Consider the following 144179-nt stretch of genomic DNA (forward strand, 5'->3'; position numbering starts at 1 on the left):
CAACCTACATGTACAAAGTCATAAAATTTTCAAGTATTTGAATGCTCTCATTGACATGAGAAATCCATAAAGATTTTCTTTCATTCTCACTTTCAATGACTTTAAGTCAAGCAAGGAGAAAGGTAGATTAAACATCTTTCAATGACTTTTTTAAGTTGTACAAGGAGGAAGGTAGATTAAACATCAAAAGCTTAAGAATTAAGTAAAGAACATAAGCAAATAAGGAGGTCAGTGAATTAGTCTAATGCAAGTCAATTTATCTTAAGAAATTCTTGTTATTTGTAGTTCTGTTATGGGTTGTGAGTACCCCTAGTACTCACCTCATTTATAAATCTAATTAATCTTGCTTATCAAAAAAAAAAAAATTATCTTAAGAAAGATTTGAAATTCTTTAATTTTAGGTGGCATTTCAAAATCATAAAATTTAACTTGGGCAGATTACTTCATAAATTTACTTCCATTTTAACAACTCTTCATATTTTTTATTAAAATAATAAATTTTATACAAATCATTTTAAATTCACTCATGCTAAACATTATGCTAGTTAAAATGATTTTAGTGTTATAAACTCTTAGAGTTATGATGCTACCTACACATACGCTTTCATTTGCTTTTAAAATGTTCCATGAGCTCAATTTTAAGTTTCATAAGTAAAATTCAAGTGAGACAACTTGAACTCGAATTGAGGAACCAGTACAGTGGTGCAAATTCTGAATGACAATAACAGAGTCAGAGTCATTGAGATAACATAATAAGCAAATCATATGATCAACAATAAAGAATATAATACAGTTTAGTTAGTTTGAGCAAGTGCACAATAAACATAAGTTCTCTCCTTCAACTTCTCCATGAATATCAATAAATTTATAAACAGAGAAGAAAACAAGAAACAAACCGATTATTAAATTCTCTTTTCTTTATAAGGTCGCCTAACTGTAAACTCTACTTGTGCTAACGGTGAATTTTGAAGCAAGAATTCCACTACTCCATCGGGTATATGATATAGTTCCAATCCATCTTTAAATGCTTTTCGTATCCTAGCAGCTTCTCTCTTTGACTTGGCTGTCAGTAACTTGGTATCCCTCAATGTCATGCGAAATCCATAAAAAATTTCTTCCATTCTCAATTTCAATAACTTCAGGTTATGCAAGGAAGGTAGATTAAACTTCAATAGATTAGGAATGAAGTAGAGAACCTAAGCAAATAGGGATGTAACTGAATTAGTCTAATGCAAGTCAATTGATTTTTTTATAAAATTTAGTAATAAATAAAAAAGAATTTTGAACCTAACAACACGGAATTCAAATCTAACCGGAAATACTGTTAAAATAGTTCTTAAATAAATAAATAATTTCTTCTCCAATATTTTTCAAAAAATAAAAATCATCTTAAGAAAGTAAAAAATGGTTTCAAACATGCTAAGTTAAGGTACCTGGAGAGCAGCTGGAGTAACTGTCAATGATTTTATCTCGGCAAGCTCTAGCAGCCAACTGAGTAGAATCAAAGGAGGCTCCTCTTTATATGGAGATATTGCTGCATCGATATCTAAATGTTTAAGAGAAGAAACATTGCTTCCAGATAGTCTCTGATAAGGAGTACCGGCAAACACTAATTTACAAAGATTGGGAGTGCATAGATCAATGTTGTAAAAGTTGTATTTGTGATTATATATAGTTAAATCGACAAGTGTCACACTTGATATGCAAAGAGTTAGTGCATTCGTCACAGTACAATTGCAAATGAGCAAACTATTCAACCGGTTAAACTTTGAAAATGGCTCGGCACGGTCATTATCGTCAACCCCAAATGTAAAATTGCCTAGCTGCAAGTTGGTTAATGCCGGCAAATTGAGCGATTTTGGAAACAGTGTTTCATGATCTCCATGGTAAATAGAAAGCTTAAGAAATGTTAAAGTCTGGCATGAAAACATGCTAGGTGGAATTTGCGCAATGTCGCCATTGATAAAAAGTACTAACCGCTGGACATTGTGTGAAAGAGCGTAATTCACAATCCTTTTGACGTCAGCTTCAAAGTTACCATGAACACCCCTATAATCAAGAGTTTGCAATGAGATAGAGGAATCGCGAAGAGATAAAACCTTAGACACTAATTTGGTGAATTTCTTGCAAGCTCGAGAGTTTGAAGAATGCAATGTAGCAGCGGGAATACGTTTCCAGAGATCCTTCCATCTTGTGGATAAAACGCAGGTTTGAACAGCAATTTTGGTGTTTAAAAAAGACAAAATGTGAAGGATAACGCTTTCTGGTAAGTCATTAAGTCTGTCTTCATTTTCACTCTCGTCGAGTTTTAATCTTTTCGTCGTCGGCGGCAGAATCAATATCTCAGCAGCAGAATCAGACATTCGGATAAGTACCGGATCTGAAGGGACAAATATCTCATTAGAAAAGTTTATAGTATGAAGAAAGCAATTATTTAGTTCACTAAACTCATATTATCACATTGGGTAAAACAAACTCATTTTGTCCTTAAGCAATTTTACAGATCGTGAGAGATAAAATGCAATGAAAAAGAGTGGACAAACCCTAGAAATTGGATTGGTAATTTATTGTGGTAAACTGGAAAGAAAAATAAATCTGAGAAACAAGACATACCTTGCGAGTTGTTGTGATTGAATTAGGAACGTAAGAGTTAAATTCAAGCTTTCTAGGGTTTGATTTTTAGATTTTGAGCCAGAAATGTTTTTCCTTCGGAAGGAAAGATAATGCCATTCTTTAGACCATTGTTTTAATAATAGTAGCATCGAAAAAATAACGGGTTATTTTCCCATCCTTATCCTTACTAGTGCTATCGTCAAAAGTCACAATTATCTTTATTATTTAGGTATATATTTTCGGACTATGTTTTTTATACACATTCATCATTGTAAATTTATGTGAAATTCTTAATTTATTAAAACTTAATTCGGATATATATATTTCTCTATGTGTATAAGGTCTTTTTGAAGATGTATCTATGTATATATCATTAATTCAAATTTCAACAAGTGGTACAGAAATGCATCTTCGGACAAGATAAATACATTAACTCGCGCCAGAACCTTCTCTCTTCAACTTTCATTTGTCTCAAAACTTACTCGGCCAAAAAAAATCTAGCAATTGCTCTTCCTCAACTATTCAAGCTTCCCATTCAACCAAGTTTCTCGGTGCATTCTACTTCATTTGCAGCAAAACTGTTCACTCCATTCAAGCTTTTCATTCACAAATTGGATTTGGTATTATTCCGTTTGGTGTTTTGAATGATTTTTTTAGAAAAAAATAAGTTGTTTAAGTTACATTAGGTAGTGTGCAATCAAAACAGGTAGCCTAAATAGACATGCATTGAAAGTTTTTTTTGGAGTTTAGGGCAACAATGGTGTTTATACCATTTCTGCAAAATCACAACTTTGTCTAGAGATGCATCTTCGGATTCTTTCTGAACTATTTTCATAGATGTATCTCCGAATTTGTCTCAAGCTGAAATTCGGTTGAATTTGTGGATTTTTACTAACATGTTTTTTCTGTGTCTATTTGTAACGCAGGTGTAATGACTTAAAACAACTCTTACAGAATTAGGCTTGGTCGTGTGTTTCAAACTGCATCGGTACGTCGTGAGAGTGCCGCATCCAAACCATGAGGCCATGAGTCGATGATAACTGGTTTGATGGTTTCCGGCGCCGAGGTTCCCAACCATCTGGTTCTACTTCTCGTAGCCGATTGTCTCATGCCTCTACTTCACGGGCCATGAGTCCTCAGATGATGAACAGCACCTGAAGCCTAAGAAGAACCCGTTATTGACTCCCCCTTTTAGAATTATCTAGAAGGCACAATTAATACCTCGTTACTTAATCTCCATGCAGACCATGTTGCTAGGCTTGTCTGGAGATATATTTATTTTCTATTACAATACATATGTTTTAAATTAATTAAATCGATATTGTTGGTGTTTTTTTACAGGAGTGTCTGTTAACTTTCCCAATTTTATAACTTAACCCATTTTCTTGCCTATATTTTCCCACATCTGTATAGATCTAATCTGGTCTTTTTAGTTAAGTAGCCTTGGTTCCATTCTTAACCGAGAACCAAACATTTATAAAGATCCATGGGTTACCTCTTAGGATTCTTTTTGCATCCAACCTATTTTTCATAGAGATTCTATAAATCCCTACTTCCATCTCATTGATTTGGATCCTTTTTTGCTCCCACCTAATGCTGGCTAGACACGTTGCAATAGAATTCTCGAGCATCGCTTTGCTTTAGAGGAACTTGCCCAAGATGGCATTCTGGGAGTCTTTGTATTCTTCTTAAATGTCATAGTTATCTCAGACACATAAGTCTGCTTCTTCCTCTTTAGATGTGCCCTTTTCTTTTTCATTTTTCCATTCTATTCTTGTTTGTTGTTAATTGTGTGCTGTTTTGTTTCCATACATAACTTCTGTGATTGTTTTTTATTTTCTTGCATAACTTGAATGACGATTTGTTTATCTTTCAATTTGTTTCTGACTGAGTTTCCTTTTTCAACAGGTAGTTGAATCTCCATGGCATATAGGCACCGACCCATCAAAACACATGAGGTAAAAGGAACAAACAGAAGGAAGGCATTCTAAGATGGAGGGGATTCCCACCAGGGACCAAGAACGAACAGGGTAAAGGAGATTAACCTAGGAAATTTCTCTACAGAAGAAAGAGAGAAACACCATGGATCAAGAGCAATCAAGAGGAAGAAAGAGTGGGTTATCAGTTACAAGGATAAAGGGTTTATGATTTTCTGCAGAAGAGAAGAGATGATTCAGGAAGCGATAACAACGCAGCAACCACGACAGAAGATGGGTTTGGAGAACGAGCAATTCTTGCATGGACACGGACCTAAATCCATATATTTAGGAACAACCAATAAGAAGAGAGAGAATTTAAATTTATTTAAAATTTAATTTCGTTTTTAATTGCCAACATGGAGGGTGGTTGTGATAATGGAGGAGAGAGATAATTTTAATTTTATTATTTAATTAATAAAAATATGTGATTGGTTGTGTGTTAATCCAGGCGGTGTAGCTGTGTCCATCTAAGTATTTTCCTTGGAGAACAGGTACTCCCAACTGCAGAAAGAACTAGCTAGAGTTGATTCATGAATGAATAGATTTTTGGAGTTTCTTTGATATCCATGATCCTTGTTATGAAATTTATATTTTATCGTATTTTTTTGGGTTAATGAACTTTTTGGTACTCTAAATATTGCAGATTTCATTTTTAGTCCCTCTAAAATTTTCATTTAAGAAATCGTCCCTTTAAAATTTTTCGTCTAAACTATTGGTCCCTAACGTCAAATTTGCTAGAGATTAGCTATGACTTTAGCCACCAATTAGCTACGAAATTTGATGTTAGGGACCAATAGTTCAGAAGAAAAATTTTGGAGGGACTAAAAACAAAATTTGAAACATTTAAAGGGACGAAAAAGTTCATTAACTCTATCTTTTTAGGATATTTATTTTAATTTACATTAAAAAATAAAATATTATTTATTCATAAATATTATTATTTTTATTGAATAAGATTGTTATATTTTTATTTTTATTTTTCGTTTTTATTTGTTAATGTTGATAAAGATAAGATTAAAAAAATTAATTAACATTTTATAAAATATTGATGATAAAAAAAATAGTGTTAACAAACTAGTAATCCACTTCTTATAAATACACAATATAGTATTTCAAATTAATTTAAAGACGCAATTTTTTATATATTGTCTTTTATTAAAAAAATAAAATTGAAAGGCGGATTCATATTTATGCATCAAATTATAAATTTATTTTATGATTATGTTGTCCTTTACATGCAAATTATGTTTTTTCTCTTACAATTCGGACGACTTTTAGCGTTCAAACCGCACCGCAAATATCCCCTCATTTCTTTTCAATAGGCAACAAGTAGAGCGTGAATGATTTGAGAAATTTAAAATTATGGACACATGGAGGCATTTGATTTGGAGAAAGGAAGACATTTGATTTGGAGAAAGGAAGGTTGAATAGTATAGAGGAGCGACGCTAAATCTTCCCAACTACATTTAAAACTTTAATATAGATAGAACTTATTAGGGATGGAAAAATTTGAACTACCCGATTGAAATCGGGCAATCCATTTAGAACTTATTAGGGACTAAAAATAAGAGACTAATAAAATACACATTCAATAGGAAGGCTGAAAATAAGGGGTTAAAAGGCGAGTTAATTGGATGTAAGGCTTTTTGACACCTCTAACTCCTTCCCTTTAACGTAATGACAAAGATAACAACTTGTATGGATAAAAGAGAAAAAAGAAAACAAGCTAGTGTTTATTTATATGTACATGTACATTTTACAACAGTTTGAAACATGTCTATTTGTAAGTATCCAGATGTTCTTCGCTTCAGCAGCACAAGTTTGGAAACTTCAGCAAATGTGGGCACTAGCACACCATTAAATTGATATCCAAACTAGAGATCCATCCTTTGGATGGCATAGCATATCACCAAAGTTTTATCTCTAAATTTCATGTAGTAAAAGCTTTGATTTCAATGAAATCATCAAAGTCAGCTCTTCAGACATCATTTTATTAACACGAGCCCCCAAACACTAGAAAAAGATAGTCAAATAATTTATACACAAACAATATTTGACCCTTCTACCAGCATCAATATTGCAGAATTTGGTAGGATTACCACTTCATTTGGCTGTTACATACAGTAAGACTAACATAACCCAACTGTCCAAATTGTCTCATATCACTGCTTCTAGAGCTGCATCCCATATCTACATGAAGAATATCCTACAAATGGAGCATTGTCTAAAACACCACATAATGAGTTACTTAGTACTTTCTAATCAAAGTTTCCAGGAATGTCAATGTCTGTATCAGAAGGATTAGACATTCCTGTATCTGAAGGATTAGAAAGCTCAACCAGGGGTTCCTGTAGGTCAAATGAGACTCATGTAAGAAGCAACTCAAATGCATCATATAGAAAATCATGTCAGTTTATCTACACAACTCTTGCGTTTACAAATATACCGGAAGCTCCATTTCAAATTTCACCGGCAAAGTTCAAGTGGGGCTACTTGAACACGGATGTAGCACCGGTATAGTAGCGTGAGTTGTGAATTTGAGTCATTTAGATCAACATTATAGAACAAGCTGATTGATAAGAATACCTGCTCATCATCATTTTCCGAAGAATGATCAATCACCGACGGCAGTGTGCTTGCTAAGTGTTCTCCAGATACAGGTAATTCCTGAACAAACACCCATTTTGCAAGTATTATAAACAATTCATAGAAGCTTTGATTTTATCAATTCCCAATAAAAGGTGCCTGGACACTTGGATTAAAACTAAAGAAAGAAAGAAGGAATGAATTAAAACTACCTCATCACTTGGATTAAATGCATCATTATTCAAACCTTCAGCAGCAACGGCCTTGGAAGGATGATCTTCAGAAATACCCTGAAGGTACCATAAAAGCTTTATGCAAATAGAACCAAAATTGCTGATCTGAGAATAAATTTGCAATATGTGAAAGAGTTTTACTTGTTCATTTCTGATGACAGACATTTCCCCTTCAAGAACAGTAGGTTTGACATCAATAGGACGATCCTGCAAATTTCAATCAAGTTGATAGGGCGTTTAACTACTGTGATTTAATTAAACTGATCTAACAATTTGAGCCCCAAAGACATTCAGGTAAGGCTGTTCAAAAATGAATTAAGGTTAAAAATAATTTAAACCCAAGTCTTATATTAAACTTAGTTACAATGATTAATAATAAAATCTTCCATAAAGAACTACAAGAAATTTATTTTGATGTCAACATGAAGTGTTTCCTTCTCTTCATGATAATCAAAAGCATAAACATGTAATTTATTAATTTGTTCCATTTTCACGAAAGTTTAATTGAAAATGTTTATAAAAGGCATTTAATGTGGTTACAAACATATTATTTGAAAATATGAGTTAAAATTGTAAATACATGTCAGAATCATGTTATTAAATGAGAGTGTGATTGAATTACAGTTAGTTAGCACGTCATTAACTTGACTTGCAACTAAGAATCTAAGATACTTATCATATCCCCTTCCAACTTGTATTCTCCTCCCTTATCTCTATTCTCTATTAAATTTTATTTTCCCATCACCACTATAATTTTATGTTTCCTTTCCTATCCAAAAGCATCCGAGTAAGCAACAGCAAACCCAACAGTTTATAATGAATCCATCACCAAAACCATTAGATTTCAAACTGATTATTAAAATGTTTGCATAGCGTATCCCACTTAGCATTTGCAATTGGCTTACAAACAGTAAATAAATCTCAATAAAACAGTAAATGCTCCAATTTACATACCAGACCACTTTGTGCAATAGAAAGACTTCTTCCACCCTTACTGAGATCTCTAAGTGTCCCCTGTCAGTTAAGAAACAGGCTTAGAAAAGAGGAATATATTTGCAAAGTAAAAAGGAAGCATACATAATGCGACAAACATAACATCTAGTTTGAATACGGCATTTAATTTGCTACTGCTAAGACGCAATGGCATTAACTATAAAGATCCAGAAAGCTTCTATACCAGCGGGACCATTTGTCCCAACGGAAAATTTTAGAATTTGGGTTGGACCTAATTAAAATTTAAAAAATAAGAATATTTCTTGAGCTGCTGAAAAGGTTAAAAACAACAATTTATACACAGGAGAGATATGATCTAAATATGAATGCAATCCTATCATAATTCCCAAAGATACTATCAAATCAATTATAATAAATATCAATATTTTAACAATCCTCTTCAGGGTAAACTATCTAAGGGCTTCGAAGAGATTTAGTAAAAATATCGCCAGATGATCCTAGAATTGACAGAGGAGATTCTGATGACTCCAGAGAGAATATTTTCTCTAATAAAATGACGATCGAATTCTATATACTTTGTTCTCTCGTAAAAACTAGATTGGAGGAGAGCATGTAAAGTTGATTGATTATCGCACACGAGTTCCATTTGACCAACCCGGAGGTAAGATTGCTATTTTAGTATTTTATGTCGATAACATTATTATGACAGGAGATGATGTTAAAGAAATCATTAATTTAAATAGAAGAATCGAAGCTGAGTTCGACATCAAGGACCTTGGAAAATTAAAATACTTTCATGAGATGGAGATTACAAGATCTAAAGAAGGTGTAAGGCAGCAGAAACACCAATGGATCCCAATGTGAAGCTAAGGGCAGCAACTGACAAAGAAATAATAAATAGAGAACACTACCAATGATTTTGGTTGGTAGACTAACTTATTTGTCACATATGAGGCTTGATACAGCCTTTGCAGTGACTGTAATAAGTCAAATTATGCATGCACCAGGACCAGCCCACTTTGAAGTTGTTTTCAACATATTGAGATATTTGAAAGGAACTCCAGGAAAAGGACTGATGTTCAAAAATAGAGGACATGTACAGGTTGAAGCTTATCCAAATGCTGATTGGGCAGCCGATATAAATGATAGAAGATCGACTTCAGGGTATTGTACCTTTGTAGGTGGAAACTTAGTTACATGAAAGAGCAAAAAACTAAATGTTGTAGCAAGGAGCAATGCAGAAGCTGAATTCCAATCTGTGGCCCGTGGGTTTTGTCACTTTGTGAAGTATTATAGATTAAAAGATTCATGGAAGATTTGAAGATTTCTAGCTCAAGTCCAATTAAAGTTACTGCAATCAGCTATTTATATTGCTCATAATCCTGTCCTACATGACCAAATGAAAATGTTGAAGTGGACAAGCACTTCATCAAAGAAAATTTTGACAATGGTAAGATTTGTATGTCCTCACAAAGAATCTTCCAAAGAAACAGTTTGATGACATGGGTTGCAAGCTTGCTATGAATGACATATCAGCACATAAATCAAACTGCTTCCGAATAATAAAACTAATGTTGTTTCACAGCTCATTAAAACCGGGTGTAAATAGAAATTATTTGTAATCAGCATTAATAGATTAGGGAGAATAATTACCCTTGATTATCCGCTGATTGTGCTCTATTTTACTGTCACTTGTATCCTATAAATACCCCCTTATGTATTGTTTTACAAATATATACACACACTTCCAAAAAAAAAAATAAAACAGCATACACATACTTCCAAAAAAAAACAGCAATAGCAGCAAATAAAACTTAGAAAACAGAATTCATGAACCAAAGAGAACAGAATTATATAGAGAAAAGTAGAATTCGTATCTCAAGCTCTCCAAAATAGACCTAAAATAGGGGCATGTCACCAATACTTGGGAGGAGTACAAGTAGAATAAAAAAGACACAGGAGAAGAGAACACAAAAGAGAGTAATGGGAATGAATAAACAAGAAATAAAAAAAAATAAAAAAAGGAACAAACAAATAAGGAAGTAAAGAAGAAAAAAGAAAAACCTAAAGAGTACCCGGATAAAAGCTGAGTGAGGACGAGAAGACGACACTGGGAGAAGAAGAAAAGAATCGATGAAGAATGGAAAAGGTTGTAGGCTTGTAGCGTGTTTTGATTTTATAAATATTTATTCCAGAGTTATTTGTATTTTATGAGGGTTATTAGTATTTAATCAAAGTTTTAATCCTTTTGGGCTAGTTTACTAGTCGGATAAAAAATACCAAGACAGGGATTTGCAGATTTTTTAAATAAAAAGAAATCAATATCCGCCATATCCCCATGAACTTTAAATTTGTGGCGGTCGCCATGGCGCCGCAATGCAAAATCCCTAACGCCACAGATTTTCCATGGCACTATGTTGAATTTCGGCAACCGCAATTCGTCAGCGCCATGACCGCAATTTGACAATATTGCTAACACGCCTAACTCAACCTTACAAAAGCGGCTTGTAAAGTGAGGATTGTCCCTACTTATAAAGTGAGGGTCTTGGTTCTAATATCCTCTTAGAATTCGGGTTGAGCACAACTCAACCTTACAAAATCAATAAAGTGAGAATTGTCTCCACTTATAAACATATGTTCAATCAGGCCATATATTGTACGATGTGCAACTCTTAACAACTATTAACAGTAAACAATTACATGGCACCATGAAAGATAATGAATGTAATGATTTTATAAAATTTGACAGAATAGTAGCAGAAGATAAAGAAAGAAATCCAAAACAGGTGCCAATAATTTTTAGGAAATGATATATATAGAAGAAAAAAGTATCCCGCATCAAATATTAATTATTTTACTTCAATCTAAATGACAAATCTGAAAAACCTTGTTTTTTGTGGAATAACACAAAAGCACTGGAAAAGAATTGTGTTGCTGTTGTTTGTACTTCAAACGGAGTACAAAAGTTGAGACAAGCATTTCATCATAACCATACTTGTTAGTAAAATGACTAACCTTGTTGGCCCACATGAGCCCGCATGCATTACATAAAGTTCTTGGTCCATCTGGTCCACGACGCATTGCAGGAGTATTATTTTCATTGACTCCGCAATGTTTACATCTACGCCTATAAGACAAGAACAGAAGGATTTGAATAGAACTAAGTGCATTCACAAATCTTCCACTCCCTCACAACCACAAAAGAACCGTTATGTTTAAAACTCACAGAGTTTCAGGATTAGGAGTGCCATCTTGACCAGCACCCTGTGCAGAATACCAATTAGAGGAACCAGGGCTTGGCTTCACGGATGCAAACTGTCCCTTCTCTCGATGCATCCTAGAAATGAACATAGAAACTTCAAAAACAATTTAAAATCAAACAAAACCTTAAAAGGAGGGAATAATATTATTGAACTTCAAAACGTCAAAATGCAATAAGCTACTATCAACAACATCGGATAATTATGTCTCTTCCTCCTCACTTTAGTTGTTAAGAAATTTCCTAACTGCTCTGCCTCTACCCAATATTAAGTCAGGTATAAGATTTCATAATGTGAATGTGATAATTCAATATACAAACAAATTTTTTCAGACCCAACATGAAACCTTTTCCATTCATAATTCTCTATATGACAATCAAGTTCAGTTGCAGCATACATTATAGTTTTTAATGTAGTAAATCTATTTGAGATTGTTGATTTTTTTAAGATCTCAACTATACTTCTCCATGAAAAGGTTTAGGGTTTAAATGTTCATAAATAATAAAATACTATCCTTTTTGTAAGACTGCTTGGTCAAGTGCAAAGAAAATTCAGTTTGCTTTAAATTCGGTTTTCGATATAGATTAATCAAAAGTGATGGAGACATTGGCCACGATAAAAATCATATAAATAACTCATAGATTTACTGCAATTATTGAATAGCATAGGTAGTGTTTAAGGCAACAGGGCGACCATAGTTTATCAAAGCTAAGATATTTTCTAGTGTGTAAATTGTAGATCTAAAAATAAGCTATTTCCTTTATGGGGTTAATAGGGCAAAATACAAAAATTTCATTTACCTTTCTGCAACCTCTTTTCTCACGGTGTATCTAATTTTCTTGTCAAAACATCTTTCCTTGCGTTTTTCACGAAACCTAACCAAGGAGGCTATTCTTCGTGAAAGATTCGGACGCCTTGTAATATCACTCATGCCCTAGAGATTGAAAGATCCAATGCACAAAGCAAGCATAAAAATACAACACAAGTTACTAAAATGCTCTTGTTAAGTGAGTATGTGTTTTACCCTATAAGTTTGATCAAATGGAAGTTCATCAGTAGGCATGCCTGCCGGCGTATCGCGTCCTCCCAAAAGCAGCAAAACAGCTTGAACCTGCAATGTAAAATTTTATCAGCAAACATTCCTCAATAGCAAATCCTTCAATCATGTCTTTTTTTTTCTTCCATTCTATCAATCTGCTGTTAGTGATCAGAAATTTGAATAAATTTACAATGACAAACCGGTGTTATAGAAATCGAAACAATTATTATTATTAAAAGTGATGAATAATAATTATTAATTACCTTCTGAGGTGTGACAGCGGGAAAGACGTAAACCTCACCCTCGAAAGAAAGAGTGAGCTCACCAGTACGAGTCATAGGCAAAACGACGTCGTTGTGATTCGCAGTAGCTGAAGCGTTCACTGAATTGACATGCGTCTCCTCATCCAATTCATCCATGGTATCATCGCCGCCAGTGTAGTCCTCGTCGTCGTCAGCCGCCGGAATTGCATGATCCTCGAACGGGAGAGGTTGTTCCGCCATCAGCTTCGCCGGTTGGTAAGAGAGTAGAAACCCTAATTTCGAAGACCGAAAGGTAGATCAAACTCGAAAATGAAATTCGAAAGTTCGAGAAGATTGTTATAGAGAAAAATGAAGATCAGTGGAGTAACGAGTAAGTGAAGGCAGTTAACACGATAGTGAAATTTTGACTGACGGCGTCAGCGTGTCGTCAATCAGTTTTGTTTCTTTACTATCCTTAATCTTTTTACGGTTCCTTGTTGTTCGTGCATGAGACAAAGAGACACACGTAGATACAACCATAATAAATAGATTTACACACAATAATTAAAAAATAATAATTTTTACTCTTTTTTAAAATCACAATCATCCATGAATTCAATTAAAAAATAAATTTTCTTTCTCCTTTATAATGAGTTGTCTTATTTCTATTGATTGTGACTAAGAAGAAGGGTTTAGGTCCATTTTGATGCAAAAATTTCTCATGTTTTCGAAAAATATTTAGATGGACACAGCTATAACACTGGATTTACACACAACCAATCACATTTTTTATTAATTAAATAATAAAACTAAAATTATCTCTCTCCTCCATTATCACAACCACCCTCCATGTTGGCAATTAAAAACGAAATTAAATTTTAAATAAATTTAAATTCTCTTTCTTCTTATTGATTGTTCTTAAATATAAATTTAGGTTCGTGTCCATATAAGAATTACTCCATGTTTTTTACCCTTAATATTTTTTTACGATTTCTTGTTGTTGTGCTTATGCATAAGAGATAAATGTTTTTTCGCAAGAGCAAAAAATGCTAAAACTCACCACTAACGCTATTTGGTGATTATAAGTTTTTGTTAATGAAGGGATAATAGTAGAGATTGGAATAATGAAATGTTGGTTATTCTAATCTCAAATATTGATTTAGATTATTCTATGAAAAATTAGATTAATTAGTTTCGTAATATCTCTTATAAAATTGTTATCAAATTCTTAGCCAACATGCTACGAAGGTAATGAGTAATCTTGTTAAGTTAAAGGAGTTTTACTTTTTATAGAGAAAATAGAGAAGACATTATTATATTGTAAGAAATCATTCACTTTGTGAGAATAAAAGAGCACACAAAGGGTGGATGGTTGTCAAAATTGATCTAAGGAATGCTTATGACAAGTTAAAATGGAGTTTGGTTATTAAAATTGGAGAAATTTTTAGGTAGACACAATCCTAAGAAATAGTTTTACACACAACCAATTATAAAATTTTAATTAATTAAAAAATAAAATTTTAATCTTTTCTCTCTATCATAATCACAACCACCCATGAATCCAATTAAAAAAGAAATTAAAATTTAATGAAATTTTAAATTTTTTCTCTCCTTTATAATGAGTTGTCTTATTTCTATTGGTTGTGACTAAGAAGAAGGTTTTATGTTTGTGTTCATGCAAGAATTCCTCTCAAAATTGATCTAAAGAATGCTTATGACAATTTAAAAAAAAGAATGCATATGACAAGTTAAAATGGAGCTTTATTAAATATATGTCTCGCATGAGTTTATAGTAAAAAATGTTTATGACAAGTTAAAATGGAGTTTTATTAAATATATGTAATAATATTGTCTTAAGATATTATACTTTTACTACATTAACCTTATTAAAAGACACTGCTGAAAAAATAGTAATAATTTCTATTTTAAAAAGGAGTTAAAAGATAGTGCACTGACATTGTAAAATAGTTTTACACTATCAACCAATCGAAAGTCATCAATTTGTCATGTCATTAAAGTTTTTTTTAAATAGAAGAATTGTTAAATTGATACATGGTGGTGATTGATTGATAGAGCAAAAATATTTTACACGGGCAATGCATCACCCATTTTCTCTTTAAAAAGTGTGAATGACAATCATTTTGAAACAAAATGTATTTGTTAAAACAACAGTCATTTTGAAACAGAATGAGTACTTTTAAGTGCATTTCATATTCTATAATTGACTACTTTTAAGTGCATTTCATATTCTATAATTGACTATTACGAGGATCCATTGGAATGAAGAAGATTGATGAATTAAGTTTTTATGATTAAAATGAGATGCCAAATATACCATAGGAGTGATGATATTTAGGCAATAATAAATTCAAAAACTTTATTATGTCCCTCATTCGTAGGAGATTCATCAAGCATTCGTTCCAATTTTTCATTGATATGGTGGATTAACGACTTATACGTGCAACTCAAAATTTATTTCCTTTGTGTGGAGACTTATACTTAACAAAACAGTAATTCAAGCACACACTAACAATGTTATATATTGTCGAATAGTGTGTATTGAACTTGATATGAAGTATAGGAATTTTGTTTGAGAGGGATTTAATGCTAATTTCAATAGTGCATTTAGTGTCATGGAAGAGAGTATGTATCCTTAGAAAACTTAATGATTTTGGGTTACAACCAACTTATTCTATTAACTAAATGTCTATGTTAAAAGTGGCATGTCAATTATACCATATAAGAGATAATATTTTGGTAAGAATAAATGTGGAAACTTTATTATGTCACTCACTCACAATAGAATCAACCACCTTTCTTTCTAATTTACCATTGGTATTATGGATGGATGAATAATCAGTGGAAATCTAATATACTTTCCTTTGTGAGTAGACTTACACTTGTCAAATCGGCAATTCAAGCACACAATAGCCATGTTATGCACTCTACCCCATTATTTGACAACATTTGTGTTGAGTTCAATAGAAAATATAGGAACTTTATTTAAGGAGACTATGAGCTTGGTTCAAAAATGAAGTTATTTTCGTGGGATAAAGTATGCATCCCTAGAAATCTTAATATTTTGGGTTACAATTAACTCATTCTATGAATTAACTGTCTGTGATGAAAGTGGGATGTCAAGTATGTCATATTAGGGATGGTAGTTGCGTACAAATTAATGTAAAAACTTTATTATGACACGCAATCATAAGATAATCAACAAGCATTCATTCTAATTTACCGTTGATATGATGCATCAACGACAAATCAGTGGAAATATAAAAATACTTTCCTTTGAAATAAGACTTACACTTTCTAAATCGGTAATTCAGAGACACTTTAGTTATGTTATGCAACATATTATGTTGTGGCAGCATTTATATTGAGTTTGATAGAAAATATAGGAATTTTATTTGAAGATACTTCGAACTTATTTCAAAAGTATATTTTGTATTGTGGGAGAACGTATGCATCACTATAAAGTTTTATCATTTAGGTTTACGCCCAACTCATTCTATAAATTAAGTGTTTATAATAAAAAAAGTGGTGTCAATTATACCATAGGAGGGATTATATGATTAAATGTAGAAAATCTATTATACAACTCATTAAAAAGAGAATCAACAAGCATTCATCCCAATGTTTCATCGATATGGTGAGTCAACGACTTATCAATAAAAATCTAAAATACTCTTCTTTGCGAGAAGAATTATATTTTCTAACTCAGTAATACAGACACAAACTAGCTATGTTATGCAGTTTACTATATTGTCTAGCAACATCTTTGTTGAACTTGATAGATAATATAGGATTTTTATTAGAGGAGAGTATGAGCTTAGTTAAATGAATTTGATATCGTGGAAGAAGTGTGCATCCATAGGAAGCTTAATGATTTTGGGTTGCACTCAACTCGTTATATGAATTAATTGTTTATGGTATAATTGAGATTTAAATTGTACCATAAGAGAAATGATATTTAGATGATAATAAATATTAAAACTTTTTATGTCACTCATTCACAAGATAATCAACTAATCATTTATAACAACTTATAATTAATATGGTGGATGAACGACTAATCAATGGAAATCTAATATACTTTCCTTTGCGAGAAGACTTATACTTGCCAAATCGGTAATTCAGGCACACCTTGATTGTGTTATGCAATCTATTTTGTTGTTTAACAACATCTCAAGTGAGTTTGATTAAAAATTATGAATTTTATTTTAGGGGACTATAAGGTTACATCGAAAGTGAATTCAATATCATTGGTAATTCATACACACCTTGTCTAAGTTATGCAGTCCACTATTTATCGATTGCATCTTTGTTGAATTTAAAAGAAAATATAGGAATTTTATTTGAAGGGGCTACGAGCTTAGTTCAAAAGGAAATTCATTGTCGTGAAAAAAGGTGTGCACATCCAGAAAGCTTAATAATTTAGGGTTACATCCAACCTGTTCTATGAATTAAGTGTCTGTGATAAAAGAGTAGTGTTAGTTATTTCATATGAGGGATGACATTTTGGTAAGATTAAATGTGCAAAACCTATTATGTCACTCAATAATAAGAAAATCAATAAGCGTTCGTTATAATATTTTGTTGATATAATGGATCAATGACTTATTAGTGAAATCTAAAATACTTTCCTTTGCGAGAAGACTTAAATTTTTCAAATCGATAATTCATGCACACCCTAGCTATGTTACGTGGATGATTCTCTCTTATGGCATAATATGTGTGGAATTTAAAGAGAATATAGTAATTTAAATTGAAGGGACTCTAATATTAGTTCAAAAGTACATTCGGTGTTGTTGGCGAAAGTATGCATCTCTAAGAAGCTTAATGATTAGGGATTATAAATAACTTATTTTATGAATTAAGTGTATATTATAAAAGTGAGATGCCAATTATGCCATAAGATGGATGATATTTGGGCAACAACAAATGTTAAAACTATTTTATGTCACTCATTCTCAATAAATTCAACAAGAACTATTTTCAATTCATCAGTGATATGGTGGATCAACGACTAATTGGTGGAAAGCTAAGATATTTTCCTTTGCGAGAACACATGCACTTGTTAATTCGGTAATCTAGGCACACCTTAGCTATGTTATGTAGTTTACTCTATTGTCGGGTAACATTTGTATTGAATTTAATAGAAAATATAGGAGTTTTATTTGAGGAGACTGTAAGCTTAGTTCAAAGTTCATTCGGTGTCGTGGAAAAATGTATACATCCCTAAAATGCTTAACGATTTTGAGTTACAACCAACTTATTATATGAATTAAGTGACTAGGATAAAAACGGGGCCAATTATGCCATGGGAGGGATGCTATTTGGGTAAGAATAAATGTGGAAAATATATTATGTCACTAATTCACAAAAGAACCAACAAGCATTCATTCATATTTATTATTCATATGATGGGTTAACGATTAATCCGTGGAAATCTAAAATATTTTCCTTTCTAATAAGGCTTACACTTTGTAATTTAAGGCGTGCACTAGTTATGTAAAGCAGTCTACTCAAGGTTTTGTCAACATTTGTATTATGTTTGATAAAAATAAATACATGAATTTTATTTGACGGGACTATAAGCTTAGTTCAAAATGCAGGTGTCATTGGAGTAAATATACATCCATAAAAATCTTAATGATTTGGTCTATAACCAACTCGTTGTATGAATTAAGTGCCTATGATAATATTCACAAGAGTCAACAAACATTCATTCTAATTTTTTGTTGATATTGTGGATCATTGACATATGAGTGGAAATCTAAAATTCTTTCCTGTTTGAAAAGAATTACACCTATCAATTCAATATTCAAGACACATCTCACATTATGTTATGCAGTCTACTTTATTGTCTGACAGTATATGAATTGAATTTGACATGAAATATTGGAATTTTATTTGAGGGTGCTAGCTTTTATCAAAAGTGCATTTAATGTCATGGGAGAAATAGTTCTTCCCCAAAATTCTTAATTATTTAGGGCTACAACTAACTCATTCTATGAATTAATTGATTATGACAAAAGAGGTATGCTTATTATGTCGTATGAGGGATGGTATTTAGGTAAGAATAAATGTGAAAACTCTATAATTTCATTCATTCTCCGAAAAAACAAAAATAATTCTATATAGTTTATCATTGATATGGCGAATCAATGACTAATCAGTGAACATCTAAAATATTTTTCTTTGCGATAAGACTTCCACTTGCCAAATCGATAATTAAGATGCACTAGTCATGTTATGCAATCTATTTTATTGTCTCACAACATCTCTATTGAGTTTGATTTAAAAAAAATGAATTTTATGTTATGGGACTATAAGCTTAGTTTGAAAGTGAACTCTGTGTTGGGGGAAAATTATGCATCACTACTTTTCTTCTTTTTCCTTCCTCTCTCTCAAAGAGGGGTGATTTAGGATCAATTTTGATCCAAAATCACCCCTCCAAATCGTTTTTGTTTATCTATTACTTAAATAAGTGATTTTCACACCTTTTCTTTTTGTTTGTGATTTCGTGGGTCATCGTTTGTTTTGATTTCCCATATTTCTGTGGTGTATTTTGATTTCTCGTCTTTGTGCGGGTATTTTGTTTTTCGGTTTTTGTGCGGTGTTCATTTGTTTCATGTTGAAAGATTAGTTTCGATCTAGTGCAGATTCAATCAATGACTTTGGTGCCGTTAACGCTACAGATCCGGAAGCATGCATATTTCGGACATCTCAATACAGTCAATACATTAATATTTGTAGGCATATGCAATTTGCCGTTTTATGCTATTAACATGGATGCTGTGGATTTGTTCGCAGATTCATCCTTTTTGTTTTTGGCGATTTTGAATTTGTATTGCAACGATGTACTCTATCAATTTGAATGAATGGATATTATTTATTTTCTGTCAAAAAAAAATGAGCTATAACCAACATGTTCTATGAAAAAAGTATTTATGATAGAAGTGAAAAGTCAATTATACCATAGAACAGATAATATTTGGGTAAGAATAAATTTGGAAATTTAATTATACCACTCATTGACAAGAGTATCAAGGAGGCATTTAAATTTCAATATACCACCCATTGACAAGAGTATCAAGGAAGCATTTGTTTCAGTTTTTTATTGATATGGTCCATTAATAATTAATCAAAGAAAATATAAAATGATTCCTTTGGGAGACGACTTAAACTTGCCTGATCCAATCATACTTTACTTTATCTATGTTATGCGGTCTAGTATGTTGTATGACAATATTTGTATGTAAATTGATAGGATATATAGAAATTTTATTTGAATGAATTGTGAGATTAGTTCACAATTACATTCATTGTCGTGTGGAATAAAATATGCATCCCTATAATGTTGGGGGTTACAACTCATTTATTATAAGAATTAAGTGTCTAAGATAAAAGTGTGATGACAATTATTACATATGAGGGATGATTTTTGGGTAAGAATAAATGTGGAGACTCTATTCTACCACTCATTATCTAGGGTGCCACTGCACCCCTCAAAAAGTGATGGACTATTTTCTTATAAAGGTTTTATATTGAAACATGATTTCAGCTATAGATAATCTTCCTAGTGTATTTTGATAACTATCAAATGTATATTCTTGCATTTCTCACATGACTAACTTGCTTAGATATAATCAATAATTTTTTTCTTTTGTAATTCACTTGTTATAGGAAACTCCTAGAGTTTATTTTATTTGTAAGGGCAAGAATTTTAGTACTCGTGAGTTTTAATTGAGTATGATATATTTTGTGAAAATTGGTTTAAAATTTTAATTTGTTTTAAAATAAAATAAAAATGTAATATAATATTAAATAATTTTTTTTAATTAAATAATAATTATTTATCTAATTAAATTCAAAGAGTATCAAAGTATTCACCTAATAATTAATACTAAATTGATTTAAATCAATTATAAAATACTTAAATAAATTTGAGTTAAAAAATTCTTGTTATTATCAATTGATATTTTTAAGATTGTACTTCAAACTAATTATACATGTCATAATATTCTTTTAATTTTTTTCGTAGTTTTCTAGTTTTTGAAAATAACCATTATATTAGATTTTTATTTGTATTGGTGTTAGACTAATTTAGATTTTAGTGTTTCGGCATATTTAAGTATAAAATAAATAAATAGGAAAATAATTGAATGAATTGAAACGACATCGTTTTTGACAGTGTTCTATTTCACGGTATACAAACAAACCCTCCTGTACAAGCAGTTTTCACTCCCCCAAAACTAGTAAGTACTTTCTGCTTCCATTTACCGCTTCTGAGATTTCTTTTTATTTTGTTAATTTAACGATATGCTCCTTATTTCTAATTATCAAAAATTAGGGTTTTTCTTTTTCTTCACACTCCTTACAAATATGTGTGCTTTTGGGTTTGAATAATTTACAGATTCAGATTCATCTATGGCGACTGAAACTAAGGCTGTTACCGAGGATGTCAAGATCGATCTCTTCGAAGACGACGATGAGTTCGAAGAGTTTGAAATCAATGAAGGTATAACTCACTAATCTTCGCTTTTGTTTCAAGTTTATATGTTTATCAGTTTTCAAATGTTGCTTATGATCTATAGCTAGATTTGATATTGAGAATTTTTCAATGATGCTATCATCAAATCGTTCATAAGTGACATTCATTTGTTTGTTTCACAGAAGAAGTCGGTTGTTTGGCCAATTAGGGATTTTGTTTGCTTGAAAACTTGAAATTTGGGGGTTTTGAATTCACACTCATATTTTAATGTTTCTTATTGTTTTACAACTTGCAGAGTGGGATGACAAGGAGGAAGGTAAAGAAATAGCTCAACAGTGGGAGGATGATTGGGATGATGATGATGTTAGTGATGATTTCTCTGTTCAGTTGAAAAGGGAGCTGGCGAGCACTACTACTGAGAAGAAATAAACCTCCTGCTGGCTATGATTGTTTGATATAACATGTGTAATGAGTTACAACTTAGGTATTTGAGGTGTTTTCTTACCTTTAAAAGAACATAAACTATGCCGTGTTGGGAAGGAAATGTGAGTAAGAACAGAACACAAGGACATAATTCATGTGTTATTTCTTTGAAACATTTGCATAGAAGTTATTGCGTACTTGGTTTTGTTTTTCAGTTGAGTTTTGTGATTCTATATAATTTGTTGGCATCAGGCTTTACAAACTATACTTCTAATGTTGAGTTTTGGAGTTTCATATTCGGTGGTTTGAGCTTTGGGTCGGACAGTTTGCCTTTAGCCAAAAGCTGCCTCTACCTTTTCACACTTGAGGACAGTTTTCTTATTTCACACTTGAGGGAAAAAATTGCTGTGAAATAAGTGAGGCTAACTTGACTCATTTCTTGTTTTTACACATTCTCTGATATCATCCCCTTGGAAGGCGAACTTGACTCAATTCTTGTTTTTACACATTCTCTGATATCATGATTCATTTCTTGATAGAAATCATAAAACTAGAGAAAAGTGGATACAGTAATGGGATTGTATTTTTACATGAAGAGATAGAGGGCTTATATAGCTAATTAGAACAAATAACTAACTTTCTCTCTAGTATCAACATCAAACCTTTTAAGGTGTTATAACTTTCACTATGTGGAGTCTATTAAGAACTCACAAAACTTAGCTACTTGATTGAATAACCGAGATGCCGTAAACATAACTGGTGACCATTTTTCACTCTTCTTTGTCTTTAAGAAACTTCAAAAAAAGAAATGCTGATTAGCCAAGAATACTTTATTGTGTGAGATAGGCATCAAGCAGTTAAGAGGAATAATACAGTTCAATCTCCAAATTAATGCTCCTTGATTAAATTATTTAGTTGTCAGTTGATTAAAGTATCAAAACTCAAATCAAAGACTAATTGACTTCTGCTCGTGTGCAGGTTTTCAATTGCAGAGAATACGAATTTTTATAATGAATGCAATCAAGTGTACTTCCGCTTACTAAACAAGTGCTCTAACCAACTGAGCTATGAGAACTTTGATGGACACTTGAGTCTAAAATATTATCTATTTATCTTCCACTATCATCAAGTTTGCAGCCAAAATTTACGCGTCTTCTTCTTCTTTAATAAGCATGGAAGTTTCGTTTCGTAGTTTATCTTCTGGAAAATTTTGGAGAAAAGAATAGAATATAGAACAAATTTCATACCCAATGAAGAGTTTAAAATAATATATTTGTATTTTATTTATTTTAAAGCTAGGTATTTTTAGTCTGTAATCTTAATATTTATTTTTCATATAATTCGCATGTATAAAAATATATAAATAGTAAAATAGTTATTTATGTTTCTTTAATTATAATAAATTACTATATAAATTATTTTGTATATCATGAAATCATTTAAGTCAAAAAAACTTATGCATTGTTACCTTGTCTTTAATATCTATCATATAAGAAAATTAGGTGTTGCTTAAAACCCCTAATTATCCTTATTATTCAATAATCCTCCACGTGGTACTCTTTATGATTAAGCAGACTGATTTCCTTTGTTTCAAAATTATTAATTGTATTTTTTAATAAACAAATTTTCATTAAAACTCAGTAAAACCATCTCTCTCTCTTGCAAAACGGTTAATAGACCAAAACCGTACAACACCCACTATTCCACAATTTCTTCCAATAATTTTTCTTCATCTTTCTCTCTCTCACCAATCATCTTTCTCTTCTTCTCCCTTCTTCTCACTCTTATTCTTCTTTCGATTACTATTATTTCTTTTATCTATTTCTTTTCTCTATTTCAGAAGATTTATTTGATTGCTTACTTCACTCTTTATTTGTTTTTCAGGTTCTTCATGCTTAATCTCCGAGTTTCTAACTTCTTTCGTCATCAACAACAACAAAGAATTTGTAGGTAAAATAGATAGATATGATTATATGACAAAGCACAAGAATCCGGAAAGTTATGGTTTTTTTTTTTTTATGTTGATAGTGAAAATAAGATAATTTATGGTTAGGGTTTGATGATTTTGAGTTATGATATATAATTTTATGGGTATTGTGATGGATTTTTTGATTTTATAACGTTATTCTTTTATATTTGATATATCTACAGAGAAATCTTTTGAAGCATTTCTACTTAGAAATGGGAGACAACATCGGCTAAGGTGTTTCCATCAATTTTAACGGTGGTATGCGGTTTCACGGTGATAAATCTACTTCATAATATTTCAACCATTAATTAGTCACATTTATAAATTGTTATCAGATTTATTGCGATTGTAGAAACTTAGTGGAAAAACATTTGATTATTGTTGTATTTTCAAGAAGTATGAATCTGGATAAATTTTTTGCAAAGCCATTTAAGAGATGAGTTCATCGACAACAATTAACACTTTCAATATGTAATGTTATTCCTCTTCATTGTCTTATTGTTTTTTTCTTCATTTGGATACTAAATATCTCAACTTTAAGTTATGGATGATTTGTCGGTGTTGGTTGCGGCAGACGATGATTACTATTCTGAAAAAGGATTGGTTTCAACTTTTTCATTTTTTTCTTGTGATGTTGTTTTTATGTGAAGGTTTTACAAGCTTTATTTATATGTGTAGATTTTATAGTTTCTTACTGTGAAATTATATTTTATAGAACTTTTCAATTTTTTTTTGTTGTGGGTGATTTTATTGTTGAATTTGGGATTATTTTTCTTCTTGTATGCATGTTTTTGATTTTGAGTTTTCTCCTGATTTTGATTTTGTTACAGTTTGCAAATCTACCCTCCACCATTGAATTACGGTTGCACACAAGTTCTGATTGAGTTCACTATTTGCGAAAAACTCAAGAAAATGCTTTTCGTTCTTCTTCAGTAATGCAATTTGGAAAACCTACGTTCTTAAACAGTATTGAAACTACAATTTGGATTATATGTTTTACTTCAGTTCTGGGTTTCTTTTAAAACTAGGATCCATGTTAGCTATAAGTTTGAAAGTTTGGTGTACATGATTTTTGTTATTTATATTAATAGATATATTATAGATATATTTTAATAATCTGGATATCAAGACCATAACAAAGCTGGAGCAATGAATTCTATGGTAAGTAGTTGATATATAGTTTTATTCCTTTAAATTACAAAAACTTGATATGATAACAACAGTTTATTTATAACTCTTGAAATACTTCGTTTCTTCCACAACTTCAAGTTTTTGTTGTTCTTTGCAATGCACCTTTTGTGTTGAATATAGACTGTGATCATTACAACAATAATAGCAAAGCTATTAGGGAAGCTATGTGCTTCTTCATGGACCATCTACTTGGAAAGAAGACCGCTTATGTCCAATTTTCGCGAAGGTTTGATGGCATCGACGGGCTTTTCATGTTGCTACTTTTGTTTTGATGACTCAGTCAGAACTTGACGTTGAAGATATTGATGATGTTCTTGAAGACAAAGATGAACAAGAGGAATCATCCTTCACGTCCCTTAAAGTTTTTAAGAAAAAGTTCAGAGAGTCGTCAATTTTCCTATATAAATAAGCCTGAGTATATTTAGTTGAGAAGCTCTTAATTTCAATTGAGCCTATTTCTCATTGTTGCACCAGGAATTTAAGAATGCATTGAAGGACAACACAATGGACTATGTATAAAGCAAAAGCGACAACACGCCCAGAAAAGTTCAACTTTGGAAATCTGGACCTATGTTAGGTGGTGATAGCGACGAGGAAGACGATGAAGACTGCTTTTTAGTTTTTGTTTTCAATTTTAATTAATAGTTAATTTTGTTGATGAATATGAAAACCAGAATATTTCTATTATGGTATAATATAGTACTATCTGGAACAAAACTTCCACTTTTAATTAAATATATAAACTAAATATATAAATACGTTACAATTACACGAATTTATCTAAAAGAGCACAAAATTTGGGTATAGATATACTAAATATTGATGCATGATGTACTGTATAGTGAATTCTCGAGTCAATGACTACACAACTTTTAGTTTGACATATACAAACCATTCCAAACCATAAAATGTTAGAACTGTCAAGAAATGGCTCCACTGATAATGGTTTTGAAATACTCACATCATGAAATTGATGGCATCTTTCAACGTGAATTAAACAACCTTTCAGTTAGTTTGACTAAAAGATATATTTCTTGACACTATCCTGTTGCACTTTGCCCTGGAACTTTCTTCATGCCACCTCCCTGCTTCTGCCTAAACATTTGACAGTAACATATAGTTTCCACACTAACTGTTATAAGCACTAAGCAAAGCATCCCATAAGACAACATTTGGCATCAAGAGTATACTTCATATCAAATTTTAAATTGATTTTTCTAAGTTAATTTAAACCAAATTGAATTGTATATATAATTTAATACTTATTTATTTCTTATAAGTTTGAGATATTATGTAAATTAGTAGTACTATTTTGTAGTTTAATTAATTAATTTATTTTAATATTTCATTTGTTTTAAATACAATTATCGCTTTCAATTTGTAATTTTATTTTTAATATAATACTTATTGTGAATTACTTAAAAAATATTATTTTATGATTATAAATAAATGGGACATTTAATTTTATTTTCATCTCTATACTCTTTAAAATATACAGTATCTAAATTTAAAAAATAAAATGCAGAAATTATGGTAATCTAACACATGTGCATGACTATATGTATCATAAGTATATTTGTAAAATAATATGCTTATTCCATGTCATTGAGAAGATTATATATTTTCTAAATTCTACTAGAAGTAGATACAATCAGTTCATTTTTTAATAATATACAGAAAAAAAATATTTTTGATTTAAACATTTTTATATATTAAAAAATTATATTTATTATCTAATAATTAATAAAATATTTTTTTCTTTTCAAAATAATAAATTCTAATTATTAATAATTATAAAAAATATCTTTATAGAACAACTCATATTTTTTCCATTTTATATTAGCTACACTTTTTAATATGTGTGAATTTAATAAATAAATTAAATATTCATCTTAATTTATAAACAATTAAATAGTCAATTTAATTGTTCATAAAAAAATAAAATTTAATTCTTAAATTGTTATCTATAAAATTAATAACAAATATCATTAAATATATACTTCATTTAAAAATGTATTACATATATAAATTAAATCATTTTTTTATATTATAGAAATTAAATATGTTGATTTATAGAAGTATATAATTTCATATTTATGATATCTTATTCATATAAATAAAATTATTATATCAATATAATAGCACATTTTTACAATTGTCCTATTTTTATGTTAGTAATTAATATCTTATTTTTAGATTTGCAATTAATATTATTTTTATATCTTATTTTCACATTTATGAAATAAAGGTTTATAATCATAAAAATAAATAAAAAATTAAAATTTTAACGAGTTAAATTCATCATTGATTAATATATATTTATTCATATAATATATAAAATGGTTGAAATATTAAAATTTAAAACTTTAACGGGTTAAGCTCATTCCATATATTTTATTATGTATTCAATGTTTTATGCTTTATTTTGAAGTTTAAAAATAAATATACTTAAACGTAACACGGGAAAAATGTGTTATTTTTTAATTTTTTATGCTATTACTAAATAAAGAAATGAGATAATATCTATCATATAAGAAAATTAAGTGTTGTGAAAATTCCCATTTTGCCCTGATGTCTCACCAATGCTCCACGTGGATGGCTTAAGCAGCTTTCATTCGGTTTTTATTTGAAAACATACTTATGAAGCTAGATTGTTTAAATTTACAAACTATTTGTTGAAATTTAATATTACCATGATACAACAATTCCACTGTTTCTCATTAAATGCTCTACAATCTATAAGATTTGCTTTTGCGTTTTCCCAATAACCTATATCCATTTTTTATTATTATTTGATCATCTTTGCTATCACAGATGTCTACTTAATCCATATTTTGTTTCTCAATAAATCAACATTGGCCATTTGGTTTGGACTAAACAAACTCTACTTCCACCAAAACACACCATTCTTTCCTTTTTGTATAACTTTCATTAGTAATGTTATTTAATTTTTATTATTATCATAATATTTATTTTATAATGTTAAGGCTAATATTTTTTTGGGAGAATAGATTTAGCTAACATTCTAATTTAATTAAACAATTTTATGACAAACAATTTGACTAATAACTTTTATCCAATACATGTCATAAATGTTTATTTTGGTTAATAATTAGAATTAAATCATTTTGTAAATAATTTTATGGATGATAATTATTATTTGACAAAGGGAAAAAATGCAATAAAATTTTAATAAATTATATAAACTGGTAAATAAAACTATTAATGGGAACATGAAATTACAAATCAAAATATTAAATATTAACGGGAACATGAAGTTACTGATCACAATATTGAATATTAACGGGAACCTGAAGTTACTGATTAAAATATAGAATATTAACGAGAACATGATGTTATTGATCAAAATATTGAATATTAGCGGGAATATGAAGTTACTGATTAAAATGTTAAATATTAACAAGAACATGAAGTTACTGATTAAAATATTGAATATTAACTGGAACATGAAGTTACTGACCACATTATTGAATTTTAACGGGAACCTGAAGCTACTGATTAAAATATCTATCATATAAGAAAATTAAGTGTTTTGGAAATTCCCATTTTGCCCTGATGTCTCACCAATGCTCCACGTGGATGGCTTAAGCAGCTTCCATTCGATTTTTATTTGAAAACATACTTATGAAGCTAGATTGTTTAAATTTACAAACTATTTGTTGAAATTTAATATTACCATGATACAACAATTCCATTGTTTCTCATTAAATGCTCTGCAACCTAATAGATTTCCTTTTGCGTTTTCCCAATAACCTATATCCATTTTTTATTATTATTTGATCACTCTTTGCTATCACAGATGTCTACTTAATCCATATTTTGTTTCTCAATAAATCAACACTGGCCATTTGATTTGGACTAAACAAACTCTACTTCCACCAAAACACACCATTCTTTCCTTTTTGTATAACTTTCATTAGTAATGTTATTTAATTTTTATTATTATCATAATATTTATTTTATAATTTTAAGGCTAATATTTTTTTGGGAGAATAGATTTAGATAACATTCTAATTTAATTAAACAATTTTATGACAAACAATTTGACTAATAGCTTTTATCCGATACATGTCATAAATGTTTATTTCGATTAATAATTAGAATGCAATCATTTTGTAAATAATTTTATGGATGATAATTATTATTTGACAAAGGGAAAAATGCAATAAAATTTTAATAAATTATATAAACTGGTAAATAAAACTATTAATGGGAACATGAAATTACAAATCAAAATATTAAATATTAACGAGAACATGAAGTTACTAATCACAATATTGAATATTAATGGGAACCTGAAGTTACTGATTAAAATATAGAATATTAACGAGAACATGATGTTACTGATCAAAATATTGAATATTAGCGGGAATATGAAGTTACTGATTAAAATGTTAAATATTAACAAGAACATGAAGTTAACCCCCAAGGGTTGGCCTAGCGGTGGAGGCTTGGGTCTTGAGAGTGTGCTTCTCTCAAGGTCCTGAGTTCGAATCCTGCTTTGTTCTGGCGGGGCCCCTGCTAGTGGACGAGCTAGTGGACATATTGAATATTAACGAAAATAATATACATTTTTCTATTAAAAATACACATCTGAAACAAAAGCACGTCTCGTACCAGAACCCGTGCGAAGGCACGGGTTTGTTACTAGTTTAAGTCATAAACACGCAATACTTTTTGTATTAGTTCGCAGCAAATTATTGCTACATCTAATTCTCTCATATATGAGGCATTTTACCTTAGTATAGCCAATGACTTAATTTACTAATCAGAAGAAAAAAAATATATTTATCCTGCCTCTATGTTTTATCAACATCTATCCCTTGCCTCCTCAGGTACGTTCCACTAACATCTTATAGTTTTCTTAACATTTTGAACAATTGTTTTGGAGATTAATTAAGGAGAAATTCACCTCATAAATTGTATTTGTCATCCTTTCAATTTTTTTTTATTTCAATAATACCCCTTGTAAAAAAATACGAAAAACAAAGAATTTTCGGAAAAAATTCCGATATGCACCTTAAAATTTCAGGTATTAAAATATCGGAAATTCAGTGAATTTTATATTTCTGGCACAACATACCGAAAATGTAGTTTATTTAAAATTTCCGGTATAGCAGAAATTTGCAAATTTTAGTATACCGGAAATTTTTAATAAACTAAATTTCCGGTATGTTTAAATTTTTTGTTTTTTGAACGGTTGAGATGTTGCCGACACTTTTGGAGGGTCCTGATTGCACCAACACATTTGTGTGGTCTAGAATGTATAAATAAGGGTGTTAGGGTTATGTGATAACACATTATTTCAACAAAATGTCTCTTCCTCAGTATTTTATCAATGTAGAAGTGTACTTCAATGGTCGCAACCCTGCTGTTCAAACCAAGATTCCAGATGGGCCTGAATCCTTTGCCACCTTGAAGGAAACGATGAACAATTTGCTGCCTGATTCTGATAACAGAAGGGTGACAAAGATCGAGTTTCGGGAGGGCTGGATTGGTACAAATGGAAGGGTGAAATACAACTTAATCGAGTTGAATAATGATGAAGATGTAAAAGCCATGTGAAAATTATTTCGCCGTAGGTTAACTAAAGGTCCGATCGAATTGGATGCGCCGCAGATCCAAATATATGTTGGCGATATAATGAAGTGTCTGATTCGTCCAGAGTCTTCGGTAGTGTCTAGGTTTTCATGTGTTCGGAGTACTGTTTATGCTTGGTTGTTGTTTGTCATCTAATGTTTGTTAACTATGTTTGTTTGTTATTTGTCATTTGATGCTCGTTATTTACTCGAAACATGTACTACCCAAAAAAGAATCATGATTTTTCCGCTTCTAATGGTGTATACATTTGAAACAGTAAAGAATCATGAATTTTGCACAGTATATCATCGTAGTGTAAATGTAATGGTATATATAGAACACGAAAAGAAAACATCTTATAAATCTTACAAATAGTGTCAAACATGATAAAAATAAAATTACATCAACCTAATAAAAATACATACATCAAAAGTGTCTCAAACTTAGATCGATGAGAGTATGAGACTAGTAGTTCTAATCCATATTCAAACAAAATAAGGCCTCCAAAAAAGCCTAGCTCAACATTAAAACATAACTTCTTTTATGTTATCCAAGATAACTGAACTCTTCCGGAGCATAATCGACCAACACATTACCATGTGTTGTTTGATGAAATTAGATTCAGTGCAGATCAACTACAAAGTTTTACTAAAACTAATAAAACTTTGTAGTTGATCTGCATTTGATCTATTTTCATCAAACAACACATGGTAATGTGTTGGTCGACTATGCTCCGGGAGAGTTCAGTTATGTTGGATAACATAAAAGAAGTTATGTTTTACTGTTGATGTTGACTAGGCCTTTTTGGAGTCTTATTTTGTTTGAATATGAAACTTATGTTTTGCTGTTGATGTTGATGCATGCTATGCAATCCTCCTGGTAAGCTATAATGTCTACGTAATACAAATAAATTCGAATTAGATACAATTAAATTAAAAATATAATAAGAAAAATAGAATTTTTAAAAAAAAAACGGATATTTCAAAATTTCCGGTATTTTGAAGAATTTATAAACTTACCGAAAATTTTAAAATTCCCGGTACAAAATACCGTAAATTTCAAGATTTCCGGTAAAAAGTATCGGAAAATTCATAAAAATACCGAAAACTTACTAACAATCGCAAAATTTCCGATAAGCTCCTCAAATATTCGGTATCCCCCAAAATTTTGAGAAAACATAAATTTTAAAAAAAATGATATAAATGATTTTGGTTGGATATTTGGGTCTTTTCATTCTTTTTAGGGGGTGCCAGAGACAATATTGGGGTGGCAAGACAAATTCTCTTAATTAAAATTTTATCCGTCTTTTAACACTTTCTTTAAAAATCATGGGTTAAACGTTTGACCCTATGTGTGTAAGTAATTATGATAAGTAGAATATTTTCTTCCATTGTATAAGAAAGGGAGAGATAAAAAGCGAAATTGAAATTGTTCATAAGTATTTTTTTAGGGTTTTGTCACTTGTCAGTTTAATTATTGTTTTGGGCCGCTCCTAGGTCCAAAAATTCTAGAACACCAAATTTATACCAATTTATAAATATTATTGAGGAATTTTTATTCCATTCCATGTCTAGAAGAAAAATCTTATGCAATTCCTAAAATGCCTCTTCAAAACCAAAAATATATTTTTGGTACGTACCACTTCTACTTAAAATTGCTTGAAAACCAAAAGTATATTTGCAGTTTTGTACTGAAAAATATACTTTCGGTTTCTTTACCTACTACATCACAACATCATTTTAGTATATGTAATATTTTCACTAACATTTGTTACCAATATTTAGCTTTTTAATAACATTTTTTGGGTAGATTGCAACATAAAATGAGAGGATTTGAAAACAAGTGTTCAAGTTACTAAAGGAAATGTCGAAGGAGGAACAATTCATATTCATGAAAAACTTATGTAGTTTACGAAGGAACATGAATGCAACAATTTAGGACAATGTAGGCAGAATAGCCAATTAAATTACTTATCACAATGGAAGGTTGAAGGTGACGGTAATGAAAATTTGAAGGAGCGGTTATAACAGGGGAAAATTGAAGTTGATGATAATGAAGTAAAAGAGGTGTAAAGGTTGTGAAAGATAGAAGGAAGGAGATGCAATGCCTTCCTTTTTTTTTTTTACATTCTGGTTAAGTTTATTTTTAAGAAGAAAATAGTTATAAAACAGTCATGATACATTAGATTAATTTGACAGGCAAAATTAACTCAAAGTCGCCTTGACTTTGTAAGAGGGAAATAGTTATAAAACAACATGTGGCATGACTTAGCGTATGTTTGGTGGACCGTTGGATTTGCCGCAGATTTGATTTTAGAGAAGCTACTATGTGTAGCTTTTGCGTCAAAGGTCCCAAATAACTACCAAAATGCCACTGCAGATGTGATTTTGCTAAAAAAAACGCGTTACCAAACATATACTTAGTATATTAGATTAATGTGACGGACAGAATTAACTCAAAGTTACCCTGACTTTCCGGTTTCAAAGTCAAGGGACCCATTCTCCATTGGGATCCAAATAAGTGCACCGACAACCAAGATAAATGGATCAAAAAGTACAAAGGTCGTAAGACCACTTGCAATGGAGGTGAAAAAAATTTCAATAGTTGAAAGGTTGCAATGAGGTGTTAAAAATTATGTGGATTAATTGATGTTGAAAATATTCAATATGTTGAATGAGGAGGGAGTGGGGGCCACTATAATATTTTACAAAATCTTATTGGATGGTGTGATTGTTTAGATTTTTATCTCACCTTAATTATTTAGAATTAATTATTTTATAGTAAATTAATTATTTATTTATTTTTATTTTCACCAAAATTCATCATTTTTTCTCTATAAATAGAGATTTGGTTCATTATATTAGACACAGAAGAAATAAATCGAGATTTTTCTCTCTAATTTTTCTATTTAGCCTCAAATAAACTCTTATTTGTAGTTCTAACCATCTTTTTAGTGAAATATAAAACTTAAAAAATAAAATTCAAATAAGTTTTTAGATTAGAAAAAAATTAAAATAAATTATTTAACCTTTAATTATTTTAATTTAATTTTAATCAATAATTATCATTAATATATAATCACAAAAACAAAAACATAGAAGAAAATAAGAATATAAAATAAAAATGATGGGATAGAATGTTGAATTTTATTAAACAAAACTATTGTAGTGAGTAAGAGTTAAAAGAGTGTTGAATTATTAGGTAGAAGAGAGATAAGGTGATGTGGAGTATAAAAAGTAAAAAATGAAGGTGTTGAATCCATGAACAATTATACATAATTTTGATAAAATTTATTAAAAAAAAAAAAAGAAACTGAAAATTTTAACAACAGTTCATTGATTCAACACCCTCATTTTTTAAAATTTTAACAATGGTTAATACAAAACTGAAAATTAATTTTGATACGAAAGTGAATCTAAAAATTTTAACAATAGTTCATGGATTCATCACCCTCATTTTGATACAACACTGAAAACTTTAACAATGATTAATACGAAACTGAAAATTAATTTTGATAAAATTATAAAAAAAAATTGCTTTTAAACCTAAAATGTTTATGATATATAAAACATTTATCCTACTAACTCATGTTTCGTAAGGACCATGCTATTAATAAGAGTTCCACATTATCAAAATATAACAGACCAAAAATATCCCTTTTGGCACATGGCTAACCAGCCTTCTTTAAATGGGAAGAGGAAAAATATTCCATCGGAACTATTGCATACTGTTGGGCACATTTTTACAAAATTCAAATATCAAAACTAAAACTAGCGTCCACCCATGAAACCAAATCTTCATCATTCAAATTCCACTTTATACATTCATTAATTAACAGCTAGTACAACTAATCCGAGAGCATATCTTAAATCGACCTTGTGTGTTGATGAGAGCCTCTCAAGAGCTGTACATTCTATCAGTCGAATCGAGTGGAATTACAATAAACCCGGGAGCGCAGAGCCAATGACTGTCATTTTCTGGGACTGGAAAACTCATTGATCGGATGTCAAAGCTGTTTTATCATCAACAGAATCATTATGCGCAGGAAGGGCAGTCTCACAGTTCAAGTCATTAACCTCGCTGACCTGGTCATCAAGTGTATATAAGAGATAAAACGATGCATTTACTACCACTAAGAGCAAAAATTAACTCATTGTAGTCAATAAAATCATACCTGCTCAGGTGGTGGGAGAGGGTGGGGTTCGTGGTTTCTCTTAGAATTAGAAAGGTCCCTCAAATTACTCTGCAGAATTTCATTTTCAAAAATGTGACTGCTGTACTCCCAAAAACACAATTATACAATACCCAATCTAGTGAATGACAGCATACCTGCTCGGGTGGTGGAAGAGCGTGCTGTTCGTGGTTTCTCCTAGAAGTAGATAGATCCCTCAAAGTACCCTGCAAAATTTCATTGTCAGAATGCACAACTACTGGCAGCACTACAATTAGAATCATTTTGCTGGATAAATTTGAATATAATGCTTGCAAGAATACAGATGCACCTCCCTTGATGTGCTTGGAAATGGGAGGTAAAAAAATTTAAATAACCATTTGCTACTCTTAAAGAAAATAGTTCACAAGTGCAATGAAATAAATATCAACAAAATGGACATCCCAAGATTTTGATCATCACAAACAGCAAGAGCAAATATTAAACATAAAAATTTGCAATAAGGAGTTAGCAATGCTGATTGCGTAGAAATGAATGAACATGCAAGTATTCAATGTCTTCTCAAAATGAAACCAACTCTCAGCCAACAATTCACAAATTTGTTTTGCAATTCCAATAAAATGAAAAAACAGTTGACTATAAGTGGGGAGCCTCTGCTTATTGTGAGAGTTCTGTGACCCACGAGAGAGACATGGAGGAAAAAGTTTCTCTTTTCAATTTCAACTGCTCTAGATAGATGAACACGAACAAGAGATTTCCCGCCCAAAACAAAAGATATGGATGATAAATACTTACTCTATTTGCCCAAAAAAGCCCACAAGCATTGCAAAGTGTCCTTGGGCCAGATGGCCCCCTTCGCATCATAGGGGTGGATCTTGAACTGATTCCACAGTGTGTGCATCTGTACAACCAATCAAGTCAAGGAAATGGTAAAACATCCAAGAACACATCTAAAACAGCACCACCAGAAACCCATATGAAGTGCAAAACTTACGCAGTTTCTGATTGAACCACATCTTGGCCGGACTCTGGATCAGATCCCCAGTTATTAGATCCATCTTGTTTCTTAGCTGATGTAAATTGGCCCTTACTACGTTGCATCCTGCATTAAAAAATAGAAAAGAAATAGGTATGGTGCAAATAAAGCTGAATACAAATTATGAACAAATCCCAAGGCACCAAGACATTTGTCAATACATCCAAACTAACACATCCCAATAAAGAGAAACACTGCAACAGTCTTTTGGAGATACCATTAATGATTGGTATATTTTTTATGAAGCCAATTTAAAAGAGTGATCAATATATGAGACAAGTGTGTTGAGTTTTCACATAATAGACCAAAGATAAAGGGAATGTTGAATGAAGATGCCATAGAACCAAATATCAAAGTTTGAAATATAACCTTTCCCTAAAGCATGCAAGCAATATAATTAGGGGTGGCAAACGACATGCCCACCCCGTCTAGGCCAGCCGCGTAAAAGCCAGCAAAAAACGGGATGGGGCGGACATAATAGAGGGTGCAGCCCTAAAACTTTGGCTTGCTCCGCAAAAATATGAGGGCGGGGCAGGCCCGCCTAAAGGCTAAAAGTTGCAAAAATTCATGCCCGTTAATGCCCGCGTCCACAAAAAACGGGGCGGGAGCATAGTAGAGGGTATGGGCCTAAAACCTTGGCTCGACCAGTGAAAAAATGCAGGCAAACGGGCCTGCCTGGTGGGTCAGGCCCGTTTTGCCACCCCCTAAATATAATCGTTCAATATATCAAGCATCCCGCGTACTGATGGAGTACGCTCTTATAGTATGCATTATACTTGAAGTCACTTGGTTTTCAATTTAAATTTTGCAGATGTCAGGAGGAACCAAAAACATGAAGCACTAATGTTTGTTTTGTCTTTGAACTTATTATGGTCAATATTTATCTCCTATATCAGAAACATATAAATAAAAACATGAAGTGGTTAAGGACAGATATAAAACAGAGCTTGGAGTGTATAGCCCCAAAAATGCTACATGTGAAATAGAAAACGGTGCAGAATGGCTGCTACACAAAATATAGCAGCAGCAATGAAACTACTGCAGAAACTTGTAGCACACCTAATTAATAAATCTAACGGCTTTAAACCCAGTAAACTTCAAAATAAATCAACAGTAAAAGACGTTTCAGTAAACAAAAATGAAAATGCTTTTATCAATTATCCTGACGAAAAAGTTGCACTATATTGAAAGTCTAAAAAGTACTATAATATTTAAATAAAAGGAAAATGCTTATTATTACCCATAAAGAAGAGTAATTTCAATTGCCAAAAACAAAAAAGACAGGAATATAAAAATGGGGTTTTCCTCTTTGATCGGCAGTTTACAAGGAAGAAAGAAAAGAAGAAAAAAAACTAGAAAAGTTGAGAGGGCAGTGTATGGTGAAAACAAACAGAATGGTGCAAATCAGAGGAAGGAGTGTCATGCACTTCAACAGTGTTGTCGATAGCGGAGAGCCAAAATGCCGCCACACCGGCCACTCTGTGGCGCCGTTATAGCGGAAAAATCCGCAATATCAACTGATATTTATGATTGCGGCAAACCCAAAAACCATCATGTATATCTGCCATAGCGCCGCAATGGCCACTATTTGATAACACTGCACTTCAGTCACCCAGAGCTGTTTGAAGGAATGGATTCATCCATAACAGTGAAATGCTCCAACACCAGCAATTGGGAGCAAAGAGGTTCACTGAGCAGTGAGGCATCAGTGTTTAATGTTTTTACATGTATAAATATATGTTTATTTAATTTACCTTGCCGCCTCTACACCTTATATTTAACAGCTTGTCATATCAGATTCACATACATGTGTGCACAAGAAAAATACCAGATTTACAAGCATGTACACAAGAAAAATAGCTAGAAACCAAAATCTTTTCTATCTTCAGATTTTGAAAAGTAACTTCATGCAAATCAGCCATAGAAAGAAATGTGAGGGAAGTGCTTTCAGAATATAGCCACTGAGAGTACATCTATTTCGGCGTAGAAAAAAAACCTTGCTTCAAGGAGTGAATTACAAGAGCCCGAAACATACAAATAAATGAGACAAAATAATGAGTGTGCATTCATTACACTAAGACTCAACAATATTCTTTGGAAATTATCCATTTCCATTAATATGTCAGCATAGCATAACAAAATTATTCATCAAATTAGGATTGAATCCTTCTATAATCTTGGGACATTTGGTACATTTTGTGGGTGCAAATGTGATACTATTCCAGGGACGGAAGGAGTAAAGTTTTGATTTAATCCATAGCTATCAAAGACAGAATTGTCCCTTTAATCATGTCATACGCTAGAGTAAAATCTAATAACACAACAAGTTTTAACTAGAAACCAAGTAGGCTTACAATCAGATTCAGACCTTAGTGCAACTTCTTGACGCACTTCATATCTAACTTTCTTATCAAAGTTTCGCTCTTTCCTTTTCTGACGAAACCTAATCAAAGACGCTGCTCGCTGTGGTTGACTACACCTTGTTGGAAATTCAGTACCAGTCTACACCAATACCCAAATAATTTAAAACAAAAAAAAAAAACATCTGTCAGTAACTTTAGCTTAGGATTGAAATTCTACAGCAATAATATCTAATCTAATATGAAGCAATAATATTTATATTTAATATCTATACTCTCTGATTTAGGGGCGATGTGTCCAAACATTGGGAACCGGAAGATAGTTCACATCCTCCTAACAGTAACAAAACCGATTGAACCTGTAACACAAAACCTAAAATTGATTTAAAATTGAAGGTAAATTTCACAGTGAAAAGGGGAAAAGGAAAAGGAAAAAAAAACGAACCTTTTCAGGGGTAACAGAATCGAAGACATACACTTGACCACGGAACGAGAGCGTGAGCTGGCTAGAATCATCGAATCGTTGAATTGACATGTCAGCATGGTTTCCATCACCGGAAGCATAAACGTCTTCGAGGGAAACATCTTGGATTTGTCCTTCTCCGTCGCCGGAACCGTCTTCGAGGGTGTGTGAATCGTAATGGATGTGATTTTCAGTGTCTTCGTTGTTCTTGATCTGGTCGGACATGTTGATAGAGTTGTACATTGTAAGATGTGGATTGGAATTAGGGGTTTTGATGCATTGGAAGGTGAAACCCTAACCCTAGTAGAAACCCTAATCTGATTGAGGTGGAGATGTAAAGGAGAGGAATGTGTCTGAGACAGAATGTGTTGTGAAGTGTGTGAAGGCTGGTTATGTCGGAACGAAGAGTGTTGGGACGAAAGTAACCCAAATGCTACCAATATTTACGAGAGATGGGTAAAAATATCTGATTTTTTTTTTTAATTAAAGAAAAACATTATCGAATGTTTGGAATACCAACTAAATATTTTTGGATTACTTTCAAATAATTTAAAAGTATTTTAAGATTTTTTTTAAAAAAAAATTATATTACTAACAATATTTCTGGTTGACTATAAGTTCAATCATCAACTCAAAGTCATAAGGTTTTGAAGGTATAGTGTGTCGTAAAAGACACGTACTCGATCCACTCTACACACGATTATTTACTATCAAGAAGCATGAGATTTGAAACTGCTCTTCATAAATAAGGAATCTCACACGAGACCCAAGGTATCTTTTGGCCATAACTTACTCAACTCATGTGTTGTCCATTCACTAATTTGGGCGTTGGAGTGTTAGCTTTACTTGTCCACCCCATATCTGTCGTATCAGAAGTTCACTCCACCACACCAATGCTCTATTCCATGGATTCACCACATACTTTTGGTCCTTATGAATTCCATGATTAGATTTCCTTAATTCAAAAATCAAGAATTGCTACAACGATTTTACTCAAATAAGAACATGACAATCAATTCAATTGCAGAAGACGTAACAGGTTTCTCAGTCTTTAGATCTTTCCATTTTCCCTTTGTTAGTTCAGTCGATGACAAATCGTCCATTGAGAAAGGGCCTCAAACAGGAAGCTCCCCTAACTCACTCATGGCAAATTAAAGGCCTGGAGATTGCAAACTTATCTTAGGGTTTCAAGACAACAAAAAAGTGCACAGGACTCATAATGTGAAACTTTCACTAGTGGTAATTGCCTTCATAGAGAACCGTTCAATGTAAACAATCCTTATTGATGATGGGAGCTCCTGTGACCTGATGTACCTTGAAATATTCATGAGGTTAGGTTTATGTGATCGTTATTTGAAGTTATATGCAGATGATAATCTGTTAGTGTTCAATTATTCCTCTGCTTTACTATCGAGTTGTTAGTCTCTTTTAGAGAAGGGAAAGATGAAAGAATCGTAAATGTGCATTTCCTCATGATCCCTTATGAGGGCGTCTACAAGTGAATCCTTAGAAGTTTGTTCCTTACATAACTAGACACAATGGCCTTATTGGTTCATTTGAAGCTGAAATATCATAACGACGCGGGAAAACTAGTTGTTATTTTGGACAACTTGTGCGGGGCTTGCCTCATACATGAATTCGTACTAAAGAACCCCCTCGTGACCGTCAAAACCTCTGAGAAGCGGAAGAAGAAGATAAGTCAAGTCATTAGTACGACCAACCTCGACATGTGAGTAGATGAAGCATTGCGAAATGATGAACTCCGCCCAACAACAAAAGTCAAAGCGAGAACCTTAAGACCGATTTTGGATAACAGCTTTGAGACCATCCAATACGGTTGATCCGTATAGGGGTTGCGTTATCATCTTTGGTGAAGAAAGAGCTCGTCGAGTGCCTTAGGGTTAATGTCGACCTCTTCGAAATTTCTCCTGACAAGATGCTCGACATAGACCTTAGCATGTCCTGTCACCTGTTTAACACTGGCTGTTATATCCGACGAATGAGGCAATAATATTGCCTCAGGAGGAGGTACTGCCTTGCCCCCAAAAATCTTCCTACCAAAAACAAGGGAAGTGACATTCATAGGACAAATAGAAGTCAAAGTCATTAACTGACTCACGACCTCCTTAGAAATGGGGATTTAATGATCAACCCATATATTGAGAAATATTTTGGAAAACTCAACATATATTAAAATGTTTCAAAATGTATATTTTTGACATCATTAATAATAAGATAAGATTACATACAAAACATGTCTAACCACAATACCACATAATACACTGTTGAATAAAAATTAAAATGAATCAAAACATGTGTTATCGTTCAAATTTATATATATGGGTAGTTGCACCTTTGACTTTTATTTATTTATTTATCTTTCAATCTTGCTCAACTTAGTGAATTTTTGGATCCAATAAAAAAAATGACCTGACCAAGTTTCTGCTTTTCATGTTGAATGAGTTGTCCACTCCGACGATGTTAGTTATGAATTCAATACGAATATTGTATACTTGTTTGATATTTTAGATTTTTCAGATCTTTTATGTTTCAAAGTTGCAAGCATGTTTTAGACTACACCATATTCAATGTCATGTCCGAAGCGATTTCCTTCTCTTCCGGCATAATTACTTGTAGTAGAATGACCGACTAACTTGTCACACCTGTCATGGTTTGTTATCCACAAATCACATTAAATCTCTATTTGTTATTTGCCCAAAAATAATCACGCAACTTAAAGGAACACTCACATTTTCTCGAACCATTGTCCTCTCGTTTGATTTTCCGTAGAAGAGTTATGTACTTCCCACTTCTTTTTCATCTCATTATCATAAATGCAAGTCTTTTATCTTAACCACTATCAAACCTTTTGATTACAAGACCAATCCCCAATTTGAATGCACCCATGTGAATACACTGAAGTATATAAAAATATAACTAAAAATCAAATAAATCAAATTAAGAGTCTACACATTTTTTTTCAAAAATACGAAAACAAAAAATATATCAAATAAATTAGAAAAACAAGAAATTTAGGATTTTTAGGGGGGTATTCCGTACTTTGATCCCTGATTTTTTTCTGATGAAATGAAATAGTAAAATTTCAATTCAGAGTTATTTTTCAAAAAACCGAGTTTTCTGCGCTACATCACATAAAGGCCAGAAACACAAAAACAAACAAATCAGAACGCGGGAATACAATTTCTATGACTATAATATTGATTAACGTTAAAATCAAAAGGGAGTCATCGACAACGGTGTCAATTTTAATAAAAAACTTGTAGTAAATAGATTTAGGGGTATTTTCAGATTAATTGCCAAATTCACCCTAGAAATTTTTAGAGATGCATCTCCAAATCAATTTTTTACATAAACAAAATAAAGTGCATTCGAAGATGTATCTCCGAAAATTTCCTATGACTAAAAATTTGTGATGACAAATTTAAATTTTCAAAGGTGTTAGCCACACCACACCATAAGGGTAAGAAAAGAAATTGCCTTTTTAGTTTGGCCAAATCCAACCGTATACACCTTACACGAGACTTTCTTCTGTTTAATCTGCCAGAAGAAATTTGTAAATTTAACAAAATAGATTCTACAATTCTTACAAAAATTTTCTATTAGTAAAGTATTAACCCTTATATGATTAATACAATGAGTGAACTCGTAACTGATTTTTTTCTACACAAAAACGTCACTAATATATTTTTTTTTTCATTTAGACACAAAAACGTCACTTATATTTTTTTTTCTCTAATGAAACGCTCTATATCCTGCAATGATTTTTGTTATAGAAACAGCAGCTCGATTGCAAAAGATTGCAGCGGAAAGCATAAGCAAAAGGGTAGATGAATCGCCTGCCAAATTGTATATTTAACTTTAGTTTGAAATCACATTGACAATGAAATCGGTCCTTTTGGCAAACCCGTGACACCAAACATACAGTAAAATCAGTTCTTTTGCAGTAAAATACATTGGCAATGATATCATTTTGTTGTAAGATAAAAAGGCATTCAAGCCTTTCTGTACAAATATACTTCTGTAAGTTAACAGAATACAATGAAAAGTAGGACCTTAAAGCTACAACTTTAGTGCACATGAATCCCTGAAATCCCATAGAAGAGTTATTTATATTGTACATGTATTGTACATATATGAATCCCCGAAATCCCCGCCCTTTGCTCCCGGTAATCTAAAACACAGCCGATTTGGGAATTACTGTCTCACAGTTCTCAGGAATTGGAAGATAATCCACGGCGTTCCTATTTTCCAGTATGAAAGATGTCAAACTATGTTTCATATATTCAGACAATGCTGCTGCACACACCTCATTTCTGTATCACACAGGAGGACAAGCGCTTCCTGTGATACCATCCAGAACTCAATAAAATGGCAAGACTAACAAACCCAAAAACATATAGCCAGTGGATGTACCTGTAATAGATAACAGCATAATACTACTCAATATTTAGAAATTGCAATGAAACATTACAGCACTTATTAATTACAACTGTCTAGATTATAGATTAAACATTATACAAATATTAACAAATACAAATCATAATACTTTATGAGGAAGAGAATTTGTTACTACATTTACAAATGGAGGTACCAAAGAAAATACTCAACTAATTTAACCTCTTTAACGTCATTCATAAAATTAGCTTCAACTAATATGCTTTTATTTTTCAAACAACCATTCTTTCCCATTGAACAGATTTTTATGAGGAACAAATTGAGAAATACTGAACAAAATTACTTTTTTTATTATATTACAAAAAAAAATTACAGTTAACTAAAATTCTTAATGTGAGTTTAAGTATTTTAGTTTAAAACTGAGACCAGTACGAGTACCATTAAAAAATAAATGTGACACTATTGACAGGCTTTGCTAATAAAATGTCTTCACCCAATACCGTCACTTTGTGAGCATTTAAATTTCAATAAAATAATGTCTATAACAATGAAAAAATCAAACCAGGGGCAGCTTGGTACCTTTAAAGCTTTCCTAAACAATTATGCTTTAAGTTTTTTTTAAAAAGTGATCCTCACGAACCATTAGATAAATCTTATTAATTGCTATCTTTCCCTTAAGATATCTTGATCACAGACAAAATGAACAGAAATAAACTTTGGAACCGCAGTAAGGAACAATGGGATGATGACTTTGTTAACCACGACAACTAAATAGGAAATAGTTTTTAGGAAATCTTAAATATCTTTTTTAAGGAAAGTCTTACTTAGCATGGTGGAATCTCACACCTCAGATTCCCACCATTTCCTCCCCACATCCGTGCAATTTTGCATGAGATCTTTACAAGTAAGTTTAGAAAGAGATACACAGTCAAGCACATGTTCTAGTATTGGAGAAGAAATCTAGTAGTCATAATAAATTATTACCTGGAACAGTTATCACGGGGCAGCTCTCACTGTTAATAATCCACATGCTTCTTCCGCATGCATTGTTATATTTTCTGTTAAGTTTTTGATTTCATATTTTTGCTTTGGTTCGTTCTCCGAAGCTGGGGATTTTCTATCGAATACACAAGGAGGCTTCCATCTTTTGTGCCTGCTAAGAAGCATTCTTCTGGAGTTACAGCCAATGATGATAAAACCTTTCCAACCCCATGGTATTTTTTAATAACTTCTAGTGTGTTTATAGAGCGAACAACAATCTGCCCCTGGTCACCTGCACCTACCAAAAACTCACCACATTTGCTCAACTGAATAGTGTTGAGACGTCCATTAGATTCGGAGGAAGCAAGGTGTTTTCCATTTATAGAATACAGGTGCAAACTAAGATCATCATCAGCATAAATCACAATCTGACCATGCTGAGAGACAACTAGTTTGGATATAGGACTTCCTGATGGATGCCGTAGGGATCTGACATATCTACCTTCTCGCAAGGTATGGAATACACATGTTCCATCTTTTGATCCACTAATTATGATATCCAGCTCATGACTAACATATAAGCAAGTTATTATATCATCATGCCCACAAAGGATATGACATGGAGTTTCAATTATGACGGTGTTCTTACGAGGTAACTCAGACTGACTGTTCCGAATTCTCTTTTCTGTTTTACCACGAAAAACTTCCCAAACCATCACCGTGGTATCATAACTTCCAGTTGCAAGGATACTCCCATCAGATGTAACTGCAGCACAATCAGCACTCTTTAGCCAGAAACAAAAAAGAAACTAGAAGGTTTTAAATCACCAATTCAAAAATATTAACAAAAAGCTCACTACAAAATATTGAATGAAGCACTTATATCTATATTAAAAATAATAGTCTTAGTAGCAATCTTCACATAAAAACATTATCATTCAATTCATTTAACAAACAGGAACAAACATTAGAAAAAAAAATTATCTTAATCACTGCAAGTTTGTGGCTTAAGAGGATAGATAATTCGTTAATCTTTATTGATCAGGCAAGATCATACAAAAACCAGATTTAAGGGGCACATGCCCCTAGTGAACTATTATCAATGCAGTGCACTCCAGTACATCAAATGGTATAATCGTGGTTATCAGAACAGGAATCAATCTTAACCATGAAAACTACCTGCAATACAGCTCACCACATCCTTATGCTGTCGAATACTTTGCACCATTCTGCCATCGCTTAATGATATGACCTGGAAACTATTTTCCCAATTGCCACATGTTATTAAGAAATTCTCGGAGGGCGTCTGCATTGTTGCAAAACATTGTTCTCCATGTTCAACATGTTCAGGAACAGGAATACCAATTTTACGCGGTGAAAGCAATTCGGAACCAACTCCAAAGAAAAGATCCTGAAAGTCAGAGGTCATTTCAACATTCAATAGACAAAGAACAACTCTAACCAAAAAGTAGAACACAAGAACTACAACTACTAAGCCTTATCCCACTAAGTGGGGTCGGCAACCAAAAAGTAAAACACACTACATAAAAAATCCAAACGCATTTTAAAGTCTGATTAAACCAAATCCTGACCTGGGAACCAGAAAATGTGAAATTTCCACCAGATTGCAGTTGAGTTGATAACCACGTCTTAACAGATAAGTTGAGACCCTCATTCACAAGGATAACATTTGAGTCCATTAGACCAACATACAGTATAGCTGATGAAGAATTACTAGTATTAGAAACAATGGAAGTCAAACTAATGGAATCAGGAGCGAAGTACAGAGGACGTGCAATTGGAATAGGTGGCCCTCTTCTTGGATGTTTCTTGCGAAACATCTGAATTGGGGTCTGACCAAAGTTGGCTATTTGGTCTTCTATAGCAGCTCTTTGCAAATCATCTTCCGTCGTTTCCAGATCAACAGCTCCTTCGTAAGTTAAGTAGTAGAATATGTTTGCTGCCTACAAAAAAATTTAACAACTTAACTAACTAACCATAACACATAACAGTGTAGCCAATCTGATTTGCATGAATTATTGGAAAACAAAAATTGTGGAACTTGATGTATACCTCTACAGCAGGTTTGCCACGTTGCTTGTATCCAAATACCAAATCTATCCAGTGATGAAGATTTGAACTGACATATTCACTTTCAAGGGCCTCCCGGTTTCTCCTAATAAATTCTTCAGGAGAACCCTGTGCAAATTTTGATTTGAAATTAAGTACTTCCTGTTTGCTAAATTAGAATAATATTGAAAGAAATTTCTGATTGACTTTTTCTACCTTATGTAAATATTTCAAAATTTTAAATATATAATAACAAGAGACCTACGCACTAGCTGAGATTAACATTTGCTGTATCTTGTATTGAGAGAAGAGAATAAAATAAAAACATAAAAACCTCAAGAATCAATCAACTTTTATCAAGTGATATACAGTGTAGTCTCCAAAAGATGTTATTTGTGTTGCTTTGATACTCAAAGTTTCTTTTTATGCACAATGGTCCCCGGAAACATGAATTAGTTTGCAAGTTACTTAACATATGATAAAAAACGTATGCTGCACCAAGAGTTTTTTTATAACGAATGTTAGTATAGTTAGAGTTCAGAGTTCCACATTGAATGTGATACAACCTAAAACATAATATCTATAATATAAATAGGAGGCATCTTTCATCTTACAAGGCGATTTTTTAAGGCAGAATTAGGCTAGCCTAAATTTTAAGATAGCATCATAGTACCCTACTAGAAGAGTGAAAATATTTGAAAAATTTAAAGTGAAGCTTACATTGACTAGACATCTGCAGGCAGTCCAAAATCATTTCTAGGATAGGTCTTTCTATCTTATAATGTAAGCCTAACTCAACCCCAAAAAAAACAGGTGCAAGAATGCTTATGTTATTTTAAGGACTACCTTGACCAACTCTTTTAGTTGCAGAGTTGTCTATGGCGGATGACGGTTCTATGGCGTCTTATAATGTTAGCCTAACTCAACCCCAAAAAACAGGTGCAAGAATGCTTATGTTTTTTTAAGGACTACCTTGACCAACTCTTTTAATTGCAGTGTTGTCTATGGCGGATGACAGTTCTATGGCGGAAAAACCTGTTGGGTCATGATGAAGGTATGGGTCCTCTCACTTATAATTTATAAAGTGCTCAACCTTCATTTTTTCAAGCAATGTGGAACTTACACAACTCACACTTGTTTCTCAACAATCTCCCCCTCAATGTGGAACTTACACAACTCACACTTGTTTCAGGAGTATTGTTATAGACCTTAAGGTTTTGTTTTGTGAGAATGGAGGGGGGAAGGCTTCCGAAAATATTTGACATTTTTTGAAAAAATGATTTTGCTTAGAATGATAAAAGAATCATTATCATTAATATATTTTTAATTTTCAGAATACTATAACCTAAACGATATTTATAAAATTTATGTAAGCCCTCCGAAACCCTCCTTCAATACAATTTTTGAGTTCTCCCATTTTATGGGTTTTTGGTGTTATGAATAAAATCAAGGGTTAAATACGTTTTTAGTCCCTATAAATATGCGACCCTGCATTTTTAGTCCCTATAAAATTTTCCTTCAATGAATGGTCCTTCTAAAATTTTTATGCATGCAATTTCAGTCCCTACTATTTTCTAAAATTTTAAAAACTGTTTAATTACCTTTTAATTTTTAAATTTTTGAATAATTTTTTTTTATATATGTTTAGAATACTATAAAATATTTATTTACCAAGTTTTAGAATTTTTTAAAACGAGAAGAATTAAATATGAATTTTTCAAATTTCAAAAAATAATGATAAAAGTAATGAAAATCTCAACTTAGAAATTAAATATTGAGTTTCTTTTTTTTCCAGGAACTTTTTAAAACATTATGCACATGTCTGCAAAATAATCATTCTAAAATACACATTGGTTTGACAGTAGGGACTGAAACTAGGTGCATAATAATTTTATAAGGATCATTCATTGAAGAAAAATTTTATAGGGACTAAAAATACAAGGTCGCATATTTATAAGGACTAAAAACGTATTTAACTCTAAAATCAAACCCTCTAAAACTCTCCTACCCAAAATCTTTTTATTCTTTTCACCCAATTCTTCCTATTTTTCAAAGCCCTCCCCTCCCTTCCCCTCCAAACTCACAAACAAAGCCTAAGAGAATCAGAACCATGTTATGAGCATGCTGAAAATTAGAAAGAGGTTATATTTGGGAGGAAGAGACCAATCTCGAACTCTTGGAAGGGAGAGAACCAAGACACGAATTTCTTGGAAACTCATTGTAACTTCTATTAAATTTTATTGTTTGGTATCAATTTCTATCAATTTGCTGCTAAGATAGATGGTTCGAGTATGGCTCAAAGCATATAGATTAGTATGATTCTCATAATAAACATGTCCAGCTAAAAAAATTCCCAGCATATTTAATGAATGTCACTTTTTTTGCATGTTTACATAGTTGATTTTAGGATATTCGCTGACCTTCGACCATGGAGGGAGGAAAACATCCCCAATAGGTTCGCCATCCTGTCTAACTCCTAGATGATAAGAGTTTGAATTTAAGAGAAACTCAGGCATGTAAAAGAACTCCGGTATTAACTCCTTCACATCACTGGTATTTGTAAGGCAGTTTCTGAATGTGCCCTCTATGCTTTGAAAAAGTCGGTCGGCGTGATCAAATTTACCCCCCTGACAAAAGAAATTACAAATAAGAATCATGATTCAATATGAGCGGAAGGAAGAAAATTAAGCTAAAAAAGAGGGGAAAAGAAAGAAAATATTAAGGAATTGACAGAAAAAAAGATTTGATTTAAAGTGAAAAAAAATATGTTTTTAATATGGATCAAACCAACATTTGTATACAAAAATCCAAAAATACTATTATTCACAAAGGCCTTAATATCATTTCAAAGACCAATTCTCCTAAAAGCTTAAGCTGATGAATCACCCAAGGATGGTTTATTATATCCAAAATTAAAAGTCTTTTTTTATAAAATCACTGGTTGATGGATTACATACAAATAAGCACCACACGTCACTATAAAAGCACTATGCAACACCAACTGTCTATTCAGTTATCAGCCCAGTAATGGCCTGATAACAAGTGGCCCATCAAATCTAAAATAGTCTTGGATAACATCTTAGAATTTGGTTTGAGCTTAACTCAATCCACAAAATATGCTTGACAAGCGAGGATTGTCCCCTCGTTTTATATATGACTATTCAGGCCATATCACTCTTCAATGTGGGGTTTTCAAGGTAAACTTTACTTTGAAAGCGATTGTTACAATATCTACAAAACTACGTGGCCCATCAAATCTAAAATAGTCTTGGATAACATCTTAGAATTTGGTTTGAGCTTAACTCAATCCACAAAATATGCTTGACAAGCGAGGATTGTCCCCTCGTTTTATATATGACTATTCAGGCCATATCACTCTTCAATGTGGGGTTTTCAAGGTAAACTTTACTTTGAAAGCGATTGTTACAATATCTACAAAACTACTTAGGGAAATGGATGATGCATAATAACATGTTACGGTTTTCCTAAAAGGTAAAACAGATATATTATAAAAGAAATGATGAGGCAAGGCACAAAAAAATGCCAAAGCCAACAATTCTGTACTATAAAAAGTTAAGTTATCTAGGGAATAGGAATAATTATGTTTCTTATTTTTTTGAGATATTAGTTTTTCAAGAACCTTATCTTAATATAAGTGATTTATTTTATCTTTAGAAAGTCATGTATTCTCCTGTTTGATCAAGTGTTGGAATCTAGTACATAACACAATCCATAGGGTTTGTTTAGTGAAGTAATTGAAAATCATAGACTTTATAATTCAAGGCAATTCAAATGTTTCAATTGAATTCTCTTCCATTTGTAATTTTTATCTCTGGATAGAAATTGAAGTCTTTTTTTTTTTTAAATTTGTTTGGATAAAGTAATTGAATAACGCCAGTCAAAGAGTAATTAAATAACATAATATAAAAATACAAACGTATTTTTGGTTGGACTTCGGTCATTGTTATAAATTGCAAAAGTTTTGGGTAAATATAAATATCAAAAGTTAAGTGGGTAAAATCCTCTAGAATTTATTATCCAAACAAATTTACATTGAAATATTTGAATTACCTCTAGAATTTTACTACCTCGTAAAAGTTCTTCATCTAAACACATTGTAATAAATCCATTAATTTAATATTATATTTTGAATCTTTATTTTATCTTCTCTCTCCTTAGTCCTTCACAATTTCGTAATCCTCCCCCCCAAAAAAAAAACTTCACAATTTCAACAATGATTACTTTTATGAAAAATAGCGGGAAGGGGTGAAAGTTTCTATTTTTGCTTCTAAATAATGAATTCCAATATTTTATGTTAGACTAAAAGTAGATATCACATTTGCATCAACTTTGCAATTTTGTCATGCCAATTGAAGTTGAACGTGAGAAAAATAAGTTTATGCTTGTAATATATCATGTGACGATATCATGTGACAAGATACCTGCAGATTACGGTGTAGAGAGGTAAAAGGCTCCAATCTAAGAAGGTAATAGAGCACAATGCCCATACTTGAGTAATGAGATCCATAGTAGAAGCTGCAACAATAGACAAGCACCAGCACATAAGAGAGAGTTATGTGTGAAGTGTATTTAGTGAGAGTGAGAAGAAAATAATTTTTATCATTCAAACGTTGCACATTGCAGGGCCAAATTTATTCTTCTCACGGGGACATACTCTCATCCAATATGCAAGCATGTGTGTATTAGGGGATAACAAGTGAAAGTATGATAGGAGCCAATCATAATTATAAGACCATGCATGGACACCGAGATTATACTTAAGCATGGCTGCAATATCTGTAATGGTTGTATGATCAACATTAACTCCTCTTACACTCTCACGTAGTTTGTGTGTGTGTGAGAAAGAGAGAGACAGAAAGAGAGAGCTAAGTAAATAAAAGATTATAGTAAATCAAGAAACAAGCCAGATAAAGTACCTGGGAATATCAGGATCACAGAAGTTACGGTATCTATCTTCAAAAACCTAAATGTAAGAAGCATATATTAAGAATAGTGCAATAGAAGTAAAAAAAATTCCAATCAATATTTCAAGAAACAAAATTGGACAAACCTCAAATCGTTTGGTATCAAGTGCTCCAACAGGCTTTGACAGATCTCGAAATGTAGATGATCTATTGTAATCAAGAACTTCTGATGTGTAATCTGCCAAGATCCAAGGAAAAACAGGATATTGGGTCAAATCATTATAAGATCTTCCCGCAAGTGTGTTGAGAATCATCAAATATTCAAAGTTTGTTATATCCCTTCTCCTCCAGCTTTCTCTGGCAGTTTCTGCCATTTCCTGTGCCACTCGTCGATCTACAAAATTTATAGCTCCGCTCTTGTCCCTTCCACTTCCTTTGGGAAATAAATATTCATTTCTGGTAGCAACTATCAAGTTTCCTATATCTTTTGCATCCTTCTGTGAGGCAAAGTTTAGAAATACTGGGGAAACTGAATCACTGAAGAAAATCTCTATTGCTGTATATCTGAGCAAATATCGAGTCCAATGAACAGCTTTTATCTAAAACAGTAATCAGTCAAAGAATTAATTCCAAAATCAGAAAAGAAAATGCAGTATCAACCTATAAAATGACAAAATTTAAGAAGATAATGAAACCAATAAACTGACCTTAGCCATGCTCCATCTTCGATGGCGTTTAACACATCTCATAAATTTAACAGGCCCATTTCCATTTATTACCTCTACATTACCGATTGTAATTCCCTTCTGAAGATCCATATCAGAAGAAGGCCACTTCATTGATCTTTGCTTTTGAACAGACTTGGTCATGTCAGAATTACTGGCATCAAAGTTTCTAAAAACAGATGATCCACCAGTACCTTCTACTAAGAATTGGGCAAAGAAATGCAAAACATTTTTCATGACTGCCAAATGACCAGCTAATTTTCTCTTAGGAGTCACAAGAACACATGGAATTGACACAAGCACCTGAAAATGGAAATTAGGCACGGCATTCACAATTGTGATACAGTTTCAGATTCCCTCTAAATATCAAAGGTGTATTCCAAGATACTACATACCTCGCTGGCTTCTGTCTCAGGTGGAGAGGGAGTGTCTCTTCGTTCATGCACAATAATATCCTTTCTGTCATTGTTATCCTTTAGTAGGTCAGAAGATTGGCAGTCTGAATGATCAGAGGGAATTGATGTATTAGGTCCACTTATTTCGGCATTGGTTTCATTGGTGTCAAAGGTTCCCTCGTCAGTTATTTTTCTTATCCCTTTCAGCAAGAGCTGCTTCATTTGTTCAGGTATATTACCCACAAAACCAGGATTACTTTCGTTAACAGGACTAGCAAACCCGCTAGCAGTAGCAGAAAGAGGATTACAGAGACTTTCATCAAAACGATAACTTTGCCTTAGTTTTGGCCTCCTTCGCCGTGTGTCTTCTGTCTTGTCAAGTTTCCAGTGGGTCACAACACTATTTGGAAAAGGATTAGTAGACCATGGACCTCTCTCATCAATTAGTGATCGAAACATGTGTATCCATTTTTCCTGTAAAAGCAAACCTAATTGTTTATACGTATATCAAAATTAAATCTAACACCAATTATGAAAAGAAATGCAGGGCCAAAGGAAAAATAGTAATATTGAAACAAGGATGTTATGCATACAGCAACGTTTTGCTGCTCCTCCTCATAGGTAAGCTGGAACTCAGCTCTTCTGCTATCATCTGAAGAAAGGATTGAGTTCAAGCTATTCTGGATCTCATCTTCTAGAGCTTGCTTAGTAGTAGATTCTGCCAAGGTGTTTTCATCTATTCTACAATGAAGTTCCTGTATCTGCTGGGAGCGGTCAATTTTTGATATCTTCGTATAATTAGCTTCATCGCTGATCTAAAATGTAATAGAAGTCAGTTAAAAACATGAAGTAGCACTGGTGGGCAGTGGAAAATTAGGATTGAAAGAAGGTATGGCAAATACAATGTTCTTAGAATTTGGATTGGCCTAACTCAACCTTACAAAATCGACTTGTAAGGTGAGGGCTGTCCAAGCTTCATAAACACTACACATGTCATCTCTAGGCAATGTAGAAGTAAATCCACCTTTTCTCACCCAATAAAATGAAAGTGTTGGAGGCTGCAATAGACAATCCAAATGCCGTAATTATACGGCTAGGGACGGACCACAATGAAGGCGGAATTTCCAACAAATGTCATACACAAAAATGCATTAACCATAGTCAATTAGGTAATTAATAATAAATTCATATTTACTCTTGATATTGATCGCATTATAACTTGAATTATAGGTATGCATATCATGGACTGCTATTTCACACAAACTCATCAGATATATTTCTTCCAAAATCATTGATGGAAATTTCATACTGATTCGAAATAATTTTTAGTTAATTAATTAGGTTTCTTGAAATTTATCATATATGATATTATTCAAATAGGAAATACCAACCGTTTGATCATCAACCTATTATTAATTAAATTCTCTAGTTTCCACCCCCCACCCAGAACAAAAGTGTGTGTAACACATTGTCAGCATTATATCTTGTTCAGTATAGCATTTTAAGACATACTGCTGCCAGAACACGATCCTTTTGAATTAAATTCTGAATGGATCCCGCTTCTTTTGAATTGTAGTTTGGCTCCAAATTGTCATCGCGGTTCACAAGGCTAGTAGCAAGCATTGATTTTCCAACATTAACAGTCTCACGGATCAAATGTGATAAAAGATGAAAACGAGCACCATCGTCCAACATTCCATACTGTGACCTAACAAAAAGCAGTACCCTACCAAGAACCAAACAAAAAGTTAGTTTGGCATAGGTCAATCTTACAAATTGAGAACTAACTCTCATAAAGAGAAAAAATAATATTAGAATCCATGATAAGAACAAATAAAGTCATATACTTGCTTTATGTAATTGCTAGCAATATTACCAGATAATAAGTTGCAGCCTACTCTTGCTTTGCTCATCATCAGCAGTTAAAAGGCAGGGTAAAAGTGAGGTGAACTGTTGGACACACCGAGATGCCTTTTCTAGAGAAGATTTACACAGATAAAGAATAACAAGGTGATAAATAACTCTAGGGCACCTCTCTCCTCGTAAAACCATTGCTTTATCAACATTTTTGTTAGGTTTTGCAATCAAAGCATTGCCTATCCCTCCTGATACAACAACTGCAGCCACTTCGGCAGCAGGAATGTTTAACGACTCAACTAAACCACGAGCCCTTTGACCAAGAGTTGGTCCTGCAAATGACGTTGATTTAGGTAACGCACTACTGGGTCCCTTGCCAATCATTTTGCTAATAATAACCCACAAATTGTCATAGAGATTCCACCATTTATCTTCAATTGTATCGTCACCTGGCAATAGCTGCTTAAAATTTTGTGATTTTCTGAAAGAGTACACGGCCAAATTGTAAATAATGGTATCACAAGCATCAAATAATTATGTTTTTCTAGTGTATGTAGTGCCATGAGTGGGGAGCAGGGTTCTGTGATTTAATACCTAGATGTTTGTTCATCGGCTTCTCCTATCAACACATCTTTTAAGGCAGAACTATACTCCTTGTGACATTCCATTTCCAAATCAAGGTGAAAATCAGATTCACTTCCAAGGAGCTGCAAGGGGAAAATATTAGCATGTCTCCAATAAATACTATCAATTTTAAATATTTTAATAGGTTCTAAACATAATGATACAATGAAATCAAAACATGATAAAAGACTTAAATATTTCTTAAACGCTAATATAGACATGACATTATCCTATTGCAGGCTTAGGGTATATATGAATGAAGTTTGGAGAAAGTTTATTTCTACATTGTTTCTCAGTTTGGAACATCAGAGTAAGACCCAATGGAAAGCAACCATAAATGTGGCAACTTTGGAGCACATGTGAGCTAATACTGGAAAAGAGAGGGAATAACTATGTGCCTAAGTGGCAGTCCGGGAGTGGAGGAGGGAACCAGGGTGCACGAAGAAGAGAGGGGTTAAAGGAAGGATTCACAGGTTGTGCAAAGGAGGATGGTTTTGGGATAGAAATTGGGGACTGAGTGAGAATTTTCTCATCATCTTAGAAAGGATGTTCTCACTGAGAATATCATTTTTCATTCTTATATTTTCCATTGTTGCAAGGAGATGCTTCCTTAATCCAGTGTTTCTTAAATACCAGTTATTGTAAGATGGTTAATCCTCAGTATTCATAGTAATATAATCAGTCTTTTATCCTATTGTTCTTATACCATACTGTTTAATGGGTATTCAAAGTTCGATCCGGAAGCGTAAGGTAGTGACAAGAATGGAACGAATTGAGAATTTGGAGAAACGCCTGGAGGGGACGAAGATTCATCATGAGAATCGGCAATTGTTGGATGAGGCGATGATGTTGCGCTGATTACGAAAGAAAACACCAACAGGCGTGAGGGCGCCGATGTTGCTGTTCGTGAACGCCAATTAGATCGCCGGGAGAAGTGGATGAGGCGTTCGGAGGTTCTGTATTTTTCCAGTGAAGATCCTTATGGTTGGATTTACCGTGTTGAGCGGTATTTCACGAAGAACCATATTCCAGAGGAGGAGACGGTGCATGAGGCTTCGATTAGTTTTCAATCAAACGCACTTAATTGGTTTCAATGACGGGAGGCCAGAGCATAGGGTATTTCCTGGATTCTGTTGCGACACACGTTGTTGAGTTGAATCCATGATGCAACATTGGAGAATCCAAATGAAGTGTTGATGAGTTTGAAACAAACTCATAATGTTGTTGAGTTCTTCGACCAATTTGTTTCATCACTGTTATACTATGCTGACGAAGAGATGCCGCGTGGGGTATTCATGAACTGGTTGAAGAAATCAGTGAGAGCAGTGGTGCGTTTACACAAACTGTTGATTTGGGAAACACAATGAAAATCGTAGGTTGGGCCTAGAAGGGGGTGGGTCCAACAAAATGATTGAACCAATGGATAATAGGCCTGCTTTGAAGAGCCGTTGGGGTGGGCCGGGTCAAGGTTCTGGATCCACTCAGTAATTTAACTCAGGAACAGAAGCCCAAGGATCAAACTCAAGTTAATCTGGGCCAACCCACTACACCTGGAAGTTCAGGGTAGGTAGCTCAATGCTGCGATGGAAGCAGCGACGGCGCATCTCGCCGGATTCAGCTTTCGGGCGTTCTCAGATGCTGACGGGAAGAATCATAGGCAACGTGGTTTGAGTTTTCATTGTGATGAACAGTTCGTACCCGGCCATATGTGCAAAAACCAGCACTTACAAGTTTGGCAGTTAGGAGAGGGAGGTGGGAAGGACGATAATGATAATATGGTGGCGGAGGAAGTGTGTGCTACATAGTTGTATATGGTGAGTGTGGCGGGAATAACTTCAAAAAAAATCACTGAAGCTATGGGATAAAATTCAGGAGATCTATTTGTAACAAACTTGGTGCATATAACATGTATGCTCCAGCTTGAGGAGGAGTTTTAGAATGACTTATGATTGTAGATATTCTAGAGTGATTAATAGTATTCCTAGACTAAACAACTTCCTAGGTTAGTGCTTTTTCATTAACTAGGTTAGTGCTTATTCATTACACTTTAATGTATTTATTGTAATACTAGTATAAATACAAGTAGTATGATCTACCTTAAGACACACAGAATTTACAGAATTCTATAAGGATGAAGGAGAGTGACATTCCAAAAACAACATTTAGAACCCATGAGGGACATTACAAATACCTAGTGATGGCTTTTGGGTTAATAAATGCACCTTCTACTATCCAGCCCCTAATTACTGACATTTTAAAACCATATTTGAGGAAATATGTATTGGTATTTTTTGATGATATACTGATCTAAAGTCGAAACCATCAAGCTCACAATGATCATCTTAGGATTGTGATGGAAGTTGAGGACCAATACTTTCAAGGTGAATGTCAAAAAAATGTTGTTTTGGCATGGTTCAATTGGAGTACTTGGGTGATATTATTTCAGCACAACGAATTGCAACGGATCATGAGAAGATTAAGGTTATGCAAGAATGGACCTTGCCAGAAAATCTAAAGGAAAATTCTCATTGGGGAATGAGGAGTGAGAACTATTCTCATCTCAAGAGAGATATTGTCATTGTGAGAATATCATTTTTCGTTCTTATATTTTCTATTATTGCAAGGAGATACTACCTCTATCATTGTTTGTTGAATACCGGTCACTGTATGAGGGTTAATCCTCAGTATTCACAGTAATATAATCAGTCTTCTATCCTATTGTTCTTATACCATACATTGAGTCTGTTCATTTCTCACCAAACAAACCAACTTTGTAGGTTTGAGTTATAGGACCTAAGCTCAATTTTAAGACTTGTTTTTGGTGTTGGACCAAAGGGGTTAGTAGGGCAGTTTTGATGCTGCAGTGGCGCGCATGTGTTATATGGTTTAGTAGAGTGCTGATAAATCAAGTTGAAGTTGTCTTGAGCCACCTAACTATGAGACACAGTTGTCATGATGGCGTCTATACAATGCTGAGACCAAGAATGTTTCAATAGTATTCTGTTGCCGTGATACCCACCTTTCAAAAAGTTTTTTGATGTTTTTTTAGTAAGTATATCTCATCCTCCGCACATCTAATTTACTTTAAATGAGAACAAAAATTGAATAATTCATGAACTAAAATTGTAGGTTAGCCCAGTACCGGGAGTTCTTTATCAATTTCGGAGATCAGCATCTCATCAATCAATTTCAAAAGGTACAGTGTATTGTCTCGACAGGGTTGTGAAATGAAAATATTGTCTGCAGCTGACAAATCCACCAAATTTTGAATCACGTCTTCATATATATCACGGAGAAAGTACCGATATGAATTTCCATCCTACAAGGAGAGTTTCAAACAAAATCGTCACTTGAGTAAAGAAACAAGACTATACTAATGAAACTAGAATATTTCAAAAACATAATTGTGTCATTAAAGAATAAAATGACAACCAGTTGCTTGATTCCAATCATACCTCCTCAGAGTGCATAACAAGAAAATTGACTGTTTCTTCCAACTGCTGCCAGCCACCTTTTACAGAATTCAGATAGTGACACAGAACTAGAGAAAACAAATTTCTCATCACAAGCAGCTCATCCATTTTATTGTTACCATGATTATGCAACTTGACATTTTTGTCCTTTAACACGCCAAGCTTTAGAAACGATGCTAGCCAGGCATTCCACCCATATTCCTATTAACAATCTAGTTAATTAAAAAATAAATCACCAAGTTATCAACTGTTAGCTAAAAAAGAACTCGTAATCACCAACCATAAAAGCTTCGATATTTGAAGCATTTGAATCAAGAAGGTCAAGTATATCTCTGATTATTTTTATTCTTGCAGATGTATCCTCACAGCCAGACAAATATCTAAAAATTAGAGGCAACATCTGAGGAAGTAAAAAATGAGAGCTACTGCCCTTGCTTCTTGCCCTCTCAAGGTGGCTGTGTCTTTGTAAAACCTGTAAACCACACAATTTACTTTAGTGATTGTCAGCATATGACCATCAAATAAGCAGCATAATAACTAATTCACTTAGCCTTGTCAAGCACATCAATGCTGTTCAAAAACTTTCATAAGAAGGAATATTGAACTAGCGTAAAAAATAAAGATCTAACGGAGAGAGGTCCATTATCCATAAGACACCTTACCTGTTTGGGGCTAGCACCACCAAGAAGAACATCAAATAAAGTAGCACAAAGATTTTCTGTCTGCGGAAAGCTGAAAAGTCTATCAGATATAGCTAAGAAAACTGGTTGCATTCTGATTTTCCTATGTTCTTCTGAAATAGATTTGGATCTTCCCGTTGGGATATTGAAGAATCTTGACCCCTTCTTTTCCGACGGTAGGCCAACCAAAAGCCTCCCAAGGAACTGTAAGCTCAGCAATCGGATAGACTCATACTCCCTATTACAAAACAAAAGAAGGCATAAGAACTAGCTTCATAGAATTGTTTATATAACCTCCAACCCACATATTAGTTGAATTTGTGAAAATTAAAAGAAAATTAATTTTCTGAATGTATTTGAGTGATTACTGGTTAAAGTTACACATCTATTAGAACCCTTTAATTTATACACAGGTTACAAAGATAACAAGTGTTGAGTGCAATTTATGAAAGAGTAATTAAGCTACCACTTTCCAAAGATACAACGGACCTATTCTACTTGATCTACAAAGAATCCAGCCTACTTGAAAGATGAAACCACAATGTGATTCAATTTCCAACACTCCCCATCAATAGTGGAGAATCGGTATTTTCCATTTCTAGCTTGCATAAAATTCTTTCAAAAACTGGACTAGACAGATGTGAAAGCATGTGTAAGTAATCTCTTATTGAGTATACTTTTTATACTCAACACCTGACAAAATATTCTGATTATTAGGGTTGTTCTCCATTTGATCTTTTGGGAATTCAATTGTCTCAACTTAATGCACTGGTTACCAATTAACTGTTAAGATATCTAGAGGTTTAAGTTATATTATGTCGAGAAAATCTCTCTATAACATTAGGATTGTTAGTTTATTGAATATTCATTCACATAGTCAAATAATCAAATTCAACTGCTACTTCCACTAATGGTTGAAGATTATTATATTGGAAGACTTGAAGATAAGATGGGATGAACCTATGAGGTTATATTGTGACAACAAATCTGCAATTAGTATAGCCCACAACCTGGTGCAGCATGATAGAACTAAACATACCGAGGTTGACTGACACTTTATCAAGGAAAAACTTGACAGTGGCATGATTTGCACACCATATGTATCCACTCAAAATCAACTTGCAGACATACTCACCAAGGGGCTGAACTGCATTAACTTTGAAAGAATTATATCCAAGCTGGGAATGGAAAACACCTATTCACCAGCTTGAGGGGGGAGTGTCAAAACATTGATTGTCTTTGTGTATTTTAGGAAGGTTTATATTTGTAGTAATTTTGTAACAGCTGTATCTTACTAATTACTCCCTCCGTTCCTTTTTAAGTGTCGTTTTAGCAAAAAACTCTTCAACCAAGATAGTGGATTATTAGAGTTAATTTTCCTATTATATCCTTATTTATTTTTCTCTTTCCAAATAAATTCAATCATTCACTCTCTTTTTCCAATAACTAATTGAAAAATTTGAGGTGGAGTTATTGAGAAAATAAGGGTATAAATGATAAATTATAACATTAAATTATAAAACGACACTTAAATAGGAACAAAAAAATTCTTCTAAAACGACACTTAAAAAGGAACGGAGGGAGTACTAGGTTTATTTATTTAGGATCAATCCCATAATCACAAGGATTTGTTTCTTTAGAACTAGCTGTCCATATTTCCTAAAATAGCCTGCATGCTCATGTATATATATAGGTCCAGTGACCTCATAACAGAATATACAAGAATATTATTACTTATAAATTTGATAATATTTATACTATGCTTAACCAGTAACAATATTTAAAATCTTATGTATCAGTATTTATTTCTGAAAAATAAAAGTGCTTTTAGGAATATAAGAAAATGCTCATGTAAGAGACATTATTTATTTCTTTCTTTCTTTCTGTGTGTACAACATATGAAATATTATTTCTATTTTAAATGATAATAAAACAATGTAACGGACTTTTAAAATTTGTTGGATGGATTGAATCCATTCATAATTTTAAATGGATGAATTGGATCCATCCATCTTTAAATTGATGGATTGACTCCAATCCATTGACTAATATTTTTTATAATGGATGGATTAGCTCTAAACAAAGTAAGTGTAGCCTAGCTTCAAAGAATATACAGTTGTAACCAACTACTCATGTCGGTTACATTTGGTGTAGGTTAAAGTCATCTGTAGGTCAAAGTCGGCTATATAAAGTTGTTAGCTGAAATAATTTCGTTTAGTTAATTTTAATCTCCATTTTCAAGAGATACAATTTCTCTGAAATTCTCTTTCCCTCAATATATTACCAACAATAAAACGCACATTGCTGGACCTCATTCTACCTAACCACACCATCAGGTCAAGCTCCACTGGATCTTTCTTGCATGACAGAAATTATATACAATGGATTATTTTATTTTGCAACTTCTAGCCTTTGATAAAAAAATTGTACGGGATTATTTATTGATAGTTGTTGGTTATTCAGTAACTTTATTATTTGGCAATATTGGAATAGGAAGAGCTTATTAGGCTGTTTGGCTTTATAAGGTCTATAAAAGAACCTTCACCATCAATTAAGTTTTAATTCATATAGGGTTTAATATTTAAGTTGGAAAAGCACCATGTCCTATAGGAGTGCCTTAGATTTATAAGGGAAATACCAAGAGGAGTACTTGTGGATTGCCCTGCATCATTATCCCAAGCCAAAATTTTATGAATATACATGCTTTATTGAAAGAACCATGAAAGTGGTGGACTAAAGCAACATATACTGTTGTTGAAGAGGAAAAAGAGAACTCAACTCAATAGAGTTGCACATAAGTGTGCGAACATCAAAAAGTTCAAAGTGATTTATAAATTATAATTCATTATTCCTTCGTTGATAAAATGCATAAGGCGTAACATACCTCTGGAGAAGGTTAACAAAAACCTGACAACCATTGATGATATTAACTTGTTCAAGGAAAGAAGCAAGTAGAGATTTCTGAGAAACAGCGCGAATAATCATGTGTAAGACATCTTCAATACAGGACATATCCTGGCTTGTCTCAAAAAATGCTATGAGAGCTTTTATGTCTCCAGCAGCAATATTCTGCCTGTATATCCCAAAAGATTTGGTTGGACAGAGAATTTGGTTGTAAACAGTTCAAATTGAGCAAAATAAATCTTACCTGAGACTCATTTCACCAAGACTCAACAAAAGAAGACGGATCTTGTGCATTTCTTCTTTACTAGGCCTTTCCCCGATAACTTTTTTGCTTGCAGGATGTTGGAGAAGGTTATTTCCAACAAATAATCGAGAATTTACATTATCACAATAGAATTGATGAATTATATCAAGAACTCGTGGAAGTCGGCATAAACTTTTAAGTAATCTAGGATCATTGTCAAATTGCTGGATCAGAAACATGTACAGTTCACGTTGTACTTTGTAAACAGTATAGACCCAGATAAGAGGATTAAGAAAAATGCTAGATATAGCCTCTTCCACAAGCAACTCTGCCAGCCCTGGGGAGCATTGCAATGAAAATATAAAGATTAAATAGTGGCAAAGGAAATATCAACAGATAAAAATTGTATGTACAAGGAACGGGAACAAATTGTATACCAGAATTAGAGACGACATTAAAAAGATGCTTCAAAGCAGAAAGGGTTTCTAGATTAAGCTGTTGTGGAGGAACCGATTGTAACAAAAATCCCAAGACTGAAAATCCAGACACAATGTGCATCTGCTGTTGATTTGCTACATTCTCATCTAAAAGAGAGGCAATAAGCTCAATAACTTGACCCATCACGCATTCCCTCGTTGACCGCGTTAAAGGAGTCTTTTCAAATTCACCAACTTCATTTTCAAAATTGCAACACTGTGTGATTAGAGGGAAAAGCACAGATACGCCACCAACACAATATATTATTTGCTGCAGCATGCGTCTTGAGCATAATTGAGTCCCACCAATTACAGAAGCTTCAAAAGAATTCTTATCTAATGCGTGACTCATTATCGGTGAAACATTAAATAACATTCTACCAACACTTGCCTGATGGAAAAAAATTAACAAACATGCTTGAGTTCAGATATAGATGAAATATGGCTCAAAAGTAACTCCTCTATGAAAAAGGAACAAATAATAATTGGACATGCATGAGTAGGCATATATAAAGGGAAAAGAAAAAGGTACAGGACCTGAGCATTGAGTCCAAAGATAATTCTTGATGCAAGACCATCTTTGGCATCAAGAACCCCACTAGGTATTTTATCACCAGAAAGTGGTAGAGCTTCATTGTCATGAAATGAGTACATGTAACTTGGCCCTAGAGAGTAGATACTCTGTACTTGTTCAGATGAAATGGCATCATTGAATAAATATACAGGACCAATTTGGCCAAAAAATGGGCATGAATCACGGATGGATTCAAAAGTGAGTGTGCTGTCTTCATAGTGAGGCATCTTAAATTTAGCACCAATCATGCAACTAGTTAATGGTTCACTGATTTTTGCATACCTGAAAAAATAAAGCATGTAAATCTAGTCAGAATGCCACAAGAAGCAATTTAGCAACTGATTACAAAATAAACTCCCTTAAATAAATAAAAAATATTATTGTGGCTTGAACCTGCATCTTTCAGATGAGACAAGATCACCATCCAAGTAACATCTCAACAAGCTACCTGCAGAAAATGCTCTTCCAATGCTATGAGTTATGCAAAGAAAATGCCATCTCCTCCTGACTAAATTAACGTGCAGGTCTGATCGCTGTCTCTTCAGGTTGATTGACTATAATAGACAAGCAAAAACAAACATCAAAGGCTAAATCAAGTCAACAACAACAGGCAGAAAAAATATAAAGGTAATGCATAAAGCAACAAAAGAAATTATCAACAAAGGGGGACATAATTGAACAAATTACACTTGAATAATCTGAATGCTGTAAATTATTTCACAAAGAATCTTTTCATAAAAATTTCAAAAATGATTTTTGTAGCGTTACATAATTTTGTGTAAAAAAAATTTACAAAAAAACTTTTCATAAAAATTTCAAATGAAAAATTAATTTGAATAGTTATTCTTAAAATGTCATTTTAGGTATTTCATCTCTTTATTGAAGCTTTTTTTTAATATCAAAATTTCAAAAAATCACTTAATTTTGAAGCTATTTCAAATAAATTTTCATAAAAATCATTTTTGAAATACCACTTTTTGAAACAATTGTGATTTTGACTATATGTTGTTCTTCAATAATGCTTATTTATGCTATAGGATGTCAAAAGTAATGTTTCAATTTTGAAAAAACGAATATAAAAAAACTTTTAATAATTTGAAAAACGGTTTGGTAAAATCTCTCTTCAAAAATACAAAGGAAAAATTCATTTTTTTAAAGCTGAAACAAACAGGCCCATAATTGGAGCCCCTCAAGATTATGAGAAAAAAAGAAAAATTGTCTTAGAAAATATATCAAATAGTAAAGAATAGATTATTATTAAAATTACAATCAACATGAACAAAATTTTCAGAAGATTTAATTCCAACCTCATAAATGAGCTTCTCCTTTGAGATCACAGCCAATGACCCCCTTCCATTTTCTGTAAGAAAACAGAAAAGACCCATTGTTCCATTTCTAGGGAAGTTCTCAATCCTGAGCCAACAGGAAAAAGAAAAGCCCTTATTGAGCGGCCACTGCAGAGGCGTTTTAAGAATAATACCCTACAGGGATTAGAAAGGAATGAGATAATAAATCACTTACAAGTAAGAATGATGTGGCTGTATATTATTTGGGAACATAAGTTCTACAAGCAGGAAAAGGAAAAAAAATGTAACTTTACAAATAACATACAACAACCACTAACAATCAACAGAAACAATGTTTCCTATATTCAAGAGTGAACTTAAAAAGGAAATTAAGAACCTTTTAGTATTTTTTTAAATGCATGACTAAATGCAGATTCATAATTAAGTCAAAATGCAAAGATAAGTAGTGTATATATGGGAAACCTTTTGTGTAAGGATTATATAAGTTATGTGTAAGGATTTTTTTTCTTTCTTTTTATAGTGTATATATGGGAAACCTTTTGTACCATGTCTGGTGAGGGATAAAACTTGAGTTTTTTGTTCAGTCCCTCATTCACTTTTTTGTTGTCCAGTCCCATAGTTACTTCACAAATCAAACACAGAACAAATTTTGTTGTCTTGTACAGTTCCTTGTTTTTTTTGCAAATGAAACGCACCCATAAGATACACAATTTTATATGCCCAGGAATGGATAGAAGAAAAAGTACTGTAGATACTGTTAAGAAATGTGATTTGGCCTAACTCGAGCCTACAATGAGGATTGCCCTCACTTATAAGCACATGTTCAGGCCATATATTGTCCGATGTGGGACTCTTAACACACGCCATCACACCCAGGACTAGACAACTGGAACGTGAAAATAAATGGTGGGTGGCCCGATAGCGGAAACCATAATAGGTGGCCCACCGGATCTTAAACGAGACTCTAGATACCATGCTAAGAAATGTGATTGGGCCTAACTCATCCCTACAAAACCGGCTTGTAAGGTGAGAATTGTCCCCATTTATAAGCACATGTTCAGGTCATATATTGTCCGATGTGGGACTCTTAACAGATACAAAATACTTCAAAACGGTACATAGAAAAATCGGGAGTTATAGATGAATTTATAATGGCTTCAAGACTTACAGAATCAACCCCGTCGAGATCAAAAAAGGCAGTTGGCCCCTTCTCATGTAGCATTGACAAGAGACTTGTTAACAGAACAGAGCAGTATTGCCTCCTCATTCCAACTTTCTCACTACGGAGTAAAGCAAATATTTTACGGATGTCCTTCCCTGATATACTATGCCCACCAATGGCTTGAATTAACTGCGCAATCTGAAATATCACACTGTCATTATCTTCTTGGCAAAACCAATTCAGAAGAAAATCCAGCATCCCTGCTCTGACACAGGAAGCTCTATTAGAAATTGAATCTCTAAGTAAATGCTGAAACACATCCAGCCCACGATGCTGCAATGATTCACTGCTCTGCCCAATCACAAAATAACAAGCAAAAAAACAGATGTTATTACTTTATCAAAACAAGGTTTGGAAACTACTAATTACCATATAAAAAGAAAAAATATTAATGAAAAAGGAAATTAATTGCCAACCTTTTGCAACACAATCAGATATAATATTATCACATCTTCATTCTGAAATCAAAAACAGAAAAGCAGAAAAAATAAGAAAATGTTAGACTAAGATTTATTAAATGAAAACTTAACATAACTAAATATGATACAAAAACAAATTTTATACATACAATCAGTTACACTGTAATCCCAACACTTTATAGTACTATTCACTCTATGCTGGGCTGTCAATGACGTATAATATATGGTTTATTCAGCTTATCATGTGGTTGATGAATCAACAATTTTGTCACATAATTTCTGTTTTCACAACTCACCAAAATGTACATGGTTAAAGAAATACAAATATTTGGTTAACTCAATTTATTATGTGGTTGATGGGTTATCAATTTTTTTGTATAATTAATTTCTTTTTTCGCAACCACTAAAATGTATAGTTAATGACATACAAATATTTGGTTAATTCAACTCATCATGGGGTTATTATTAATCACTAATTAGATCCAAGTTAACCACTTTCAACGCTGTATTAACCACTAATATCAACCAAATTAACAATGTGTCATTCATGATCTTTAATAACGACTACACTGTACCAAATTATAAGGAAAAAACACTTATTTTTATTGTTACAAATTATAAGCAAAAAACATCAACATTATTTCATTTAACCATTTTATTCTAAAAAATTCAGCTTTTCTAAGGTAAAATTAAATGTAAATTGCATTTAATTTGGTTTCTCTCTCATTTTATCCATAAACAACAACCAATCAAAATTGTTTTTACATCTTCCTATAAAACATATTCCAAAAAGGACATAAAACTTTTGACTTTCTTAAAAATGTGAAATATTAGACTTTTGCTTATAAATTGGTACAGAAATAGAAATTAATTATGACAAAAAAGTGATAACTCGCTAACCACATAATGAACTGAATTAATCAAGTATTTGCATGTCATTCAACATATAACTTTAGAGGTTGTCAAAATTATTAAAAATTGTCAACAATAAAAAAAGGATAACTCATCAACCGCTTTAATAAACTGAATTAACCAAGTATGGGCATGCATTAATCACATGCATTAATCACATGACATTCCGTGACCAGTAACATATAGTGTCACTGTATGATGTCGCCGGAGTTGTATCAAAATATCATTACTGAAATAAGATATAGAATATGGATGCAACAAATGCAACTTTCTTCAGTTTCTTGCAATGGAATATGAAATAGTGCAAGTGGATAAAAAAATGTACTAGTTAGTAAATCACCTTAATTATAGGACTGGTCTTGATATCAAATTTACCATCAACAAGCATATCAAGCAAAGCATCTAAAAGGCTTTCACTTGAATGCCACTGGCAAAAATCCAACAGCAGGCTTTGCAGAGTCTGATACCCCTTCCCAGCTAGAGCTCTAAATGCGGCCTGGCAGAGATAATGAACAGTAAGTGAACGTTTGAAATGAAGGACATTGATACAAACAAGCAAGTACAAGATCTCCATAATTATATAAATATCAAACACTGTGTTAAAATGCAAAACAGACTACAGTCTGAAAAAAATTGAAGACAAAAAATGCTGCCAGTAGGCAAACAGTCAAACCTCAGATTTGCCATTTGCATGCTTACTATGCAACTGTTTATAATGTTCAACTAGTACCTTTTACTGTATAGGATAAGGTTTACTGCAAAAAAAAACCATCCCACCGCTGCAAAACAAAACTGACTATAAGGGAGCCTGTCTAGTTTAAAGCACGAAAATATGAGACCCCTGTGTAAAGGGAGGTTCAGTAACAATAACTAGGACGATGAATTCCTAAAAAGCATACACTAAGGCACTAGTTCTTGAACCAAAGGGCAATCACGAAAATATGAGACCCCTGTGTAAGGGGAGGTTCAGTAACAATAACTAGGACGATGAATTCCTAAAAAGCATACACTAAGGCACTAGTTCTTGGACCAAAGGGCAATTGGAGGTGTGAATAAGAATTAGTTTTGTTCCTAGAATAAGGGAAACAAATAAGAAATTGATTTGTTCTCATTAAATGTAATTATTTAGTGTAATTACATGTATAGCCATGTAATCTCTCTCTCTCTCTATATATATATATAAGAAATAACAATGAGAAAGGCATCAGGTCAATTTTCTTGACATGGTATCATAAGGGTTCGATCAAACCTGTGAATCCTTTTTTGGCTGAACAGCGACACCCCACTGGGTCGCTCTCGAAATCGAGTTCCTTGTTCGCATTTGTCTCGAAATCGTTTTTTTCTCAATCGAAAGCTTTTGGTTGCCGTCTCGTGATTTCATCATTGTTGCTGCTCCGTGATCTTGATTCGGTGTTTATCGCAATTGATTCATGTTTGTTTGCTTGCAATCGAATTTGTTTCGGTGATCGTTAGTTGTTCGGAACTCACTAGCAGATTGTGATTTACGATTCTGTTTCAGTATTCTCGACGAACCAGTTTCTCTATTCTCAGCGACCCTATCTTGGTATCTTCGGCGACTCTGTTTTGTGATTGCTGTTCTCGGTGATTGTTCGTGGTTTATGGTTTCACAATTGTTAGTGGTTGTTTCACTGCACTACTGTTTGTGGTTTGGTTACTAGTTGAATATTTATTCAATTGTTGCTGTTTTTTTTATTTAAAAAAAAAACAAAAGATTTGTGGCACGGTGAATTATGAATTATTATATTCTTTAGAGTAAAAATGTTACTATAACATGGCCATGGAAAATGAAAAAAAATATTTTTGTGTCCGTTTTACCGGCGAGAATTATTTTTCATGGGAATTTCAGTTCAAGATGTATGTTAAAGGAAAGAGATTATGGAGTCATCTAGATGATGTTTCTAAGACACCGACGGAGAAAACTGCTTTAGATGCATGGGAAACTAAAGATGCTCAAATCATCACTTGGATTCTCAACAGTATTGATCCTCGGATGATCAATAATTTGCGCTCTTTTTAAACTGCTCAAGAAATGTGGAATTATTTGAAGCGCATTTACAACCAGGACAATTCGGCAAAACATTTTCAGTTGGAGCTAGACATAGCCAACTACAAACAAGGTGATTTGTCTATTCAAGAATATTATTCTAGTTTTTAAGATCTCTGGACAGAACACACTGCTATTATACATGCTAATGTTCCCAAGACCTCTCTCGCAACTGTACAAGAAGTTCACAAGACAAGAGGGCGAGATCAATTTCTCATGAAATTTCGTCCAGAATTTAAGGTTGTCAGAGGTGCTTTGCTAAATAGGAATCCCGTTTCTTCTTTGGATATTTCTGTTGATGAACTTCTCAGAGAGGAACAATGTCTGCTTACTCAAGGAACCATGTCTCATAATGTTGTCAGTTCTGAACCTGTGGCAATTGCATATGCTGCTCAGGGTAGAGGAAAGGGTCGTGATATGCGACAAGTCCAATGCTTTTCATGCAAACACTTTGGACATGTTGCTCGCAGCTGCAGTAAGAATGTTTGCAACTATTGCAAACAATTGGATCATATCATCTCTTGCTTCCAACTTATTGTCGGGTGGTCAATTGGTGGATAACAATTGTAATGTTAATTTTTCTCGAGTTGGTTGTCTTGTGCAGGAGCGGGTGTCGGGGAAGGTGGTCGCAAAAGGGCCTAAAGTGGGAAGATTGTTTCTGCACCAGTTTAGTTCTAGTCATTTATCTTTTACTTGTAATAATGTTTTGAACTCGTATGAGAATTGGCATAGAAAATTGGACCATCCAAATTATGTTGTTTTCTCTCATTTATTTAAAATTGGTTTGTTGGAAAATAAACATGTTTGTATTGCTTCTATTTCATGTTTTGTTTGCAAATTGGCTAAAAGTAAAACACTACCTTTTTCGTCAGGAAGTTGGCATCCTATTCTACCCATTACGGGGGGCTAACCAAATTACTAACTTCCTTTGATGTCTGCTTTTGATGCACAACTTCTTGAGATGAAAAGAAGTTGGCATCCTATTCTACCCATTACGGGGCTGACCAAATTTGATCTCAAATCTCAATGAACTTGTTCATAGAAAGTAAAGAGGGCTCCATAGCCATTTCCACCAAAGAAAAGTTTTTTGACATCAAGTTCATCACACTTTTATTCCTCTTTGATTTTTTTTTTAATCTCACTAAAGATCACTTTATCAAAAGAGCAAAGAAGAGTGAAGCACAAACAAGAACAAAGAATCATCCTTATTCAATTCGAAGTGTAACAAAGCCATTTGTTTGCATAAGCCTTTCAAGGGAATTAGTTCTTATGGTGGTATGACAGATTCTTGACCAAGTAACCAGAAGTTCTATTCTGTCACCCATTCTTCTAAATTAAATTAAATTTAAGCTCATAATGATAAAGGTGTAATGTAATGACATCTGTCTTTACCAGCACAACAGTAAAACACGGCCAAAGGACAACTTCAAAAAGAATTTTCTGACTAGAGATAACAACAGTACAATCTATTAACATATGCACTTAGTCAAAACAAAACGGAAAATAAGGAAAGAAACAAGAAACAGTAATGTGGTGCGTAGAACTATTACCACGCAAGGGAAGAAAAAAGGAGAAATATAAGAGCAATGAAGAAAGCACCTTTGAGGTATCATTATTTGCAAGCAGACGAGTAAGTGTTTGGAGTACATTTAAAACTAATCTCTCCCCATTTTCCTTGTCTAGATCGCTGTTAAGTAATGATACCACATGCAAAAAGCATTCCCCATCACGAAACAGTGCCTGATAGTACTGAAACATTAAAACATCAAAGAGAATCGTTCAGTAAAATTGCAAATTGCATATTCATTTAAACTAACAAAATTGAGAAATAAATCAACATAGGATGCATACTGCTTGATTAGCCAGAAGCATATCTCTCATTCCAGCCAACATATCAATAGACAAATCAACGGAAAATTTCTCCCGTTCTTTTATTTGTGTAAACATTTCCAAATACTTAGAGCATAACTGTAGCTTTGCTTTTTTATCTTCCTCCGAGAATGGCATAATCTGAAAAATAACGATGTTAAATGTAGCAACATAATATATAATACTCACAAGATAAATATAACCTAGAATATGAATTCCAAAGTTATGCTATAGCACAACAGCCAAAATCAAGTAAAACTAAATTTTCACCTTCATGAGATCAAGTATATGCCCAAGCACATCATCTCTCAAACCTTCTATCCAAAATAAATCAAACAAGCAATCAATGCTTGCAAGACTCTGCAATATAAAACTCTTTGTATCTTCAGATGATGCAGAAAACTTGGTAAAGAACTCCATGCACATTTTCATGCAACCAAACCAATTTTGCACTGTCTCAGGTGAATTGCATTTTTTTTTATCAGGCACCGATTCTGAAATTTCCAAACCACTATTTACACTGGAGGGGTTCATACTTCCAGATCTTTTACACTCTAGTGCTTGAACACAAGCAACTTGTAAAACCCGAGAAACTGCATTCAAGGTTTTACAGGAAGCAATAGTTTTCTCTGGGGAGAGCTGCAAAATATGAACCAAACTCCTCACAAGAAGACCAGCAATTTCAGAATTACAAGCAGAATGATCAAGCGCATCCAGCAGAGCAGACAATTCAGTCTGAAATCAAAATAAGGTAAAATTAGGACACTCACGACAAATTGATTCAATTGAAAAATGCATGCACCGCAAATATTAATATACAGAAAGAAAATAAAGATAAGGAATTGACACAAGATATAAATGATTGACACATACATGCAAAAGACATGCACACAGTAATGTTACTTTAGCAAAATAATAATACATAAAGCAAATTAACAAGACAGGTAGCCTATCAAAAAAGAAAACAGGTAGCACTTAATTTAAAACAAATATCCAACATGTGTGGCATACAAAAATCTTTTGCCAAGTTATAGCACTTCTGTTTTGTAAAATGATTTTATAACTTATTATCTATTATGAACAAAATTCTACATACGTAAAAACATTTTTCTATAAATTACTGCCCCCCGCTCCATCCATAGCTTCACACATAGATTTCACCATATGCCTATCTTTTATCTCTCTTTCAACATATATGAAATATGTGTTTAAACCTCAACTTCATAAAATAAAAGAAATTTTAGGAAAATATACATCCTAGGGTAAGGACCCACCATGTTGTGTGTATTTCCATTAGAAGTTGCAGCAAATTCCAAAAATGAGATTATTTCCAACTGTAGACTATTAACCCCATTGACTTCTGGTGTATCAATAGTGCTACTTGAAGCAGACAATAATTCGGACTTCTTATTGTATGCAAATATTTCTCCAGCAGTTTCTTCGGAAGCTGGTTCAAAGTAAAAGAAATTTTCTGAAAAGATGAGATCCCATATTCCTTCTTCACGAAAAATTTCAAGCGACAAGGGAGAAGTAGAAAGAAGAGTTCTAAATGCATTGAGAACTTTGTTCTGTAAAACAGTGACAAAAACCCTGAAAAAAATGGGAAGAAAACCAGCAACAAAAATCAGTTCAGTATATGCTGTTTCTATTTCATAACCATAGTGACGGAGTAATTTGCAACAATTGTAATTGATAGTTAATTAAGATTTTTCAGCAAAAAGCACACGTAAAGACACTGCAAACCAGTGATAAAATTCACCTTAAATAGGTTGGCAAATCATTCTGATTTGAGCAAGCTTTGATGCAGGGGAATATTGTAAAAAGAACCCTCATGACCCATTTGATTGACAATTCGCAATATGATGAGGAGACAGGCAATGCAAGTCGACCAGAAGATAGTTGGATATTAAGAGATTTAGAAACTCCAGGAATTATAAGAAAGGAACAGAGACTTCTGCTCAGTGTAAAGACATAATCATTCCAAAAATGAGAAAAAGAAGCATCAAGTGGAAGGCCAGCAGAAGCTGTCACTGGATCAGATTTCATATCATTTTCATTTTCGTGAATGTCACCAGGTACACCGACAGCCTGCTGTTCACCGACATCTCCCCCTTGTCTCAAATCTTGAAGAACAAAAGCCGGCGAACAAAAACTATTTGCAAATTTATGTACCCTACCATTTTCACAAAGAAATTGCAAGTTGTTCATGTTCCCAAAGCTGTATTATTGTCAAGGTCTCAAACATCGATAATGTATTGTTAAATTTTAACGAGATTCAATACCAAACCAGTTTCCAAAAAGGAAAAGGCAAAACAAATGTAAAATGGATGATGTTAACATGTACCCCATGGGAATGAAATTCAGAGAGGAATAATTATGAATGACAAACAAATATAGCTTGTGTGAATATACACTTAAATGTTTCAAAACTTTAGTATGCAATGGTGTTGATGCAATATTTCAGAACTCATCAAAAATTGATGGCAAATGAAAAGTGAAAGTCATCAAAATCAAAACTTCACAAAATTATTAAGAATGAAGGATACACAGCCTCCCTTAAAACTTCCAGAGCAAGAATATGAAGCTGAAATATTTTTTGCAGTGGTTTATCATCCCTGGAAAAAAAACAAGCAAAACTATTGAGATATGTACTGATTTTATTCTTGTATATAATTATGTTTTTATTAAGACTATTATGCATATTTATGATAGAAACTGGTATCTATGATGAATGAACTAAAGAAAATAAAACAGAAATATAGAACAATCCTTCTCAGAATTTGTCCAGAACTACAATTTATATTATTAATATCGAATTAACATACGAGTACATCAAAGAAAGTTTAGAGAGACAATGATAGGATAGATATAAAGCAATTATTATCCAAGAAATTTGAGAGTCTTGGTCTCTCTCTCCAAGAATGAGAGTTTGGTCTCTTCCTCCAAGAATTCAAGAGTTTGGTCTCTCCCACCCAAAACCACTCAATAACTATCCATCCCCAGTATCTCCTATCCTTTCCCTATTTACTCCTAAATAATATAACTGGCATAGTAACCACTCATAACTGTCATTAGAAGTCTAACAATTTATTCACTTGATTTTCTTTGTACAGCTTTTGTTTTATAATAAATAATATCAAGCTGAGTCTAATCTAAAAGTCCCAAGTCATTCAGTACCAAGACTCTTTTTCAAGTTGGTACCAGAGCCCATAATCATTGGGCCTGTCAAGAGTGCCGAAACACATGGCCTTAGGTGAAACAATGAACCCACCATCAGACTCGCTGTCATCGGATCAACCAGTCCACATGGTCCCACCATGAACCGCAGCAGCATGTGCCGTCACGTGCATTTCTTTTGCCGTCAGTCTTACCAGAGCGTGAAGGCCCCCCTCGAGACCTCAAATGAGGTCGCCACTGCTCCCATCAGCTTGTCAGACACCGCTCTTCCTGTTTCGACCTAGTTTAGTCAGTGGTTCTCACTCTCTCTAGTGTTTTCTAAGCATTTTGGTACTGCCTGAGCGTTTTTTGGTACTGTTTGAGACTGTTCATGTATGTTCTCTTTGGTGCTGGTTCTTCTACTATCATCAAAGAGGAGTACAAATTTAGATCTTTCAAAATAAAAAGACAATAGCAAGTCTGGATCTTCTGGTAAGAGCCTAGTTTCTTTAGTGTTCTTGGGTCATCCCATTATAACATCCGAGAAACTCAAATGTGGTTTCTTTGGGTAAAAAAACTCTTAGATCATCTCGCTGATTTTATTCCTTGAATATAATTGTTTTTAATAGAATCAATTATGTCCACATTTATTCTTTGGCATAATTACACTAGGGGTCCTTTAAGTTATTTTAGTGTAACAGGTTGGTCCTTTAAGTTTTTTTTGTAACAACTTGGCCCTTTAAGTTTTTTTTGGTTGAATTAGGAACTGAATATATATTTTTTGGATGCTACTTTATGTATTTAGGATGCTAATATATGCATTTTGTTGCAACTTTATGTATTTTGGGTGATTAATTTAATCAAAGATTGAAAAAAATAACAAAAAAGGTAACTCTGCACACATTTGTTAACTTAAAGGATCAAGTTGTTACAAAAAAAACTTAAGGGACCAACTTGATACAATAAAATAACTTAAAGGACCCCTGGTATAATTATGACTTATTCTTTTAATTAAGGAATTCTTTTTATACAGCTTTCATTATAAATAATATCAAGCTGAGAACTAATCTCTCAAGTCAGTCAGTACCATAGCTCTATTTTCAAATCAAACCAATTTATCAAATACATGTTCGATATGATAATGTATATAATCCCAAAATAGTGTGGTCAAGTAGTGAAAGAAGTAGCAAAATACGATAATTTTCCCAATAAATTTAATACAAGCCAAAACCAGTAGAAGAGATAACATATGAGTGTGTTAGTATTTATAAAACAGACAGCAGACTCAGAATATGATGCATAAGCTGAGACACTTCATCAGCATCAAGCTAGTCATCTAGTTAACAAACTCAAACTTTAAATGTTGCAACAATCCCTCGAGATTGATGCATATACAATTTTTTAAGAGAACCACGCCATCTCCTTCTACTAAACTAACAAACTAGTAGAGAATAATTGGCATGAAATACATATAACAATACCTGAATTCATTAGTCAAAACAAATTTACTGTAAGTTGTTGCATAATTTGATGGAAATCCAAGACCATCCAGCAGCACTTCCAGCCCTCCAATACTTTTAAAATGATTCTGACCCCGGGGATTTGCAGATAATGCCAAAGAAAGGATTTTCAAGCTCAAGTACTGAAGTGAATCATCCATCAACAGATCTTTCAAGCTGAATCTTCTACAAAGGCGCAACAGTTCTGTGGCAAATTTAAGTTTAGTGAATACAAAACGAGTCCAACATGTCTTTATCTCTAACATGTCACGACACAAATATGTTTTGGTGATAGAATTAGAAGGTCTACAAAAACCTACATCCAACAACAATAACAATAACAACAACAACAACCGAGTCTTATCCCACTAAGTGGGGTCGGCTACATGGATCAACTTTCGTCATAATGTTCTATCGAGGAGCACGCTTCTATCCAAATTGTTAATATCTAGAAATACTTTAGCCTAAAAGCATAAGTTATTTTGAAAAGCCTCATAATGTGCTTTATCTAAATATAATGTGCTTGATGGAATTCCTAAACCCTAAACCCCAACAAAGACTTAATAACCTCAAATATCTAAATATAACAGATGCCTACCTTACCTACTAACCAATTTAGACCACCGGCTTCCATCACAAAAACAAACAAAGACCTAATAACCTCAAATATCTAAATATAACAGATGCCTACCTTACCTACTAACCAATTTAGACCACCGGCTTCCATCACAGAAACAACTGCTTTCTGACGCCAATGTAACCTTGCTTCAGTAGACAAAAGCTTTGAACTATTTGAGGAGCTGATTGCAGTATCAACACGTGAAATAAGGCCTACAAGACCGCAGAACAACTTGTCCATTTTGTCTATGTTTGAACCTAAGTCAATGAAAACATAAAATATTGACACGACGTATATCAGAATTTGTTGGAGTAGATTAATTTTCTCCATAGCAAAGTCAGGCAAACTTTCATCAGCAGAAAGGGCGCCACTTATAGTTTTAAGTTGGACCACGGCCCCTGCAACCAATTGAACCCAGAGTTAGAATAGACTTCGCAATTTCTGGCTTATAAAGGGAAGATATTAGAACCAAACAACACCAAAGTCAATTTTCAAAATATAGGCTTCGTATAATGAATAGAAGAGTGGAAAATAGTATTTGGGAAGTGATACTTGTCAAATATTGGGAAAACCCCAAGTCTCACATAGGATAAAGATAAAGTCTGCAATGAGTTTATAAATAGTGGCAGCCCTGAGCATACACAACCCGGTCCTGTGAGGAATGGGCTAGGCCAAATACAAAAACATAATATTGTATCAGAGCCTATTCATCTGGGTCACCCACTACTTATATCCACACGCTAAGCCCAATAGCGATGAGCATGAGGGGGTGTTTGGGAAAACCCAATTCCCGCATAGGATAAAGATAAAGCCTGAAATGAGTTTTTAAAAAGAATGGAATTTCTCACCTTACAAGTCGGTGAGAATAGTTTATTCGGTAAGTATGCCAATTTGAACAAAATTCTTAGGAGTACAACGTCCATTAAGGTGAGAAAACAAATAAAAAACAAGAAGCATATGTTAAAATTTAACAATGGAACACATAGGTCTAAGCCTTAACATTAACGACCTAAAAAATGCTAAAGGATTAAAAAGAAAAAAAAAATAGGAAAATATGAAACCTACACCAATTTTCAGAAGGAAAAAAATCTACAATTGTACCTAAAAGATGCACAAAAGTAATCAAAATCCGGAACCAAAAAAATTATTATACCTTTCATTAGCGCTGTAAGTTTTTGAATTCCCCCATAATATCCAAATACTCTACAATTGTATAACGAACGGGCAATGATTTTCAAGGCATCCAAAATTAAAAACCCTTCAGAAGTAATATACGACTTGGCTGCAGCCCCAGACAATTCTGTTGGCAATTGCAAAGTGCTGGTGCTCACTGAAAATAACAAGAGTAGATGAGAATCGCATCAAATTACGTCAGCAGTAACAGTACCACTACTAGCAACAAAAATTATCATTTCTACACATTTAAGTCTAAAACATTTAGTCATCAAAGAAATGAAGTATTGATTTATTTTTTAACTTGGTAAATGGAGAATTAAAAGTAAACTAAACAACCAATCCAGATAAAAGAAAATCAAGCATGTATCCTGGTTTCCTACATATGTTTCATTTATAGATGGTATCAGTCCCAATCTCTAATTTTTATTGCATATACAAAACTAGTTAGACTTGCTAATAGTGAATGTTAATAAAGAAAGAGGAAGGTGAATATAATACGAGGATGGTAATATGCATCTTACACTCAGTGACTAGTGAGCTTAACTGTGTGACCTCATCAACTAGTACCCGAATGACTTCCACAGGATGTCCAGCTGAGCAGCCAATGACTGCATCATCGGTAGATGAAAAATTCTCAAGAGAAACAGACTCTAATAATATTCCTGAATTTACAGGTTCCCAGTCCTTGTAGACCACTACAAATTGCTTGATGAAAACATGGAGCAGCCTCTTTTTCTCCACCTAAAACAATAAGGTCTTTTTGTCAGAAAAATTACTAAATAAATGACCACTGTCATGAGGAGAATTTAGTAACGATCTCAACTGCAGCAATCCAAAAAATAATTTACACATAGATAATAGATAGATAGATAAATAGAAAACAGAGCCAACAGACTGAATAGCTTACATGACTTGAATTAAATGAAAATTTGTCAAGCTTCGAAACATTATATATTTGGTCAGTAAAAACCTAGTAAGCATAAATTCAATCGTACCTTATCATCAACTTGCTGATATCGCTCCCAAAGAGTATTTACTATAGCCTCATCCCCAGCATCACTGGAAGAAGTCAATTCAAATGAAATCATTACAGATTAAATGTATTTTACCGGTATGAACACATATGAATCTTGAAGTTTCTTCCTTTGTGAATCTCTCAGTTTCTAACCCAAATCCGGAAAAAAAAATTCTCGTACAAAATATATTTGATATCGAAAGCTCTGTCAAAGTTGAGTGATTTATATGGATATCAGCTACCAACAGCATTAACAAAAATAATTTACTGCAGATTTGCAAACCTCCCACTACCCTTCGGTGTACTGTACAACACGCCTATTTCTGTATGCAAGGCAACCCCCTCTGGAATAATTTTAGTGTCCTTTTACACAAGATCTGTTTGTTATGGTTCAGTTTAAATGATTTGGCCAGAGTAAAATGCCAAAATTGTGCATCAATATGCTATTTGGCTATTATTTGTGTGTCAAAAATACACATTTGCTTTCTCCAACCCCAAGTAAATCAAATGACATAACTCTTGTATCGTGTTTGAAATTGGAAGAGCTTAATTGGTTTTATTTGATGACATGAGCATGTCGGTAAGTGTTTGGGAGAGTTCATAAAAATAGCTTATGATGTACCCATAAGCTATTTTCAACTTATTCTAATCAAATCTTGTAAAAACTAAATTGAACCGGTTAGTTCAGCAGGTTGAATCAGCAACCGGCCAGTTCGTCGGTTGGTTTGATCCCAGACGTGCAATAACCTGGTTGAACCAAGATTGAATCAGTTTGAGAACCATGGTCAACCGGTTTTATTTTTAGCATTTAATTATTTATTACTTTTTATACTTTTTATTTATTTATTTATTTGTCATTCAATTCAATTGTGGTTCGACCAATTAAACCACATCCTAGAGATTTCACCAGTTAAATCTCTAGTCCGGTTTTTAAAATATTAATTTTGATAAACTTTGTAAGGTAACTTATGGAAACAGTTATGTGAAGCCTACACTCGCCCCATCATTGATTTCCATCCACTTCAAATTCTACTTATAGTGAAAACAAATGATAATGCAAGTAGTTATTAATATGCATATCAAAAACAAATAGCTCAATGGATTAAAGTGAAAAGCTCTTGCATGATAAGCGCTTAATTAAGTACCTCAACGCCCTCTTGATAAATTATGAGAGTAGTATTAAATCAACGACAATAATCATCCTAAGATGTGAGTAAGACCTAACTCAACTCCACAACAGTGTTATCAAATATCCGCCATCATGGCACTATGGCGGATATACATGGCGGCGCTACGGCAGATATACATGGTGGTTTTTGGGCTCTCCTTAATGGTAAATATCAGCCGATATTGCAGGTTTTTCTGCCATAATCAGCTATAATGTCGCCGCAAGCGTCCGGTATGGGGACTTTGGCTCTCCGCCATGGACCGCCATCAACAACACAGTTCCATAATACATCAATACCGACTTGTAAGGTGAGCGTAGCCCAGTGTTGTCGATGGCGGAGAGCCAAAACCCGCCATACCTGCCGCTTTGCGGCACCGTTATTGCGGATTATGGAGAAAAAACCCGCAATAGCAGCCGATATTTACCATTGCGGCGAGCCCAAAAACCGCCACTTATGAACACTCTTTCACGCCGTAACATGTCCAACGTGGGGACTCAACAACTTTCTTTGGTAAAAACATAAGATTTTTCATGTATTCTCAAAATGCAGTAATAAAGAATAACCTTAATTATCCATGTGCAAGTTTTCTCCATTGGCTGAAGGAAGACAGCTCCGTAAAAGAAACTGCACTTAATGTTAAACAACCATTCACTCTCGGACTCGAGGGATGACACTTGCAAGCCCAACTCTTCTTGTTACAATCCTTGTTGGTGATATGGTATTAACAATGCAAAATACCCAAGTGATTGTCCAACAAGCCCAACTCTTCTAATTACAATCCCTGATAGTGTTACGGTATTAACTTTGAAGAATACCTAGGATATTGTCCAGCGCAGTTTATTTCCATAGCACCGGAACACTCAAGGAAACTGTATGAATGATAAAACTCCCTTTCCTAAACGACTACTCAATTGTGAAAGAAGGCATAAAACTCTAATAAATTAAGTTATGTGCGTCCATTATATGCAAATAAAACAACATTCGTAAATTTATAATTCAACATTGCAGTATTACCGCACACTGAGCTTACCTGAAGCGAAACTTGGGTCCAGGAGGAGAGAACTTATGAGCTTGGAAAACTGAGGAATCGCCACTTTGCCCGGTGGAAGTTCTTCGTATAAGGTCGGCGACACCCTTAACGATATTCATCCTTCCTCACCACAATCTATTTGCGAGACTTCATTGGAAAACGGTAGTTCCAGCCATCACTTCTCCCGAGACTAAACTCTAAATGTGAAAAACACAATCTAGTTGAGTGTTGCACAGTGTCTGAAATTCACAGATGCTTTAAACAAACACTGATAGCTATGGCAAACCGCCATTCAAACCTAAAGACAAAAATTAAAGCGAAAAAAATCACCATCAATTTCTCAGTTCTCACTGTAACTTCAACATTCCATTTTCTCAGCTTAATCAAGCTCAAACATAGACAGATTTTAAAGTTTCCGCAAATTTCCAAAAAAATTAACGAATTCAATTGTACTGATTGAACAAACACAATCAGAAAATTCAACAATCGAGAATGAGTATACCTGATTAGAAGATGGAAGGACCGATAAATGGAAGGAAGATTGAATGTTAGGGTTTGTGGATTGAGATCGGAGACTGCGATTCAACTGTAATCTGATAGTAAAAGCGAATCGATGATGAAATCAGGAGAAATCTTGATTACTGCAAGAATTGGAGAAATGCGTAATAAAGAGGAAAGTGTTGAAAAGAAAACTCGGAAAGTTAGTGTAATTTCGGTTTTACCCTGGGTTGGGTTTTTCCCTGACGATTTTTTTTTTCACCGTGTTGTTTTCCTTTTCCACTCTAACAGGTTGCGAAAATATACACCGATAAGGTGAGAGTGTCGTTTGGTCGCTGTAAGATGAGCTACTTACCAAATTTGATCTAGTTACAAAAATAAATTAAAAAAATATATATAGTATTGATATTTTTTAAAGAGAATTTCTTTCTTCAACTCCCTATAGGGCTGACCCCAGCGAAAATACATAAATACTCCAACTTTCCGAAATAATTTTTTTTTCAAATTTTTTCAAAATTCGGAAATGCATTTTCGAAATCCTATTTTTTAAGAATTTTAGAAGTACACTTCGAAAAAAAACGCAGAAATTTTGAAGTATAGAATTATTTTAAAATGGTGGTTTAAAATTAAGATCTTCAAAGATTTATAATATTTATTAGTTAATAAATTTACAATAATGTTTCTTACGACAAATATATCGATTTTAATTATAGGGAACAACCATTTCAAATTTTGGACCAATAAAATAAAACATCTTATAAATAGAATATTTTAGAATAAAAAAATATATTTTAATAACTTTGAAAATTTGTTATATTGAATTAATAATGATTCAAAAAATTAGAATGAATTTATTATATTAAAATGACCCAAAAAATGTATATTCAGTTCATTTTATTTCTATCAAAATAATTTTTTTCATTTTGATACTTTATTTCTTTATTCTTTTGAATCTATCAACTATTATTTTTAGTATATTAAAAAAATTATAAATTTTGATTCCTCTAAATTATTTGCTACTATTTTAATTTAATTTTTTTTTTTTGCAAAGTTTCACGTGGTGCACTTGTGTATTTCAAATGATTTTTTTATGACATTTCATCAATACAAATTTAAATTATTATTAGTTTAATCATTTTTCTATTTAATTTTTAAAATTTATTAATTTATTTATAAATTTGAGTTAAATTTTAATTGTTAAAATTAAAATTTTAATTGTATTTTTTAATAAATTTTATTAGTTTTAGATATCTTATAATTAACATAATAAATTTTAATTAAAGTTAAAATTATATTTTGTAATTAACTATTAAACTATTTATATTTATAATTTAGCTATTTTATAATTAACATAATAATTTTTAGATAATCTCAATAATTGAGTTAAATAGTTGCAATTTTATAAATAATTTGTTTAATAATTCAACTATTTACTTTTTAAATAGTTAATAATAGTTAAAAAATAAATTAATAAAGATTAAAGTTATAAATAATTAAATTAGTAAAATAATAATATTTTATAGTTTTATCAATGGTATATAAAATACTCATGGTGCTTGTATATTCAGTATATTAAAATATAAATAAATTTTTTGATTAATTTATATGTTCTAATGATTATTTAATGACATATCATTGATAAAATATATATTAAAAAAATAAATGAAGATTAAAAAATAAACAATTAAATTAAGAGAATAATAATATTTTAAAGTTTTATCGAAATGAAAAGAATTAATATTTAAAAAAAAAGGATTGAATAATTATTTTTACTAATTTAAAGTTTTATGTATAGAATTAAAGTACCAATATGAAAAGAATTAGTAATTGGCAGACATAAATATAATTGAATACAGCAGTTTAATTTTTTAAAGAACACTTAATCTAATATTAGAAATTAATCAATTAATTTTATTAGGCAATTATATAATCAATTAATTTTAATTTAATCTTAGTAATTATATAATTTTAATTAATACAATTGATTCACCTTGATTTTTATTTTCTATATCAGATAATATTTCGGAAGTGTACTTCCGAAATATTCCAGGGAGGTGAATTCGGAAGTGCATCTCCGAATTCACATTTTTTTTATTGAAAAAAATGGTGTTTTCGGAAATGCATCTCCGAAAACACATTTTTTCCATAAAAATAAAGTGCTTTCGGAAGTGCACTTCCGAAATCAATCTCTTAAAAAAAGTGATTTCGGAAATTCATTTCCGAAATATAGGGGCATTTTGAGATTTTCGCCGGAGGTGACCAAGAAGGTTGGGAGGTTTATAAAGAAATTTTTTTTTAAATATCTTAGATAAAAAAATTAAAATTCAAAATTCATAAAAAATGAAAATGGAATATTTTAGGGGCGCAAGCATATTAGAAAAAAAACAATTAAATTGAAAGTTTAAATAAAATTGTAAAAAAAAAAAACCAATTTTATAATTCGGTTCAAAAATAGAACCAAATCGATAAAAATTAAGGTGGTTTGTTTTGGTTCTCAATTTTAATTTTTTGGAACCGTTAAACTGATAAGGGTGTTTAAATTCAAACCGATCCAAATAAAAATCGCGATTCGATCCAAAAAATTCAACATTGCAAAAACAAACTAAAATTTATTTAATGTGTTTGGATGTTACTTTGTGAAAATCTCTCAATTCTGATCGGATTTCAGATTGATTTTTTAAAATTGAACCGTATTTATATATTTTTAGAGAAAATAGGTGATGCATTCTGTCAACAAATGTTGACGATGTATTATTCCACATCACGCTTTTATTTTTAAAAAATCTTATTGACATGGCAAATTGTTGGCTTTTTATTGAATGATATTGTAAAACTATTTTACAATGCCAGTGGATATCAATTATATTTTTATACTTATTTATTTTTTTATTAGTATGATATATTATGTTAATTTATTATTCGATAATAATTATTTTATTAATACTATTTATAAATTTGGTTTAATCTACTTATTTTTATTATTTTATTTATGATCATTTTTCATTTTGTAATATTAATATTAATATATTATATGTTATATATCATATCAAATTTATGATTTATTAGTATTTTATAATATTATTAAAAATATAATTTTGATAATCAAAAACCAATTCAAATTAAACCACGTTAAATTGAATCGATAAATTTATTTTTGTATTGGATGAATTTTTGTCTCAAAACGGATCCTAACCGCACTGCACCGGCCCTACAAACCGATGGTTATGGCTATCCTTATCCGTGCTTCAAATTCTCTTGGTTAGTTTTCATTTTTTAAATTTTTTTTCTTCCTCTTTAACGAAATACTATTTACTCTTGTTACAAAATAATTTTGATGTGTATTTGAGGTGGGATGCATGTTAATTTTTGTGTGTGACAAACTATTGTTGTTATTATTATATTTTATTTGTTACTGCTTTGTATGAATTAAGTGCAATTTGTAAATTATTTGAAAAGCAGAATGAATTAGATGAAAAAATTATATGAAATTAATTATTTTTAAAAAATAGCAATAAAAAATACATTGAAAAATATGATAGCAGATGATACACAAATTAATACAATGTTTTAAAAAAGAACGATTTAAACCAATCTACTAAACCAAATCAAACTAAATTGAATCAAACCGGATAGTTTGGTTCAGTTCTATTTTTGAAAAACATTAGAAATTGAACGAAACCAAACCGATGGAGATATTATCGGTTCAAATATTTTTTTTATTAAAAAATCTAAGTCGAACTGAGACACTTCTACTGAATTAGGCGAAATTTGTTGGTTTCTATAGATGAACTAGTAAGATATTTGTACATCCACGCGAGTCGGATTACTTGATACGTTATATAATCTATTTAGATGCAATTAGAAATTTGAAATGAATAATTTATTTTTGAAATGAGCAACGACAATATAAACTCAATTGCATTAGAATATCCATACAAATGTAATTTTGATTACACATGAAATATTATCGTAAAAGATGGAACAATTTAAATAGGTGTTAATGATGGAACAATTTAAATAGGTGTATTAAGATATAATATTCTCTTACAGACCGTAGGCAAATGACTCAAAATATTAACACCCGTGTCAAAAAAAGTAATTGTCTTTGCAACATATTGTCTTATATTCAACCATTTGATATTCGAATGAGTGGTCTGGTAAGAGAATATACAATCAAAGGTTCGGTAAGAATAATTGAAATGGTCATGAGATTAAAACTCATTATTTTGCAAAATAAGGAAACAAAAGTTAGACCCAAATATAGTTGAATATTTATCTATCAAATGTTGTGAAAAACTTCTTTAAATACAACATTAATATCAAATGTAGTGGACATACTTTGTTTATGCTTGTTATGAGTTAATATTTTAAGACCTTTAATCTTAACTCTAAAATTTGCCACATAAAGTTTTCCACGACTAAAACATCTTTTGGCAAGTATAAAGTAACATTGTCTAATGATTAACCTTAAGATTTGATAATTGTCATTCAAGTGAAACAACAGTTAAAACGATTTTCTCAAGAATTTGAATGGTTAGAGAGATTGTGAATGTGACATAACATCTTTGGAATATAAATTATATTTCCAGTATTTTTATTAGAAATTATTTTAGCTTCGATGACATGATTAACAAGCCTAGTCATAGTGAGCCTTGTATCACTGCTTAAACATTAAGATTTAATCAAATTTCGCAAGAACATAATAGTTGTGCCAATTTTCAATTTGATTATATAGTTAAGCAGTCCATATGTTTTTAGACAAATCAATAATTTATGGGTTAAATGCTCAAATGCATCAAAGTTAATAGATTCGGATCTGTCAATTAGGGATGACAATGGGTCGAGTCGAGTGCGGGTTTCACACTATCCAAACCTGCACCCGAAATCACCACCCGAACCCAAACTCAAATGATGTTCGGGTGGCAAAATAACACCCACGCCCACACCCGTTGGGTTCAGGTTTTTTCACCCAAACCCGAGCCCGCAGCAAAATACATAAAATACATTTTTCCTACAACTTTCCACAATATTATATATATATATATATAAATAAATATATTTATATATTTAAATATTTATAAATATATATATATATATATATATATATAAATATAAATATATATATATATATATATATATAAGCGGGTGTGATTTCAGGTTTCGGGTGTGGGTTTTACACTATCCAAACCCGCACCTGAAATTTCGGGTGGCACCCGAACCCAAACCCAAATCTAGTCAATTCGGATTTTCACCCGTTGACTCGGGTTTGGGTGTGCTTGTCAAATGATGTTCGGGTGACAGAATAACACCCACACCCGTTGGGTTCAGGTTTTTTCACCCAAACCCGAACCCGCAGCAAAATACATAAAATACATTTTTCCTACAACTTTCCACAATATTATATATATATATATATAAGCGGGTGTGATTTCAGGTTTTGGGTGTGGGTTTTACACTATCCAAACCCGCACCTGAAATTTCGGGTGGCACCCGAACCCAAACCCAAATCTAGTCAATTCGGATTTTCACCCGTTGACTCGGGTTTGGGTCTGCTTGTCATCCCTACTGTCAATTGATCCATACTTGATTATTCATTTTCTCCTCCTTCAACACAAAACAATTGATACGTATGTGGGAATCGACTTATAATTCCTATGATTTCCACTAATTCATGTTCGCTCTCCAACTCCACAGTTTGTAACCTCCTCTGAATGTCAGAGCGAAAGGATTTGCAATCAAATGCGAGGATCCATCGCGTATTGATTCAATCAAGCATAATTTAAATTTTCTTTCGACTATGGGAATCGACTTATAATGCTTGCGATTTCCACTAATTCAAGTTTGCTCTCCAACATCACAGTTTGTAACCTCATCTGAACATCGAAGCAAAAGGATTTGCAATCAAATGCGGGGATCCATCGCGTATTGATTCAACCAAGCAAAATTTCAATCTTTTCCTTAGATTTCTAGATATTAATTTCTTATGATTCTCGATGATGGCTGGATCAAAGGCTTCCATACGCATCGTTGTGCATGAAGTTGTTGTCATTGTTATAACAACAATCAATCAACCACCTCTTCCTCTATCGCAAAATGTCGTAGATCCCAAAATGGTTGTTTCACTGCATCTAGATCTAGTTCGAGCTTCATATTTGTCCATGTCTATTCAATTTACTCTGATATAAACCCCTAATCCACCTTCGCTTACACAACCTGAAGTCTTGCCTAGCATCTACGCTCTACATGCGAACCTTAGCATACAAGGTGTTAATAAATTATTGAACAACTGTTAACTCTGTTCGACGCCAAAACTCACATGCTCTTGAAGCGAGGCTTCAGTGCCTGGAAAAACACGCTCACGACACTCCTTCTTGCAAAAATATTATCCAAGAAGTTGCTTCATATAAGACTCGTACTATCGTCTCGAAATCATTTGGGACAATGAGAGATGAGGTCCCACAATCGAAGGATTGACATAAGAGCATGAAACATCAGACTCCCCCTCATAGCCCTGGGGGAGACTGGGGCAGTCACGTTTCTTTCCCGACTCAAATAGAAACTCAACCGGTAAAGGTGCAAATAAAGAATCTGCTGTCAGTAAGAATCTTGGAGAGCAGGATCCTAAAGTTCATGGAGAAGCCACCCAAGATGGAAAATTATGACGAAAAAGGAGATCATGACGAGCATGTGCAACTTGTGAATGACCGATTGAGTTGCTTCAGTACCACTTATGTGTCCAAGTGCAAGATGTTTGTGTTAACCTTGGTCAGGCCGATTCAGTTATGGTTCAATGGTCTTCCTGAAGTAAGTATTGATTCTTGTGTAGAGTTACGTGAAAGGTTTTCTACATATTTCATGTTAAACATGTGACTTCACACACAAGATATCGGTGAATTGTGTGTTTCTGAAAAACTTGAGTTTGAAAAACTTTTAGGATTAAAATCATAGTTTGAAAACATTTTAGAAGAGTTTTCTAAATAATTTGCGAAAAATAAAATTGTAGAAGGTAAAATGTGGACATATAAAGAGTGTAAGGGAAGGGATTTCTAAATGAACACCAAAAGTTATATAGGTTCTTTAAAAAATGAACCTAGGATGTAACCGTCCATGCAGCTTCAGTCGTCTAGTGCTAAGGTACTCCGACCTCATTTGGCACCAGATGATTAACATAATCATCAAAAAAGGCAACCATATACCTATGTTTCACCAGAGGAGGAGCAAACACAGTAGGATCATGAGGAATGTATTGCATGTACCCGAGCTGACGCTCGATGCGCTCAAACAGATAAGTAGTCGTCTTGTGTGACCCGCAAGCTAACCATCTCGAGTACAACACAACATCATCAAATGGAATCGTCACACGGTGGTCGATGTATGCCTGGAAGTGTATATCATCAAACACCAACCAAACAATATACATCCGAAACGACTTTGTCGCATGGTTCTCTCTGAGCGGGTCGAATGTAGTGGCACACAACTTCTCTTCATTATAAGACGAACCAAGTTACCAGCCAGATATGTGAGGAAAGTGTTGTAGGATCCAGGTATGAAAAAACAAGAATCATTAGTTAGTAACAGAATCGAAATAATTTACAAAATGACACTCATACAATATAAGACCAAGAAATGTTACCGTCAAGAGTGTGATGTTGCTGGTCATTTACTTCGTCTTCCACTTACAGCCTTTAGACAACTTATGGTACAAGTACACCAAATAAGCGGTCCCCCTGTTCCACTCATGGATCCGCTCAAAGTTGTCAAATTACTACAAATACACGACATTAGTGTAAGCCGCACTCGTGTCCACAAAAATGGAAGTGCCAACCAGATACAACAAGTATGATCTCATAGCACATGTTATGTGCTAGGCTACCTACTCGGGATCACCATCATCCTGTTGTGTACACAGTAGCTCTTCCGTGAACACCTTCTACAAATAGCTAAGCCTGACATGAGCACCACGGGTGACTCCTAACACTTTACGGGGGTAACTCCTAAGTATTCCACCAACAAGTTCGACGCCTCTTCTTCGGCGACCTCTCATTATATAAAAACCTCATTTTATCGGAAGATGCATCAGAGACGTGACATCGTCCAATGTAATCGTCATCTCACCATGTGGTAGATGGAACAATGATGTCTCATGTTGCCATCTCTCAACAAAAGTGTTAATCATACCATGATTAACTGTAGTATATCCACTGAGGGCCAAATCTTTCAACCCTGAAAGCAGCAAAAACTCCTTACACCATGGCTCAGGGGGAGTTACCAGGCGAGTGATCTTCCGCACATGATTAATGATCTTTAGCAGATCAGTTCTTGCATACATGGTTTAACGAAATTGATTCAACCAGTTAAAACTTAATAATAAAATAAACACTACAAAAATTAATAGTTAAATGTAATATTTACCTCCTCGTCCCAAATATGTGGAAAAATGGTTCGGGTATAGAGGCAGTAATGATAAATCGGAAGGCCCTTCTTCAAAACTCAAAGGTTTCGCAGGTGCAATCTCATCTTCCTGGGCCTCAGGTGCCGCCTGCCACTGAGACTAAGATGCAAGGTGTGGTTGGGACTGAGGCTTGGATGCAGGTTGTGGCTGGAATGCATGTTAGAAGGCAGGTTGTGGCTGGGATGCATCAGGTGTCGACTGGAAATGTGATGTCTTTCTTGTCTCAAATACCATACGTGAAGCATAGATGGAGGCGGGGAGGGATGACCTGGAGAACCTCGCCTGCTGCGGGAGGACGATGAAGTAGGCGGAGAAACGTGAACACTATAACTTGTAGCCGCATCCGCCACAACCTGTCCAGAGGTATAAAGAGCCTGGGATGCTTGAATCCTTTCCCTCTAAATCAAAGCATCATGTGCAAGCCTGGCGTGTCTCAGCTTAGATGGTCTTTCAGTCATAACTCCTTTAGAAGTACGAAACAAACGTTACCAAAAAGATTCATGTTCAAAAAATCAGAAAAATGCGTACAGACTAAAATCGAAGATGCATTTCCGATTTTATATGTTAACGCTGAATAAAACCATATATTTATCTCCGGTAGGACCTGCAACTTTTATACTTCGTCAATGGCGAAGCTCAACCACTAACACCTAAAAAAGATCATTAATCGTAAAAATAACTATACTAAAACGTTTATCCCTACTTCTAAGCTTGCAAACACTAAAAATACTTGAATTATCTAACCTAAAACACAATTTCTAGGTGAAATTACATTAACTAAAAAAAGCTAAAAAATAACTTACAATTTCTAATTTCTGTGGGTTGATGAAGCTTAAACAACGATGTTTGTTTGTTGCTTGTTGATTACTGATGAGATTTTCGTACAACGGGATAATTTTCACAAAATGGGGATTTGAGAGGGTTTTGGGTTTGAGTTTTGACCTTCTAGTTCAAAAACACATTTTTTGAAATGAGGAAGGAGAAGAGACAGCGCACATATTTGTGTTAACACAAACCGGAAATGCACTTACGTGCCCCCCGTAAGTGCATCTCCGATTTATTTATGCGTGACATCTGAGATTTCTTAGGCTGAACTATGGTCTGTAGTTGAGGTGTTTTCGAAAATACAAACTACGGATAAATGCATTTTCGATTAGTTCTCTACCCTTTTATAGAGTCTTGCCCATTAAAGGCCTGACTAAGGGTGTTTCCGAAAATAAATTTCTATTAACCAAAAACATTTATATATTTTTGCCAGATACGTTAAAAAAATATAGGGTATGTTAATAAATTCCTTATATAAAATGCGTTCGAAAGTGTATTTTTAAATTTTAAAGTATTATTAATTTTTCACAAGAGTGTGGAAATAATGTTCTAAAGAAATTCAAATACTTAAATACTTTGTAGGTTGGTTTTCTTTAAGTTTTCATATTAGCGAGTTTACCCGTACCAATAACCCCCCTTCTTACAAGCTTTGGTTTTATAATGTAAGAATGTGACGTGTTGCCCCAATAGCAAGGGATTGCACGTGACACCAGTTCTCTTTACCATACCTACTGTATGTTATTTTCCATCACCACCTATTGCCTTTTTAGCAATACTCCAACCTCAACTTAGCAGCTTACATTGCACAACCTCACAACCAATCACATCTCCATCACCTTCACACCTCCTCTAACAGAAAACCAAATCGTACTGCATCAACATTGCATCCACGCAAGAACTTCATTCCAGGTGCAGAATCGCTTTGTTTTCTAAGTTACTCATTGCTTCACTCAAATTACACATAGCAGAATGCAATTTCCAACTACATCATCAATTCATAATTAGATCAACAATTTGCACCGACGAAAGAAAGACGAAGTAGAAGGATTAACGGTGTCTGTGACTGCCAAGACGGAAAAAACAGTTAACCGTTTATTTCTTTGCACGTGACTGCTTAGCACAAGAGGCTCGTGACTGAAAATGCCTCATAGAGCAACTTACATTTTCCCGCGTCATTTTCCAGAGCGAGGATTCGATGAATCATCTAAAAAGCTATTAGATCACGAAAAGGACAAAATCGTCAATTCACTAAAATCTGTAACTGAAAGCGACGTTCAAACCAGTAACCAACTTTCGCCGTCTACTCCTCCGTCAAATAAACACGACGTCGTTTTCTCCTCCGGCAAACACTCTAACTCCGACAAGCTCCGAATTAAGCAAAAGCAGATAGCGGCTTTCTGCGACTGGTTTATTGACAAGAAAAGAAATCACTCCGGTTACCAGAATCACCATCTCCGCCGCCGCTCATCGATCTCCGATGACGATCATGATCACGATTTTCTTCTTCATCACCAGGAGAAAGACACTGCGATCGACCGGAATTTTGATCGGCAGGTTTCGCTTCCGAGGCTATCAAGTGATAGTAGTTATGCAGGGAGCTTGTTTTCCAGTGACATTAAGGAGGAAACACCGTTGTCTCAAGTCTCCACCATTACCACCACCACGGCGAAGAGACAGAAGGATGAAGATCAAAACAAAGAGGCGTTGGCTAAGGAGTGTAACGAAAGCTATATCTTGCAGCTTAAGTTAGCAAAGAGGGTAACTTGCTTGGCAAGTCTCGTAACGGAACCTGTTCTTACTCATGGCACTGAAACTTGGGATGCTGAATCTGTTTCTTATCGTCTTTGGGTACAAAACTTAACAAAAGTGTCACCATTTCATTTGTTAACTATATTTCATTGTGGTTATGAAACGGTTAAAATGATGCGGTCGAAAATGTAGTTGCGATTACAATTCCATCATATTTATTTAAGTTTCTTGTTTTTGGATTGTTAGGTGAGTGGGTGCTTGTCATACACGGACAAGATAAGTGATGGTTTTTACAACATATTGGGGATGAATCCGTATCTATGGGTGATATGCAATGATGAGGAGGAAGGTAAGAAGATACCTACTTTATTGGCGCTTAAAGCGGTTGAACCAAGCGAGACGTCTATGGAGGTGGTGCTGGTCGATGGGCACCTGGATCCTCGCTTGAAGATGCTTCATGATAAAGCTCAGGAGTTGTATTGTTCTTCCGAGAACACACTGGTGTTTGTTGAACAGCTTGGAAAACTTGTTGCCATATATATGGGGTATATATTTAGTACTTTTAAATATGAACTCTATATTTTTCCTTATTATTTTGTTGTTATTCTGAATGTATATATTATTGATTATTGAAGGGGTATATTCCCAATTGAGCAAGGAGATCTCCACAAAAGGTGGAGGTTGGTTAGTAAGAGGCTGAAGAATTTTCACAATTGTTTTGTGGTTCCCATTGGCAGTCTATCTTCTGGGCTTTGTAGGCATCGAGCAATTCTCTTCAAGGTTAACTATTGTATTAATGTGTTAGTTTACTGAGTTATTGTCAAACAAAATTTTATTATTTTGCTAGTCGCACAAGGATATTATTATTAACTATGCACAATGAGGGTTTCTTTGGGTTCATTTTGCTCTGAGTTTTGTAACATAACAATGCATTAATGTTTGTGGAAAAGCTTGTTACGAATTAGTTATTCACTAAATTGCTTGGTTTTTTGAATGCAGAGATTGGCTGATTACATAGGTTTGCCTTGTCGCATAGCTCGTGGTTGCAAGTATTGTGCTTCAGATCACAGATCCTCTTGCCTAGTCAAGATTAAAGATGACAAGCAGCTCTCGAGGTTTGCAAAATTTTGTTATAGATGCCACTAATAACTTGATGTACATATAATTGTTATTCACCTCATATTTTCCTTTGTTCTGGTTCTGGTTTTGTTATTTTACAGGGAATATGTTGTCGACCTAGTTGGGGAACCTGGAAATGTCCACGGCCCAGATTCCTCCATTAACGGAGCATATGTTTCTTCGATTCCTTCACCGTTTCAAATTTCTCATTTTAAGGAATTACAATCACCCTATAAAGATGATGAAACAAGTTCTCAACCACCTATTAATTTCAACCGAAGTTCTTGTAATCCTGAAACAAATCCTTATTCAGGTATGTTCTTTACTTATATACCTTAAGTGTTGATTTTCAAATTTTTACAAGTATTTCAGTTTCAAGTACAAAGAAAGAATCTGTGAAGCCACAGTTATATTCTTGGACCTTCGGGATACATCGCACACAAAATTAATCGCAGTAGATTCTAAATTTTGCCATGTATTACTTATGTATCGATTGTATTATACAGTCTAAAAATATACTACATCAATTAATTGTTCAAATGATGCTCGTGCACACAACCACTGTGTTGTCTTTTTTTCCGCCCTCACTGCAGAAATTGTTTTTCCTACCTCTAGCCCAAATACCAACGTTTCTTGGTAAATATATTTGAAGCTGCTTAAAATTTTCCCTTCCTTCTCTAGATTTTGGAGCATGTTTTGATTTACATTTTAGATTTTAACCCTTTCAGGACAGGGTAACCTATGCTCTCTTAGTTCTGTTTTAGTATATCTCAGAGAAACATTCTAGTTTAAAGATGGTCTTAGCCATTATTCAATGATCTGCAGGTTGTAGACAGAATGATCAACCAGTTAAAGAAGCGGAATTGTTGAAAGTTCACCAGGGCTCCATCTGTGCTTCAGCTGATCAATCCTGTGAAGGAACCAAACCACTTCTAATTCCTTTTGGTTTAAAAGAGAATGATGAGGAATGTGCAGTTCTAGGTGCAATTTTGCCTACCATTCACGAGGATGTTTCTAAAGTTTTTCCTCCCACCGGAACATCATTACATGAATATCCAAGGCTTAGTGAAGAGGCAGTTGTGTTAGAAGAAAATTCGAGCAATGAAATCATCGTAACCGGATGTTCTGTGGTAAAAAGTACTTTCAAGCAATGTATACTTAGTTCCTCATGCCAATCAGAACTGAAGCAGCTAGACGATAAAATTGAAAACCAAGACTATGTATCTGCTGGGAGTATTCCAAGATATGTGAATCTCGAACCATCATTGGCAATGGACTGGCTTGAGATATCATGGGATGATTTACGCATTAAAGAACGTGTTGGGGCTGGTAAGTTTTCTGCTTCTGGAATTCACATAATTTTGGTATAGCAGACTTGTTGTCTCATTAGATGACTAAATAATGCTCCTTTCCTTTTAACTTTGCAGGCTCATTTGGAACTGTGCATCGTGCTGAATGGCATGGATCAGTAAGTGATAGTACACTCTTATTTTTGTCGTGCCGAGTTTGTTCGTAGAATAAGCACATTCGAGTATATGAACGTGGATTTTTAATATCTTCATACTGCGGCCTGCACACTTGCTTTGTTTGTTTGATTGCAATTTGATGGGTTTTGGCCTAGTCCCCCAAGCTTTCTTTTTTCTTTTTATTTTAATAATATTTTCATAGAGTTAAACAGTTTGGGTGTGGGTGCCGGGATGCTAACCTAGTTGGGATGTCTGGGCCTTTATTTTTTGCTTCACTTTAACTTTTTGCTTAAGAAAAAAGATGAATGGCATTTAGCCTCCAAGCCAAGTTGATTATATTATAGTTAACTGTCAATATGTCTTATGGTGAATGCCACAATCTGTATGTATTTTTCTTCACTTTAACTTTTGCTTCAGAAAAAAAGATGAGTGGCAGTTTGCCTCCAAGACTAATTGATTATATTATAGCTAACTATCAACATGTCTTGTGTCAAATCTATAATGCATTCTTTGGCCACAGTCTGTATGTGTGGAGATTCACACACTCTAGAAGTAACTCGTCATAGTTACTCCTCTTAATAGCTCTTTGTTCATATTGAATTTCATTGATCAAACCAAACCCTTGAATATTATCATGGAACAAGTAAATCACCACCCTATATGTTTTTGTGTGTGTGTGTGCCCCTGTAAGTATATCTATGTATATATCTGTTTTGTATAATTTATTTTCTCTATAAATTGCAGGATGTTGCAGTCAAGGTTTTAACAGATCAGGATTTTCATGATGATCACTTAAAGGAGTTTCTAAGAGAGGCATGTATTGATTGCATTCATGACATAAACATATTTAAGTTCCTCTTTCTTGTATTTGCCTGTAATTTGGATTATATTCCGGTAAGAGGAGACTGGTGGGTTCACACAAAAATATACTACCAAAGGCAACACATCTGAGCTGATAGTTAGCTATCTTCAGCACTATATATATATTCCCTTGGTCTAGTGTCTTGCACAGTTACAATGTCTTATTCCCTTTGCCTCTTTCATGAAAAGTACTTTTAAATACTTTTACTATTATTTGGAAACAATCACAACATTGCATAGTTTATGGAGCAAGATTAGCGATCTTGCGGTGTACTATCATTCTCGAAACCTGTACTGTTACCAAAAAAAAAAAGATGCTTGAAAACATGTGTGCTACTTTTCTTTAATACTAATTTGAATCATAATGATATAAGATTTTAAATTTGTTCTTAAAAGGTCCTTTTATTTTCCTCTCAATTAAGTAGGGGAAAAAAGCTAGTTATATTCAAGTTGTTATTTGCATTGATTTAGGTTGCAATAATGAAACGTGTTCGCCATCCAAATGTGGTGCTCTTCATGGGTGCAGTTACAACACGCCCCAATCTATCAATAGTGACAGAGTATTTGCCAAGGTAAAACAATCAACTTAATTATATTTTTGATCATGTTATTGCACATTCTTGCATGAAGACGTGAATGTCTTACTGTTGTTTCCTAGTACATTTGTAACAGGGGTAGTTTATACCGCCTGATACATAGGCCAGCATCTGGTGAAGTTCTGGATAGTAGGAGAAGATTACGAATGGCTTTGGATGTGGTTTGTGTCAGATATTGTTAATTTATTAAGCTAAATATTTATCTTGTACATGATAGAGCGTTTTTCCAATTGCAGGCTAAAGGAATCAATTATCTCCATTGTCTTAAACCTCCAATCGTGCACTGGGATCTCAAATCCCCAAACTTGTTAGTGGACAAAAATTGGACTGTGAAGGTGGAATGAAACTGATTTAGCAGTTTATTATAAGATTTCATTAAATTTTGTACATGTAGGTGATTTCTTTTTTCAATTCATGCTCAGGTTTGTGATTTTGGGTTGTCCAGATTTAAGGCAAACACTTTCATACCCTCAAAATCTGTTGCCGGAACAGTTAAGACTCTTGACTCTATTCATTAGCGTAATCATACCAGCTTCATGTAGTTACAGCTCTATAAATTTAACTTGTGAATTGTCCACTTATTTTCTCTTTTCTTCTTTCTTTGAGAAGCACTCTCAAGTGTGAGAGAGTTCAACAATCGAACTGGGGTGGCTATTTGCCAATACATCTTGATTCATTAAGAAAAAATGACTGTTTCTTCTTCTTAGCCTTTGACTTCCAATATTGTCTTAAGACCAATGATACAATTTTGTTTCTGCTATATGAATGATTGTAGTACCGAGGATGTTAATCATTTGATGTTGGTAAGTTTTTTGTATGAGAAGTATATGCATTTCTAGGATTGCATGAAGGGAACATTCAACTTACTATCCTGTAATTGGATTTGGTAGATTTTGCATGTTAGCATACAGATAGAGGCAAATTCCTTTTAATTGTGAAATTGGTCATTTTTCAATATTTCACCTGTTGAACTTTTACATCATGAAACCTCACTTTCAATAAATTTGTAACTCTTTATATCTATTTTTAGCCTGAGTGGATGGCCCCAGAATTTCTTCGCGGAGAACCTTCAGATGAGAAATCAGATGTATACAGTTTTGGAGTTATCCTGTGGGAGCTTGTGACCATGCAACAACCATGGAGTGGACTTAGCCCTCCCCAGGTAAACAATACATGTGAACTTGCATATTTTATACAACTGCGTGACATAATGAAACCAATTGAATTTGAAAAGTAATAATCATCATGTGAAATCTCAGGTGGTTGGAGCTGTTGCTTTCCAGAATAGGAAGCTTGCTATCCCTCCAAACATCTCCCCAGTATTTGCCTCCCTCATGGAATCTTGTTGGGCTGAGTAAGTCATAGCATTGCCAATTTAAATTTTGGAAATTTGTCAACATGTTTGACCCTAAGCAGATCAGCATGCTTCATGTTATTTTGCTTGGTCAACTATTGTTTTTTTATGGTTTTATAAGCATTGTTTTGTTTACTTGGCAGTGACCCTGCTCAGCGCCCATCTTTTGGTGGCATAATTGTTACCCTAAAGAAGCTGCTGAGGTCTCCAACAGAGATGATAAAAATGGGTGATATGCACAACCCATAATTGTTTGCAATTGTTTATGTAAATTAATGGCTGCTGCCTGTATCTTATGGGGTTCCCAGCATCTGAACATGATTTGTAAAATAAGCTCCTGACCTCGTGCTCTTTTGTGGATAGCTTGAAGTCTAAAATATTGGAGGATGTATATATGTTTTGTAACATCGTTTCCTAAATAAATTTGTTTTGAAACATTGCAATGTGATCATTTGGAAAGTGCTGCACAAAAATGATTTTGAAAATGATATTCTAGAAGTAAAATTAATGTCACGATGGGTTAAAAAATTATAAGATCCGATCACCCCAATATATGTATCATCAACACATTCCAAAACGTCCACAGCATCACTGGTCTTGGTCTCCTCATTTAACAACATATTCATTCCGCCTAAATGACAGCTCCATTGCTACTGCTTAACTGTATTATATAGCAAGCCATCATTTTCTTGATTATGTAGGTTAAGAATCAACTATTATATTACGGTGTATCAATCACCATCAGTATATATCAATTACAATTAATTGTAATTATCGTATATCACCCATATAAATATAAATATACCCTAGCCTGGTCTCATTAGACACACAACAATATACACAAATACATTTTCAATATGATACCAGAAATTACCGGTTTCACGGTCTTTTCCCATTTGCCTTAGTAATCTTGTTGTTCAAAATACACAAGCCCACTACATGTCACTGATCTCTGCCACCATCTGTCCAATCACTGGTGTGCTGCCGCCACTAGATTTGCAACTCTCCGGCGAGCCCGTCGACGAAAGAATCGCCACTTGCCGTCGCCAAATACGCTAAATGGAAACAAATTGATGTCTCTCAGTGCACTGTGTTGTGTTATGGTTTTCCATAGCACCTAATCTCTAAACACAGTACCAAGTCTTTACCATTTGCTACGAGGTGTGGGAAAAGGTTAAGAAAGTCTTATCCAACGATGTACATTGTCTTTACAGTGTCATCCTCAAACTCAACTCTTTGAACTTGGAGAATATAGACATGCAAGTCTATTTGAGTAAGTTTGATACGTTGAAGGCGAATTTCACAACCCTAATGTCTTTTACAAAAAATGCAACAACTCATGCCGAACAATGCAATAAGTTTTTCATGATCATGACACTTGTTAGACTACTACCGAAACTCGATTCTGTTCGTAACAAGATTTTATTAAGATGCACTGTTCTTAACTATGAAGTCGTTAGTGAAGAACTGTTGTGCTTTTTGGACTAGTGTCTACTTCATCTCCCACTAAATCATCTGCTCTTACTTCCTCTACCATGGTCGTGGTGGAAGAACAGAGGACGCGGTGGACAACACCATGGTATTCGTTCAAATTATTGCAATCGTTATAGTCATATTGAAGCTAAATGTCTTACAAAGTCAAGAGAACAATAACGAATTACATAAACGGGGAGCGGTTAGTACTTCTTAGGTTTTCCTAAACTTTTGGCCCAAGAGCCTCTATAAATATCTAACTCTTTGGGGGTATGAGACAGATCATAACTTAGACATAATACCACATAATACAAATCCTATCACCTCATGTAAGTTGGTCACTCCTACCACCATAAACATCACCATACAGGGTCTTTCGCCACCGCGGACAGGTCCTAACCATCATAAATCACAAAGGCCTCTTAGTATCCTCCACTCGTGTAAGGATATACTACTCAACCATCAATAATTTCTTGAAAAATGGTAAAGACAAATAACATTAGACGAAGATCAATAAAGTCATTTTTAAAACAATAATAACAATTTAATGATTCATTTAAATTAATTAAAAATATTGCATAAAATTATATATGTTAATATTTTTTAAGTGTCAGTGTCAATCAGATTAGAATGACTACTAATAGTTTCTGATGAGTTTCATCAAAGGTGTTATTCTAACAAGCAGAGACTCAATCCTTAAAAAAATACATGATGAGTTTCTTTATTATTCATAATTATAGACATTTTTATTCAACCCTCCCCTAAAGAGGAGTGGCGCACATATCATACTTTGCATTTTTTTCCCTCCGCTTTTTTCCTTTCAAATCTTGCATTATCCTCAGATTATGCATTTTCTCCTCTTCACTTATGTTCTCCTCATCGCTTCTCACATCCTTCACTTCAACTGCTTCAAGTTAGTATTCTTCTTTTATTCTTCTTCTTTACTTCCCTTCCTTTTTCCCCTAGTATGTTCAGTTTTTGCCTTAGTTCTATGTCTTTTCTACTTCTTCTTATTTTCTTCTTATCCACTTTTATATATATATATAAAATAATTAAATAGTGGTTATCTCACTATCCTATTTTTGGACTTGGTTGCTCCACTATTCAAGATTGATAACTTTGATTTAAACTCTGGTGTAAAGATCCGTTGTTGTATTTATGATAGGTTTCATTTAGTTAGTAATTTCCCCGTTGTCAGCTTATTGGATCGAGTACCCTTAGTACTCTGGTTTTAATATATAGTCTCTTTTTCCAAAAAAAAAAAAACTGGTTTAAACACATACATAATTAACGTGATTAATGTGATGAATATTCGGAATGTAATGTACTACTAGTATATTAGTTGTTTTTGGTATGTGATGTATATAAGGTAGGGGTGGCAAAACGGGCCATGGCCCGCGGGGCCGGCCCGCCACCCGCCAAAAAATGGCGGGTTGGGTTGGGATTTTAGGTCCGCCGCTCGCCAAAGTTCGCCCCGCAAAAACCCGCCGCCCGCCATACCCGCCCCGCCAAAGCCCGCCGCCCGCCAAAACCCGCCTCTCCTCCAAAACTCACTCTTTTTTTTAGATAATTCTAGTAATTTTAATTCTTGATGGTTTATTTTATACATTTATTTATAAATATATGTAATATTTTCTTAAGTAAATTTGTTAAAAAATTGCTTTTATAAAAAATTGTTTTAAAAAATAAGTGAAAAGTTTAATTAAAAGGTAAAAAAAGCCTATTAATCTATTAAAAAAATATAAATAAAAATAGGCGGGTAAGCCCGCCGCCCGCCAACCCGCCATCTTGGCGGGGCGGGCATGAATTTTATGCCCATTTTACTTGGCGGGCATGCCCGCCCCGCTCGTTTTTTGGCGGGCATAAGGCGGGGCGGGCGGCCCGTTTTGCCACCCCTAATATAAGGTGTGATTAATACGTTTATTCTATATGCATTATTATATTTTTGTATGAAGAAAATGACAATGTTTTTTTTTCTTTTAAAATCACTTTTACTATTTGCAAGTTTAGTAACACTTTATTGAAAAATATTGTCCTTTTTCCAACCAAAAAAAAAATTGATAAATGTTTAACATCAGTTTTGTTTAAAAGCGGTGTCCCTTTTCGGATAACAATAATTATCAATCATAATTAACACAGTTTTTGACTTTTTGTAAAAAAGTTGTTCTCATTTGTTACCTACTACTAGAGATCTTGAAAAGCATTATTATTTTGTCGAAACATTTAAGAGAGCCTTCAAGAGCGCTCTTGAAAGAAAAAAAGTGTTCTTGAAGGTAAAATATGGTGTGAATTGAATACGTTAGTTATAATTCCTAAATCAACTTTAGAAAACCTCATCAAATAGTTGACAAACCATATTCTCCAATACTAACAACAACGAAGAGATGCAATCATGTAGCATTTGTAGACAAAGTTTGAACATCTAACCTCAACCCTCATTCAAATTCAAGTCAACAAGATGTTGCTTGATATTGAACAATTTATTGGCCCATTGAAGGTAATCCGATAAAGTTTTGAAAAAGTTTCAGGTGAGCCCATTAGAACATTACTTGTTTCATCTGATGTGAACAAACTAAATAACTCATATGAGTGTTGATGAAAAAAAATCTTTTTAATATTTTGAAGATCAAAAAAATCTTATTTAAATATAATTAAGATTATGATCTTGTTTATTATTTGTGAGATTCGGTTTGGTCAGAAACAAGGTGTATCATATATAGTGTTGAAACAATGTGGGAGACAAGATGATCAAAATTACATAATGAACAATTTAAAATAAAAAACAAATAAAGATCACAAAGAATTAATAGATAAAATTGAAATGTAAAATCATAGAATTTACAAAACACACACGTACGCACGCATATTAAATGCATCAATAACTTAAAATTTTAACTTAATTATAAAGTATAAATATACTAAATCATCATAATAATGTGTAATATTCATAAATTTGTATCAAACTACATAGATTACCCATCAAATCATAAAAAGTAATATCTAAAAGATTATCCATAAAACAAGGTTATCTAAACGTTAAGGTTCAAAATCCTTTACCTTTCATTATTTTAGGTGTAACGAAAATTACAATTACATACCAAATACTCTATATCTCTAAAATATGAAAGATTCTCTAGGATAGAGTACTACACAATAAACCCAATACAAAGACTCAAAGAAACTCAATTATGACGCACACAATTTCTTTTTTTAAAAGGCAAGTCTTCAAATAAGGAGAACCATGTCTTTACATAAAAAATATGATCCAGTCGAAAAGTCCAATAAGGTTTAACCAAAAATCAACTGAATCCAACACTCTCTTGTTAGTTTTCTTCTAAATATAGAATTCTCTCATTAAGGAGATGTACGTTTTGTTGTTGCACCAAGTTATATATGCTTGTGATGAGCTCATTTTCACCATGCATACAGATGTGGTCTGGAGGTGTTGAATGTTTTGAGATATTTAAGATTCTGACAATTGCACTTGTAGTAGAGGTGGAAGTTGTTTTGATATTTGGCCTTGGAGTAGTTGTTGAAATGGTTGGAACGACGACATAACCCGGAAAGTTTCTCGTCAAATTGGCAAAGAGGTCACGATCTGGCGAGAGGTGGCGTAGGAAAAGTCATCAGAATTGGACCGCCTATCCCATGGGAGGAAATGGATCTTTATATGTGAAAGTGAGGACATGAGCGACGACATCGGTCACAAGGATGACACTGCGTTGACTGGCTAATTGAGTCGCTTTGAAAGCTACCATTACTGACAATTGTGAAAGTTAGCAGTGATCAGATCAATTACCGAAAATAGTTATGACAGTGCAATAGGAAATTTGAGAAGTCCAAAGTGAAAATTTGTGAGAATCAAGAAATGATTCTCACAGACGACGCCATTATTCTAATGTGGAATATGAAATTGGTGATGAGCTGATGAAGTCAACTGCAGAAGGTCTTTGGTACGGTGCTAGAAGTCTCTAGTGGATGGAAAGGGGGTGTACATGCAAAGCTAACACTCCAACAACCAAGTCAGTGAATTAAGAGAAGTGTAACTTGCAACAATGTCATAAATCGTAACTTGTTGTGATGCGTAACCACACATAATATATGAACGATAGTTAAAACCACCTTCAGTATATGGCGCCTTGTACTAGAAACTGTTGCATGAATCCAACAGTTGAGATGAACGTGATGTCTGATTTTGGTGTGTGGTATCTAAATAAATATACACTTGTTCGTCTATCTAAGACAAATCTTTGTATCAGGTAAAAACACCAAATATAATCTTTGTAATTATTATTTGTGTATCAATTTATGTTAAAAATATATTCGGATCATAAGAAAAGTTTTTTTTTTTTAAAATTGATAATTTAGGACCATGTTTCATTTATTTACTTATTAAAACAGATATTTGGAATCTCTAAATGAAGCTAGTGGTGTGTATATTGAATAATAATTTGCATATTTAAAATTCAATTGCTACTAACTCCAATTTAAAAAAAAAACTAGTTACTTGCACTTAGTTCCAAATAGGGGTGTGCATGGATCAATAACCAAACCAAATTGAACCATATATATGGTTTGGTTTGGATCTTAAAACTATTTTATTAAAACCGGTTTATTTTTTTAAAACCGGTTTACATATAGTTTGGTTTGGTTCTAAACCGGTTTTTCATAAAAACCAGTTTTAACAAAAAAACCGGTTTTAAACTGGTTCTCTCAAAACCAGTTTTTATTTTCTTTTAAAGAAACCAGTTTTAAAACCAGTTTTATAAAAAAACCAGTTTTAAAACCAGTTTTATAAAAAAAACCAGTTTAAACCAGTTTTTAAAAATAACCAGTTTAAAAACCTGTTTTTAAAAATAACCCATTTAAAAACCAATTTTATATTATTTTCAAATTGCATTAAAACTAAACATAAAAAGACCATTATAAGAGCAAATACTTGTGACTTATAAATTAAGATTAAAAGTAGCATTATTTAATCCTAATATGGTCCACAAAAGATCCAGCAATTACATGAAGTTTAGTTAACCTAACACATCAAATATCATATAGCAACAAAAAAAAGACACTCCAAAATGGACATGTTAAGTCCTCCTCTTTGTTGGTTTAAGCCTTGGTCTCAAGAAGCTCTGAGCACTTTCTTCTTCCACGCTAATGCCAAATTCTTCCTCAACTCCCATCATAATCTCAACCTGCACAAAATTTGAAATTCTTACTAATAAAGAATTGAATTCCAACAAACATTTTAAGAGCTTGCCCAAATATTTGCCAAAACATTTGAAGCAGCTTTACTAACAGGGACTATAACATGGACAGTGAGATTCTATATGAAAAAATATGAGTATAACCAAACATATTCATATAAGTTCTAATAGAGTAATAAAACATTAACATTATTTGTAAGTTTTTTATACCAGTACAGATATACTTGTATAGGAGTAATGGGAAGTGGGGACAAGAACAACTACTGAGTACTGAGCACAAGACAAGTAACCCTTCTATTTTGTAAAACAAAAACAAAAATTATTTGATGGGGTTAATGTACATGAAACAAAAAACTAAGGAAAGAAACAAAATGGTTTCTAATAATTCAGTACGACAAACAAACAAACCATAGTGACATATCACAAGTTAACAATAATTTTATTTTAAGAACGGACCACCATCTTCTTAAAAAAATATACTAATAGTAGTTTCTTGACCCTTAGAGACAATTAATAATTAACATTTTGCATATAATCAATAATTAATATTAGTAAAATTGATTAGGCTAGACACCAACCCTCCAAAAAACATATAGGACAGACAAGTAGACAACTATGTTAAGGTTTTGACAGTATTGGAGGATTCTATATGAAAAAATATGAGTATAACCAAACATATTCATGTTAGAAAAGCTTTACCGAGTGCAGTACAACAATTAAACCGACAAGTCCTCTTCAAGTGCAACAGAGGTTGAAGATGTTGAACAGCTAGCACCATCTTCCGTATAAAGTAATTATACAAAACATATAAATACATTTCATTATGCCTCAAGTATAATAAATAATAATACATTAGCGAATATACTTAGTTATCATACTTAATTACAGAACTCTTGTAATTGATTTCATATTAAAACCTAGGATAAACAAACCGACGCATCAAGAAACAAAGGCATTGCATAATCATAGAAAAATAAGACTAAAACAGAAAAAGAAAACTTTTTCACTTGAGTCTAGAATCATAGCTAAAAAACATCATAGTCATATAGCTTTGGAACGTGAGAAAACCTTGCCCAACTAAGACCCAAGCATGCTATGAATGATCAAATTCACTAAACATTTCCAATCAGCAATGTGGATCCAAACTAGACATATACATATAGGACAGAAACTTAAATCTCAGATAAACCAATAATTATCCTTCAAAAAGGTAATAGATATCTGACCTCAGGTAGTCTAACAGCAAAGTATTTTATGTAATCTCGCCCAATATTCTTGACAATACTATCTAAGAGATAAAGTGATGGCAGCTTTTGATCACTTGAAACCTGAAAAGTTATTAACACATTCAATTAAACACACATTTTATTATAATAAATGCAAAGACAAGCACTGGGCTAGAAGTAATATTGGCACAACAAATGTAAACAAAGTTAGCGTCAAATTTCACCATGATGTAAACACTTGCCTATTTTACTTTTTAAATTTAAAGTGATTTGTTAATGTAGATCAATTGGGTTGTCACAAGTTTTTTAATTTGATAAAATATAACTATATCAATTTCATTCATGTCACTGATTATTTTTATCATTGTAGGAGTGAACCACAATGAATTAAGAGATATGGTTGAAGACAATGTTGTAAGGGTTTCCATATCACCAAAGAAATCTCAGATAAACCAATAACCAACTTAAATCTCAGATATCTATTACCTTTTTGAAGGATAATTATTGATTAAATAAAAAGTGACACAAACCAAAACAAACAAAATAACTTAAAAACAACATTTTTATAAACAAAAAGTGCAACCTGTCCTATGGTTTAGAATTTAGATTGCTCATCTCTCTTAGTCTCTTTGTACATTATATCACAAGATATATGCACCCGTGACCTATCTCTCTGTCAATGATTCTCTGCTTCAACTTCACTCTAATGGTCCCACACACAATAAACAAGTACCAAATAACATTACATAACATATACTATATATAAAACCATAACACCAACCAATTCATCTATTCTTCCAAACCAATTTTTTCTTATATGATTGTTACATTCTTTCTCTCTAAAATAACATAAACATGAATTCAATTTTCTATGTTTTAGTACTAGTTCTTATTCTACAGAATCCTATTGTAACACAATGTCACACCAAAGGTCTTCGACCGAAACCTTATAATGGAATTGCAAACTCTGCAAACATGACCAAAGTTCAAGAATCAGAACAGCAGTTCATGAAATGGGTGAAATTCATTGGTGCTCTCGATCACACCGTCTTTCGAACAGCGAAAAACAAGCTTTTTCCTTCTTATACTCTCAATGTCTACAAGAATTCCAAAAAAGGAGGGTTCTCATCAATTCAATCAGCCATTGATTCTCTTCCATTAATGGCAAAGTTACACTAAACTCCAATAAAACATAAACTTAAATGAACCCAATAATCCAGAATCCAAACACAATCATCAACAGTCAGCAGAAAAAAATGAACCCAAATAAGAAACAAGGATTGAACACATAAAACAATAACCCAAGCTTCATTTACGCATAGCAACCCAAGTTAGAGTTTCACGTACCTTCAAGAAGTTTTCGACACGACGGTTCAATCGTGAGGCTGGGATCTAAGATTGGATGGAATGAGAGGAAAGTGTAGAGAGAATCGGAGATGGAGAAGGTGGAAGAGGATTAGGCGGAGGGTTTGTGACAGCTATCTCAGATAGTAGAAGAGAGGGTTTGGGAATTAGGGTTTTTCTCAAATTTTTCAAATGGTAACCGATAACGTGATCCAAACTGAATAATGGTTTCCGGTTTTTTTTGGTTTTGATAAATGGGCCTCTGGTTTTAATTTTTTATTTTGGGCTGGGTTTTTAAATTTGGTTTGGTTTGGATATAGATTTGGTTTATGGTTACTGGTTTATTTGCACACCCCTGGTTCCAAAACAGATTAGTAGTCATTGCCAGTTGCCACACATGAAGTAAGTCCAAACAACCGTGTTATAAATTCCATGCCAAAAGAGATAGAAGAAGAATTTGACCTCAAAAAAAACGAGAGATTCTTGTGATAAATTGAGTTTTTATTTTTGTAAAGTTAGAGTTAAAAGAAGAAAGAGTGGACCCAGGAAGCACATCATTCTTGACTATTTCTCTGATCAAGAATGAAGATAGCTGAACTCGTGAACGACATCCACTTAATAATTAAACTAAATAAATTAATAATTAAATCTTCCAAATTTCATCTATTATTTTGTACACACACATCATACCTAACTAAAACAATAACCATAACTATTTTTATAAGCATAACAATAACTATTTTATGTCCCTTCCAAAAAGTAATTGAATCCCACTAACACGTATTAAAGAAAATGTAAGATAAGCATTTTAAATTAAAAAATGGAAAAGACAATCATGGCGGCTGAAGTCTCCGCAACGAGTCAAGTTGAACTTAATTATTGAGTCTATAAACTTTTCTGAAAATTCCAATACAACCCACACTTCTTCTTCTTCTTCTTCTTCTTCTTCTTTCCACACCGCCACAAAAACCTAAAACCCTCGCCGGAGCTAATTCACCGGAAACAAAAAAATGGACCCCAAAGAGAAACACGCGATGATTCGCGACATCGGTTTACAAATCGTTATGATCCTCGCCGTAATCTTAATCTTCCTCAGCATGCACGGTATTCCCCAGAAATTTCTCGCCAAGCTCCGAATCCGTAACCGAACCGGCATCAAAGCCAAGCGTCACTTCGTAAGAGGCGCTCAGCTTCTCACACAAGCTAGATCTTCCAAAAACAAATCCAGATCCGCCATCAACCAACTCGCCAACGAAGCCCTAGCCGAAGCCGAAAAAGCGATCGAACTCGATCCTAAAGACGCGGCTTCGTATCTTCTCAAAGCGATGGTTCTGGATCTTCAAGGCTTTAGAACCTCCGCTCTTGAATCGCTTGACGCGGCTTTGTCGCCTCTCGCTGCTGGTTCGCTTGCTGAGGGAGAACGTGGCGATGCGTTGTATAAGAGAGCTGAGTTGAAACTCGCGACGAGTGAACGCACACGAGTTGACTCGGCGCTTGCGGATTTGACTGAGTCGGTGATTTTGAGCCCGAAGAACGCGAAGGCTTGGTGTGCGTTAGGGGAGTGTTATGAAGGGAAGAAAATGGAGGAGGAAGCTAAGAAAGCGTACAAGGAGGCGCATGAGTTGGAGCCACAGTTTTCTGTGCCGGTAGAAGCACTTAACAGGTTGGGTTCATAAATCGATTTTTGTACAAGTTTTCAGATTAACTATCTTTATTATAGGAAGAGCAAAGTTCCAGGAATTATGGCTATTACAATTTTAATATTTTGTTTCCTTTTTTTTATTATTTCTTCCCTATGAACTATACTAAGAAAGGAAGTTACTGCTTTGTTATTAAGATAAGCTTTGAACTTGAGTTATGTTTTCGTTGAATCGAAAGCAACTGAAAATAAAAGAGATAAGAATAGTACTTTTAAGATAACTTGTTCACGAACCTGCAACTTATTAACTGTCAAATTGAAATTTTGCTCTTAGGCCTTTTGATAATAAAAAGGAGCAACTATGTTTTTTTTTTTAAAAGCAATTTTTCCACTCACATTTCTCAAAATGTTCTTTTTGTAGACTGCATAAATTGTACTTTTTTTACGTCTGAATAAAATGACAAAACAATAAATAGAGTCGATACACCTGCTCTACATCACTTGCGCCTACAGAGCATAAAACTTTTTGATTTCTTATCCCTGCTTATTTTTTTAACCATTAGAGTGTGTTGATGTGATAATATAAGTTCTTTAAATTTAAGAGATGGAGTTTCATGAAGCAATGGAGAATTTAATATTAAATATTATTATTTTTAAACCAATTTGGTCATTAAATTGTATTACAAATAAAATAATATAAATTGGTGGGGTCAAATATACGCTGTTTATTTATAATTATCATTGGAGTAAAACTAGTTGAAATTCTTTAGAAATTGCTTATATGCAATATGCAATGTGGCAATTTAGATTCACGAAATATGACACAAGAATTAAAATAATTTCTACCATTGAAGATAAAAGAAATCAATTCAGTTGATCTCATTTATAACAATATATAAAATTTTAAAATTATGTGATATATATAGTCACGATTTTATTTTAACTTTAACGTACTATATATTCTAATTAAAAAATAGATATAAGTATTTTTTTAATTAAAATATGTTTTAATGAATGTCTAAATTGTTTAAATTTGAATATATGATTATTAATATGATATAAAAATTCAATGGAATTTTTTTTTTATACGAGTATTAACGAAGGTGTAAATGTAAGTTCTAAGCATTATTCAAAGGGTGGGTTAGGGGGAACTCGTTATTTAAATCCGATTGTGTTTCATACAATTTCATGAAATAATAGTGTTCAGGATCCTATGACACTTGCTGTTGATGTAGAAATTTTGGTAGATGTGTTAGTTTCTTTATGTTGATTGTTAGAAAAATCTTTCACCCACACGCAATATTATGTACTATCAAATACTCCTTGTAAGCTTTCTCAAGACTTGTACTATGAAATCTTGATACTCCTTGTAAGCTTTCTCAAGACTTGTACTATGGTTTCATTATAAGGTATTTTCGTTAAAGATTTGATGTAGTCATTAAAAACTATTTTATTCGTGAAGAATACTCCTGGCACCAATTGTACCTGGTACTAACATTGTCTATTGGGTTTGATTCAGCAACGGGGCAAAAGATGCAGAGCTTTCATGAACTTATATTGGAAAAGAATGAGTGTTGTAGAAGTGTTTTATTAGTTGTGGCACCACATGTCATTTCATTCAGGTGTTTCATGGAGCAAATGACTGAAAGCTCAAGAAGTAGATCTACAACATCATAACTGTTGTGAAATGAAAAATAAATACATTTGTGTACCCTCTACACTACTATTGGGTTCTAGTCAGTGCTAGTCAATGTATACATCACTAAACATGTAAAATTGAGTACTTTCTTTGTTGAATGAAATTTTTCGCTTTTACCTACAGTTATTTTTACTCAACCTTAGAAATATTTGTAGGTTTTAACAATAAGGCATGTCATTGGTAAAATAAAAAAAGGCATGTCATTGGTAAAATAAAAAAAGGCATGTCATTGGTAAAATAAAAAAAGGCATGTCATTGGTAAAATAAAAAAAGGCATGTCAAAGATCTTGTATATTCTCAAGGATCTCATAAAAACTGCACCTTTTTCATTGCAAAGGCAAAGGAGTGATATTTAAACAAAAGGATGTCACTCATCAGAGACCTAATTTGGTGTTAATTTTGAGTTAAAAACGTTACACACTTTAACATGTTTAATTATACTATCAATATCAATCCAGCACCTGTGATGCAACAAGGACCAAAAGTAATACAGTTAAAGAAATGCCCTTTACACCACAAACATAAACTGCATCCTTAAAAACCAAGAAATGTCAAGATAACTCTTCACTATTTAACCACTTTAGTGTAGGCAAAATTTTGACAATAAATGACGAGAAGTTCTCATCAGCAACTGTATTTCCTGTTACGTTCAAATCTGTCAAGTTCAAGCTCTCAAATATCAAGAAAGCTTCCCAAAACTTTGTGGCACTAAAACTGCCGCATAGGATTTCAAAACGGTCCCAGGCAAATACTTCAGCATTTGCTAAAGGAGAAGAGCATAAGTATCTTCTTGAGTCAATCGAGTGAGAGCCTATTTCGTTGCAAGAGATATCCAACACTTTAAGTGACTTGAGCGATCTGAGAGGCTCCAGAGCAGTAAAACTACCAAATTTGTTATGACTCAGATTTAAGGAAGATAGAAGTTGCATAGCTTCCAACCCTGTCAAAAAATTCAGCATGAGACCCTCATTTGACTTTTAGATGCAATAACAGAAGCTAAAATTGTCAGAAGTGATTAGCCAGATATATATAACCTATGCTAGAGACCTTGCAGGATTTATTTTCCCTGCAAAATATCTCAAAGACATTGTCGTGTTGGATGTTGGCTTTATAGACTTTCCACGAAAGCAATGAAAGTAAACTTATTAAGTTCCGTTCAACCATTAACATCAATATTTTTATTAAAACTTGGGTTCGCAAAAAGTGGATAGTAAAAATACTAGAAAATCAAGCACAATGGCTTATTACTAATTTTTGAATAAAACGAAATATACTGAGGAAACTAAGGAGGTCAGATCAGAAACAAAATTTTGCAAAGGAGGGGATATCCTCTATCTAAATTCTATACTCCTTTTAGATTGCATCTATAGCTAAGCAACGGGCTAATTGATTCCCCGCTCGTTTTACAATGAGAAAACAGAATAGAGTTAAAATTGGGCAATAAGGCCTAATGGCTTATTAGAGTCTATGTTAATGACCATACTCAGTAATAATAACAACTCTAAATTAAGGTAGTGTTTGAGTGGAGGGAAAAGCCAAGATATAGAAAATTTACAAATTATGGAATACCTTCAATTGATCGAAGTTCGTTGTGGCTAAGGTCTAGCATTTGCACCCACAGTAAATTCTCAAAGGACCCCATCCGTGACAGCGATAGATTTTGTAACCGTAGACAGACATAACTAGTATTTGCTTCTGTTGCGCCTTTATAGTAGTGGCAATATGGTAGTAAAGATTCTCTAGATGATGTTATCTGCAGAATCCTCAAAACATGAACAAAAAAAATTGATTCATTGTAGAAGGAATAGGAATTTTGAAATAGTAAAAAACTAGTTGTAATTATTAAAATGCACAGGCGTTGCTTCATAAAAGCTTATAAGTTTAAATGCATCTTCATAGAAAAAATAGTTGACCAAAAAAAGCGAGTAGAAAATTACATTCAACCTGAGAATTCAAGCACGGAGTTGGTTCCAAGGTATTTTTGTTTATTTTTCATATCCGGATGAGAATCACAGAAAGAGAGTAAATTACCTGCTATACATGTACAAGGCACATATGCTCCCATCTATCATTCAAACAGACCATTATATAATCATGCACGGAGCATAAATAACAGGCCTAGTGACACAGCCCATTATCTTAAAAATGCTTACTATCATTTGAGTTTTGGTATAAACCTTGTGTGCTTCTCCCCTCTTTTGCCTATTTGAGTATAAATTCTTCTTTTGACAGCTGAGCAATCTCATGAACACTCTAAGGTTTGACTTGCCTTTTTCCTTTTATTCCTTATCTTATTCTTGATTTAGCCTAACGCTCTAACTCGTTAACTTTACACTAAGGTTTTTTTTTTCTTTCAGAAAATTCATTAAAAATAAAGACACTAAAAGCTGTTCAATACCGAAAAAGAATAAATTACCTGCTGAAGTAATACCAGACTATGCTCATCCTTGTAGTATAGCGAATGTGTTGGATCCAACTCCATCAAATCAGTGTAAAGTTTAAGAACTTCTTCAGTATGGTTTTTTCTTTTGCCATGTTGATGTGTTAACAAATCAAGAGCAGTCAAAAGTCTAGCAAGTGAAAGCTTTCCAATTTTACTACAAAAATCAAATAAAGCACAAAATCATATCGAAATATAACTGCAAAATATGGGAAAAGAACGAACTCGGTGGCCTTTAAAACCATAAAGCCATACATTTCACGAATCCACCTTACCATTCACCTTCAGACAATAAATCCCGAAAATTAGTTATTTCTTCTTCAATTGCCTCCATGCACCAATTGGGAATTGTTGGAATATGGAGATCAGCAGATACAATGGAATCTGAGTCTTCAAAATGATCAATTTTTTGGAAATTATCGTCCCTCCATGAAGTCAACTTACCACCTTTTTCTTCAACACGTTTGGTAGAAGCAGTCTGTACGCACAATTTAAAGGCAATTTGGGAAGGAACCCCATACTGATATCCATTTGAAGATACAATACCCATAGAATGTCCAATAGTGATCTCTATAGAGTAAGTTTTTGATTGTTCAAGCTCCATATTACCAAGGTTTAGGTATGCACCCCAAAATTGAGCAGTACTCGAGTTATTTGTTAAAAGTGGTTTCCAAACAAGATCTTCCTTCAAGAGTTCAGATTTAACAGCCACTGTAGACATGTTGACGCCTTCAACAGCTTGATTGAAATATAAAATTACTGGAAGTGTTCTAGTGTCTGATAGTGTGCTATTCAATAGAGACAAACCACATCCATCTATGCAGTTGTTTCCATTTAGGGTTATATTAGATCCATGAGATGGCCAAGATGAAACAAGGAGAGGAGCATAATTTTTCACTGTAAGATCAATAAGCCAAAGATGATAAAACCAGCCACTCTGATCTTCTGGATCAGTAAAAATAGCACTGTGGACATGCTCGTATTCTTGCAAAACTTTTTCTTCAAGGGGGAATTCTTCCGCCTTTCTTTTAAATAAATTAGATAAAAGCACGCTGAAATTTTCAAAGGAATGACATATGTATTAATATAATTGGTTACTCAAGAGTCGCGTTAAAAAAAACTTAAAGAATGTTATTGAATTGAGTTCAACATGAAAATACTGAATGAAAACCAAACAAAGAGTTGTTACTATAAAAGCTTAGTACATATAGTCTATGAGGAGTACACACATGCCATAAACTTCCTTGCCCTGTTGAAATATCTCTCATAAGGTTGTCAAGATCAAGATTTTGCCAAAGATCAAGAGGGGATAGCAAGATCGTAAAACATAAGATCGTAATTAAGATTGGAAGATTCTAGCCAATCATTTTGTAAGATCCACAGGGGATGACAAGTTGGTAAAACATAATATCATAACAAAAATTGTAAGATACTACTATAACGAAAAAATAATACTATATATTTGAAGTATTTTTACATTATATTTTGATAGGCAAGTGTATCCGTGGGAAAATGATCTTTTTTCATATTCTTTAGACATGTATGATTGAGTTTTTATACTTCATTACGATTTATCACAGGAAACATTTGTCAGATATTTGGGACATATTTGGGCCATCACTTGGTTTATCATGAGTCTAATTTAAAACAAACCCTACAACTAATATTTTTATTCTCTAAATCCTAAATTTAAAACTTCATCATTTCAAAAGGCATGCATTCATCACCGCCAAACCGTAATTGTTGCACCTCTGCATCTTGGCGGAGGCCAGAGAACGGCCGATTGTGGTCGGAACTGGCCAAGATTGCTCACGATCAATGGTTTTAAATTTTTTTTCATAATTTAACTACAACACACAATTCTACTTAAGATTTGGATCGTTTGAGGTGAGTGAGACTGTAAAATCTTAAGATTTTAAAATTTAAATTGTGATTTTGACAACCATCGTATCCCATTCAAATGATAAAAAGCATGGCATCATGTATGATGATCATTCAATATCTTGGAAGTAAGGCTGGAGGGTAATTTTTTAAATACAAACATCAGTATACAATAAGTTCGTTCATGACAATCTTCTACAGTGCTTCAAAGGTAAGTAACCAATTGACTATTCACAATAGTAAAAGAGTAGTTTTCAAATACCTAGATAGTTGTAGGCACGCAATCAAACACCTATTCCCAGCCACAATTTATAACGCATAAGTACAAACACATATCCAAGCCTTGGTTAAAAACATTTTAATATTGTAAGGTTGATAGATCATAATGTCTGTTTGTAGAACAAGCATAACTGGACAGATGAATGCAACTGTCTATGCAGCATATGTAAATAAATGGGCATAATACACACAAAAAACACTCAACACATGTTCAGCCATCACTGAGATATCCCTTTGAAAAAGTAAGTTTTTAGGATACCTTCTATTATGCCACGCAGAGTAATTGCTAAAATTCTCCCCTATCACTTCCTCTGTGTATATCAGCTCATCCTCATCTGATCTTTTCATTAGTGAAGTAACAAACCTGAAAGCAACATCAAACCAAAACGAGAAAAAAGTCTCTTAAATTGCAATTTTTTCCTATTATAAAAAATATCACATCAAAGGAAGAAATATTAAACCTTCGATAATTCCAAGCATGAAAATTCCGCGGATCAGCCTTCTGAAAACCATTAAGAAGGCGCAACTCATCATCTATAGATGAATGCCCCTTGCTAAGTACCCATTTTCTGTGATACCAAGCACCATAGGACTTGTAATTCTTCCTCAACGCATTCTCCACCTAAATAATACAAAATCCACAGAGAAAATAACCCTAACTACAATAATTTTTTAACTTCAAAAAAATCTACATCTACATTATCCAATTCAATCAAAGTAAAACTAATTCTCACCAATTTGAGTTCCTGATGGAAGAGATATGCGACATAATCTGGATCGGATCGAGAGAGATTGTGTTGAACAGCGAGTTTTCTGTAATTCCAAGCAGTGTAACATTCTGGATTAGTTTCAAGAAGCTTCGCACTCAAATCTAACGCCTCTTGCGTATATCTGCAACCAGATTTATCCAAATCAAAACAAAAGGAAAACGAAAATCAGTAGGCGAAATTGAAGAGAGAATCAGAAACAGTCGCAGAACTGCAAACATACATGCGATTGCGGTGATTGGCGAAGAACTGAGATTGAAGTGAACGAAGTTTTTCGGCTTTGGCTGATAAAACGGATTCATCTTCTTGCTTCAACGGTTTGCGAGGTTGACCGTGCATTTTCAAATAGAGTCGCTACAATGAAAATTACACAGGAAAATGAAATGAAATTAGTATTATAGTAACGTAGTTGAGGAGAATCGAAAAGAATTAAAATTTTCAAAGAGTTTTTGTTTTGTGAGACTCACTCGGATTTAGAGGTGACAAATGACAATGGACATTAGACTCTTACAGTGAGGATATGCTAAAAATAACTGCAACTATATAAAATGGATCCCAGTCAAATAAGCGGGTCCTGATACGGGAATGATGCACTGAGTGTAAAATATTTTTACACTTTTAACCAATCACCACCCATGTATCCAATTAAAGCATTTTTTTATTTAAAAAAAACTTAATGACATGGCATATTTAAGATTTTCTATTGGATGACAGTGTAAAATTATTTTACACTGTCAGTGCACTACCTTTTAACTCTTCCGATAAAATATATATTTATATATTTTAGTTTGAGAAAAGGGGTGATGCACTGACAGTGTAAAATATTTTTACACTGTCAACCAATCACCACTCATGTATCCAATTAAATCATTTTTTTATTTAAAAAAACTTAATGACATGGCACATTTATGATTTTCTATTGGATGACAGTGTAAAATTATTTTACACTATCAGTGCACTACCTTTTAACTCGTTTGAGAAAAGGGGTGATGCACTGACAGTGTAAAATATTTTTACACTGTCAACCAATCACCACTCATGTATCCAATTAAATCATTTTTTTATTTAAAAAAAACTTAATGACATGGCACATTTATGATTTTCTATTGGATGACAGTGTAAAATTATTTTACACTGTCAGTGCACTACCTTTTAACTCGTTTGAGAAAAGGGGTGATGCACTGACAGTGTAAAATATTTTTACACTGTCAACCAATCACCACCCATGTATCCAATTAAAGCATTTTTTTATTTAAAAAAACTTAATGACATGGCATATTTAAGATTTTCTATTGGATGACAGTGTAAAATTATTTTACACTGTCAGTGCACTACCTTTTAACTCTTCCGATAAAATATATATTTATATATTTTAGTTTGAGAAAAGGGGTGATGCACTGACAGTGTAAAATATTTTTACACTGTCAACCAATCACCACTCATGTATCCAATTAAATCATTTTTTTATTTAAAAAAAACTTAATGACACGGCACATTTATGATTTTCTATTGGATGACAGTGTAAAATTATTTTACACTGTCAGTGCACTACCTTTTAACTCGTTTGAGAAAAGGGGTGATGCACTGACAGTGTAAAATATTTTTACACTGTCAACCAATCACCACTCATGTATCCAATTAAATCATTTTTTTATTTAAAAAAAACTTAATGACATGACACATTTATGATTTTCTATTGGATGACAGTGTAAAATTATTTTACATTGTCAGTGCACTACCTTTTAACTCGTTTGAGAAAAGGGGTGATGCACTGACAGTGTAAAATATTTTTACACTGTCAACCAATCACCACTCATGTATCCAATTAAATCATTTTTTTATTTAAAAAAAACTTAATGACATGGCACATTTATGATTTTCTATTGGATGACAGTGTAAAATTATTTTACACTGTCAGTGCATTACCTTTTAACTCTTTTAGTTTATATTATTATTATTTAAAGATAGTATGTATATCAATTTTTTAAATTATATTATTCTTAAACTAATATGTATTTTAGAGCAAGGGATATGTATGGTACTTTTCAAAGCTATGGTGATATAGACAAAGTGGTAATCTCTAATAAGCGAGATGTAAGATGAAGGAGGTACAATTTTGTTAGTTTCTTTGATGTTAGAGATGAAAGTCTTTTAACAACTAAGCTAGACAACATCTTCATTGGTAGAAGAAAGTTTTTCGTTAATATTCCTAGGTTTCAAAGAAAATTCCAAGGGCGAGCTCAAGAGGAGCCGGTACTAGTTGCTCGTGGTATGAAGGAGAAAGGAAGAAATTCAGATAAAGAGAGTAAAACTCAAGGTAATTTTAATCTTGATCCGAATGGAGGATGCTCGTATGCTGATGTGGTCAGGCCGAAAAAGTCATCACGAAAGTTAGTAGGCAGACGTAAAATTTGGTTTAAAGTGGAAGACAAGGAGTTAAAGAGATTTTAGAAAGCCTTTGTGGGTAGTGTAGTAAATTCTAGTTCCACTTATAATTTACAGGAGGAACATAATGAGGAAGGTTTTTGCTCAATTTGTGTGAAGCGTTTGGGGGCCAACCTCTGCTTATTGGAAGACAAAGTTGAAGGTGTAGTTCAAGCTTTGGTAATTGAAGGAAGTGATCGGCTGAGAAAACGGTTCAAGGAAATTCGTTCATGGACTCCTTTAGATGTTGATGATGCTAGGGAGTTCTGGATTAGGTGTTTTGGTATTCCACGCCATGCATGGAATCCTGGCTTTTTTTAAAGCCACCGTGATGCTGGTGGGCGAGTTTCTTTGTGTAGACGACAACACGCAGCTAGAGAGAAAAATGGGTGTTGCTAGGATTCTGATCAAAACAAGACTATCAAAGTTGATAGTAAAAGATCTTGAAACGCAAATTAATGATGGTATATTCCCCGTGAAGCTTCTTGAGGATGTTCAAGGGCCTTTGAGAAACCTTAATTATGAGTATGTTGATTCAATTGACTCAGAAGAATTTTTCAGGTTCTGATTCAGATGGAAACTTTGAAGATTTGTATGAAGAAGAGGTTGATGACATGGAGATGAAAGAAGTTGTTAAATCTGAAGAGATTTGTCCTCCCAAGGCTAGAAGTAAAAAGGAAGGTTTATTAGAGAATGTAGTGGAAAAGCAGGATTTGACTCTTTGCAAAAACATTGTCAATCATAGGTTGGACAATTGTCACAGTAAGGAGGCTTTGGACGCAGGCGTAAGATCTATTCGCATCGAGACAGGTGCTAGTGTCCTACCCTTATTAGCTCACGTGTCACAATTAGAAGTCAACGAGTTTGAGTCTTCTGGTTTTGGATCTAAGTCTCCCATTAGCCTAACTCAAATGAGTCCGGTTGGAGGGCCTTTCGCTCTTGGATATAATTCGCACATTAGCCCCATTCAAGTCGGCCAGGTTATTACCACCTCCCCTGAGAGATACAATGTCATCATCAAAAAGGGGGAGAATGTGAATCTATGTGCATGCAGGTGTTAGGTGCCAAAAAGTCGTGTTTTGAGTAGTTAGTTTGTGGCACTTTTCAACTCTTATTTGTTAATACCCTTGAACAATTCCCTGCCTTTTGTATAATTATGTATAAATTGTATTTAATTGAGTTTTGTGTACCGTTTGATAGTTTTCCATTCATTTTATAGGTATTAATGCGTATTTGGAGCATGAGCAATAAAGTGTCGAAGACACGGCTTCAAACACGCGATTGTGAGCAACTCATCAACGAATAAGGCTCAAAATCAAAGAATAAAAAATCATCAATTTGATTGAGATTTTGTCATTGTTAGAAAGATCATTGAATAAGCTTTCCAACACTTTGAACCGCGCGCAAATTGGAGTTATGGTTCTTAAGTTATGGCCGAAATAGTGTAGAATTTTCTGCTGCTGCTACTGGTGTAGTTCGCCCGGCGAATCCAGACTCGCCCGGCGAATCTGACAGGACAGAAATACGTTAAATGGGGGTCAAAACACATTTTTTAGGTTATGTTTTGGGTAATATTGGTCCCAATTCATCAAACCTTCATTTTTTAAGTAGATTATATGCAAGTTTGATAAGTTTCATCTCTCTAGAGAATGAATTATTTCCTGTTCATATTTACTTTTATGTTTTTATACTTTATTCATTCTAAACCAAACTCATAATTGCAGAAATTATTGAATGGAGTTCAGTAGCACTAATCCTTGTGGAGACGATACGATATAACCTATATCTAAACAAATACTTACTTTTGTTGCTTGCCGCTAAACAGCTTCAACAAAATAGCGTTGTTGTCGGGGATTGCTTTTATTGACTTGCATCGCAATAGTTTCTAACATTTTGAGTTTTGTATATATCGCACATATTGTATATTCTTACCTGTCTATATTTGTGTACATGTTTATTATACTTGCACATATTTTCTATACTTGTAAATTTGTTATATCATTGTTTGTTTCTTTTCACGTTTGCTTGTGTGTGGTTAGGAATAACCGGGCGAAAGTAACTTGGAGAAACGTTCTTAAATAACAGGCGTCGAGCTTACGACATAAAACAAGCATGTTTATTCTATTTAATTTTTTTGTTTAGTTTTGGTAGTGTGATGCAATTATCTAAACAAATTTAGATCGGACCAGTTCTTAAATTTCAAATCTTCACTTTTAAATTTGTTTAGACAATTTCATCGGGTCTTTTAGTTTGTTAATATTAATAGTTTGTGTGTTTGCCTTTGAGCTCGTTTTGAGTAGCTTGAGGAATTTGAGGATATTTTTCAAGTTTGATCGTTTTGAATTGCGAGTGTATGGTAATAATTTTGTCAAAGTTTTGTACATGTCTAAGGTATGTGTTTATCGCTTTCTAGACTTTAGCATTTCACGATACTTAGATTTTTTACAACTTCTATGTCATTCATTCTTTTGTATACTTGTTCGTTTGTGAATCACTGTAGTTCCCACCATTTTGTGAGTTAGCTTTCCATTGTTCACATATGCGGGAGACCACAATTCTTGTTCTAACTGGATTTTATTATGCTTAATCTTTTGTTTGTGTTGACTATATGAAAGCATGAAAAGGATCAAGGCATTTTTATTTCATTTTGAGCATAACTACCTAGCCAAATAGTTATTTCATCTTGTGAGTGTGTGATCACTCGTACCCCCTTTGAGCCTTTTGTCATTGTCCATATTCTTTGAATTTGATGCTTGTCTATAAGTATTTAGTTCACTTTTTGTATGGATTTTGATTGTTGATTTTTTCTTGAACCCTCAACTTTGTGTTGTTGTATGAATTTTTACCTTGCCTTAGAAAGTAGGGAGTATTCACATAATGATATGGTTGAATTCAAGTTGAGGATAAAAATGATTGTGCACTTGTGGTTGATTGCTATGAGGTTGAAAGAGAAAAGAAAAAGAAAAGAGAGAAAGAGAAAGAGAAAGAAAATAAAAAAAAAAGGAAAAATGCTTTGAAAAAGAAAAACAAAAAATAGTTCAAATAATTATGCGAATAAGTATGTGCTTTGGTGTGAAATCTGGGATTCGGAAGAAGTTTGATTGGAATTTGTTGTTTGAATCTTTGGTGAATTGATCACTCCCTTAGGTTTAGGCAAGTTTTTGTTTCGATTAGCCTTAGGAATTATCTCTTTTTTGTTCACCCGTCCACGCTACAACCTTGAAAAGCTCTTGTGATTAGGGGTGGGAATAGGCCAGGCCGGCCTACAGGGGCCTACGGCCCAGCCTACATAGGCCTAGGCCAGGCCAGGCCTATTTAATAAAGAGGCCAGGCTTAGGCTTTTTTAAAAGCCTATTTTATTTAATAGGCTAGGCTTAGGCTATTAAAAAAGCCTATGAAGCCTTATAGGCCGGCCTATATTTTCATATATATTAGAGATATGTTCATGTATGCATATATATTAGAAAGAAAAAAAGCTAAATAGGCTACCCTATATATATATATATATATATATATATATATATATATATATATATATATATATATATATATATATATATATATATATATATATATAACAAATGCTAAATAGATTTACTTATATATGTATATATAGGCCGACCTACAAGACTTCTTAAGTTATATAGATTAATTGAAAACTTTAATGAGATACAGGCTTTTTAAATAGGCTTTCAGGCCAGGCCAGGCTTTTAAAAAGGCCAGGCCAGGCCAAAAAATTGAGCCTATGATAGGCCTTAGGCTAGGCTTAGGCCTTTTAAGTTTATCGTAGGCCAGGCCCAGGCCTTCTAAAGCCTAGCCTAGCCTAGCCTATTTCCACCCCTACTTGTGATTCTTTCTTTTGTATTTTTAATACGATTTTTGGATGACTGCATAATCTAATTATTTGTTTGCAAGATTGTGGGTGAGTGAAAATTACCCCACTTTTGTGTGTTTTTCATCTATCGATGATTGTATGCTACGTGTGATTCATTTGTGAACCAATATTGTTTTAGAATGTTTGGTATGTTCTTTGTATTTAGCATTTGTTTCATGTCTATGTTGTCGCCGTAGTTAGTGGTAAGTATTTTCTTTGTGTGTACTGTTTTTCATTTGAGCCATACATTTGTTTCCGTTTTTCAAAACTTGTTGATTCGTGATTTTTTTGTTGATCGCTTTTGTTTCTTTGAGTTGTTTGTTTCTTGTTTAGGGAAAAACAAGTTCAAGTTGGGGAGAGTTTGTTAGGTGCCAAAACGTCGTGTTTAAAGTAGTTAGTTTGTGGCACTTTTCGACTCTTGTTTGTTAATAATATCCTTGAATAATTCCCTACTTTTTGTATAATTAAGTATAAATTGCATTTAATCGAGTTTTTGTATATTTGTGTATCGTTTGATAGTTTTCGATTCATTTTATAGGTATTAATGCGTTATTGGAGCATGAACAATAAAGTATCGAAGACACGACTTCAAATGCGCGATTTTGAGCAACTCATCAACGAATAAAGCTCAAAATCAAGGAATAAAAAATCATCAATTTGATTTATATTCTGTCATTGTTAAAAAGATCATTGAATACGATTTCCAACACTTCGAACCGGGGGCAAATCGGAGTTACGGTTCTCAGGTTATGGTCAAAACAGTGCAGAATTTTCTGCTGTTGCTAATGGTGTAGTTTGCCCGGAGAATCCAGACTCGTCCGGTGAATCTGGCAGGACAGAAATACGTTAAAAGGGGTAAAAGCACATTTTTTAGGTTACGTTTTGGGTAATGTTGGTCCCAATTTATCAAACCTTCATTTTTTAAGTAGATTATATACAAGCTTGATAAGTTTCTTCTCTCTAGACAATGAATTATTTCCTGTTCATATTCACTTTTATGTCTTTATGCTTTAACCATTCTAAACTAAACTCATAACTACGGAAATTATTGAATGGCAGTTCAGTAGCACTAATCCCTGTGGAGACGGTACGATATAACCTATATCTAAACAAATACTTACTTTTGTTGCTTGCCGCTTATACAACTTCAACAACAGGTTATGGAGATAAAAGTTTCGCATCTAAATATTTGATGAAGGCAACACATGGAAAAATATTTCAACATTGATAATTATAGTATAACCAAAGAAAGCATCTTATGACTCAACAAAAGAACTCAAGATCAAATGCATGTACAATCAAAAACTATCTAGCATGAGTCTTAAAGTTTTAGAGAAAGGTGTGAAAGCTTGGCAGGTCATGTTTATGTGTCTGTCTGAGTGACTCAGATATTGTAAAATTAAGGAATTATCTTAAGAATACTAAGACAACTCTCTCTCTCTCTCTCTGAGTGACTCAGATATTGTAAAAGTAAGGAATTATCTTAAGAATACTAAGACAACTCTCTCTCTCTCTCTCTCTCTCTCTCTCTCTCTCTCTCTCTGTCTGAGTGACTTAGATATTGTAAAAGTAAGGAATTATCTTAAGAATACTAAGACAACTCTCTCTCTCTCTCTCTCTCTCTCTCTCTCTCTCACACACACACACACACACACACACACACACACACCTCAAAACATTTTCTCAAATATGTTTAAATAAGAAAATCATCTTCTAAGCCCATACAAGTGATTAAAAAGATGAACAAGCCTTTTTACACCATTTTTAAACTAATTAATCAATTGGTAAGTTGTGTCAATCGATTGATGAAACTTTTCTAAGCCATCTAATCGATTAGAGCATCAAGCTAATAGATTAGAAGTGCGTTAAATGGTTATCCAAATGATAAGGACAACACATTAATGACTTGCAATGGATCTATATCCAAAACTTTCTAATTGGGCTTGCTAATCTATTAAAAGTGAGTTGTCTAATCGATTAGATTCTTATGCTACTCGATTAGGTCATTAATTTGGCCCGTGAATTATTTTCATTTTTTGTTTTTTTAACTAATATATAAAGGAGCCACACCTCCACTTCAAATCATGCCATTTTCCAACATTTTACTATTTTTTTTGAATTTATCTCTCTAATCTCCTTCTCACTCTCTAGAAAAAATATCTTTTAACTTTATATTGCCTTAGTGCTAGTAAGTGAAGTTTTGCTTGTAGGAAGAAATTTTTTGTAAGTGGTCGTGTCGATCGTTTATATTCTTAAGGATGCGATACTTTTAAGAGATTGAGTTTGGTTCTTGAGATAAACTTGTCATAAAATCTATGTGTTTGGTTTCTTAATCTTTGCGGAAAAAAGCTTTGCTTTGGTTATTGAGATTAGCCATAAATCTCACGGTTCATTAGCTTAGCATGGGGTAAAAGTTGTCTTTGGTTGGAGATAAGCCTGTAAAAATCTCAAGATCAGATTGTATTAAGGTTCGTAGGCATAATCTTCAAAAGCTCAAAGTTTATAGTCAAAATTTCAAGAAGACCTCTTGGGGATAAGACCAGGCAAATGTTCGACCAAACCTGCATAAATCACTGGTGCAATTTTTCTAACCCTATCATTTTATTTTCTAGAATTTACTTTCAGTATTCTATTTTCGTTGTAATTTACTCACCTAAAATTACTAATACGATCTTAATTGAAAAAAGTATAAAATTAATCACGACTTTTAAATACCACAATTCACCTCTTCTTGTGCTCGAAGTCACTTGTCCAACATGGATATTTACTTGAAATCATTATAGATCAATCTCAAACTTTATAGGTATGATTTATATGATAGTATTTTTCAATCCAACGATTGATTTTAAAAAATATTTATTCAAAATGAAGTTATGAGCGAGTGTAACTTTTCAGGTGTAATTTGATCTCTCTCTCTCTCTCTCTCTATATATATATATATATATATATATATATATATATATATATATATATATATATATATATATATATATATATATATATATATATATATATATATATATATATATATATATATATATATATATATATATATAATTTAAAAAGTGTATGGTTTAATTTATACAAATTGAAAATGATAGTATAGTTACAATATATCGTCAATTTTATCTGAGCAACTCTAAAACAAAGCCAAAAATTATTGTCTGGTGTGGTTTCGAAGATTCATCTTTGAATTTTGTCTAGTGTGAATACGGAGATGCATCTCTGGATTAATTTTTGTCAAAAAATGACGTTTCAGTGAAGAATGCAAGAGGTGTACATGGAATGGTCGCGGAATCTCTAGACTAAATTTTAGAAAAAAAAATATAAGGTGAGCTCAAGTGAGCGTAATTTGGTAAGACGTAGTGTGCATCCGAAGATGCATTTCTAGAATCAGAGGAACATTTTTGAATTTTTATAGGGTATTTTTCCAGAAATTAGCAATTTCCAATAAAATTTTCAATCAAAATTAGGTTGATTGAACACTTTAAAATAAAGTTTATACTCAATTGAATTAATTGAACATTAAAGTTTTTGAAAGGAGTAAAGTTTTAGGATGAATGGGAAGGATTATTTTAAAATATTCAAGGGAAAAAAAAATTCAAAGTGGAGATACAAATAGACATATAGTGAGTATATCTAGAGATTTTGAGAGGTTAAAATCAAAATTTTTCTAGGGGTTAAAATTAAGGGTATTCATGATTCATAAACTGCATTGAACTGAATCACATAAATGATTCAATTCAGTTTTTAGTAATCACATTAATAAAAGTTCAATTAAATATAAAAACAGTTTTCATTCAATTATAAATTGGTTTAGGCCGATTTGAATATATAAATTAATTTTAAACCAGTTTATAATTACAAACTAGTTTTATATTATAAATTAGGTCAAAAACAAACTTTAGAAAATTCATTAATTCATATCCGTGTTTAAAGAGACAAGTGACTAAAGTGAATACTCTGTTTGCGTTTTGAACATTTAGATTATAAAAGTTTTGAAAAATTTATTAATCGAAATATGTGAAATCTAAAAAATTTTGAAAACCTTATATTTACTTATCTTTTAATTAATATAATATTTATAGTTTATGTATATGCACTGTGCACACACTCGGTAAAATGCTTTATCTGTTATGAGACACTAGAATTTTACAGATGACTTAATATAATGAGATTACGAAATCATTAAAAAATAATTATTTTAATAACACTCAGTAAAACCAACAACTAAAGATTTGCAATTTGGAAAGCGAAAACTGAGCATATAGTAAAAAGATTTGCAATTTGGAAAGCGAAAACTGAGCATATAGTAAACATAGTATGCAATTACATTTTAAATTTTTTAAAAAAGTGGAAAAGGATAAACAGTTTAAATTAGTTAAAACCGGTTTATAAACTTAAAACCAAATTTGATTAATCGAATTGTTTATAATATATGATTCAGTTTATTAATCATTTAAATTTATTAATCATTTAAATGGTTTAAGTTATTTTTGGTTCAGTACAATTTAGTTTAGGTATATAGGCCAATTAACCATATTTTTGCACACCCCTAGTTAAAATCAAAATTTTGAATATCATGGAAGACCACAAATATATTTATAAATAAATAAAAAATTCAATTTCGTTAGTGGATTAGTTAATTTATCTCGTGAGACTGTATGTTTGGAAAGTTGGTTTTCCACATCCAAAACGCGTGTCTGCTAGATACTACAATTTCTAGCTTTGTGATTTCCAGGTTATATATACATCTGGACATGATAAAAGAGTGATAGAAGCTCAATCAAACATTCACTATATAGTAACTATTAACACAGACATACATTAAGATAACGCCTCTAGTTAACCCAGACATACATTAAGATAACGCCTCTAAAAAGATGAATGGAGCAGATAGCTTTAACATTTAATATAATAGTGCAATAACATAAGTAAATAAATGGTCTGAAACACCATTTTCAGTTATAAATTAGCTACTTGCTTTGGTTCATATCATAGCCTATATTCTATTTTCCTGAGATGTAACCTAATGTCCTAGCAATCCTAATGAATGTCTGCTCCTGACTGGATCTTTCTTCCATTATAAATCTTTAATTTATAATAATTAATATAATTGAAGTCTCAAAACCCCTCTCTTCAGTAAAAAAACAAAAAACTCACAATATAATCAATTGTCAGAGACCATATCTCCATTAACATAATGCAGTTCGTTCATCTCAATGCTCTTTGTCGGTATGTCTTCATCTGGCACAAACATCCCAACGCTCTTTGCCGGTATGTCTCCAAACATCCCATCGCTCTTTGCTGGTATGTCTCTGTTTGGATCAAGCATTCCATCACTCTTTGCCGGTATGTCTCCGTTTGGCGCAAACATTCCATCGCTCTTTGCTGGTATGTCTCCATTTGGCGCAAACATCCCATCGCTCTTTGCCGGTATGTCTCCGTTTGGCGCAAACATCCCATCGCTCTTTGCCGGTATGTCTCCGTTTGGCGCAAACATCCCATTGCTCTTTGCTGGTATGTCTCCGTTTGCTGGTATGTCTCCATTTGGCACAAACGACACTTCTGTAACAACATTCCCAAGATTGACCTCTTTGGATTGAAATTCTGTTGACTTCCCATCATCAAACACTTCTTTATTATTCAAAGCAAAAGACCCGTCTCTAGCTAACGTCTCTTTCTCATGATGGATAGTTGTCTCTTCCTCATGATGGTTAGTCAATACTCTATCCTCAGAATTCTTCACAGCTTTTGAAGGGAGCATTGCTTCGGATTTGGTTTCCTGGATGCCAGATTCATCATTAGCACTTGCAAGGGATAGAGATACTCCATCCTCAGAATCCTTCATAGCTTCTGAAGGGAGCATTGCTTCGGATTTGGTTTCCTGGATGCCAGATTCATCATTAGCACTTGCAAGGGATAGAGATACTCCATCCTCAGAATTCTTTACAGCTTCTGAAGGGAGCATTGTTTCGGATTTGGTTTCCTGGATGCCAGATTCATCATTAGCACTTGCAAGTGATTCTATCCTGTGATTGATATTTGCTCCATCGCCAGCATTGTCAACACGAGGCTTCTTGTCTTTAGACGGCTTCCTTTTGGGAAATTTCCTTTTAAAGCGTGCTTTCTTAGGCTTTGGAGCTTTTGAAGCCTCATCAGCGACAGAATCTGCTGCCCTTTTTCTGGATGGAATGACAGTCAAATGGCCAAACTGGTTTTGAGAAGCCTGAGATGCATTTGTCTGGATAGCTAATAAAGCAGTTCTAGCGGCTTTTAACTCTGCTTCCTTCTTTGTTTTTGTTGTTCCCCCAATATAGAGAATCCCTCCAATGTCGACCGTACATGAAAATAACGGTGCTCTACCTGGTGGCGTATCATCTTTTTTGCAATGATACGTTGGCATTGCATAGTTCATTTTCTGAGCATACTCCTGAAGTAGATTCTTGCATAATCCAGTTTCATGCTGGAAGAAACATCATTAAAATGATCAGAGGCAGTAAAAATAAATGACCTGAGCAACTGTAATATATTAAAATGCAGAACATAGAATGGGGAACATCTCAGATAAATATGCAACAACTATATTTCTTCTAATCATCAAAAAGGACAAGAACAGAGTGGTAGTGAGTGCAAACACGTAAGATGGTCAACTTAGGTTAAGCAAAAATAGGAAAAATTCGATTATATGAACAAAGCAAAGTCATCCAATCCTGCTGCATACTAAGAAAACTAGAAAAATACCCATTAGCTAATCAGCATAAAAGGATAATCACTCTTGAAATTAGAAAATTCAGGAATTTGTCCCTTCAAATAGAAACGTTAATTATCCCAAAGAGCAGAAGCAATATGAAAAATAATCGACAACAGTCACTATAATCAGAACTATCAATTACTACAGACAATAAAAATTCACAATTTGTAAAGACTTTGCAAAGACTACTTACAACAGGTTGAGTGATGGACTGATTAACTTCACCAGATTTGGCCAACTCCATCAAAGCAACCTCTGCAGCTGACTGCTCTGCCGCTTTACGGTTAAAAAACCCAGGCAAAGAGTCATACCGAACTTGATTCACAATCACCGTTGACCTGAAACAAGGTTCATGGGAAGGCCCGTCCTTGGTAGTTTCATACACAGGTGTGGGGAGCCCCGCTTTCTGAGCATACTCTTGCAACCGGCTCTTGAACACATAACAATTTGAAACACCTAACGCATATATAAAAATGAAAGTAAATAAGAATTGAATGACATCAAAGTCCGGTGAGAGATTCCCCTATTTAGGGTTTCTGTCCTAGGGTTCCTAATTTGTAATACTACAAGTATTAATTGACAACAACTTACCACATTTTCACTTTTAAATTAGTACTAATTGTATCTATCTATTGAAATTATAAACCCTTTTTTCATTTACTCACCCATCGAAAACAATCAAACTTTAATCCTGAACATAAAAAATAAAATTATAGATAGTGAACAGCATTATTGGATGCTGAAAAAAAAAAAGCAGAAAAATGTGCTTATTCTCATTCGCGTTGCAAAAGGAAACCCTGGAAATAGTAGAGAAAGAACGATACAACTAGTACCTTGGAAATCTTCGTTGGCGGTGGACATGGTGAGAGTTGAGGGAAGAGACGGTGGTAATTAATGTGATGGAAGTTAGTTACGAGTATTTAAAGTGAGAAGAGGTGAGAAAGGTGTGTGTGAGTGAGTGAAGATGAAAAAAGTGTGAGTGTACGGTGAAGCTAATATCGGAATCTGCGCAGGAGAAAAAATGGGTATATCGACGGTGGTAGTGGGATAATACATTTTTGGGTTATAATTTTATTTTTAAATGGTATTTGTAAGTAAAATTAATTATTTACTTATGACACTTATTTTACTTATTTAATTATTTACCATTTTAAATAATTTTATCTTACAAATTAATTATTTAAAATGGTATTTGTAACTTTTCTTTATAAATTAATTGTCTGATTCTTGTTTTATAGATTTGTTTCTTGAGAGCGAGTAACGATTAAGTTTGGGGGTTATGATCAGAACATGTCATACTACATATTTTTTAGCAATTTTTCAAATATTTTAATTGAATTTTTAGTTAATTTTGCATGAAATAGAGTAAAGAAGGAAAAAAATTCAAGAGATTCTAATTTCAAAATCATTCTAACTAGATTTGTTTTTAATGGTGAAAGCTACAATGGCACAAAATATAGCGGAGCTTAAACATAGCAATAAAAAAAGCCAAGAATTATAAGTACCCTATGATTGTTACTATATAGTATATACTTTTTATTTTACCTTTTATCAAACCAAGTAATATTATTGCCTCGTAGTAATTAACATAATTATTGTGGAGATAAATCTTTATATATATTATAACTTGACGACATTTTTAGTACACTTGTCAAATTAGACTATCAAAACTTATGGCTACAATGTAATACTAACTGAGCTCCAAAATGAGTAATATTCTAAGAAGGGATGTACGCAAGTGGTTGACGTTCAAATTTCTAAGAAGGGTCCTAAAATTGAGACCCTTATTGGGCCATGTTCAAATTTCTACTTGGACCGAGCCAAAGACGAAATCGATCCATTAGCCTACTTAACCATGGATATGGGTTGTTGGTAATCTTGAACTGGTCTCGGTCCCACAAGAGAAGAATTGTATAAACCTAAAAGGTGGAGAAAATGGTAACGAGAGTGACGTCAAAACGAAGATGTTAGAAATATGTCATTGGGCAGAGGATTCAATAATTGTGGGAGTAGGCATGAACTCGCCCTATAAAATATTAGAGATGAGCACAAAGTAAGGACCATTGGATCATAGAATGAGTTATATCTCGCCATCTATAATATGAATGTTGTGGATGAAAACGTCATAATAAACGTGAGTAAAAACTCTAATAGAACCCATATAAAAAGGGACCGCGAATGTCAAGTCAAGTACACACTCAAAAACTCCTGAAACATTCTATCTCTTACCATAATTGGTTACTAACTTAGGCGTCTGAGTGTTTTTACAGGTCCCACCACCCCCCAAACTTTTGTAATAATTTTTTTGATGAATTTAAATCATTTTAAGGTGTGACGATTTAAGTTCAATTCTTAGTTGTGGCATTTTATTATTAAAATAAACAATTAAATTTGAAAAATGCCAACGGGGTTTGAACACCCATATTTAGAACGATAGAAAACGACTTTTTCATTTAGCTAATTGAGATTATATGTTAAGTTATTGAACAAGATAATTATACATTATTTAATTTTATATTTTTATTAAGTGCATCCTCAAATATGAGACCCTTAAATTTTGGAGGCTCTGTGTCGTGGGCCTGATTGCACACCCATAAGGCCGACTCTGACTACTTGCAAAATCCATTATCGCCAATAGATTTCAAATTTATGGAAAAAGCACTCAGTTATGTGTCGTTTGATGTTGATTTATACAAAATGAAGACAACTTCTCCTAAAATGTATGAGAAAGAAAGAGTCTTTCAAAGTCATGGGTGAGGTCTATGAAGAACTTTGTGGTTCTTATAGAATTAGTTTTGTGATAAATGGATAATATATCACCATAGATATTACTAAAATATATACTATAACGAATAACTGCTACAAATATGCTAAACGATATGAAGCATGCTAGCTACATAATCAAATTCAAATAGCACTAACCAGATTATTGCAACCATGAATTAAATATTGGTCTTTTAAAGAAAAGACTATTGATCTAATTAGGAAAATACATCATTCCTCTTCTATAAGACATGCTTATATCATAGTGGATACATAATCCTTTATTATATGGGTAGAAGCTCGTGTGATGATTATATTGGATACATAATCCTTTATTATATGGGTAAAATTAAAATTTATAAAACATCATATCATTTATAGATTTGGTATTCTTAGGACTATTACAATTGGTCATGGGACGATGATCACTAGCGAGAAAGTGATGACCTTTCTTCAAAGGATTGGGATAAAATTGATGCAATCATCCCCTTATTATGCTTAAGCCAATGGGCAAGCAAAATCTACAAATAAGATCATCATTGATTCAATAAAAAATAACATTGGTGAAAAAGCCTAGGAAATTACATGAGATCTTACAAGAAGTTATACAGAATTTTAAGTCTATTATCATAAGACTTACTCCTTATCGGCTAACTTGTGGCCTGGGTGCAATATTTCCTTTGGACATTAACAAATCTTCACTTAGAGTCTTCACTTAGAGTCGTCAAGCAAAACTAACTTATTTTAAACGAGTATAAAGAAGCTATCTTAATAAAAATGAATTCTCTAGATGAAAAATGACTCGTGACATTGAATAATAATGAGATTTAATGTAGAAAAATGGTTAAATCCTATAACAAACAATTTAAACATAAAAGATTTGTTAAAGGTGACTTAGTTTAGAAAACTATTTTACTAATTGAGAATAAAAATCTCAAGTTTAAGGAATTGTCGCAAAATTGAGAAGTTGTGTGTATTTTATATATTTATCATTATTGATTTCACACACTTATCATCTTACTTGCATACGAAGTAACATGAAAACATCTGATTCATACAAATATTGAATATTTTGCTAAAATAGTGCATTAACCCTACTTTATGACCATTCAAATGTATTAGGTTATGGATGCATGCAAATAATAAAAGACCAAGATTCAAGCCCCAAAAAAGCAACGAACCCAAGTCTCGAAGGTACAAGTCAAGCACAATTCACTAAGTGAATTTATCTTCGACCAACAAATCCAAGGCAACAAGACTGTCCTATAAATCGTAGTAAATTTGTTGGACATATTCATCCTCGACCGTCAAATCCAGATATTTGTATCATATTTGTGAATCTATTTGATATTGAGAAGCACTCTTAAATAGGGATGCCAATTGTACCATTGAGTACTCGCAAAAAATATCCACCACGCGTAGAGTAAAAACAAATAAAATAGATACGGGCATGTGGACGGGTAATTACCCAATAAAATAAGCAGGTATGGGTGCAGGCACGGGTATCTTATGACCCACCCCGCCCTATACTCACGCAATGTATATTTATATATTTTTATTTATATTATTATATAAAACCATATATCTTTCACTTTAAAAAAATACATCACAATTAAACTATTATACATTTTTATATTAGTGTTGGATTGTTTCATAACTCAATAATAAAAAATTAAAATGTTTTGTTCATGTTATTAAAATTAAAAAATTATATGATATTTTTTAGTTTACCGATTTGTTTTTACTAGAAATGCGTGTAACGAGTATGTATAACTACAAAGAAAAATGCTTTTTATGACAGCTTTCACCTCAGCCATAAAGAATCAAGGTATTAGGTCAAGGCGCGACATGTTTTATTTTTTTTATAAAAATAAAAATATCATATTTCATCGATTTTTAATAAAACCTAGGGGTAAAACAAATCAGGACAGGCTTCAAATCCCACTTAAGGATGTTTATATTTTTATTTGTATATAAGTGAATACTAAATTATCCAACCCTTCAGTTTTCTTAAAAATTGAGGGATGGCATAATCACATTTTACTATAAAAGCACTTGTTAAATAGATTTTATCTTAATCATAACTTATATGTTGCCGCCCTAAACTAGTGTGCATCATTATTTGGGATGAATTGCAAGACAGAAAAAAATCTTCAATATTCTTCAACTCTTGAACAAAACATGTTTTTTGCCCTTGTAATCTATCTCACATAATCGTGTTGATGTTGTATTTTTGGAACAACTCTCTATTAAAGATCTGTTAAAGAGTGTTGAAAAAGTTCCCTATGATAGATTGTAAGTGCATAAAATTATTCATACTTCCAGGTTAAATAAATAAGGTTGTTTAAACTTTGAAAATGTTGCACCCCCATATTTGCTTAATTTTGGCCCACTTTCTTTGTTTTTATTTTAGTTACTAGCTATTTGTTTTGTTATTTCATAATTTTTTTAATTGTTTTGATAAAAGTACAAAAATATGTGGTTAATTAGTCTCTTTTTTTTTACATATATAAAAAATACAAAAATATATTAGAAGTTAGAAGAAATTTTTTATATTTTTATTATAGGTAAAAAAAAGACTAATTAACCACATATATTTGCACTTTTTATCAAAGCAATTAAAAAAAGAATTTAAGAAATAACAAAACAAACAGTAAATAACTAAAAAAAGGGGCCAAAATTAAGCAAATATGGGGGTGCAACATGGCAAATTTGGAACTGGGCTCGAATGGCTAAGCCCAAGACACAATAAAAACTGCCCCAAAAAGGAGTGTTAAGTCCGCTAGGGTGTGAAGAGAGTAATTCGGTTAGGCTAAACTGAAGCAGGCCCATAATTCTTCAAGGAGAAGCTGCCAGGGGGTGAGGCGCATGGAGTTGTAGTGGGGAGCTGCAAAGAAAATCATAATGGGCTTTGACAATTGACTTAAGCCCAATATAAACATTGGAGCAAAAACCTTAAATCTAAAAAAACATTCTGCCTCCCTATCTTTTTCATTCACGCTAAAATACTCCCTCTATTCTCTATGCTCTATTTTGCAAAATTTTCTTTCCTCTGTTCTTTTCTCACGCTCACTGTTCTACTTTCCATATTTCAAGCTTCAAGACAGAGAAAACATTTCTCTTTAGACCGAAAAAACACACCCCCTTCCTCTATGTACTTCCTTTGTTCTCTTGTTCTCCTATGAGTGCTAGGTGCTTCTGTAGCAGTATCTACGGAAGCTTTCTACATTTGCATCTACGGAGTTAAAATTTGTTTTTTCCTTTTATTTTTATAACTTAATTGTATCTAATTTGTATTTATTTGTTATACCTTGGAGACATTATGGCTGATGAGATAGACCGACTGATACATGGGGGGATTACCCAACATGCCTCAGTGCGACGTGCATGAAGCCAGAAAGTCCCACATGTAGCTGACAGACACCTCTGTTCTAGTAGAGGCGATAGTTGAGGTCACACCGCAGACTACTCCGCAACATAGTGGACACACGTCTTCCACTTCTACTTCTTCATCTCAGAGGCGTCAAGATGATGGTAAGGGTACTTCACAGGCGCCTCCACCCGTAGAAATCGTCGGGATATTTATGTGCCACCTCCAGCTGATACCGTTTCTCCTATGCCACCTCCTGATGGTGATGGTTCTCCTGTGCCACATCTTGATGGTGTTGGTTCTCTTGTGCCACCTCCTAATGGTGTTGACCCATTGCATGAGGATGCTGATGCGCTTGAGGGTTACCCAGGGGTCCCTCTGATTTGTCCCTATTGATAGGGTACGCTGATCATACTGCTAGACATGTCTGGGATAGAGAGGTAACATTGCTTAGACTTATTATTTTTTGTCCTTATTGGAAATTTATTATTTCTAACATTGCATGTTATTAACAGTGTTTTCATTGGTAATTTTCAGGATAGGGTACCGCAAAAGTTCTATAACCACGAGAGGAAGATATTAGCTCTAGAGCAGTCTGAGGAGCCGTGGTTCCAAGATGTCCTCACAATATATGGTCTGGGTGACCTATGTCAGATTAGATACACCACTATCCATAATGAAATGCTCATGGGTGACCGGAGGCTGTTGGTGACCTAGTTGAGGTGGAGATACATAGACATCATATGCTTAGGTTTTACTTCCTATTTTTGATCGAGACTCAGCTGTTTGTGGACATGAGCTCCACGTATACGAATGTCGCTTACCTGAGGCACTTTATGAATCCCGCACGGATCCATGAGTACAACTGGGGGGCGGCAATGCTGGCGTACAACTATTCGAGACTGGGAGAAGGATGCATGTGGAAGACCAGGACTGTCGCAGGCAGTTGTTCACTCTTAATGGTAACAATCTTATATTCTTCTACTTTTTTTCACTACTTTTCATTCTATATTCGTGATAATGTTTTTTTATTTATTTGGTGTTTTTTATTTTCATTTTATGGGTGGAAGTTACAACACTTCCCGATGATCATTGGCTGGGGAGAGGTGGATGGCTACATTGAGGCATGGCCACATGCTCGTGCCTTCATCCCCATGAGAGGGAACTAGATGGCAGAGCCTTATAGAGTATATATTGACTGCATGGTTGCCGAGGACACCCGCTACGACTAATACACTGCGCATCGTGAGACGCGTCCGTTTGATGACATTACACTATACTCTGGATGATTGGCATGCAGTTCGACTATCACTGTTCCTTATCTTCTGGAGTGCGTCATGCTGCAATTTGGCTACTGTCAGACGATACCTCGCCACCCTTCTGTCTCTGCTCCTCTCGGGTTGACCCGTTGGCAGATAGATGAGATCTTTGTTAACTATCAGCAACACATGGATCTAGACGAGGCTTAGGTGACCAGAGCAGAGTCAGATTGGAGTTGCACCGATGAGTACATCAGTTGGCTCTTCATTGTGTCACACCCGTACATGGTCCCTGATGCAGCGGGATCACTTCCCAGACCAGCTCATTAGGAGATATTGCAGGAGCACCAGTCTTAGTTGGATCACACTAAGGATGTGCTTCCTCGCTGTCGTCAGATAGTTGAGATAGCGTTGGCAGACATTGACGGTGGTTTCTTCCCTGAGGGGTCTGGTCACAAGTGTATACTAGATGATATCATGGAGGTGGCACATGGGGCACTGGTGTACCATAGACATCGTGCCAGGACATGTGAGGTACTAGACGGTAGAGGCAAAAGACCCGACAGAGGAGGTCGTGGACGCAGAAGAGACGCGAGAGGCAGAGGCGAGGATACAGATGTTGTCCGACACACACAGTAGTGATCGTGTTGATTATTTTGATGTCTATTTTTTATTACATTGATGTACTTTATTTTGATTATGTATATGACATATCACCTATTTATATGGTGTAATATTTGATGTACTATATAACAATGAGTTGACATTACACTAGTTTATGTACTTTTTTGTTGTATTATTTTGTCGTTGAACAAAAAAAATTAGAGTTTTGGAGTTAAACATAGTTGATTTAAAATATAACAGAATATTTCGTGGGTACATCTACAAAACATTCTGTTCTTAAGACTTTCCGGAGATATATCTACGAAAGATTCCTTGAACTGATTTCATTTGAATTTTTCCAACGTTTACTAGTTCAAAATACATTCGTAGATGTAGCTCCGAAAAAAATCAAATTTTGGCAAAAAAAAGGTGATTTCTGATGTGTATCTCTGGAATCAGAGGGCATAAATGAAATTTCGCTAGGTGCCTAAGAGTATCAAGGGGTGGATTGAGATATTTTCAAGACTAAATGACTTGAAATTCTTGAATTGGTCCAACTTGAATGAACTAGATCAAAAGAAATGGTAATGGACCTTGAACACTTTTTGTAAATTGCACCTATCAAAGACAAAGATAAAACAAATAATAACAAAACAAAGTGATTTTAAATTTTGATAGAAACTCAATCTAAAAAGTAAATTGAATTACAATTAAAATATTAAAATCAAAAGAGGTTAGTAGCAAAAAATACTATTAATTATAGAAGTCAAATAAAACGCAAAATGAGCATGTAAATGACATGTTACTAATTTTTTTTTTGATTTTCTGAATGAATATAAAGTTATGTAAATATCCTAATGGAAAGATGCATATGAATGCAAAATCTTAAGCCAAATAAAAGGGGTAGGACAAATTTGGGGTATGACAGAGGGTGTTATTTTGGCGTCATAATTGAAAATATTGATCACCGTCTTTAAACAAATCAGTGTCGTCCATTTCATAAGTATCAACGCTCAAGAAACTTTCATTAATGATTCGCGTGAAACCTAAGAGGCATCAATTATAAAAGCATTTTGAATATCAATAATTGTTAATGAAACATATAACATAAAAACTTTGAAGCATAAAAAACTCGGTAAAGTTCTCTACAATGGATTGCAAGAGCAGAAAATAAATTGCGTTTAAGGTTTGTGTTCTTTAATAATCAATTTTTTACGGTGTTCATCAATAATCATATATTCATTCATTTAACTAACCATTTTCTTGTTTTACATCAGAAACAATTTAATGCAAATGAGATATGAAATATATTGCATCTAACATTTTATCTCCTCTGACATTTCAATGAAACGAGAATTCAACATCTGATCTTCACCAACAATGACGACGATGAATCAAATTTAAAATTTATTGTATATTTACAAAAATATTATGTGTAAACAATGTAATATTATGGATATATAATTAATTTATAAATATTTTTTTATTTTATAATGAATTTTTAAAAAAATATGAATTTTACCCCTCGGTGTTATTGATAAACCGAGAGGTTTGATGCGCTAGTTTTGAAAATATTATAAGTGTAGAAGTTGGGGTTCCAATCTATGTGTATAAGCATTTTACCCTCGGTGTTTTAAAAATCGAGGGTTAAAGTCGTTACTTTTTATGACGCCATTCGTTAACTTGCTTCTTTAACCAAGGTAAAATGCGTTTCGCGTCCAAGGTTAAAACCATTTTTTGTAGTAGTGAGTATGGGTACTTAGACATTTATAGGGTACGGGTATGGGTAAAAAAGTTGATTTCTACGCAGGTATGAGCTCAGGTACGAGGATTTTTTCAAACCGTAGATACGGGGTTGAGTACTATAGTACCTTGCCCACACCCTACCTATTGTCATCCCTACTCTTAGGTTTAGACTAATGATATGTATTTATAGCATGATTTGTGAACTTAAACCACTATTAAGAAATGTCTAAATGATATTGAAATATAATAATTAAATTTAACATTGTATAAAATATTTCGCACATCAGAATTTTAGTTGGGGAGTATAGGGAGCGCCAAGAGCATAAATGAATTAAACGTCTATGATTTAAGAGACTTTGCCATACCATATCCAAAAAAAAATCTTAAGGCAATGTGTGTACAGATCATTTCACTTATATATATATATATATATATATATATATATATATATATATATATATATATATATATATATATATATATATATATATATATATATATATATAGAGAGAGAGAGAGAGAGAGAGAGAGAGAGAGAGAGAGAGAGTGGAGGGTTATATTGACTCCAAGAGTAAGTTATAATAACTTACTCCACATCTTGACCATTAATTATTTTCAATCTAATGGTTAAAAATAATAAGGAATATATATATATATATATATATATATATATATATATATATATATATATATAATATTTCATCTATTTCTAGTTGACGTGAGACTTAACCACACATGTGTATCACCCACATCATTAACTTTGATTTACACTAAGATTCCACTCTCGCTCCCCACCGAGCCGAACATAGGCTTTGATATCATATCCACAACACTAGCCTTGATTAAACTATAATCTCATTCTCGCTCCCCACCAAGTCAAACATAAGCTTTGATATGATTAGATAGGGAGCTCGAGGAGTGTTAGGGGTAGAAATGATCTAATTATCCATCAAAGAGATCTTGACACCACATATTCATTCATAATCTTAAGACAATATGACGCGCTTGATTTACAAAATAAAAAGGACTGGACAGAACAATACTAGACAGTACAATATAGTACAAGACAATTTTTTGTATTGTACTGTATTTGATGGTTAATGCACTGGACAATTTTCTTCTCGATTTTTTTTATATGTCTATGCATTAGACAAAATAATATAACTTTTACTATAATACTATTTTGATATATAAAATATTATTATTTATGAATCAAAATATTAAATAATAAGAAGGAGAAAAAAAGACGAAGAGATAATTTTTTTACTCTACTTTTTTTAATGTGTTTATGCAGCAGAAAAAATGATAAATAGAGATTTTTATTTTCTATTTTGTCTGATATGTTGATGAACCGAATAAAAATATAATTTTTATTATAATAATTTTTATATATATATATATATATATATATAATATTAATATCATATTTATGAAATAAAATTTTAAATAATAAAACGAGAGAGTAAAAATAGTATTTTGATAACTTGTGTTTGGGATAAAGAGTTGTTCCATGGTTTAGGGAGACAAGAATTCATGGTTTTGTCTAATCTCATATTACCATATGTTTTGTTCAATATCATGATTACTTTTTGTATCACACAAGATAAAAAATTTTGTCACATGCGTTACCTTAATTTTTTAACAAATCAAACACATCCTAAATGTACAAATTCTTTCACTTATATATTCAATACTAGTATTTAGACCCGTGCGAGGCACGGGTTAAATGTTTTATAATATTTAAAAAATACTTAAAATTGAAATTTATTATTTATTATTATTTATTAAAAATTTATTGAACTAATATAAAACTATAGTAAGCAAATATTTTTAAAATATTATAATAATTAATGATTAATTTTCATAAAAATATTTATGCTATAAAAAATTAGTATTTACATGTGTTAAAAGACGAAAGAAAAATAGCAAGACATAATTCAGACGTGTTAAATTAAATATTTGATTGTTATAACTGAAAAACAATATGATATAATTTCAAAAAAGTTTGTTTATTATTTTTTAAAAAAGAAAACAAAAGACCAAATACACATCTATTATGTTTGTTTTTTTAATAATTAAATTTTATTAACAAAATTAAATCAAATGAATAAGCAATAAATAAAATAAAATAAAAAATTGTCCTACAAAAGTGGAAGGAGCGCCTCATTTTTTAGAATATTTTTTAAAATTTGTTTAACCAAATTTTTAAAAACAACAAATAAACTAAAAAGGATTGAATTATAATTTTTATTCAAAATAATGAAATACAAAATTAACCAACAATATTAGAAAAAACATGAATTCATTTATTTTATTAATGGCAAAAACAATGGCATTAATGTTTGGCATAAGAAGTGACAAATAGAACCAACAACTATCAGCATTCCAGACTAAAAACGTTCGTTAAAGTAGTAAAAAAAAACCTTAAGCTTCTTCTCTCAAAGGGATTACAACAACCCACATAACAATTTTCACACTTGGTCAAGACGACTTCAAGCAAGCGCAATCGGGATGGTTCCGGCTAAGCAAACGATCTTGATATGAAATTTAACCCATTTGGGTTTTTGTAAGTGAAAATATTCGCTGCAGATCAATCGTTCCCAAATTTTTTTTGAATCTTTGTAAGATATATGGTTATGGTCATTGTCTTAGATGGATGTATTGTTGTAAGACACATGCAATACTTTTTTGACCTGTTGATGACATCCTCTCCTTCTTCAGGTTTTAAGAAGAATGTATTTTAGAAACTGAAAAACCCCCAAATTGAATCGATTAGGGTTTATTTAGGATAAAATTAGGGCTTGTCCAAAAAATAGATGTACTATATGACTTGAGTTTGTCAAATTTGTTAATTGAAATCACATTAGGTATAAGTACAAGGTTTTTTATTATCATTTTAGTAGTTAAATGTTAATCATTTTAGTAGTTTAATTTTGTATCCTTGTACAATATATTTTGCTCTCCTTGCACCTCTAATAACCTTGATGTAACATTCAGGAAAATGTAGTGCTGAGCAGAGGCTGGAAGAAGAAGGCAGAGTCGGTAACTCCCCTGTCCGAAATGTGTGCAAGTGGACCAAACGTGTCAATGACGCAAGGGTTATTAGGAAAAACGTCTTGGTAAGGTTCATGTTAGATAATTAGAATGGTATACAAAAAATATTAGGAAAGTATGCCAACATTCTTTTATTTAAGAAAAATTAGATAGGAGGTCAATTCTTAAAAACTCTGTTTCACTTAATAATAAAAGGTAATATAATTTCATTTGGTTATTTTTATATCACTTATAATAATACAGAACAATACTTGATTACTGATAGAATGTGACTTCCAATTCTTGTTTCCAATGGTGATAATTTCATAAGGAATTTTTTAATAATTTCATAAGGAATTTTCGTGTGTGTTTTGGGCAGCAATTTCCAGCTTGAGTGATAAATACTTGTTTTCAAGAGCCAGAAGATTCAATTGAAGTCTACGACAGTGACAGGGATAAAAAATACACATGTAGGTTGAAGACTAATGAGGATCGGATTGATACATACATTTGTAAAGGTTGGTACGAATTTGCAAAAGCAAGGCGTTTGAGTCGTGGTGATGTGTTGAACTTCTCGCTTGAATACCCTCCCACGATTTGTTTGTCAGTGTCAGTGAAGAAGGCGTAATCGTGTACCATCAAGTTGTTTTGGATTAAATCAAGTGGATTAAAATCATTTTGGGTAGTTATGTGTTTGTTAATGTCCACGAATCTCAATTAAGTAATGTAATGCTTGTGTTTATGTATTTGTATCTATAATTTATGACTTATGTTTTTTAATATGTAAGACATGTTGTATATGCGCTACTTGATGTAAAAGACGAAGAATTATGGGTTCGTTGATAAACCGTTGTTATTTTATGGTATTGTGCACTAAGTTTGACATAACAATTGCACAACCCATTTGTTTAATGCTTTTGTTTCTGTTTGAAAGTGGAATTTTGGTAATATCCTCAAAGTTGCATTATAGAGATGTGTTGATGAGTGATACCAATTTATAACAACCATATTGTTTAACTTCCATGTTTTTAATAGGTTATTGACATTGGCAATAGAAATATTCAAATACTGAGGAAGTGGTGTCATACTAATTAACAAACTTTAGTATGTTCACTGATTCTAATTATGGTTGCAATATATGGTATGAATTTAAAAAAAAAAGCTGAGTATGCAAATATTATAAGAATCAAAATTTCTGTTCAAACAATGAATTAAATTCTATCCAAACAGTGAATGCAAAATGAGGATTTGTCGAGAATAGTATTATGTCATGGTTTAATTTTGAAAGTTTGTTAAACAAATGGAATAAGGAAAAGCCATAATTTTTTAAGCGAAAACATAACAATCTCTCATATCCATGCTACATTCGATCACAACGAAGCCATGCTTTTCCGTTTTAGGAAAAACCATCAATTATATAGTTTACAAATTAAGAGATTACTAAAGAAATTTGTCTAAACATAAATCTGTTATAATAGTTCCAAAAGTAAACCAGAGTTCAATGCATAGTACAATAATACATCATCGACAAATTCTATTTGCGCTACGAAGTTAACCGACAGACTTTTGAATGATATTGTAGTGTCGACCAACAGCAGATGCCAATACGTTGTCGATTTACAACTGCAAGAACATAAATAAATAATAATTACCTTTTGAAAACAATTTATATTCACACAATTAAAATTGCACCAGCTAGAGAACTTTAATATATAACAGTTGCAGACAAAATGGAAATACTTTAACATATTATTACCTGAATCATTTCACAATGTTACAATATGAAGGCTGCATTCAAAATCAATAACAGTAGCAATGTAAACATAATTTAAAGTGAAGTACCAAATTATGGGCTAAACAAATCCCACAAAAAGCCAAATCAAGGATAAACTAAACAATTCAAAGTGCACCACAGTTTAACAAAACAGAAAAAAAACAACAGTTCAAAAAACTATAGTGAATGAACCAAGTAGACTAATTCTTCTCAATCTTTATGTTTTTCAGAATCCTAGGGTCGCCTGCATCGACAACTCTAGCAACTTCTCAAATTCCTCTCTTAACAGAATTACAATCTGCATGATCAACTTCATTATGTTCTGGAACGGAATGATTGTCTTCACAAATATCCTCAGCGCCATCATTTTCAAATTTTGAACTCAAATCCCAAGCTACCCCAATAACCAACTCATTATGAACATTAGAACCGATGGCAACTTCTTCAACGCCAGAATTTTTCTAAACAAATTACAATATTAAAGTTAGTCATATGAACATGCATCAAAGAATACCTAAAAAAAATTAAAACAAAGTACAACTGGTTGAAAAATATAGCAACCTTCACAACTGAATTCAGATCCTGAATATCACCGGCAGGCATATCACTTTGTACCACAACAGCAGTCAAATCATCCTCAACGTCAACAGATTTCTAAAACAGTTAATAATTGCAACATTAATCAAATATATGAACAAACATGAAAGGGACATGTTACACAAAAAATATGAACTAACCTGAAATAGAGTATTATCGACCTTTGCAACAGATTTGAACTTTGAAATTATATCTTTGTCATCACAAACTTTTTTCACGCGAAAAGATTGTTCATATCTAGAGGTCACATCATTTTTTACATCTATCTTAAACAGAAATGTTCGATCAACAAAACCACCAATCACTTTAGCCACAATTGTTGGCTCCTCTTCCTAAAAATATATTTAAACATCAAACAAAATGTTGTTTCTATCAATTAATATTTTGATTATAATGACATATGAAAATATGTTTACCATATAAATACTCACCCGATCCATTTCAGCAATCAAACCAGAACATGTCATTTTGGTCAGAAAATAACAATCGCGATCAAAAAGTACGAAAGTAGCAGAATCAGTTTCATCAATTACCCTGAGTTTGACACGGAACCTACATATTTAACGAAGTGGGAAAACAAAATATTAAATATATGAGTTTAGAAAAATTAGCCACTAATATTTGGAACAATTGAAAAAATTTACAATTAAACACCTTGGGACAATTGTCCAAATATGCTTGTCAC

At 33.1% G+C, this 144179-nt stretch overlaps 10 protein-coding genes and 1 long non-coding RNA gene across 18 annotated transcripts in view; 3 read left to right on the forward strand and 8 right to left on the reverse strand.

The window, feature by feature from the left end:
- Nucleotides 1–506: 506 nt before the first annotated feature.
- On the reverse strand, nt 507–2770 carry LOC131655373 (FBD-associated F-box protein At1g66310-like). Its single transcript, XM_058925255.1, has 3 exons — nt 2614–2770; nt 1434–2380; nt 507–1196 (listed from the first exon to the last, which is right to left on the reverse strand). Exons 2-3 carry the CDS (start codon nt 2361–2363, stop codon nt 903–905), a joined length of 1224 nt encoding a protein of 407 aa, XP_058781238.1. The 5' UTR covers nt 2364–2380; nt 2614–2770; the 3' UTR covers nt 507–902.
- A 3684-nt stretch (nt 2771–6454) lies between these two features.
- On the reverse strand, nt 6455–13413 carry LOC131660938 (GATA transcription factor 24-like). Its single transcript, XM_058930299.1, has 10 exons — nt 12928–13413; nt 12650–12736; nt 12426–12559; nt 11592–11702; nt 11381–11492; nt 8366–8425; nt 7553–7618; nt 7391–7468; nt 7179–7259; nt 6455–6940 (listed from the first exon to the last, which is right to left on the reverse strand). The coding sequence occupies exons 1-10, from the start codon at nt 13165–13167 to the stop codon at nt 6851–6853; spliced, it is 1059 nt and encodes a 352-aa protein (XP_058786282.1). The 5' UTR covers nt 13168–13413; the 3' UTR covers nt 6455–6850.
- Nucleotides 13414–21154: 7741 nt separating this feature from the next.
- LOC131660939 (protein DSS1 HOMOLOG ON CHROMOSOME V-like) lies at nt 21155–22046 on the forward strand. The gene is made up of 3 exons (XM_058930300.1): nt 21155–21173; nt 21332–21436; nt 21705–22046. The coding sequence occupies exons 2-3, from the start codon at nt 21346–21348 to the stop codon at nt 21836–21838; spliced, it is 225 nt and encodes a 74-aa protein (XP_058786283.1). The 5' UTR covers nt 21155–21173; nt 21332–21345; the 3' UTR covers nt 21839–22046.
- Nucleotides 22047–34219: 12173 nt separating this feature from the next.
- On the reverse strand, nt 34220–39025 carry LOC131660940 (GATA transcription factor 25-like). The gene is made up of 8 exons (XM_058930302.1): nt 38606–39025; nt 38436–38519; nt 38169–38302; nt 35759–35866; nt 35560–35665; nt 34923–34991; nt 34768–34836; nt 34220–34678 (listed from the first exon to the last, which is right to left on the reverse strand). Exons 1-8 carry the CDS (start codon nt 38864–38866, stop codon nt 34586–34588), a joined length of 924 nt encoding a protein of 307 aa, XP_058786285.1. The 5' UTR covers nt 38867–39025; the 3' UTR covers nt 34220–34585.
- A 3443-nt stretch (nt 39026–42468) lies between these two features.
- On the reverse strand, nt 42469–81272 carry LOC131660941 (BEACH domain-containing protein B). 7 transcript variants are annotated; one of them, XM_058930304.1, is made up of 42 exons: nt 81148–81272; nt 80928–81066; nt 80426–80723; nt 78207–78270; nt 77733–77952; nt 77189–77365; nt 76113–76433; nt 75399–75621; nt 73308–73376; nt 72521–72979; nt 72036–72351; nt 71032–71496; nt 70744–70902; nt 70492–70641; nt 67168–67323; nt 65913–65954; nt 65443–65787; nt 64275–64448; nt 63361–63521; nt 62931–63249; nt 62355–62784; nt 61918–62254; nt 61654–61842; nt 58752–59007; nt 58370–58561; nt 58072–58290; nt 57759–57935; nt 54587–54699; nt 54012–54473; nt 53648–53861; nt 52729–52950; nt 52136–52609; nt 51723–52043; nt 51162–51614; nt 51028–51074; nt 50533–50626; nt 48511–48717; nt 46094–46219; nt 45613–45984; nt 45200–45431; nt 44024–44786; nt 42469–43057 (listed from the first exon to the last, which is right to left on the reverse strand). In XM_058930304.1, the coding sequence occupies exons 3-41, from the start codon at nt 80542–80544 to the stop codon at nt 44101–44103; spliced, it is 9762 nt and encodes a 3253-aa protein (XP_058786287.1). In that variant the 5' UTR covers nt 80545–80723; nt 80928–81066; nt 81148–81272; the 3' UTR covers nt 42469–43057; nt 44024–44100. The 7 variants fall into 7 exon arrangements, with proteins under 7 accessions (XP_058786287.1, XP_058786289.1, XP_058786288.1 ...); XM_058930306.1 differs by having other exon boundaries at nt 80426–80622; nt 80928–81018; nt 81148–81271; XM_058930305.1 differs by having other exon boundaries at nt 80928–81018; nt 81148–81271.
- A 9560-nt stretch (nt 81273–90832) lies between these two features.
- LOC131660942 (serine/threonine-protein kinase CTR1-like) lies at nt 90833–97750 on the forward strand. The gene is made up of 15 exons (XM_058930310.1): nt 90833–92048; nt 92196–92494; nt 92585–92729; nt 92949–93064; nt 93170–93381; nt 93894–94397; nt 94496–94536; nt 95279–95347; nt 95867–95967; nt 96068–96152; nt 96228–96326; nt 96414–96482; nt 97022–97153; nt 97251–97345; nt 97489–97750. The coding sequence occupies exons 1-15, from the start codon at nt 91341–91343 to the stop codon at nt 97592–97594; spliced, it is 2781 nt and encodes a 926-aa protein (XP_058786293.1). The 5' UTR covers nt 90833–91340; the 3' UTR covers nt 97595–97750.
- A 6063-nt stretch (nt 97751–103813) lies between these two features.
- LOC131660946 (uncharacterized) lies at nt 103814–107251 on the reverse strand. Its single transcript, XR_009301082.1, has 4 exons — nt 106596–107251; nt 105249–105350; nt 104722–104800; nt 103814–104010 (listed from the first exon to the last, which is right to left on the reverse strand). It is a non-coding gene; the product is annotated as an uncharacterized LOC131660946 (long non-coding RNA).
- A 193-nt stretch (nt 107252–107444) lies between these two features.
- Nucleotides 107445–110052, forward strand: LOC131660945 (uncharacterized). Its single transcript, XM_058930313.1, has 2 exons — nt 107445–108255; nt 109751–110052. The coding sequence occupies exons 1-2, from the start codon at nt 107603–107605 to the stop codon at nt 109779–109781; spliced, it is 684 nt and encodes a 227-aa protein (XP_058786296.1). The 5' UTR covers nt 107445–107602; the 3' UTR covers nt 109782–110052.
- Nucleotides 110053–110281: 229 nt separating this feature from the next.
- Nucleotides 110282–115871, reverse strand: LOC131660944 (geranylgeranyl transferase type-2 subunit alpha 1). 2 transcript variants are annotated; one of them, XM_058930312.1, is made up of 9 exons: nt 115765–115871; nt 115521–115651; nt 115265–115421; nt 114992–115152; nt 114790–114894; nt 112646–113422; nt 112347–112527; nt 111500–111683; nt 110282–110870 (listed from the first exon to the last, which is right to left on the reverse strand). In XM_058930312.1, exons 2-9 carry the CDS (start codon nt 115634–115636, stop codon nt 110482–110484), a joined length of 2070 nt encoding a protein of 689 aa, XP_058786295.1. In that variant the 5' UTR covers nt 115637–115651; nt 115765–115871; the 3' UTR covers nt 110282–110481. The 2 variants fall into 2 exon arrangements, with proteins under 2 accessions (XP_058786295.1, XP_058786294.1); XM_058930311.1 differs by lacking the exon at nt 115765–115871 and having other exon boundaries at nt 115521–115748.
- A 10612-nt stretch (nt 115872–126483) lies between these two features.
- Nucleotides 126484–129404, reverse strand: LOC131660947 (double-stranded RNA-binding protein 8-like). The gene is made up of 3 exons (XM_058930316.1): nt 129183–129404; nt 128543–128805; nt 126484–128061 (listed from the first exon to the last, which is right to left on the reverse strand). Exons 1-3 carry the CDS (start codon nt 129208–129210, stop codon nt 126766–126768), a joined length of 1587 nt encoding a protein of 528 aa, XP_058786299.1. The 5' UTR covers nt 129211–129404; the 3' UTR covers nt 126484–126765.
- A 13481-nt stretch (nt 129405–142885) lies between these two features.
- LOC131655374 (uncharacterized) overlaps nt 142886–144179 on the reverse strand; it is a 3085-nt gene continuing 1791 nt past the window's right edge. The window contains exons 6-10 of the mRNA XM_058925256.1: nt 144149–144179; nt 143926–144046; nt 143635–143826; nt 143459–143551; nt 142886–143358 (exon numbers count right to left, since the gene is read on the reverse strand). The exon at nt 144149–144179 is cut by the window's right edge and continues 351 nt beyond it. Of these exons, the coding sequence (XP_058781239.1) occupies nt 143167–143358; nt 143459–143551; nt 143635–143826; nt 143926–144046; nt 144149–144179 (629 nt within the window). The 3' untranslated portion in view covers nt 142886–143166. The remainder of the gene's footprint in view (nt 143359–143458; nt 143552–143634; nt 143827–143925; nt 144047–144148) is intronic.

Source organism: Vicia villosa, linkage group LG3, assembly GCF_029867415.1.
Source record: "Vicia villosa cultivar HV-30 ecotype Madison, WI linkage group LG3, Vvil1.0, whole genome shotgun sequence".
NCBI classification, from domain to species: Eukaryota; Viridiplantae; Streptophyta; class Magnoliopsida; order Fabales; family Fabaceae; genus Vicia; species Vicia villosa.

Coding starts and splice junctions, on each gene's coding strand:
- LOC131655373 (XM_058925255.1), bottom strand. CDS start 2,363: ATGTCTGATTCTGCTGCTGAGATATTGATTCTGCCGCCGACGACGAAA. Junction 1,197..1,433: donor TTACTCCAGCTGCTCTCCAG/GTACCTTAACTT, acceptor CTATTTGCTTAG/GTTCTCTACTTCATTCCTAA.
- LOC131660938 (XM_058930299.1), bottom strand. CDS start 13,167: ATGGCGGAACAACCTCTCCCGTTCGAGGATCATGCAATTCCGGCGGCT. Junction 12,737..12,927: donor CCGCTGTCACACCTCAGAAG/GTAATTAATAAT, acceptor TTTACATTGCAG/GTTCAAGCTGTTTTGCTGCT. Junction 7,469..7,552: donor CTGTCATCAGAAATGAACAA/GTAAAACTCTTT, acceptor TGGTACCTTCAG/GGTATTTCTGAAGATCATCC.
- LOC131660939 (XM_058930300.1), top strand. CDS start 21,346: ATGGCGACTGAAACTAAGGCTGTTACCGAGGATGTCAAGATCGATCTC. Junction 21,437..21,704: donor AGAGTTTGAAATCAATGAAG/GTATAACTCACT, acceptor TACAACTTGCAG/AGTGGGATGACAAGGAGGAA.
- LOC131660940 (XM_058930302.1), bottom strand. CDS start 38,866: ATGTACAACTCTATCAACATGTCCGACCAGATCAAGAACAACGAAGAC. Junction 38,520..38,605: donor ATTCTGTTACCCCTGAAAAG/GTTCGTTTTTTT, acceptor TTTGTGTTACAG/GTTCAATCGGTTTTGTTACT. Junction 34,679..34,767: donor CTCTCCCACCACCTGAGCAG/GTATGATTTTAT, acceptor CTTGATGACCAG/GTCAGCGAGGTTAATGACTT.
- LOC131660941 (XM_058930304.1), bottom strand. CDS start 80,544: ATGAATATCGTTAAGGGTGTCGCCGACCTTATACGAAGAACTTCCACC. Junction 61,843..61,917: donor CTTGGTGAAATGAGTCTCAG/GTAAGATTTATT, acceptor TGGGATATACAG/GCAGAATATTGCTGCTGGAG. Junction 50,627..51,027: donor TGTGATCCTGATATTCCCAG/GTACTTTATCTG, acceptor CTATTGTTGCAG/CTTCTACTATGGATCTCATT.
- LOC131660942 (XM_058930310.1), top strand. CDS start 91,341: ATGCCTCATAGAGCAACTTACATTTTCCCGCGTCATTTTCCAGAGCGA. Junction 94,537..95,278: donor GTGCTGAATGGCATGGATCA/GTAAGTGATAGT, acceptor TATAAATTGCAG/GATGTTGCAGTCAAGGTTTT. Junction 95,968..96,067: donor GTGACAGAGTATTTGCCAAG/GTAAAACAATCA, acceptor CATTTGTAACAG/GGGTAGTTTATACCGCCTGA.
- LOC131660945 (XM_058930313.1), top strand. CDS start 107,603: ATGGACCCCAAAGAGAAACACGCGATGATTCGCGACATCGGTTTACAA. Junction 108,256..109,750: donor CCGGTAGAAGCACTTAACAG/GTTGGGTTCATA, acceptor GGTTTGATTCAG/CAACGGGGCAAAAGATGCAG.
- LOC131660944 (XM_058930312.1), bottom strand. CDS start 115,636: ATGCACGGTCAACCTCGCAAACCGTTGAAGCAAGAAGATGAATCCGTT. Junction 113,423..114,789: donor TCTGCGTGGCATAATAGAAG/GTATCCTAAAAA, acceptor TGAAAATTTCAG/CGTGCTTTTATCTAATTTAT. Junction 110,871..111,499: donor CGAACTTCGATCAATTGAAG/GTATTCCATAAT, acceptor ATTTTTTGACAG/GGTTGGAAGCTATGCAACTT.
- LOC131660947 (XM_058930316.1), bottom strand. CDS start 129,210: ATGTCCACCGCCAACGAAGATTTCCAAG. Junction 128,806..129,182: donor CGCCAACGAAGATTTCCAAG/GTACTAGTTGTA, acceptor TATATGCGTTAG/GTGTTTCAAATTGTTATGTG. Junction 128,062..128,542: donor AGTCCATCACTCAACCTGTT/GTAAGTAGTCTT, acceptor TGTTTCTTCCAG/CATGAAACTGGATTATGCAA.